This window comes from Acipenser ruthenus, chromosome 7 (assembly GCF_902713425.1).
Source record: "Acipenser ruthenus chromosome 7, fAciRut3.2 maternal haplotype, whole genome shotgun sequence".
Classification (NCBI taxonomy): domain Eukaryota; kingdom Metazoa; phylum Chordata; class Actinopteri; order Acipenseriformes; family Acipenseridae; genus Acipenser; species Acipenser ruthenus.
In genome coordinates, this window is record NC_081195.1 from 62,707,435 (window position 1) to 62,829,330 (window position 121,896).

The 121,896-nt window shown below is 37.3% G+C and overlaps 1 protein-coding gene across 4 annotated transcripts; it reads left to right on the plus strand.

Moving 5' to 3' along the window:
* Positions 1 to 40,504: 40,504 nt before the first annotated feature.
* On the plus strand, positions 40,505 to 121,548 carry LOC117414644 (homeodomain-interacting protein kinase 2-like). 4 transcript variants are annotated; one of them, XM_034024403.3, is made up of 15 exons: positions 40,505 to 40,996; positions 60,261 to 61,326; positions 90,167 to 90,290; positions 92,337 to 92,456; positions 93,161 to 93,247; positions 97,520 to 97,704; positions 100,088 to 100,250; positions 102,446 to 102,575; positions 104,857 to 104,978; positions 108,158 to 108,300; positions 109,307 to 109,489; positions 110,306 to 110,578; positions 111,252 to 111,496; positions 112,360 to 112,562; positions 113,806 to 121,548. In XM_034024403.3, the coding sequence occupies exons 1-15, from the start codon at positions 40,978 to 40,980 to the stop codon at positions 114,265 to 114,267; spliced, it is 3,525 nt and encodes a 1,174-aa protein (XP_033880294.2). In that variant the 5' UTR covers positions 40,505 to 40,977; the 3' UTR covers positions 114,268 to 121,548. The 4 variants fall into 4 exon arrangements, with proteins under 4 accessions (XP_033880294.2, XP_033880295.2, XP_033880292.2 ...); XM_034024404.3 differs by having other exon boundaries at positions 112,360 to 112,520; XM_034024401.3 differs by having other exon boundaries at positions 40,506 to 40,996; positions 102,353 to 102,575.
* Positions 121,549 to 121,896: the final 348 nt, after the last annotated feature.

The following is a 121,896-nucleotide window of genomic DNA, read 5'->3' on the forward strand; positions in this document are numbered from 1 at the left end:
ATTAATGGGGTGATTGTTTAATTAAGCAGTAAGACATGACAGGGTGTGTGATTAACATGAGACAATCACACCCCTAAAGGTGTTGTGAGGCACGACGCAAAGTGGTGTGCCTTTAACTCTTTACGATCAGAGTGCTCCCTCAAACCACACAGCTGCATAATTAATGCTAATTACTCTATTTATGTCGAGTCTAAACTGACATTGTGTGGCTGTACAACTAAAATACAGGTTAGCAGACCGGGCGTGAAAAACTACAGCCCTAAGCATGTCTGTCTCCAATTGCTGCTGTCTAAAGAGTTATTCCATCTACTATCTGCAGGTGTCACTATTAGGCAGTGGTGACTAAGGAATCTTACAAAAGAGACTGGAATAATGGACATACATATTATATCAATGTGTTCTCTCCAGTACTTCTACCATGCCATGTCAGACATCTTACAGAGTCCAGAAGTATTTGCTGTTCTTATAATAACCCTTGCAGTCTTGTGTACTCCGTTCATAAGTATTTGAGGAGGCTGTGTGGTCCAGTGGTTAAAGAAAAGGGCTTGTAACCAGGAGGTCCCCAGTTCAAATCCCACCTCATTGTGTGACTCTGAGCAAGTCACTTAACCTCCTTGTGCTCCATCTTTCGGGTGAGACGTAGTTGTAAGTGACTCTGCAGCTGATGCATAGTTCACACACCATAGTCTCTGTAAGTTGCCTTGGATAAAGGCGTCTGCTAAATAAACAAATAATAATAATAATATTTGAAGGTACAATCAATGCAATTCTAAGACCTTGTGGTTGTTGTAATTATGGCCAAGTATGCTTCTGATCTGCCATAGTATTTATTTCCTGCTAGTTAAATCACTCCGGTCCGTCAGGGCCATTCACCTCCAGGTTTAATATAATTACTTAGGATCTGGTCAATGTATTAATTATGGTTGCAAGTTAACAAAGACAGGGACTGGAAGTGTAGAGGTTGCTTCCCCTCTGCACTATAGCCTCTACAGATGTGGTGCACAGCGAAGACTGTTCTTGCGCAGACATTATTACCACCATACACTTAATTGAATCAATTCAACCTCTATTCAGCTATTAATCCGTAAAGTATTTAATTGATAACCTCATACTCTAGGACCGGAGGTGTTCATCCTTGGACTAGCTCTGTCTTGTCTTTTGCTCCCAGAAGTAGACTTCATAGCCCAGAAAAAAAATACTTTTTTTATCATTTGAACCAGTCCGAAAAGTTTTCACGGCTGTGCAACTTTAAGCATTAAATCGTTATAATGTCACAATTAAAAAAATAAAAATACAATCTTAGTAGATTATTGTCTTTGACATTACTGTACTTTTGGCATACTGCTCTATCAAATTAAATAGCAGTTCTATCCTATTTGGGCACAGCAATCTGAATGAAAACACATTATTGCATTTGAGGACTTGCCTGGGGCTGTCTGGCGAGGACAGTAATCTCTGGAGGCAGAGAGATATCACTCAGACTTGATTAAATACATAAAACATAAGCCCCCACCCATAAATCAGAGGTTTTAGTCAAATAATCAAGGGTCAAATGTAATCTCATTCTTTCTGCACTGGTGTTTTACATTATAACATCTGCTTTGTATTGTGATTCCCTGCAGCAACACTAAAGGGATACCTATACACTATAATACATTTAAGGGCAACTAATTACACTGCCCCCATGACTAATAAAAAAACCTCAATATTATTTCTGTGTAAGGAAGGATATGAGTTTTTCCATAATAATTTTATGTTATTATTATTATTTATTTATTTTTTTAAAGAAAAACAACAATTCATGATATATACTATGCTTGTTCTTATTGTTGAAACTTTAAACCAGTTTATTCATGGTGAATTCAAGTTTAGAGTTTATCATAAATTAATGGCTAGTTTATCGGAATTGAACATGAAATAAATTGATATTTAAAAATAATTATGCTTTGTTTTACCTCCTTTCGTTGTGTCTTTAGGTATATTGTTTTACTATAATTCACTTTCAATGAAGGATAGTCCATACAGTATATACTTCAAAACAACAGAAAACCAAACACAATAAAAAGAAGCCAAATAAAAATATATTATCCAGCAAGATATAATTGCACAAAAGGCAGACTCGGCCAATACGTATATCATGACCTACAACAGTACATGCCCATGTTTAATTTAAGAACAACAGGCTGAGCGGGAAAATAAGATTATTTGGACAATGTTTCCATTTTTTTGTACCATTTTTGTAAGTTTGTAAGTTCTTGTGGCAAAGTGCCCCGCCCCTGTGTGCATTTGTGTGTTCTGTGTTGTATATATGCGTGCGTATGTTAATGTTGGTGTATAGATTGGTACACGGGATATAAACGGGTCTGTGTTTCACGTGTATTTAAAAGTGTAGATTTGTATTTAGGCACGAGGAGGGCACAAATCACTTCACGTGCTGGTTAAATGTAATATGTGAGCACGGGGTTGCACAGAATTAATTCACGTGCTGGGATTCAAGTGAATAATTAATTAGTAATTGAATCCCAGCACAACAGTATATATAGATGCACGTTTCTTTCACTCAGGGTTGGGTGTTCGGAAGAGGAGAACGGGTGAGAGAGAGGAGAGTTAAAATCATTAGAAGTAAATATAATAGTTGTTTGTTCTCACCGTGTTTGTTTGTCTCCGTGCACCGTTTGTTTAGTGTTAGTCCGTTTTGTCTGTCTCTTTATTTTGGCGCAAGTGCCGTGTCCTGTTTTGTGTACCGTTTAAAACCTTTTTATTTGTTAATAAACGCTGAGTGCAGCCATTGCACTCAGCTCATCATCACCACCGTCTCTGTCTGTGTATTCCTGTCTGGTCTGACGCCACCCACTCTGGCCGTCTTTGTGACAGTTCTATAAACGGTATGCTTCCCCTTTAAAGCTTAACTGAAGTAATTTGCCTTTTTTGATACCACACTGCTAGTGCAGCTGTCAATCAATAACACAAAAATTGATTAGTTTGAGAAGACTGACACCAGCTACCTGTGACGGTATTGACCCATATCAACAAAACACCCTTACAGTGCAAAGATTCTCCAAGCATGACCTAAAATAGCATTTCTGCCCCTGAAAGGATCTGGGAAAGCCCACTGAATTTTTATTTATGCCACTATCAAGTCACCCTGTAATAAAATTTTAGAAATATCAAATGTAGAGTCAAGAACCGTATCCATTATTCCACTAAATCCATGCAAACAATTCTCTTAGAAAAGAGGAGGAATTAATAATTCACAAAGGAGAGAAATGTTGCTGACTTGTGGTCCCAGCTTGCCAATGCTGTTAACTTCCATGGTTTAGCTCTAGGAGTTCAAATTACACTGGCAAAAATCAGAGAATACCTTTCCAAAACAGTAGAATGTCTGCCATACATATTTTACAATGTAGCTTTATTATTGTTATTGCTAATGACATAATGCCATATTTCTACTTTATCTAGATGTGTCCCCAAGAGCTTCTTTTTTTGGGGGCCCAAATGTCAGGTAACTTCAAACGGCAGCTTGTGAACAAGCACTGCCAAATAGTGTTAATTACTGATATAACAAACAATGTATAATAAACTGGAAAACACCCAACAGGCTCAAGATTTCAGCAAGTAGAGATTTAGTTAGTTTTTAGGTTAGCACTAGTCTTGAAAGAAATGTGCACTTAATACACAAATTCAAAGACAGCTGTTTCTAAACAAATGCTTTTGCATAAACTACCATCTTAAAGCTGTCTCTCTTATGGCTCTCTGTTGGGTGATGCTATCTTGCAATGTTGAACCTCTTTAAAAGGAACACCTAGAGGAAAATGAAAATTGGCTTTGCTGTTCTCTGCACACTGTAAGAGTTAAGGATGAATGACGGGTGATATGCCTCATATGGTCCCTCGTTGGAGCCAGTCCACTCGTGGTATCCTGATCACTTGATTGCCATATTGTTCTTGCAGTTCACACAGCGACCTTGTGTGCTGCACTGAGATTTGTTTTTTAAACAAACACTGCAGAGGAAAGGGGGAGAAATAAACAAGCCCAGAGGAACTGCAGGAAGCCGGCCGTCTAATTCTCAAATAATGAATGTTTCCAGCCAGGCCTGCCTGCTGAATATTTCAGCAGCCATCACCTCTCACAGTCCACAGCCGCCACTGCACCCACCACCCCCTGCAGTTGTTAAATAGGATTCACAGTACCAGCAGCTGCTGGTCATTCAGACTGATAGTGTAAATAATACTTGTTGCCCAGCATTTCACAAAAAGCTTGCTTACCACCCTCTACCTCATGCCTGTATCAGCTGGCTGAGCCAGTCTGCCCATCAGTCATTTACACTGCGTGCTTGAATATGGCTTCCACCACTGTGTAATTCCATTACATTTTACTTAAACTCAGAATTATTCAGGATTGTACAGCTGGGACACCACTTTTTGTTTTAGAGGGGTTCCTGTCTGCATTCAAATTGTCCCTCAGGCCACATACACTGCCTTAAGAAATACACAGATCAGTTTCTTGATATTTTGAAATTACGAAAGCTGCATAACTTGCAACTCAAACAGTTTTTATATGGTATGTGAAATTGATGTAAATGGGGGTTCGTTTTTAGCCATTACAAGTCAAACGGTATTTGTAAGCAAGACCAAAAACTACTGTTAACTCACTTAAAAGCACAATACTGTCACTTATAAACCTTTATACCCTGCAGAACCCAAATGAATGTCCAACATGGTAGACAAATACATGCCTTATTGGGAGCAGCTAGTGGTCTGGTTAAACAACCGATTTCCAGATACTCAACTCTGCATAGTAATATGTATGAAACCATTTTTGATCACTTTGATGACTTTGTTTTGGTAATATTTATATGCAGCAATCAAAATAGGCTAGCGATTGAATATGGGAATCTGCCTAGTCTCTGAGCTCAATGATAATCTTTCTTCTTCTTGTTTGCTTTACATCTGAGTCATTTGCTGGCTCTTTAATTTTACATTATTCTCAGAAAGAAAGATTTTATCATCTACTCATCAAATTCCACAACATATCCAACAGTTTTTTCATATGCAGTTTCATTAGGAACCAGTCAATCAGGCACTGGGGTTCCTAACGCAGACGTGAGGAGCAACAGGATGAGGTAACATTATGCATAAGCGCGACATTTGTATCTTGTGCATGCCACCCCAAACCTTAACCACTCAAAAGAGCCAGGCTCATTTGGAAGACCAGTTACATACCAACTGCCTTCTCATGCACTACCTCATTTACTACCACAGGGGTCAGTCTCGTACTGACCTTCCCTGCATCTCTTACCCTGATAACCTCTTTGACATGCTACAGTAGTAAGTAGCATTTATTTTTGTTCCTGCTGTTATTGCTGTTCAATAAATCATTTTAACCAGAATGAGCAAAATTAAAATGCACATTCTTCTCACCTGTTCATTCTTGCTTCGGTGCAATTTTCCAGATTTTCAACGCACTATTAGTATTGTTTATGTTGCTCTTACTTGAATTTGATCTTATTGTACTTTCATAACTGCTGTTCTCTGTCCTGGATAAGGGTGCCTGCTAATAAATAAATAAATAATTTGACAGTAATTCTGAGTGATTCTGAAGTCCTAATGCAAAAAACGGAAGTGCACAAAAAATGTGTGTAAGTAATAGGTTTTGTCCTGTCATACTCTGAAAAAAATACATCCTAATCGTTACAGATTATCCTTTATACCTGTTACTCGGCACACACCTATTGGTAATTTAATGTTACCTGGGAGGTAAACACCAGCTGGAGTAAAGGTTGACTGTATTTAGACCCCAGTGTGACAGTAATACTACAAACCTTATCAAGGTTTATCACAACTCAGTAAGTTGTTTACCAGATATCTGGTAAGTGTAACATAATTACTTATGTATGTACAATCGCTTGCAGAGGATAATTATGACTCCAGACATTACTGGTGTCTTGTGAGGATCAGTGCTTTCTTACATGTCCACAGTAGCACTCTAATGTTACGGCAGGTGTTTCCAATGTTTGTTGTTCTAACCCTGCATTGTGTATTTTCCCAATAATAAGCATTGCATGCTTATATAAAAAATACATTCCTGTTACTAAAAATGCTGCAAACATTAGTTACCAGGATCTATCTTTTATAAATGTAATTCTGTTTTACAAAAAAAGTAATTGTAAATCAAAGGTGAAGTACCCCAGGACCAGACTCACCAGCCCCTAGCAGTACAATGTGTCTAGACAGTTCAGACCTATGTTAACGGGTGAAAGGGAGTTCAGCTGCACATTGCATCACACTCTGTTACATATCACTGCAGGTCTTTGGTCTAGTTTCCATTCCACTTTCATACAGATCCAGTCAATCCTCATCCCTGGCTTACCTAACATTAACAAGAGTTCTGATTAACAAATAAACCATGCATATTCAGTGAAGTTCAAATAGATTAGATTATTAAAGCCAGAGAAAGATGCGATTGAATCCTATATGTGACCTAACCCAGTGTGATAGTTCTAAAATCTACAGCAGTAAGATAATACAAATATTTCACCTCACTCATTTTCTACCTTTTCTACAAAGTATAAAATAATGAACTTTACATATCATCAATAAAAAATAACTTTTTTTATACCACCTGTAGGGATCACTGAATCACAACAAGGTGTGCAAGACCCAGATGACTTAAAGCTATCCATATGAGGGTGGTACCATACAGACAAGGTCAACAACCAAGGTAATCAGGGTTTTACAGATAAAGTTCGATGTTTTGCTTTGCTCCCGTTTAGCTTTGTTAAAGCTAGACATTCCATCACAACGTTCCGCAGTGTGGAAGTGCTCTGCAATAGAACTTCCTGATTGGTGGATGGAAGTCATTTTTTTTTCTACACGTGGATCTATTCACAAAACAGGTATTGTGCACAGTGATATGGAAAATAGAGTGGCTGTACTGGAGAGAGAACCTATTTTTGTACCTTCTGCTATTTGCAATTCACAATGCCTTTGCCATCTGTTTGCAATGCACCACTCGTCTTGTGATTCATGCATTCAAGCATTCTGTGAATTTCTTATTGTACTATGTTTAATTTTTGTAATTAATGATGCTCTTCAGTTTTTTGTGCTTGGCGCTACTGAATCTCCCTGTGCACGTAAAAGAAGCTAAATAAAAAACCAATAAAATAATAATATAGCAAAGCAAAACAAATAGGAAAATGATAAATGCGCTGTAGATTGCTCAATATGCACTGATACAAATACATTAAAAAGAGGATATGTGTTTATTTGTTGATATTTTGCCAATCTGAGAACATTTCTGTTACTAGTAATCATGGATCTGTTAATAACAGATGCTGTTTTACAGTGCAGTACTTGTGAGGATCCTGTTTTTTGCCACCTTTTATAAGGCTCATTCTAGTGAAGCTGGTTATGGCATTGAATAATTGGTTGAGCAGGACTACACGGGCATGTAAAAGTCTTGCTAGGGGTCATACTTTCCTTACATGATATATCGTATTGTAATAGAGGTATGTGTCCATAGGCGGCGCGTATAAGGGGCTTGGGGAGACTAAGGTTCTCCAAAATAAATTGCCCAAACCCTCACAAGAAATTGTTCTGACCAACATAAAAAAAAAAATTGAGAGAGAAGATCCATTTTTTTTCCCACAAGCGCGCAAAGCAGGTTAACAAACTTTTCCTACTGCGCAACTGCCAGACCGCTAGGGCAGCTGGGATATCAAAATCAGCACTGTAGTACACATACAGGATTTGATTGGCATTTCAATGTCATTGGAGGAGACCATGCTTGGCTGGTTTCTCATCCATTCTTCCCATCGATCTGAGCCCCCCATACCGCTGCAGGAGGCAGCCGACGAAAACTCTGAATCCTTTTCGCTCATTCCCTTGCCTGGAACATCCTCTTCATAATTTCTACATTTATTCGAATTGCTGTTATCTATAAAAACAGCTTGATCCGAATCTGATTTTACAGAACTTGTGGCAAAATAATTTCGTACCATACTGTCTGTTTTCACACACCACCGTTTTGTGAGAATTTGATAACTGTGACGTTACAGTCAGAACCTACTTCCTTTGACTGTTTGGACAAATACCACCTTTAACACTGTTTGTGGTGCCAGATTACAAATGTTTCTGAAGTTTTGTCTTTAGATTTTTCCAGTCCTTCATTTTCAGTGAAAGCGGGTTCTTTTGAACTTCTGAAAAAGTGTCTGCAAGGAAAGCAGAAAACCGCATCTGCCTGCTTACTGTACTCTAAATATGAAAACGTATTTTAATATTCTGATGAAAGACAGTTTTCAGATACAGAGGTAAACAAGGCTGTGACGGTCCTGTTGCAGTATCACTAAGGTGCAAAATACAGGATTTAGTTGGCATGTCAATGTCATTGGAGGAGACAATGCTTGGCTGGTTTGATTCTTCCCGCTGATCTGAGCCCCATATGGATATTCGAAAGTTTACAGTAAGAGCGCAGTTGTTTATTTTTTTTGCAAATATACCTTATAAAATACATTGAATGCCCCTTGATTATAAGTATGATAGTAAGTGTGTGTTTAGAAGCTGAATAGTCAGTATTAATAATTGATTTAAATTGGTGTGAAGTGATGGAAATGGTGTTCGAAATTGGTGTAGGTACTATAGGACTGCAGAACAGTCCTATAGCAGATTTAAAGGTTTTTTTAAAAAAAAACACAAAAAAAAACAGTGCAGCTTGTTATCCTTACTGTATTTCGATTTTGCTTAAATAGGCATAACATGTTTTAAAGTACAAGCTAGTGCTATGTTAAACAATGTCAAATATATATGTAGCACACCTGAGTGGTTTCGAGGTCTATTTTGTGCTATAAACTATTATACAGTACTATTATACAAGTTCTCAAAAAGACACAGGAGAATGAATCCAGTTTACAGCTTTCATTTGTGTCCGTCAGTCCGAGTATTTTTCAAACTCAACACAATGAATGAAACTTAATATTCAGACTCACTAATAACAGCTTAATAAAAAAAATAATGCAAGTCTCACGCGCCGCCTATGTATGTGTCATTTGTATAGTGATACAAGACCAAAAGCACAACATAGCATTCTATTCACTGTGGTACTGAAAAGGTTAGAGGATTCCAGGTCAAGCGTGGTATTGAGATACATGCTGTAGAAAAGCCTTCCTCAAAGCCTGCGAGAGTACTTTTTTTTTTTATCTCAAACCTACTGATGAATATCAAAGCTCTGACCGGAGACAGCATAAACTTCCAAGTTTTCCACCAGTGTCAGCTGCTGTGTTTATCAGGGGGGCCATCTGAAAAAAGAAAAGAGAAACACAGAAAGATGCTTTTAAGCTCCTTTGCTGTACTTTCAGAGGTTATCCTGAAGAAAAAAAACGTACCTCAAGAGAATTTGTTACCATAGTCTCCTCTATGGATTTTCTTAAGCAAACATACTCTGTTAGACAATGCCCAATATTATCAAATGTAAGGTATGGTATGGCATAACTGTCCTTTTACAAGTTTGTCATTTATTTAAATATTTAAATTATGTTTTGTTCTTCCTAATCCCTGTAAAAATTAAAGTTTGTTTGTGTTTAAAACATACTAATTTGGGTTATGAGCACTTGAGGATGCACGCAGCCTCAGTTGGTTTGCAGATTAAACACCTCTTTGAAAACTGAACATAAACTAACCTTACTGGTTTAATTAATCAAAATGGGTTTTAAAATACAGTCTTTAAGAAAAACATTCTTTAAAACGGTGTATTTTGTGATTACAGCCATATCACAGTATTAAGATGGCTGCTATATAAACATATATTCTGTTGATATTTTTATTACAGACCAACTTGTAACCACAAATGCATTTAATTATATTAATTCTAATATAACAGTGTTTTTGTTGTCTTTGTGTACTACAAGAACACTTACTTACAATGATATTTTTTTAACATTTTGAGGTGATAAGCTTCTTAATTATGGTACAATACACCACTAAAGCAATACATGGAGCAACATAACATCTTGTAGAACCGCAAGTTAAAGTACATTGAATGAGTTACTGCTGTAGCAATACACACTTACACGTACAAACTCAAGAAGGTGCTTGAGATTAGCGAGATGGATATTTGATTGGCAGGGGTTTTGATTAGTCTCTCAACTGCAGATGTGTTTGATGACCCTCTTTCCCATTTATTTCCATTGTATATGTACACAAATAAAGTCCTAACAACACTGTAGATGCTTGACTTTGGCATCTTTTGTATTGTAGCTGTAGTGCAGAAATGTCGGATTTAATCTCCAACCAAGATGACAAACACTTGCAGACCGGCTTTATGAAGAAAGTGGAGTTGGATGAAAAAGAGGACATAATCATTGTCCGGTAGAACATTTCATTGAAAACTTTGGTTTGAGAAATGTATCTGCTTTTGGTTTCATCTTTTTTGGATACATGTAGCTGTTCTTGACTGAAGTAGCTCAAATAAAAATCTAGACAAAGTTATTATTATTATTTTTTTTACTTAGTTAGCTGTCTACATTTTTACGTTGGCATTTATGTTATCAGCAAGGAAGTGTATGTTTAGAACTTTAATTGCGTTTTTGTACATGAAACAACATTCTTTGTGGACATGACATATAATAGCAATCACAAAATTATATTACGTTATTTAAAAAAAAATATATATATATATATATATATATATATATATATATATATATATATATATATATATATATATATATATATAATCTTTTTTTTCCAAGAATAATTCGACTACATTAAACTTACAATTTATGATCTAATCTGTGTGAATGCACAAATACACAACTTTAACTAAATGGAAAACAAGCAACAAATTACATCACACAGACCTTGTCATAATTTTGCCCAAACTAAATGGAGCTAATTTGCCATCCCTGTAAATGTGTACTCCTTACTACAACAGCTGTCTTACATTATTTTGAAACAAGCCTGTTTTGTAAGAATTAGTTTTTTTCGAAGTTTGTGCTGGCTTGGGCCATCACCAGTAAATCTGTCATTTTTAATGAATTTTAATTAATTGAACCCCCCCTGTATCACCATAGTAAGCAGGTGACGGTGGCTGCTGCTTAGCAACAGTTTGCTGAAACCCTCAACAGGGAGAACCCCCCCCCCCCTTTAGATACATCTGTGGATTTTCACACTGCTCTGTCAGGGACATGATTCCAGGTTCAGACATGAACATGTAAACTGTCACTACTCCAAAGGGCAGCATTGTCAAACAGATTCTTCAGGTTAGGCTGCACACTAATTCTCGAATAGTTTACCGTTTGGTCACAAGTGAAAGAAGTAAGATGGTCTCAACTTAGCAGCCAGTGGTTTATGTCACTAAACCAAAACACAATTTGGCACAATTGGCAATATCAATTTAAAGAGGCCCAGGACTAAATGTCAATGGGTATTTTGGTCAGGAGTGAGGGTCACTTGCAGAGCTACAGGATGAGAAACCAGCCAATTCCAGACATCAGAGTACTGATTTTAATCTAATCCACTTTTGCTATTTTTGTCCATTCACAAAGCTGTAAAATTATGCAGTCCTCTATGCAGCCCTTGGTGTTTTACATCAAAACAGTTTCAAAGGTGATAACAATGCCTTATTGATTTTTTCAGTAAAGGCGTAAGAAGGGTTAATGCGTCACTTTGGAGAAAATTAAACAGTGATCAGGATTTTTCACTTCAAATAATTAAGCTGTGCTTCTGTGCAGTAAGCATGCAATGTAATCTCTCATTTTTGTTTCTGTGGTATTATCAATTCCATCTTCAATGTGTAGTGACTTGGTATAATAAAGTTTGACCAACAAAACGCACACAATCTAATAATGTAATTATGCATTTTGGTAGCATGATAATTGTTTGAATTTGAAGCATATTTTATGTTAAGCGGTTAAGGGCGAGTGCATTTTCTCTGCTTGTAGGGGAATGGATCAGAATAATACGTTGTGCCTCTTAACCACTACTGCAGCTAACATCTTAGTAAAAGGCACAGGCAATTACAGAGAGACTACACAGTGGATCTAAGTGGGTAACTTAAAACTAATAAATGAGTGAGGGAAGACACCCGAGGGACAATAGTTGCTGTATCACATCAATAGCGTAGTCTAACATATATTATATTTGTAAAGCATCTACTAAGTAAGTCATATGCTGTGGAGTTGTAGGTTTCCTGCCTCTTTCATCTTTGCTGCGCTGAACGTCAGAGTCAGAATACTTCGGACATGCTTCCATCTCTCATCCCGTAGGATATTGGCTTGGTACCAAGTCTCAAATGCTGTGAATGATAATAAATCAACACTTAGGACAAACATAAAAATAAAAGTTAAAATACCACTAAAATATCTCATTAACTTACATACAGATACAGTACCATTCAATAATATTAAATTCTATATACCTTGTTCTTGTTCTGTATATCTTGTTCTTGTTATATAAAATTGTTTTAGCAATAGTAAAAAAATGACTAGAAGCATTGCTGTTTCTGATACCAGGCTGGCTGTAGGGGGAAACCTTGCAACCCTATTGGCTAACTCAGTATCACATGACCCCAAACTGGGCAACAGTCAAATTAGCAGTCAGTAGACAAAGAACTTTGGCATTGGGCTCTGAAGACACTTGGCAGTCAATAGTCAAATCACTATTGCCCACTGGCATCATAGGTTTAATAAAACAAATATGCATTGCAGTTTTCACCTTATAGTGTAAAACAGTTCCCCTTTGGTTGAAATAATAAAGCTCCCTGAGGGCAACAGTTTTTAACAATACTGTAATCCTCTGTAACTCTAGTCAATATTTGTGTACTAGTGTATTGCATTTCTTCTTCTTTGTTTTGTTATGTAATGTGGTGGAGTACAAAATAATATAATTGTACTCCTGAGATATTTATTTAGTGTATGTATACTATATTTTTCAGCTAATTAAAAATAAAAAGAACAAAAAAAAACATGCTGCTCCCCAGGACACTACAACACGGAATAACAAAAGAAGCTTGGAACCACAAACAGACTTCAGAAGAATTCCCTTTTAACACAGAACTGTCTCCCAAATGCAGTACAGCTCTTCCAGTATCACTCCCAACCCCACTTTGAATGGGTCAGAATCCCAAGGAGTCTTGCTTCTAACCACAGCTTCTCCTGGATCTTTAGTTCTTTCCCCCTAATCAGCAAGACCACACTGCCAGGAACCTTGTATCCCAATGGAAATTAGACTTCTAGCCTTCAGCTGCAAACAAACCCTTTTAATAAATAATAGAACCCTGGGATTTGGAGGCTGTGCTTGTTCTTGACGGCCTCTATTTGTAAAGTCTTAAATAAGGCTGTGTGCTGCGGTGCCTTTCAGATGCTCCAGGCTTGCTTTTCACTCAGATTTGGGATCTCTCATACTCCCTTGCCAGCTCTGATGAGACATGGTCCATAGATAGTGTTAACAGCAGCTGTCTTTTAGTGGGATGTCCACCCTCCACTTAACTGTGAATAACAGAACACTGAGTCAGACATTCAAAGACTTTGAGAAATGTATGCAACTTTTATGCAACACTGCCTGCATTGCGAATATCTTGCAAATATTTGCAAGTCTGTGAAATTTAAGAGAGTTGCGGAAATTAATACATTTAAATGAATCTAAACAGGAAATGAATCGCAACTCAGATGACACCCAACTGATATAGGTGTATTTGCGTATGAGGTGAGAGAATGGCTCACAGTGTTCAAAGGCATAGAAAGGGCAAATTTACTGAGATTATAATAATAGCTGACAAAAAGGGATACAGACTCAAATAAGATTTGACACTAAACAATGCAAAACATATTAAAAACTATACCACGCAATTACTCCATCACTATAGTCTACATATTGAAAATAAATTTAATTATATTAGTTTTCATTTACATTAAAATGCTTCCAGATCAAGATGAACCTGTCTGGATGGGGCAGTAAATCAATGTGTCTGTCAAATAAATACTTGCTTGTTACTGTTATTTACTTTTTTTGGGACAAAATCTTGATAAATGTGTTTGTTTTATTAATTAAATCATTTTTATCATTGTTATTCTTCACAGAGTTGTGTTTGTTATTCTGTTCCTTTGGTGCTAGTTTGCAAAGACTAGAGCAATTTCGTTTTAATCTGCCATCTGACAACAACTCAAACAGTTTGTTAAGCAGATCATGTGGTGTACTATAACTAGGGGTCTACTTAAATCGCGGTAAATTTACGTATTTTTCATGGGTATGTTGCGGAATAAAATTAGGATTTCGCAGACATTTAGCGGTCATGTTTAAACATTACATAAACCTAAGTAGACAGTATTTCAGAACACTATAAAGCCTAAAAATAGTGGTACTTGCTTCCTTACTAAAACAGAGTGCTGTCATTTGTTAAAGGCAAGCATGCAGCATCCCCCTGCAGTTGACTTGCCCATACATTGAGACTGCACGTCTGCATCCACTGAATTGGTTGGAAATTAAGGCAAAGCTTTGCCAAGTTATACAGATGTGGAAATCGATTAGAAATAGCCCAAAAACTCGGTTACACAAGGGCATCTGGCATACTTTAATAAAGTCAATGTATGCAGCACGTTCGTTTTCATGTTATTTGTCCCATCCAATAATTTATTTTATTAGTACCGAGTCAAAACAAAGAAGACGTGGCTATTCGGGTCTAAAATTCCAAATGTAAGCAGCAGGTTGAAGCGAGGTGGCTGTGCTGGATACTTTTAGCACTGATTTAACTTGCAGACAGGAGTACGTCTGCACTGACTTTCCAGTTTGGTTTCTGAAAGCTGTTTATTTTACGTATTATTCAGCAGCCTCTGAAGTAGCCTTTTGTTTAATGTGTGATTCTGAAGCTAAATAGCGATCGATCGTATTTTCTCCAAATACACATTAAGATATGGAAAACAATTACCTCAGTCTGCATGTAGTTGGGAAATATCTTAAAATGATCATCAGCTGAAATATACTTTGCTTTTTTGTCGTCCATTTGTACTATTTTACCTCCAATGCTGAAAACTAGATTTTAGCAACCTAAATCAAAACAATGCAGCACCAACTTTGTCTCGCCCCTCCTGCACAGTACAGGTCACATAAAAGCAGTAAAGACACACTGATAGGCTGAAAACTTTGTCATTTGAATAGTAAACAAGAACATTAACTGCTTTGGAGAATATATTTTGTAAATGTTACTTGTGGACATTTTTTGTTTGTTTGTTTTTTGCTTAAGTGCAATGCACACAGGACGGCGAAGGAATAAAAAAGGGCTATCTACAGAAGGAAGATACGTAGTTTGCATCACTTGCGTTGTGCAGTAGTTCATTTAAACAAGTTTCCTTTTTTTTCCCTCTCCGTACTTGTTTGTATGCATTGGCCCCTAAGAGGTGTATTTCGCGGTGACCCCTCAATTTCACAATTTCCGCGAAATCGCGATTAGGTAGGTCCCTAACTATAACACATTGGAAGGCTGAGGCCATTGTAATGTCATTTGATTAAGTGAATTCACAGATTGTCACTGATATGTAAACAAAATATTGGGTTAGGCTACCATTTGCCCTGATCACAGCCTAGATGTCATTCCACAAGGAGCTGGAAGGTGTTTTGAGGGATGTTAATCCATTCAGTAATATTTCACTCAAGTAGGCTGATCTACGAGATTGTTGTGGAGTTAGGAGATGCCTGAAGTCTCTTTAAGAACCTTGGCACGGTGGATGGCTACATTATCATCTTTAAAGTAGTCATCACTGTCATGGCACAAGTACAGTATTGTTGGTTGGACTTCCTAAACAATATTGTGACAGTCCTACCTTTTATATAGTGCATACTTTTACTCAGCTTCTACATGCACCCTCCAGTACTCTGTTAGGTTAACCGTATCCAAACAATTTCAGATTACATAAGCTTCTACTGATAAAGAAATTGACTCATACCATTCGGACGAGGTGTAAAACCAAGGTCCTATTGTAAGTGACTCTGCAGCAGCAGTTGTTGATGCATTGTTCACCTCCTAGTCTCTGTAAGTCACTTTTGATAAAAGCGTCTGCAATTACCCCCCCCCCCCCCCCCCCGAAAAAAAAAAAAAGTGTTGCAGCACTGGTCAAGCCGGGTAAAAACAAACCAAGAAGGAAAAAAGAAGTAACAATTGTGATAGTATGTCTTTGTAATCTCCAAATAAATATTGGTAAAATAATATAGTATTTGTGTTGTATCTATTAAGAGACAAATTAGTTTAGTTTAACATTCCGATATGTTGTAAGTGAAACGTAACTCAAAATGACTCCTAACAATGACAGACTTTATTGTACAGCTGAAAGACAATTTCAGTGCTCGCTTTGAGAACTTCAGCATTCCCAGGTACATAATCGTTTTTGTCCGTGATCCGTTTTCAATCAACCACGATGATGATTTCTCGTCCCATGCAAATCAAGTGCTTCCCGCAATCGATGAAGCAACAACTAGAACTAGTAGTATATTTGTAGGCATCGTCGTTGCTGAAAACTGAATTCATTAACAAAGCAAATCTGGAATAATTGTGGTCCACCTATATATGTCCAGACAGCTACCGCTGGCTTTGTTTGAGCTCTCCATGTTTGGATCTACTTACAAATGCGAAGCAGCTTATTCCACAATGAATGCAATATTAAAAACAGATGCACAAAACAGGATGACACAAAAATCTTTGGAGGACTGCCTGCTTATCACCATCACATCTATCACACCTGGTGTTCTAAAGTTGATCGCAGAAAGTGCCATTTTTCTCATTAAATTTGTCATAACGCATTGAAGCATTTAAAATAAAAATATATGCTACTTTTGAATTTTGTTTGATGTTATTCTGCGTCCCTGTCTATCATATGAGGATTCCAGTTCCATAGCGAGGCATAAATGTATCATCACAATCAGCAAGTGCTGTGTTTTGGAATCGATATTGCAAAACACTTAATTTTCTGCTTACCCGCAAGAAATATATGAAGGTCATACGGGGACTCCATCATGACCACATTTCCATACAATGAAGTATGAGAACAAGAAACACATCAGAGCGTGATCTAAGAAAAGCAATTCCCCAAATTCATCTATTTGATTTTGGTTTAAACAACAAGGTAATTTCCAGGTAACTATTATAAAATCCATAAACATTGGTGGGCTGATAATTATAATAAATAATAAAAACATTAATCATTTGTCACTTGTTGGGTAAGACCTGTACTAAAGGCTTGGCCTTGGTCTCAGTCCAAGGTGTTTGGCAATGATGGATAAGGGCACACCATAGGATATTGGAGACCCAGAAGATGGGTTATCTATACAGGCAAACCAATTTACTCAGCTGCTCTTGGCATCTGTGTGTATCAAGAGAGAAATCAAATGTATGACATAAATTCAAAAATTCACTTACCCACAAACTCTACCATACTTGTTTATCAGTTCTTTATGTCTGTCCCAAAAGCCCTATTAAACTAAATAAAACTGAAAATCAGTGCCCGATGACGAGAGGAGTAAATCTGATTACTGAGATCCTCTTGCTTTCTTGATTCTCATTTCTTTCCCAGAAAACTTAATTTTGCATTTTTAAAGTGGTTCACAGCCATCCTTAAAGTACTAGATATGAAAAGTACTAGATATGCATTAATCGTTTCCAAGAGTGTTCAGTGGCTGCCTCATGCTGCCCCGTCAGATTTAAAGAAGAAGCTACAGCAGCAGTTTGTATGAAGTTTATGTGAGCTATGCTTAACTACAGCTACACTAGCCCTGTTGAGCAAAACTGGAATCATTGTGAGAAGTGCAGCCTCTTTATATCAACACATATACTGAAATTGAGTGGTTGCAAAAATGTAAAACAAGGTCATTTACAGACCATAAGTCAGTGCCACGTGCAACCACCAGGTGCATACAGTACATCTATTTTTAGTATTATCGGATCAATTCAGAGCACTTACATTTGCAGAAAATGTATTGATAAGCGCGTCTGCTAAGAAATAAATAAGAAGAAGAAGAAGAAGAAGAAGAAGAAGAAGAAGAAGAAGAGACTACTCGATTACAGGAGACAGGTTCCTTGTGTGTTACAAATTTAGAATTGTTAAGGGGCTCACTCTTTATTGCTCTTCAGTTTTTTGCTTTCAAACATGCTACTGACAAATACGGAATTACAATGCAACGGGAAGTACCCCGACAGCCCGGAGATTTACTTTTGTCTTAAAAGGTATTCAAATTCCAGCATGGATCAGGTTAACAGTGGCATCTTCAGGGCTGTCTGAATAAAAGGCTTAGCTGAGCTTCAGTCTGGCCTGCAGCAGACAAAGCTTCCGTGCATTCCAGTCTCTATTAACAAGACATGGGACACACACAGCAGAAAGCCACAGTGCTAAATGTAGGCCAGACAGAAACACAGCAGACAAAGACGATCTTGTCCAGCCAAGGTGCTTAGAAATGGCTCCCATCGTTGATATGCAAGGCAGGAGTGCAGCCAGAAACCTGCCTGCTTTAGAGTCAATTGAGCACCACAGTCTTTATTAGCATAGTTCTGTTATGAGTATATAAAGAGAACATCACTCTTCTCTGATATTAGCAATTCTTGCATTCATTTGGCTTTTCTACATACAAACATAAGTGGCTTTCCCAACACACATAAGACAAAACATATGGTCAATAAAACTGTTTGTTTGCATTATAATACCAAATGTTTACAGTTTATTGCACATATTCTGATATATATATATATATATATATATATATATATATATATATATATATATATATATATATATATATATACACACACACTCTTAATACATATTCAGTATTTCTTTTCAGTGCGGTTGAATTTAGATTTTAAAGTGTCCAATTATTTTAGTGTCTGCACTGAGTTTAAAGAGTTAGATTGAGGGATAGACCTTTTCTTATTTATACCGGCTTCATTCAGGGAAGCTGGAGGTGAAAATCTGTAGTCTGCTCTCCAGAATGGCCCACAGAGTCATCCCTTTGGAGACTGTTCCTCACAACACATCAATAATGTGTGCAGACTCCAAACAGCAGTGCTTTTGCTAGGTGCAGCAATGTTGTCTTGTTTGTGCTGTTCTGCTCCTTCTCACAGATTGTAAAGGCCCACTGAAGCTACTGTACCCCTAAGTCAAATAGTGCCACAGAAATAAGCAAAGGAGATATAATGTTCATTCGGTAGTACTATACTCCTCACCCCCTTCACATATTCATCACAAAATACAAAGCCAATTTCAATGTGTGTAATCTATTTAGTGATGACATAATATTAAAAGTCATTACTTATGTCTTTCTTAATGAAGAGATATAATGAACTGCAGCAGGAGCAACACAAGCAATATTTCTGTAGCCTGGGGACTTGGATTTAAGCACCAGTCTCGTCACTATAAGATGGCACAATTGAACAGTCCCATGATGGTTATTTATTTTTATTTGCATTTATTTTTTTTGGGGGGGGGGGATAAAATGCTGTATCGGAATCATTACCTATGCTGTCATGTTTTATTCTTATCCAGAATGCTGAAAGTTGTTAATCTTGTAATACTGTGAGGTATAATGTGAAAAAATACAGTCATTAAATACATTTTGCAATTAATTTATTTATATTAAACAACATGACTTTCAGACTGAGTTTAATACATCAGTGCAGTGTCTGTAGATTTTGGTGGGTTTTCAGTGTTTTTTAAGTTTGTGTTAATTCCCTTACAAAAATGTTACCACAGTAAATTTGCACAGTATTTTTGCTTTTCCCATGGTTGTACTATGCATTTACTATAGTTTACCATGATTAGCCAAGCACTGGCCTGATTGGCCTAGTATCTCAGTTCATCGATTTTTTTTTTTTTTTTAATATGCTTTACCATACCTATCTGGGCTTAACAGTGTTTACATTTGCTTTACCATGCTTTCACTATGCTTTATTACATTTTGCCCTACTGTATTCTTGCTTTATGATAAGGCCATTAGTGACCTGTTTGATTCAGTAAGGTCAAAAAAGAATTGTTCTTTTCAATTTCAATTTCTGTTGTGTTTTGGAAATACATTGATTGATATATTTACATAAATATAAAAGTAAGAAATTGAATTGTAGGCTATTATATAATTTTATGCCTTACCATTTTGGTCTGTTTATTTTAAAATCTGGTTCAGTTTCCCCTGATCAGCTTCCTATTCAAGCCTTGTGCATCACGAGTGAAAGCTATCCCACTCCTCTACTCCTCTTTCTTTTGGAACAAAATCGACACCATTTATTCTATGCTTTCCTGCCACAAACCCAGTATAGTAGTTGATCACCTTGACTCTCCTCCGATAGCCTGCTCTCTCTTCCTTCTCTCCTCTCTCCATTACTGATGTCTCCAGCCTATTGTTGAAATCAACTACTGCCACGTGCCCCTTGGACCCCTAGCCAACAAATCTTGTCTGACTCTGTGCTTCTGATCTTGCTCCTTCCAGTATGCACACTCTCAACCTATCTCTGGTCTCAGGCCTGGTTCCTGCTGCCCTCAAGACTGCCCGAGTAATGCCAGTGCTCAAAAAATGTGAATGATCTCCTGCTCAATGCTGATGCTGCTGCTCCCTCTGTCCTTGTCCTCCTTGACTTAACTGCTGCTTTTGATACCATAGATCATACCATTCTTCTTGACCACCTTCAGAAGTATGCTGGGATCTCTGGAACCTGTCTCTCGTGGTGTCCCCCAAGGGTCTGTTCTTGGGCCTCTTCTCTTCAACATCTACATGCTTCCCTTGGGTCACTCCTATGCTGATGACACCCAGGTCTACCTAAAACTAGACCCTGGATGTCCCACTGCCATGGTTTGGCTCTCAGCTTGCATCCAAGACATTGAGGCCTGGATTTCTGCCAATTTTCTTCAGCTCAACACCAACAAATGTGAACAACTTCTAATAGGATCGAAAACTCAACTCATGAATCTCAATACTGCTGCCTTGAACCTTGGAAACTGTCTGCTGCTGCTTTCCCCCACTGTACGAACTCTTGGTGTACTTCTGGATAGTAACCTCTCCTTTGATGCCCAAATCTCCTCTGTAGTCAAATCCTCCTTCTACCACCGCCGAAACATCTCAAAGGTCCGTCCCTACCTTTCCCTCCCAGATGCAGTGATACTCTGTCATGCATTCATCTCCTCTCGAATTGACTACTGCAACTCTCTCTATGGTGGTCTTCCGTCATGCACCATAAACAGACTGTAGCTGGTTCAAAATGCCACTGCTGGGATCCTTACCAGATGTAAAAACATGATCACATTACCCCCTGTCTTGCCTAGCTGCACTTGTTATGTTCAGGATTACTTTCAAAATTCTCCTGCTTGCCTACAAGGTCCTCCATCACACAGGTCCAGAGTATCTCTCCAACCTGCTGACCCACTATGTTCCTGCACGTAAGCTAAGGTCCTCTGCCTGCTGCTTATACCCAAGCAAAATGTTCAATGTATTTGCATTGTTGTTTTAATGTTGTATTTAATGTACTATGCCCTGGATTTCACTCTGTTTGATGTATTATGCATTGTTCCTCACTATCTTGTAAAGCACTTTGTGATGTTGGTCCACTATGAAAGGCACTATATAAAATAAGTATTGATTGATTGATTATTGCAGATATGTGTTAATAAAACTTATTAACTCACTCTGTCTCAAGCTGCTACCTAGTAAAACTCAACCGCATGGAGTACAGGGTTAGTAAACATGAATGGGGTTTGTTCAGCTGACCCCACAACAGCGCCCCCTTACTGGTCAGGCCCCAGACAAGGTGACAATCAGTCAGGCTGATCAATCGTCTTTAGGGTTCTGTAGTCTGGAAATATCCGATATTTAGGTTAACCAGACAGAGGGTTAGGAAATTGTCCATAGACCTTTGGCATTTGGGATGCACTGATGTGAAATTGGGACACTTTTGTGTAAAAAATACATTTAACCCTTTGCGGTCCATTGTCGGACTGGGTCCGACATTGCAATTATTCCTCACAGGTCCTTTGTCGGACTGGGTCCGACATCATTATAGCAACGCAATAAACGGGTGTCTAGTCGTTTTTTCTCCGGAAAAAAATCATTCAATTGCCGAGTGGGAGCGACAGGAGCCGAGACAAGTCGAAAAAAAAAAAAAAAAGGCGTATCTCATGATTAGTCATACATGGTATCAGGTATCAGATAACGGGGCGGTCGTAAGTAAACAAGTTGGCTGACTGAATCAGCGCACAGAAAACACGGACATTTGCAGAGCTTTTTTGAGATGTTATAGTAATAAAATAATGACTTGGATCGCATTATTGAGGAGTTTGGTGATAAAACAAGTGATCCGGAGATGATCGATCATATGTACAACTATTATTATTATTATTATTATTATTTATTTCTTACATAGGTGAACGCTATAGCAAACGAAAGGGTGGGGCGGGGCTGGAGATGCCTAGTGAGTGCTTTGTTGATATGCAGGGCCATTTAAACCCGTTTGACTGTGGAAAAAAAATACTTTTAAACAGCGCGTCTAAAATTAACTGCACGTGTGAAAATTAATTAGACCTGGCGTGCCTGACGCGCAATTAATAAATGGACCGCAAAGGGTTAATATCTCTCAATAATTTGTGGTAAATTTGGCATTGTGGGAAATTCAATTAAAGAAAGATAGAATATCCATTAAAGTTTTTTTTTTTCTTTTTTTTTCAGCGATCCTACACACGAAATTGATCGTGAATCTTCTTTAGCATAGTGGTATGGCAAAGACTTGTTTTGACTCAGAAACGTACATTATAAAAGACCCTGTTCAAATGATTTAAATTGTGGTTCATGAAAACATATCACCATGACCTACAGCCACTGTATATTCAGTGTAACATACATTTGGATTGGCTGAATGATTCTTGTACTTGTAATAAATTGTGGTGAGGAATATTATGTCTCTAGACATAAGTGACATATAAAGACAGATAGACACATATGCTCAGTAATCTGTGCCTCCTCATCCCGTTTACTGAGGAATAATAGAGGGTACTGGGTAGTTTTGATCAGGAGCTTTGACTGATTTCCTGACCGGGGTTGACAGCCTAGAAATGTGTCCTAACTGAGACCATGACAGACTGCCCACAGGTCTGGAGTGAAGATAAATCCAAGTATCTTCAAAATATTAATCCCACCCAGAAAGAGACTGCCACAAGCTCGCCGAAACAATGCAGAACACTTTTGTATTCACAATCTGAGATTTAACACCTGCCTCTTGTGTCCTTCACATTGTACACTCATTAGGTTGAATGGGAAGACTGAGTTCTACCAGCCCTCAATACTAGGATGGCAGAGCCCAATTCAAACTTGCTGTCAATGACAGAGTGGAAGATGGAAACATGGAAGAAAAACAAAATGAGATCACGTACGTACACCTATATATCTCTTTAAAACAGTTGAAAAGTGTTTCATGAACTGCAAACATGATTAAATGGGATATATTTTTCAGTGTTACCTCCTGTCTTTAATTTCTGTAGCTGCTTTTATTTTAAAGGAGAAAAAATCATGGTACAAAATGAGTAGCAAACACCTGCAGAGTGCTTAAGAGAACTTGGATTATATTACTAGTTGTTTAGTTCTAGTTTTGTAAAATTAACAGACATTTGACCTCTCAAGTTAATTAAAGACCTAAGGAAACGCTTTGAAAACAAAGACAAACTACTTGATAAATAATACTTTAGTGTTCCTCTCTTTGCACTGTAAAAATGTACAAGAATACCCGATTCACAAATATTGGAAAAATCATAATCACCATTGTAGGTGTTTTCTTGTTTTTCATTGGAAATCTCCCAGTGCCTTTAGCAGTGTATTTCCATGAAAACCCAGCTTGTGAAATTTTGTTTCAACCTTATGCTGCCAACAGGCAAAGAAAACATAAAATCAGGAGAAAACAAACCACGTTATTTGTCCCTAGGGCTGTGACCTCCAGACCAAGATTGAAGAAACATCAGCAGGGCAGCAACCTGTTCTGAGCCAAGTGTGTTGAGAAACAAAGTGCTACACTACAAGCTACAGTGCAGCACATTTTAACCAAGGTCACACATTGTTAGCAATTATGTTTTATATGCATAGCCAGGGATGCAGACAGATAGGTGCTATACATACGTTTAGATTTTGTAATTCAAACCTGCAATTCTAGACCCTTTGAACAGATGTCTCCACAGTAAATCAGTTTGATTAGACTGTATTAATACCTCTACAACATGATCATCACACATATGCCAGGAGTGACAGCTCCCAGGACACAGCACAACAGTAGATGGGTCTGAGAAGGACAGGTAGGCTGTGCCCAGCTCAGGGGGAGTACAGTACGATTACAAATCATTTGCAGCAACACGTTTGCATTGTTAACTAATTTCACTTCATGCATATTGTTCCAAATAACATTTTTTCAGACGATATTTTCACTAAAAGTAAGACTATGTGAAATTCTCACAGAAAGGACATGAATAAGTTTTGGATTTTAAAGTCTGAACTGCAGAGGACCCATACTTGGATCTTACAAGGATGTGGGCTGGGCTAACACCGTATGTGCCATAAAATGCCTTTCTGGCACTGATTTTCATAAAGAAAGTGACCAGATAGAGCTTTCATTTCTATTTACATTGAATACTCAATTTGTATATTTATATAATTCATTCCATCACTCCCCAATAGCAACTAAGAGCTTATTATTAATATATATATATATAGTTTATATTATATATATATATATATATATATATATATAGAGAGAGAGAGAGAGAGAGAGAGAGAGAGAGAGAGAGAAATAATGTGCTACAAGTAACAAGTAAAAGTTTTTTTACCAGTGTATTATCCTTACATGTAACTGCCTTAATCGTAACAGAATCTTGTATGATCCAAGTACTCAGCACAACAAGTCTAATCCCAGTCACATGGTCACACAGGTGGAAAATATAATATAATAATACATCAAAATTGACTTTGTACACTAGCTTTGCAGTTCATGGCGTGAGAAGAGTCACTTTATTTTTCAATAATATCCCTGGCTTTATTTACACCAATTTATTCCAAAAGTATCTTGGAATCAATTGAACTTGCAACATTTGAGTAAGTCTAGTTTAAATTCAAGTATCATTTTATTTTTCGTTTATTGGCTTGATCGAAATTCTAATTACTTGCATTGTGACTTTTGCTGGTGCCATTGTCCCTCACCTTTCATGAGCATTGCATACACAAAAAAGAAAGTTCAACATTTGAATAAAGCCACCAAGCATTATTGGATGGTACCCATGTCATTTTTTCTATGTGAAAATGAGCTCTATGCATAGCATGTTGGAATAACAATTTCTCTTTTCAGGATGTTTCTGACATGTGAGCGACGTGTGATATACGACTTGGTTGTTTTAGTAATAGTATTATGACAAACTCTCTCTTGTGATTCAATGAGGATTCAAACTAAAATGTTCATATATATATAACAGAGCAATATATATATATATATATATATATATATATATATATATATATATATATATTTGTGTACGAGCATATAACTCAGGGTTCACAGTATGACTAAGATCAAATAAATAAGATGCTGTGCAATTACAGTGACATTTTGTTTTTGCAATGTTCCCATACAAGACACATGAATATATTAAAGTCATTATAAAACCGGTAGTTGAGGTATGTAATGGCTTTGTATTTATGCAGCAGCATATTCTTTACCACATGACAATACACACAACTTCAGATATTCAGTCTTAAATAACTTATGTTTAAATGCCCAATCTCATATTGTGGTTGCTGCCCTCCAACGATCATGTTTTTTGGAGCGCCCCCCAATAGCTGGCCTTTTGTATAATACAAAAGCTTTATAATTAGGGCTTCTGATTTTCGGTTTTAACAGATAAAACCCGATAAAACACCCCAGATACAAAAAAAAATGAAATTGGTGGATAGCCAATAAGCACCGGAAAAACTGTAGAAATGGTTAATCAATTCACGTTGACTTTACCCTTTTCACATTAAAAAATAAAATCTACTACAAAAATAATAATAAATACATTTCCCAGTGCTGATGGGCAATGTCCCGCCTTCCTGACTTGCATCTATCATTGATTCGTACTCAATACTTTAAACCCGCCCCAACTACTGAATGACAGCACATTCCTACATTTCTATTGGAGACTCCGCTTGTGAGATTTAAAACGAGATTACAATCAGGATGGAGGTTTGTTAGCGGGATTACAGTTAAAATACGGAGGATTTAAAACAGAATTGTGGTGAAATGTACAAAAATGCCTACACTCAAAAACTCCAGAAGAATGTGCCCATGACCATGGGGATTTCATTGTGAAAAACAGCAATGGAAAGAAGGGACAACTTAAATGTGCAAGTACTGTCGGGTTACTACTATGCATATTTTGACAGAAAAAACTAAACAAAAAAATGCTCAAGCATTTTAGAAAGTAACCAGAAACACTAATTTCATACAGTATATCAAAAACGAAAGCCCCGAAAAAAAAACGATTTACATAAAACTCAAATAGCTAAAAATAAGCACCGAAAAATACAATTAATAAAACCCGAAAAACAGAAGCCCTATTTATAACAAACACACCAGTTTCACAGTCAAACCTCACATATGATTCACAGTCAATGGAAATCAATTTTATTTTTACATCAGAGTCAAGAGGCATGACCCCAAAGGGTTTGAGCTAACCCTTGCTGAAAAAAGCGTTTGGTACGCACACCATACAAACACAGCTTCCTTGAATCTCAATCATATTCTCTACTCATTTCATGTCAAAGCTGTTCTACTGTTGTTGTTTTTTAATCTATTCAGGGGCAATTTTTCTACCTATTCATTTGTCTGTTAAACTATTCAAGGTCATGGTTTCCAATCCATAGGTCAAAACAGGCAAAGAACATCAGCAGATTCAAACTAAACAGGATTGTCTACCGAGTTAAATGTAATTAGAGAGGATCACTGGTGTAAACTGTGTAATCTGTGCAGGCATCTGAAATTACTCCTCCCCATCACCCAAGCAACCATTGTCCATGTCCGAGAATAAGGCAATGGATCCACCAACAACCATCCCAATCTAGAGCACATTCTCCTCGGGCCATGTGTTTGCATTTTGGCAAGCATTGTTCCCATGACAATATAAATGAACTGGAACTGCTCTTTATAAAAGTCCATTTGTTTTTCAGCTATATCAAAGCAGGTGTTCTGTGTCATTGACATGGCCCGACGTTAAAACAGTAACTTAATTGAGAAAATCATACAGTATAGTTTCATGGACACCAACACATTTATCATACAGTGTGTTTATGTGACCCTGCACATATGAAGTCAGTTCATCAGTCTCTGAGGGATGAGGCTTTGGTAAAGAGGCAGGGGCAGCTTTGTAAAATTACTGCAACAAAAGGATTTGTTTTTCTTGCAAACCTATAGAATAACACAATATAGTTGTGTCCCGAGTATGAAGCTGGAATCCAAATAGAGTTTATTCAATTTTATGGTTGGCGTGTTACTTTATTAAAGTGGTTTTTCAAGTGCTACTAAACATGTTAGTATGTGTATTTTGACTCTGTTCATATTTAATTTAATTGAACGCCGAATATAACCACAGGTTCTCAGTGCCTGGAATACAATAATCTAGCCTTGAAGTTCACATAAATTGAACGTGGACATGATGTAAACATGCCATTCCTGCTTCTTGGAAAATAATTGCAACTCCAGTTCACAAGCGTTAAACTGAATCTTTACAAGAACAACAAGGACCTCTGTTCCAAACTTGGACTCTTAATTGTTTTTTTGGAGGGGAAACGTCTAATATGACCTGACTGTCCTGTGAACACTGGCACTTCATTTATCACGGGGACAGTAAACAGGATGTCATTAACCATTGTCATTTTTAGGGTGGTGTTTTCTTTGTTTACCAAACCTACTGTAAAACTAGAATCAGTTACAAGATTTATTAGTGTCATTAATTTATTGTTTGGAAAAGGGCAAACAATCCACTGACAAACCTTCTAATGGAATAAAACAGTGTTCACACAATATGTATTTTCTGCTCTTATTATTTTCATTTATAAGGTCATTTAAAATAGGTTCAAATGTACAGTTCACAATTTGCCAGACAGAACTTCTGAACTTACAGTCCTCTTGCTCACCCAAAAGTGATCAATCAACGATACTCTTGGCTTAAGAGACCAAATCAATTGAAGATATTTTAAAAACTGTAGGTGTGGTTTCGTTTTTCGGTTTCAGCTCCAAAAGCAGCAGGTTATTTAAACTAAAATGGGGTTGATGAGAAAATAAACATAACAGCTATTTCAAGGGGTAAAATGAATAGTAGATCTTATGAGCTGTGCCATTATGTGATTAACTTAATAAATGAGCTGTCAAGCAACCTTTAATTAAACATAACCAATGTACTGCTTTGCAAGCAACAAGATCAATTCATAAAAGGTAAAATGGAGCACTAATGTACGGTACGAATAATTGGCTGTCAACAATGTGAAGCGATGGGTGCTTGTCATTGTTTGATTATAACATAACTCATAAGATCAACTGTTCCTTCAGGAATATAGAATGTGAGTTAATGTAGAATTACCATTAATCTAGAAACATCCAAAATAAAATAAATCCTTCTGGTAATATCATTAATGAAGCCAAGCTCCAGACTGAATTTTATGTACGGTAACCTTAGAAACTGCAGGAGCTCAGCAACACAGTACACAAAAATAACTACCATGCAGTAATAACCACTGCATACTGCAGTAAAAGAGGCATCTACGTCAATAGACTCACAAACCAGTATGGCCAAAAGCCAGGTTTTTAGGAGCCAAACATCTCACAAACAGAAATATGTACTGTAACTGGATGAGTAAATAAATACATAAACACTAAACTCCCAGCCCTGGAACCCCATGGGACGTACAATGAACATCCTTTAGAAGATATATATATATATAAAAACATAATGCATGTAAGGCAACACTTCAGCTCTGTCATTGTTTGTGAAAACAAGCCTGCTTTTTTGTACAGTGGTTACACTGCAATCATGTTATTAGGATTCCTAAATGTTTTGGTATTTGGAACATAACTATGCTAATTGAAAAATATTTGTTTTTTAATACTGGAGTTCATGAACTGATTCTCGCTCATTACAAAATGTTGCTGATGAAAAGGCCTGTGTTTCTGTAGTCCAGATAAAGCTGCAGTGTCCTACAATCATGTATAGTTTGGCACTAAATATAACTGCTTAGTGTCTGTTTATGATTTCCTCTCATAGGCTTCTGTGCGTTCAACTTTATCAAATCAGAACAAAACATATTCAGATACAGTAGTTTCATTTATTACATTTCTTTATCCATTGTTCTACTACTGTATATACTATATAAAGGGTAATTTGTGCAGAAAGTTCCTAGCAAAGCTTAAAAGAATTTGTCAAATAATAAAATAAATAACTAAATATAATTTACATATGGTTTGTGCAAAAAAACTGTCAGATATATTAGTAAACAGAAGTGTCCAGCAATATACAGTATTTCCAGAAAAAACAATGTCAAAAATACAACATTTGTTCTATGTGGTCTTTCTTACTGATGCATTTGTTACATCCCGTAGGGGCAGTGTTCATTATATATTACATCAAAGCTAAATCATGTTTTAGGAGTGCACTTGTAATGGCCAATACAATTGGGAAGAAGTACTAAAACTTATAGCAGAGTTTAAGGTTTCTAACTATAATATGCTATATAAAACTAGGAGTATTATAATAGGCCACTGTACATACAAAAAGACAATGTTCTGTAGAAATGAACTAAAGTCTTTAGCAGCTTTGTGTAATTCATAAGATTTGCAAGAAAATCTGGTACCATCCATTAAATAACAAACTGTTCCAATTATAAGTGACAAAATCACTATAGCTTACCAGTATAGAAGAGCTGCGAAGATCATAAACAAAGCAATTGAGATGGCTGTTCCATTAGGCTCACCGCACACAGCCCAACTCAAGCCGTCCCGACTCATCTCATCTGAGTATGCACGGATTCTGCAATCAGTTGTGCTCAGTTTTGGTTTGATGTCACAATTGAGTTTTTCCCGACTGGGTGTCACACACTTCTAAGACTGAATTACTGACCACGATTAGATACTGGTGATTACTATGTATGAAGATTTAATTAATACTGCCATGTACACATTTTTGTATTAACTTAGCCCAACATAGCGACCCTCATATTATGCATGGCATCGTATGCTGATTAGACGGCGGAGACAACGCCGCGAGGCAACCAAAAGAAGCGCTTAGCCTATTAATTTAGCTATTGACCATTTACACCGTGCAAACGTTTCAGGCAGTGTTTGACTTTTTGTATAGTTTGTCTACTACGCTTTAGCCTGTGGTAAATAAAATCCAACCTGTTGTTTTTTATTTGACGTTGGCGTTTTTTTCTCAGCGTGTGGATCTAGGGGCTTGTGATTTGTAAGCTATTGGAGATCGACGCACTGGTTACTTCTGTTTTGCGCTGTAAGAAAATATAGGCTGCCAGTGGATTGATAATAAAAAGGTAAATTGATCATTTACCTTTGATTAGTAAACGCCTAAAAAAACTATTCAAATGTGCACATATCTAGTATTTTTTAATTCGGGACACTCAAAGCAATTCAAGACTAATGTATTTTTACCTGTGGAACTAAAGCTGTCAATATTCCGCCATCTTGTATGACAAGCCACATGACAAGCTACATCACTTAAACCTGCTTCACCATTGGTTGGCACCCTCGGTCTCAGTCAGTCTTGGTCGGCAACCGCTGCACACAGACAGACTAATCACATCTGAACGAAACTGCGTCTGAAAAAGATTCAACATGTTCAATCTCAAAATCTGAAGACATCCCGACTGAAATCTGCATAATCTTGGTTTTAAGTGCACGAACACTGCTACGAATTCATCCTGACTCTGTACGGCCAGTTGAGATGAGATGAGTCGGGACAGTTTGAGTCGGGCTGTGTGTGTCGGGCTTTACTGGCTTGTAGTGGGAAAAGCTTCAGGAAGTCAGTCAGGGCCTCCATTCCCCAGGAAAACACTAAGTTTTGACCAGGTCTGTAGGCTTGTTGTGTCACTGGACTTTCTTCCTTTGCTGGTGAATCAATAAAGTCTGGCTAAACAAACAGTTGAAATAAAAAAAAAGAAATCTCAGATGAAAAACATACAAATAAGCACTTCCGTTTTATGCTCTGGTGATTTATCTGTCATCATAACTGTGATTAAAACATTTACCTTGTTATTCACTGGGTCTTATTTTCTCTGTATTTGTTCATTTATTTATATTTGTACTTAAAGTAATTGTGCTGGTTTTGAAGCTTTGTTGTTTATAAACTTTGTAGAACATAAACATGAAAACTGCCCCCGCAAATGTCACCTCTAGTTGACCGTGTAAACCTAAAGCTGAAACTAGTGAACCAAACCAAACCACCCTACTACTTTTGAAGCTGTCACTTCAGGAAGTGTACTCCCAGGCTTGTTGCTGTACAGAGGGCCTTCCTCCCCCTTGACTATGCGACAGGGTGAAGATGTGAAAATGTGTATATTAGTATAAACTGTTGTTTATGGTTTGACAGGCAAAGGCTTAAAACAATCCCCTATCCTGAATGAAAAGTGGCTCCCAGGCTTCCTTCCAGCCCTGTGAGAATGTGGCTGGAATGGGGAAACTGGTGCCTTGATGGGTTGTCCAGTCACATATTGAATGTAGTTGTTGAGTTCCACCTGCACATGGATAGAAAGTCCTGGCAGTGGTGTAGGTACAGCTTGTGTAGTGAGCTCTTTCAGCACTGCTGTAAGTGTTACTTGAGGGGCTGATTTCAGAGCTCTGAAGCTACAGATCCTTTGTGTGTCTGTGCCTGTGTCAGGAGTTGCTGCGTCTACCCTTTAAAGAGCACAAGACAGTAACTTATTTGTTTATTTAATGTCAGCTAAAAATAAAAGTGCATAATAGTGCTGATCTGTGCTTTCCTTGCTTCATGTGATTACCTGCTTGTCTTCGTTACCATTCTCTGTCCTGTTACAATAGTGCTGTATTTTACTTCTTTTTTTTAAATACAGAAAAGCTTTTTTTTTTTTTAACAGACTTTGTAAAATCAAACATTTGATCCCTTGTTTTCTTGTTGTTTAAAAATGCCATATAAAGATGTCTGACGAGGTCATGTTAACGGTTATTTTCTACATTCGTTTTTTTTTTTTTTTTGACTGACCTGCCACCAGCCAAACCAGTTTTTTTAGCGTGTGGCTAACAATGTCACCTGATGACTAGGATAGTCATAATCACAGCACTATTTCCATTGACTTTAATGGAGTTTTAGTGCTTTTTGCAGTTTTCCATAATAATATATAATGGTACTCCACAGTAGGATATCTAGGTTCATTTTTAAACTCAAGTATCCGCAGTGAAATTCTCTCCTACGCTTTTTTGCTGATACAACACACTGTATGACCTGTGTAATATTGAGGTCAGCAAGTTAGTGAAGGGACCTGGAATTCAAAGAGCCATACATGGTATATGTCAAGATAGAATTCAAACTTCTTGACAGTGAAATAGACCATGTGAACGATTAAGTAGCCGTTATCAGCTCTATGCTGTAACTAGGACTTCAATGGTGTTAAAATAACAGCTTTTAGAAAGTACCAAATAACAAAACAAACCACTCCGACAAAGACAACAGATGGTTAATGTCATTTAATGCAGTTTTATTAAGTCACTATAAGGGCAGCAGCGCCATTATTTAAATGTAGGGTGTGCGTGTTTAGTGGGCAGCAGTGTGGAGTAGTGGTTAGGGCTCTGAGTTCTTGACTGGAGGGTTGTGGGTTCAATCCCCAGTGAGGGACACTGCTGTTGTACCCTTGAGCAAGGTACTTTACCTAGATTGCTCCAGTAAAAACCCAACTGTATAAATGGGTAATTGTATGTAAAAATAATGTGATATCTGTATAATGTGAAATAATGTATAATGTGATATTTTGTAACAATTGTAAGTCGCCCTGGATAAGGGCGTCTGCTAAGAAATAAATAATAATAATAATAATAATAGTGTAAAATGTTGCCAGTACTGTACTAGCAGGAATAGTGTAGCAGATATATTCGGCTCAAAAAGGGACCTACTCTTGAACACACTGGTTGTGTCTCTAATAAAACTACCTTTGCAGGTGTTTGACAAAGTCTGTTAAGGATAAAATAATATCTTAAACATATATCAAGGACTTTTTGTGTAAAACCAAACATCTTTCCCAAAATATTTAACTTACTGTATGCTCGTCATAGGACAAAGCTAAATTGGTTGTTTTTTTATTTATTGTAGGTAATGCTATTTTACAATCAATGCAGTGGTTGTATTACATGATCTATGCTGTAATGAAGACAACTTTCAAAGCTTTTGGTTCTACGGTAGTTAACAGACACTGGTTAGGATTCAAATCCTTGACTTACTGTAGAGTCTCTATGGGCAAACAACTGTTTTCTACTGTCTGCTGGAGTGAACACTTCCAGAATGTGCTGAATCAATGTCCCTCTGACCGTTCCTACACATTTCAACCACTGTGTAAATAATCAACTTGACATAGTGCAGGGCCAAACAAAATAAAAAGCAACAAAGCACCTGCTTTTCTGCCTTCACTGCATAACAACAGCCTGCAGCTTCAGCCAATTGTTTCCTTTTGTAACTTTTTTAGGAAACCAGCAATGTGAAAGCCTCCAAATGTGAAGCTGCGGGCTCTGTAGAAATATTGTCCTCTTCACAACTGCCAAGTGTGACCTGAATGTATTAAATCAAAACCTTTATTAGATAAAGGGTCTACTGCAGCATTTATTTCAGCAAGAAAGATCCACAAACCTGTGAGCTCTTGTTATATGTACGAGATATGAAGATATGAGACCGTATTCACACAACAAGTTGAATTTTCAGCAAAGTGCATAGCACTATACTGAGGTGCTTATCATACTTTAACCTTATTGTACTTTGGAAAGCAAACTTACATTGGCAGTTGTTGGCAGCTAAACAAGATAGAGTACAAACTGAAATAATTTACATTTCCCTTGTTGTATAGCAGTACTCAAAATAAACCTCGCTTTATTACAGTATAACACAGGTAGGACAGAAAATCCTCCAAATTGGTTTGAAATTGATGGCTGATGCTTCATTTCATAGTTGAGTTTGTGTCCCAGATGGATTCTAAGTTCCAAAAATGTTTTCATGATTACCATGGGAACAAGAAATCTACAAGCTAATCTCATGATGGTTCACCAGTATTGACCGAGCAGACAACATACAACAGAATGGCTGCTTTGTTTAGCGATACAACCAGTGGTTTATAGATGTGCCAAACACAGCTATCAGAAAGGTCTGGTTGCTTGACATTGCACTGTATTTTAAATGTATAACAGTAAGTGAGGCTGAAAGAGGACTACAAATCAAGCCTGGGGAAAATCGCCAGCAAGGATAATATAGAGTTAAACGGTGGCAATATTTAGATCTGGCACTTAAAATAGACCCCACTTTCTCCAGTATCGGAAACACTATTAAATCAGATGTTTGTCTCAAGCATGACAAAGGTAAAAGGAGCATGCATGTTTCAAAATGGAAATTTGCAATCACATCGTCAGAGGGAGGTGGAGGAGGTCAAATTGGGGTCCTTGTTTTTACTTGAAGAAAAACAAAGCACTCAAATTACAGCAAATCTCTTATTTCTCAATGAGCATGCTGATTAAGATCTTGATTATTTGTAAAGGGGTTCGGATTACACTCTTTCAAATGGTAAGAACATTTAAAAAATCTAAAAAGGGGACTTTAAACCTGTATATCACATTAAACCTGTAGAATGCTAAACAACCAAAGAGGAGAGTTAGCATAAAGCACTTTGCAAATTGTGGAGTTATTTCTTGTTGGGAAACACAAATCAATTTTATTTTTTATTTATTTATTTGTTTTCTATTTTAGTCGTTGCCAATTAGTTTTTATTATTTTCTCCCCAATTTGAAATGCCCAATTATTTTTAGGCTCAGCTCACCGCTACCACCCCTGCGCTGACTCGGGAGGGGCGAAGATGAGCACACGCTGTCCTCCGAAGCGTGTGCCGTCAGCCGCCCGCTTCTTTACACTCTGCAGACTCACCGTGCAGCCGCCTCAGAGCTATAGCGTCGGAGGACAACGCAGCTATCGGCAGCTTACAGGCAAGCCCGCAGGCGCCCGGCCAGACTACAGGGGTCGCTGGTGCGCGGTGAGCCGAGGACACCCTGGCCGACCTAACCCTCCCTCCCCCCGGGCGACGCTCGGCCATTTAGCGCCGCCCCCTGGGAGCTCCCGTCCACGGTCGGCTGTGGAATAGCCTGGATTCGAACTCGCGACGTCCAGGCTATAGAGCGCATCCTGAACTCTAGCGAGTGCTTTTACTGGATGTGCCACTTGGGAGCCCCCCACAAATCAATTTTATTAGCAAAGCTTAGTGAAGGACAGAAAAAGATGGGCCCACAATAAATTGCAATAAATATAACAAAGTATTTTAAATAAGATTGTCTGGGACATACTGTAGTGTGGCCTTCTAGTCAGGTACATCATTTACTGGAGTGCATGCCTCTTAATTATTATCGACAGTAACTCCACTTTACTAATGATTTGCTTATCCTTAATCCATGCTCAACAGCTCAAGATAAAAAACTGGCAGTAGAATAATTTTTCTATATAATTGTTCTGAATAAAAACAAAACATAGGAGGCTTGTATGCTAATATAATAAGATGAGTATCTGAGAAAGCAAGAGGGAGTTTCAAAACTTCACCTCAAAACACACAATGTGCCATTCTTATCTGGAAAGGGGAAAGAACTCAGGACAATCTTACATTTCTCATAATTGGTTATACAGTACCTGGTGTTGGTGGTCTGACCTTGTTAAAAAAAAAAAAAAAGATTTGTAAAAGAAACTGACAAACATTTTGGCGAGTGTCTCCTTTGGTAAAAAAAAAACAAAAACAAAAAAAACCTGTTTTTCCCATCATTCTGAAATGTTATAATTACAGTCAAACCCACTTAATATCACTACTGTTAATGTCACCCTCTGCTTATTGAAATGCCCCAGCCAGTGTGTACTGGGAGACAATGGGGACAAGCTTGTGATAACATCACTTTGGTTATTAACACACTCCCCACTCTCATTTAGTTCAGGAACTGCTACTCCACTGTAGTTTCCTGCCACAGGGGATCTGCCTTTTTTGCTGGCAATACGCTATTGTGCACTGCATGCTGCTGATGCTTACAAATAATGACTTATGTCTAAGTGCAACCTGAACTCAGGTGAATACCCTTAACATAGACTTCAAAGCAACACAACAATTGCTTCAGGAACCACTCAGAATGTTAGTAAACATCAAAAAAAAAAAAAAAAAAAAAAAACAGCGATAATGAAAATATAATATAAAGCTACTTACTATTGATTTACACTGGGATCTGAAGACAGACCGTAACTGCTCTAGTTTTTTCCTACAGTACAACCCCGTAGAGAAGTATCAGCTGAAAGCACACACACAACACCCCCAGTGATACCTTTTTACCATCATTCTATGAACTGGGAAGACTGCTGTAGTGGAACGACTCACAGCAGATTTCACAACATCCCTACACATGGTGTTTTTGTTTCTGTGTATAATGATCCCATTTTAAATTTTCAGCATGATGGCCTTGTAAGGTAACAACATAACACTGTGTTGTGTAACACACTGACTCAGCACAAAACCAGGCTCATTCATTGACAGACACTGTATTACCTTCTATTATTAAACTTGCGACGTTTGTGTCTCCTGTACTGTCATTATAAATATAGATTTTAAAACAAAATCACTAAAATAAGTTTAAAAAAATCCCAATCAAATGCAAAAAACATCATATTGCTGGTATTGAATACTTAGGACTACTATATGTCTAGTTCTGTAATAATCAGAAGAAAACATTACTATGGAGTTCAGTAGGTAATGGTACAATAACATTCTAAAAACATGCATGCGAACCACCATGAAGGGGGCCATGTGTTCTGTAAACATGTTATATATTTTCTCCTGCTTTAGTCCCGTCTTTTGTTGACTTCTAAGTAACTCAACAACCATGTACATATAATATACCTGGGATTACGCAGTCCAGTTGGTTCAACTATATGAGCGCAATGATAGTGGAAAATACCAGGGATTATCTTCTAGACAGTATATATGGGTCGGGCATTAGGAGCACAAACATAATGGCAAACTGTCTGGCAAATCTAACATTTATTTTTATTTAACAGAGGTATGATAAATGACAACAAACAGGTTTAAAATTGGTATCCAATGGTTTTCCTTGTACATATACAGACATATCTGTAAAGGAAAGTATTTTTTAAAGAAATCTGGCCATGTAAATGCATGTGTTACTTTGAACAGACATTTGATCATTTATTTTGGTTCCCATATAGCAAGGAATGACCCACGTCCTCTTTTCTCTAATTGTTTTAATTCCTTCAAAAAACGGTTGTGGGCGGGGGCATATTTTCAAAGTGCTCGCTCCAATTACCTGTACTATAGATAGTATTTTACTGGAATGAGAAATTCCATCCTTTTTTTTTTTTTTTTTTTTTTTACATCATTTTAGAACCAAACTACTCGAGTGCTTAATAGATACTGCTTTGTCGTTGGTTCTTGCAATGCTTGTCAGTTATGAAGATGCTGTATTTTTAGATCCTCTGTGTGGTTTTCTACCTTGGTGTGTCTTGACTAAAAGAAAGGGTTTACTGAATGTACTTTTTGTTTGTTTAACAAAGTTTAAGTTAAAACATGGAATTATTCGAGGACGCCGTAGAATAGCTTCCATTATATGAAACTGGACATATTTATAGTTTCTAATCCTGGAAAAATAATAACGCTCTTATACATGCATTTTAAATAATTTGTACCATTCTGTGATACATGCTGACACAATGTTCCGTTATCGTTAATATTCCCATGTCATTAAACTTTCGAACTTTTTTACAATTGATGTTCTAGATTAAAAATAAGCAACTGTTTCCCCGTTTCTATAAATTTTTGCGCGTGGATTTTTGTAATGTTCTGCTATCCCTTTCTGAAGAATAGCAATCTCAGTGTTTTCCAGGTTGTTAGTAAGTGGAAGATTACTCACATCTGTGTGAGTGTGTGTAATCGGATTCCGCCCCAGTTCATTCTGTAAAAAATACGTTGACGTCATAGGGTTCTTATAACTCAGTCCTGAACAATCACCGACAGAATCATTCACCTAGTATAATTACTGTACAGTATATTATTGTATTTATGGTATATACAGTATCTATCTGAATAAGATACTGTAGCAAAATATGTGTCATACACAAAAGAGCGGCTACTTGGTCTCGGTTGGTGACATTTAAATCAATTTTTGTGGGTATTTACTGTATTGTATTTCCACTATAGAACCCAATAATGACCCCAATTCGTTTATGCATGCATACATGTATGTATGTATATATGATTATGTTTACTTGCTGTTTGCATTTTAAACATACTGTACCCAAGTCAAATAAGGATATACGGATTCATATGATATTGTAATACTTAATATGTAACATTACCAAATACTGTATGATACTATTTGAATAAAACAATGTATAATGTCAATAGATTGCAAAGTATCACATCACAAAGTATCACATTACAAAGTATCACATCACAAAGTATCACACAACAAAGTATAACATTACAGATAATAGCAGTTATAAAATACAATAAAATGATAGTAAGAGAAAATTCAAATGACAGAAAATAAAAATTAAGTTTTTATTAATCTTGCTATCTTGCAACTGTCTTTAATTAAAAATTAAATAATTAAGTGTGAGAGCTATTACGACTAACAGTTAAACTTAAAATATTTGGTTATAAGAGCTCTTATATATGTGCTCATATATATATATACCAAACTATAATATATTGTGTACAAAAGGTTGTGTCCAAAATCTTTTTTTTAAAACATATTCATTGGTACCTACTATAATTAATGACGTAATGCTACATATAAAAAAAGACAAAAAAACCCTGCATGTTAATAGTGTAATTTGGAATTACTTGTAAATTTGAAACAAAATGACTTGGTGTATTATGAATTACCCTATATTCTAGGTAGACATATTGTTGATCTGCATGGTATAACAAACACACAAAAGAACAATATAATCATTATGTTGTTTCACCACAAAACAAAGCGTGTTTAACATAATTTTGTGACCTCCTTCTTCCTGTGTTTTCTGTCTCTTCCATTTGTTCTCAGAAAAACCCAACTGCAGATAGTCATGCCTTCCACTTCCATGCAAACTACCTTAACAACATAACACACTGTCTAAGGAAAAACAAACTCCATTCATTGGCAATGGAAAATAAGCTACTGAAACTTGCAGTCTATACCGACTTCGTGGATTTTGATATGAGAGGATACTCTAAGAATTGTATGTTAGCTCCAGCAAAATTTGATTGCTAGCTATAGCAATCAAATTTACAAGATGTAAAACAGTTAAGCAGGAATATTACATTGCTGACAGGCAAAACACACACACACACATATATAAATATTTGTGCAATTATTTATTGCAAACACTGCATTACACGTAAAACTCAGTTATTGCTATTACAGTTGCTGTTTCTTTTGTTATGTGGCACCTTTTAAAAGTCGCTGCCAGGTGCATAGCATGCGTTTTCTTTAATGCCTTAATAACATGTTTATAACACAAATACACTCACAAAACACAACGTGCTACAGAATGTTGACCAAATAAGATAAATGCTGAGGAATATATAAAAATATTTTCTTCTTATCCTAACTTAAACTTTGATTTAGTTTCAATAAAGAATCATAGTGAGTCCCATAAAAGTTTCACTTTATCATTCAAAACTATGCAATGATGCCACCACAATCTGATATCTCAATAAGCAAGTGTTTAAAGCATGGGTCACATAACAGTTCAATTTAAAACAAAGTGGGTGAAAAAACAATAAAACAAACAAACACAAACACATAAAATAAATAAGCAAAAACTGAAAAGTAAAAAAAAATAAGTAAACAAAAAAACAACACAACTCATTTCCAAACGAGACACGTGTTGAGGCATTTCTTTAGTCAGACAGAACTGTCCTGTGCTGGGTGAATAAATAGTTGTTGAAAGTGGACATGCAGGTGCATTGGTCAACGTACATTTCTGAGATAGGCCCACAATTTGGCCTAGGATTATAATATAGTGTTAATTTGAGCAGGGGTGATGTTCAGGAGATTAACAAATAGCTTTATATTTAGCCGCTTTTATTATAAATCACATTCTAGCTAATCAGTATTGATAAAATATTGCATATGTTTTTTTAAAAAGTAGATAAAATCTCTTACAAAACTAGTATGCATGCATGTATGTAATATTTTGTATTTCTATTTCATTTACTCATTCATTTACGAATATGAAACAGAAGTTATTTGCATCTGATACTGGGACTTTTACTTTTAAAAGTTTTCAAAATCGTCTCATGAGAATTACCGCAAGTTATTTTATCTTGAGCTCCAATCCATCCAATAGGTATTTGATTATCTTGTAACTCCCTCTGCTTCTCCATTGCAACTTTTGCAGGGACTCCAGACATGGTGGCTAGCTGAAGGAGACCTACAATTTGGCTCAAGTTTTGAGCCAAAAAACAAACAAACAAACAACAAAACTCAAAGATCGGCGGGGTTAAATTGAATAAACCAATCTGCTGTGTTTCTCCTGCAGATCCGTCCCCATACCAGAACGGTGGATGTGTATAGCGAATATATTCTCTCCTAATGAACTGGGCTGTAGTGATGCAGGAGACAGCAGCTCTGACAGTCAGTGGGGTTTAAGATGGCAGATTTTTATTGAGTTTTGAGCTGACATCTCTCGTTATTTTTTTGCCATGAATAACAGAAGACCTTGCACCGATGGCCCCCGTGTACGAAGGTAAGAATCTTGAACAGCACTTCTTTCATTATCCCAAACCCCCTTTTTTATTAGAGCTTATCGACTGCTTTGTACTGCAGCCTACTGACTGTATCTTGTTGAGTTAAGCTTTTTTATAATCATTTATTAATTCAAATGTTGATGTTTGTAATTTTACAGTTGAATACAGGACATGTTTATCTATTTTCTAAATCTCTGACAAAAAAAATTGTCGTGCTAAACCAGCGGCACTATTTTTGTGATTGCCTAAAACAATGTGGATTTAAACAGCAAAAATGTCAAGATCTAGCATGTTTCTTTTGTCAATTCTAAAAATGAGATCGAAAAGTAAAATCGGAATTGAACATTATTTGAAATTATATTTAGTATTAGCCTACTGTATTGTAAAACAACACCACAGCACATGAGTAATCGGTGAGTTTAGGCGAATACACAACCCCTTACTAAAATATGTTTGTATTTCTTCTATTGTCATTTTTTAAATTTCAGTTCACGTGAATATATCCGAACTTAAAACAAATCTGTGTCTCTTGTCTTATTTTGTGTCATTTTAGCAAGTGAAAGGGTAATACAGAGAGTGAAACTGACCTGTGAACATTATCGGTGGCAGCATCGAGGAAGTGTTTTAGCCCCAATATTATTAGATCATTATTGTGAAACTGATTAGACTTTGAAAAACACGTAATAGATATAGCGGGAATAAATAGGAATGATCTTAAGTTGTTCAGTTAATAAGGTCATATTGGTTGTTCAAAAACAGAAAAAAACGACAGTACATAATCATTAACAGTTTCTACGCCTTAAAATAATACAGTGATTTAACAATGAATGTTGTAGCATACTGTAAGTCATTTAGCTTTCTTGAACAACGTGGTCATTCATTATTTAATTCGATTTTAATATAATCTAGAACAAAGAGCCTTCTTCTAGATTGATCCCGCTATAAAAATGGGAACATTAGCTGGGGTAACGTGAATTGGTTTATTTAATAAATAAAGGTTAGATAACCCTCTCCTAATCGACGTAAAACATAACCCAAGGGTAATGCGGATCTTGTTAGTGAATACTTACTACAGTAACAGATCTACAAAATAAAGGTTTACACTTTCAGTGCTAGAATTGTCTGGACTTTACAGTATGTATATTGATACAGTGCTTCTGTTTAAACTCCTCTCACGCGCTCCCTCTGCCGGATGGAGAGGTCCAGTTCAGCTCATAAAATCAATTTGATTGAAACACATTCTAACTGCAGTACAGTTAATATAATGTATTAGCGCAAGTTCTTCATACAGCTTTTCTTTTAGATCAATCTATTTAAATACAATGTTAAATTATGTAAATATATGTTTGATTGCATTTAGTCTCTCTAGCTATGCAAATTACTGTAGATCCTGGTTACCTTGGTCATATACACAAAAATATTAACACACAAACATGAAGAAGCTGTCCTTTTGGAAACAACAGCTGTGTGCATACTTGTTTTATTCAGCCTTACAGTATATCTCGAATGCAGCTGAAACCTAATTTTATACCATTTATTGAACAGCACATTGCAGGGGGTTTGCACAAGACCACATACAGTAAAGGCCTGTGTATAATGTGCAACTACAGGGGAAAAGTAGCAGGTATGCCAGGCTTGCACGTTGCTGTGCATAATGGGAAATTACAGTTGCATCCTCAGTCAGTCTGCACTAATATGATACTTTTTGCTTGCTGATTTGAACTACTCACATTCATGTGGTTATATATGATTCTGTCTGCGGTTGTTATTACAAATGAGTTTGAAACTGAAGTCTAACCCTGGTCTCCTGAGCTCATACACATTTATAGTTCATCAGCACCTCATTAGTAAGCAGTTGTCTTTGTTTATGCTTGGGATGAACATCCCCTGCACCATGGATAAAGTGGAGGTGTTGGTATGCCCATTACACTTTAGGGTTTACACATCTGTATGTGATGGAACTTGTCAGGGGCATTCTGTTAGAAGATATTGAAAGTATCCATAACTGGAGGACATCTTTTTTTTCATTCATGAGTGAAAATCTACAAGTGATATATTATTTATTTATGGAGGGGCTTGGGGGAGAGCTGTAGAATTCAGTGACATTGAACACAACTGGACTTCCTAAGTAAATGTATGTGATAACTAAACATTTTAATATGCCTACGTAAAGTAGCTCGCATCTATACCGTCTGTTCAACTTTTTAGAAAACAATTCTGTTGTTATTATTAGAATTACAGGACTTAAATTAGAACATGATTTTAAAAAGACAACAAATCCTTTTAAGAAAAACATTTTGTCTGTCAGAATGATGTATTCAGTTTAGTGCTATGATTTTCTGGTGTACACCCTGGCCGTTTTAGCACTTTGGGAATACAAATGGTAACGGCTGTTGATTTTTAGAGAGATATGAAATTCTTAAGTCAATTTATCAAAATTAGTGATGTGCCATATGGCAAGCCAAATTATCATTTAGAGATATCTCAAATTCATTTATAGATATCTCTTAATATTTTAAGATATCTCTAAATCATTTCCAGATATCTCAGAATATTTGAAGATATCTTCAAATATTTAACCCTCATAAGGAGACGTCGGAAACCTTCTTGGTAACCTGGGTTGTTTTATCGCAGGACCCCTGCGATAAAACAACATTTAACTAACAACTTGAGTAAATGATTGAAAATGTGTATATGAACACTTTATTTTGCTTTTCCTTTACTTCTAGCCATCGTTTGGTATAATGTGTTGTTTATGCTATGCAAAATGGATAAGACGCTCAATGCGCACAGCTGTCTCCTAGCAAGTGTATTGGACGCTGTAGTTCATTCTAGGAACATGTCATCCAGGAACGTGTGCTATCATTGGTAAGCCCCAAGCCTTTGGTATATTGACCTAGCTTGAACACACCTACCGATTTGCTGGGTGTCACAGCACTGGAGCACTGAATGAGGGGGTGGTAAAAAGTACACATACAGGAATGTCTATCACGACGAGAAAGAAAGAAAGACAGTTGCAAGATACCAAACAGCCACAACAAAAACCCATGAGCATAGCATACATTACTCTGCCTTGATGATACTAGTCTAAGTTGCCTGAAATAATAACATTAGGAAGACAGATGGTTCAACATGGAAGTCATTCATTTTTCAGTTGAGAAAATATTTACTTACAGTACATGATTGAACACTGAGAGGTTTACTAACAGATAACGAAAACCAAGATTACCAGGCTCAGAATGTGTGTGCGTGCGTGTGTGTGTTTGTCTTTGTTGTGTTGGCTTTCCAAGAGACCTATTTAGTCTGGTTATGAGAACTGAGCATTCATGCTGAATTACCGTATAACCTTCTTTCTGCTGCACTGTTGAACTCATAAAGCATTTTGAGACAGCTTTTTTGGGGAATTGTTTTGAAAGATTGTTATATCATTTGACGAGCGTATTTGCATAATTATAATGGGTCTGTCCGCAGTATTTGTTTCCCTGTGAGTCAGTGTACTTCTGTACCTTTTTCCGGAAAGAAAGCAGACCTGATCTATTTATTGGTTTACCGTACCTAAAGGTAGTAAGCCTTGCACCCCTTTTCAAAACTGTACATCATTTTACTGTGGTGTTGTGATCGGCATTCTTCAGTCGTCCCTGAATCCAAGTCGTACCCTTAATATAAACACAATTAATGAAAAAAGAAAGCTTTCTTTAAAGGTAGCAGCATGAGTGTTTAGTACCAGCATATTAACTAACAACAAAAAGGGAAAAGATACAGTTCATATTGGAGTCTACATTTAAAAAGGTCAACTAAAGTTCTTCTTATTAGGGATGGACAGCAGTTATAGAGTAGTTGGTTTTATATCGGTTGGTTTTATACAGTACTTCCTGATTCAGTGATGACTTATTCCAAACCCATAAACAAGACCTGCTTGAGACCTTCTCAAGGTGGCTGTCGCAACACGATTCATGAATCAGAAGACCTTCTCTACATGGCTGCCCACAAAGCTTCCCGATGTACTGTAATGTAAATAAAAAACATTTTTACAATTTTTAATAAAATACCAGAGTCTGTTTTTTTCTTTCATTATGTAACAATTCTTTGTATTTCAGAATTTTTCACTGGTCCATTTGAAAATATATGTTTTTATATGGCTACTACGTTTGACCTTATATTTACCTACAGTAAGCATATTCTGTGTCTTTGATTTCTTTCATCCGTGTCTTTGCTTTGTAACACTAATTATTGTTGCATTCAGGTGGATGAGCAAGGCCCTTTGTGTAAGCGGCCAACAGATCTAGCCTGTGAACGTCTGGGGTCGTGTGCATTTGATTCATCGGGCCAACTGATGAAGTGATTTTACCAACTCCACAATTTCAGTTCCAGTACAATGTGCGCTGGTGCCTGCTTGCTTTATTAGCCCTACCCAGATACCTCTATAATCTCATAATTGTGCGGCTGAAATTAATCTCATAACCCAAACTGACACCTTGATAAATCACTGATGGGAGGCCAGGTTCTGTATAGACCCCAGAAGCTGAGACGCCAATATTCAGACACACACCTTGCTTTGCAAAAAGATAAGGGTGGTTGTTTAGTTGTTTCCGATGTCACTAACTGAGGACTTAAAAAATAAATAAATAAATAAATAAATTGATACAGTATTATTGGCAGGATACTACTAAAGGAGACACTTTAACTAGAAACCAGTGTCCATCTTATTTTCCACAACTTAAACTGTTCTCAAAAAACAACCACATTTTTTATTCTACTTTTTGTGTTTTGTTTTTCCTGTGTTTATTAGTGCAATTTAATGTATAATATTGCTTCTCTTGTGTAAACAATAGCGGTGCCTTTGATGTCTCAGATTACCACTGTCATGTCACCAGATTTTATTACTTGGAATTGTACTGCCAGTGGTATTATACCACCAACAGAATAATAAAAAAAAAAATTTAAATATAATAATGAAATATATTCCACCGGGTGCCATTTGAACTCATTTTGAACTCTCTTTGTGCATGTCTGTGCGTGCGTAAACACGTTCCTTCCCCAAAGAAACCCCGGTCATTTATTTCAAGTATAAATATCTTCAAGTGCCGTTTTTATTGATTGTTTTTTTAAATTCCCATCCCTTATTTTACGATTTTCTTTCAGTCATTCTGAGTGGTTCTTGGTCCTGTAGATCCCATATTGAGTGCATTTGGAGCTAATGTACCCTTTAATTGCACTGCCAATATGAAATGCAGATTGTATGAACAAATTCAACTTCTGCAGTTATGAATTCCCTTCACTTTCCTTTGCACTATGTTCCATCCATATAAACATTCCCTCACAGCAGAAGAGAAAAAAATGTTTTTTTTACCTCTGTTTTTCCTTCAAATTCAGTATTTAATATTGCTATAGAGCTACAAATGTACTGCAGTTATTACTGTTGTAAGTCATAACAGTACACAGTGATGAGAGAAACCAAACAGCTCACTTTGAGTTAAATAAGGAAGTTAGTTATCTTGATTCATCTTTCCTGCAACTTCAGTCAAGAACAGCTACGTTAGCTAGTATTTTTTTTAAATTTATTTAAAACCCTTTTTCATGTTTGCCCAGTCATTTTGCAGTTTACCACAGTAATACTACACATTTACTGTGCTTTACCATAACCATTGGTTCTGCAACGCTATAACTACATTAACATCCGTGCTGTATTTGTGATTTGCCTGTACTTTCACATAGCTTTTCAGTTGTTATAAGGGTTGTACACAATGCCCCGGTTTTATCATTGGCAATAAAAGTAATAATTTACATGCCATTCCTCACATGGTGCAAGCCGACACAGTGACTTGAACTAATGATGTCTCCAGGTTGTTTATTATTCTCATTGAATTACCTGTATTCAAGTATACGTCTAGTTTGCACTCTTATAGGCCTGGAAACTGAGTTGTAAATGCGCTTGCATGAGCAGTAAACCATATGGCACCTGGTGTTTTGGTTTTCTTTTGCAGATAGAATGCATTTTCTTTATTCAGACATATTTGTGAGAAATCTTGGTAAAAGAAATAGTTCACTGGTGTGTTCAAAGGAGGCAGGAAACAGATGGGTGGTCTTTTATGTCATCTCAACGCAGAAGCAGAATCTGTCCTTTTCAACGATGCGCACTAAGCAGCCATTCATGTTCATTCTTTTTTATGTACTGGTGTCATGGTTGTGAATGTATGTTTCTACATGTGTCAGGTTTATTTCTACTTTCTTTGAAGACAAACAATACAGTAACTAATGTGTAAATTACACCAATTCTGAAAGGAGCCCACAAGCAAAAGTGTCTTTCTGGCATGTACCCAAATTTAATTTGAACTTATAAGCTACTCATGAGAAGGGCTAGGACAAGACAAGGGCTAGGACAAGACATCTAGTAAAAGGGACATTCTGTAAACAGAGATTTGCTTCTCTCGTGTAGTTTGAGGGGGGGTAAGAATTGTAAGTTGCTGTTTTTGTTTGTTTGTTTGTTTTGCTTAAATATGTATAGGATGTGCTTTGAACAGCACCTAATTGTATACATTATGTCATGCAACTCCTACTCAGTCAGTAAGTAATATGTTATTTTAGGTGTTTGAAGCAAAAGAAAATGACAAGCTTTTGTTCCTGGAAAGTCTGCAATGCTTGTTTTTTTTTCTAATGGAAAATTACACAATTTGTTTTCGTCTAACGAGTAAGAAACAACATATACTGTAGGCTGTGCTCCATGTACAGTAGGAGAAATGGGATAGGATGTCCTTATGCTCAAATCAAATGTTATAGACGATAAGATGGACTATATCTTAATGCTTTAGTGTTTTACCAAATGGTCAGTCAGATGTCTTTTTGTGTTTCTGTGTACTGTAGTTCACAACTCTCTTTACAGTGCAAGTGGAATGTCTGGAAATGTTGACAGATGATTTAGAACAGGTAATATCTGTATGGTTGTTTGTGTGTTTGCAATTAGCACATTGTCATCTTTTGCAAGGAAAAGTTCCTCTTAAAGTTGTATTTGTAGAGTTAAAGTGATTGTAGCTAACAAACTAATACCATAAACTTTACACTCCACGCTAAGCTGTGTACTATCAGGCATATTCTTTTCTATTAGTACAGAATGTCATGTTTTAAAATGGAAGTACAAGTAAGAAAGGAGTAACACCCTGGAGTGTGCTATTGCTTTCATATGGAATAGCTTCCACCAACATCAGCTGCATACTAGATAGCCCTAAGCTTACTGTAGGTAGTCCTATATACATTTTCTTTTTTTCATAGTTTTGGTCATGTTTTTCTTTCAATGCAAAATATGGTCGGAATAAAGAGCAGAGAACCTTGTGTAGTAATGTATTCGATTTGAGGTGGGGCGTCTTCATAAGATATTGCATTCCTTCTGTTTCACGATGGGGTGAAGTGAGTGAAATTAATTCCAGTCTAAAGATAAGTCCAGGAACAGTGTTCCGGCTCACTTGCATTACAGATTCTAACACACTCCTTTGTAGCACTATTGCTAATAGAGACTAATAAGGCTTGGCTCACAGCTGTATTAAAGCCGATTAGATGTGCCTTTATTGCACTATTATAGAGTGCAATGTGAGTAGAATGCGAGTCGTATAATGGTGGTGGAAGTGATTTTCCTAACAACCAGGAGATCGTTTTAAGATGTAAAAAATATTACCAGCTAAACACATGAAAATGTAATACGTTTGAGAAACAGAACCTGCACTTTTGTCAGGTAACCAGTGTTTATTAGTAACCAGTATTAATGGGTCTGTTTGATTTGTTTCTTTCCCTTAAAAAATATAAATATATTTTTTTCCATATCTAATTTTTTTAGGATTCAATTTTACCAACTGGCAGGTGGCTGACGCACACTCTTTGTAAGCTAGTTTTGATGTAAATTGAATTACCATTTGTGAAATCTGTATACAATTACCTAAATTGTAATCTTTGCAAAAATGTTTCTTGTAGTATTTGTGAACTTTAGATAGTAATTGCTTTGAAACATGAAGGAAAAAACGCAATCCCTTAAAACTGTTAAGGAAGCTTGTGTAGAACAATGAAATATTCATGTTTTTAGGCATGAACCAATCTATCTATCTGACTGCCTCCTACCTGTCATTTATTTTATGACAGATTATTTAATGCAGTGCAGGATTGCTTATTTAGTCCTGGAGACCATCTTATCAGCGGCGGCTGCCAGTGGTGGCTTTGTCGGATGAGCTGTGATTACCAGACTGATTTTGCTAAAGATGGGTTTCAGATTCAGGTTAATCTGCAGCACTCCTGTTTGTATTTCACACACTATCCTTACTACGCTTTCAGAAAATAGAGACAGGAATCGTTGTCTTTAAACAGACTGCTTCCATGATGGTTAAAATGTGCTGACATAGTTTATAATTTTACCTACAGCAGCTTATAAAGTCAGTGTGCACCTTTCCACAGGATTCCATTTTAAATACAGCAGCAGTAAGCACAGATCGTTGTCTGCTGTCGAAACACGTTAGTGGTTGCTGTTTGCTGATGGTAGTGAATTAGGGTTAAGGTCCCTAAAAAGCCACTGAGCACGTTATTTGTGATATACACAGTAGCTAACGGGCATTATAAGAATCACCAAGCCCCAGCTGGATAACTCATCATCCTGTCCATTCACAGTTGATTGCAGTTTTTGTGATATACTCGGCTGGAGATGAAAGGACTTCAGAACCCAGGCATAAATTGCAGCCTAGTTTTGATGTATGTTAGTGCAGGAAAAGGAGGAGGTGGTAACTGTGTTAGGCTGTTTCTCTAAGTATGAGGGAGTAAGACTTGTGCTTTACTTTACACACCCAGCCTCTTATAGATGTTCTGGATAAAATTTGGCTATAATCTGATAAACTCTTGATTTGTATACAAATATTTTCAACCTGAACATTCACTCCTTCACATTCTTACCTTTTTCATTCAAGCTGGTGTTGCTTCAACTCTACCCAAACTCTGCCTCACTGAACAATATTAATAATCTTACACTTGTAATGAATTAGTAGAACCCTTACAGGTACTGTACGATTGAAAATCAACTTGTGATGGAAATTATTGGTAGTAAGAAACTGTACATTAATCAAAAATGATAGAAAAAAGGAACAAAGAGAAAGAAAAATAAATCAAGAGATCACAGGGAGAGAAAGAATGAAGAATGATTTTCTATAAAACCTATATCCACAAACAACAAACAAATGATCTCCCTTAGATATTGGTGCATTGTGTATCTAGAGCAGAACATGTCTTTTTTTAAAGGAGTCCCCATAATTTATGTGGTACAGTCCCTCTGGCTTATCTTATCTGGGGAATGTGAGCATGTGCACATCATTATTTTTACTGTTGTCATGGAATGAACCAAGACAACCCACATACATAGACTTTTGTCACCTGATTTTAAGGTTTTACTTGAGACAAGTTTAATACCTTACAGGGATGGAAATAGATGGAATCGCATCACAATCTGAGACAACAAAAGAAGTTAATTGTAAGGCTGGGGCGATGCCTAAATTTTCACTATCGATATATCGTTCTCCAAAAAAGCGGATGCATCGATTCATCAAAGTTATGAAAGCGTTGCAAGTAACGCTTTAAAAACTATTATGCATATTAAATTGGACAGTTAAATAAAATGCAAACAATAACAGCAGTGCATTTCTAAAATGCAGATGTAAAAGACAACATTCCCCCTTTTCATCGCTATCCAGTAATTTTGTTTATATTATGAAGTAGTTTTATGCAATGAAACATGTAAAAATGGTTCCACTACTTCCTGAGGTCTCATTATCCCATATATCCCATATAGTACTGCGCACGTCCCTGGTAGCGACTCACTAATCTGAATCGGAGCATCTTACCTGTTGACTGTCAGCCAAGAATTTGGACAAGTAAAACACACGCTCAGAAATCATGGTTTTAAGACCATGGATGAGACCTGCAGGGATTTTATTGAGAACTATTCCGACATCTTTCCTGCTTTCGCAAAACTTGCAGCAATTGCAATTACGATACCTGTACAGAGCGCAGACCAGCAAACACTCTAGTTTACGTGAGGATCATCTTAAAAATGACAATTTCAATGGAAACTCCTGAGAATTATTAAGACTTTGATTTGGAAAGAGCACAAGTCATTTTTGACTTGGGTGCTAAAAGGAAAATGAAAAGAACTTTTAAACAGCAAAACTGTAAATTAGTTATGATGTTGACAGCTACCCGCAGAGACGTTGGTACACGTTCTACAACACTGATTTTTACGTCGGGATTGGGGTTTTTTCAAAAGAAAACATTTCATGGTAAGCTTGTCTTTATGTCTATTTCTATGCCATTATTTATACTGTGTACTGTTTTGCATGTTAACTTCTTTAATCTGAAATAGTTGCACTGAACAATAATATAACTATGTTGATACAATATGTAAAAACGTTATGGTTGAAAATGCAGATTTTGAGATGGTATGCTTTACAAATGCACATTTTTAAAGACTAGCGCGACCTCTGCATCTCATTAAATGGTCACGCAAATTAGTTGTGTTACCGGAGTATCCCAAACATTACTTTCTGTACTTTTCTTTCTTGCCGTCTTACTTTAGAAAATAATTGCCAAACATCGGAAGGCATTGTAGCTCGGTCAATACAGTATTTGTAATTCTAGCGCACGCTCTTAACTCCTGCACAGATCCAATCCCATCATTAAACACTCACAGGGGGCTGGGCAGGGGGGAGAAGATGAGCTCAATCGCATGCAGATTTAGTGAGTCAGAATGAGGGGAGCAGAGAAGCTCTGCGCTTAATGCAAAAAATAATTGCAGATTCCAAATTTAATAAAAATAAATAAATTTTTCTTTTCTTAAACCCTTTACATAAAAATGATGCACAGGCTTGACTATCTATAGTTGTCAAACAATACGATGCATCACCTCAGCCTTAGTTAATTGAGATGCCTTTATTGGGTTATAACAGTCAGCAATGTAATTATGCCATGGCTCCACAGCAAAAACGCTGAGGCTGACAGACAGTGGGAGGAGTTTACATTACTGTGAGTTCGCTTGAGGTTGCAGAGCGTATTGATTGGAACACAGCATGCCTGCCATGTTTGATTGGTGGTGGCTGCAACCAATAAGTCTGATAAAGTGTTTTAGAAAAAAAAGATAGGGTGCAAAATAAGTAGTAGAAGTTAAAGAGATGAATACATTATTATTTAGTTAGTTGTTTAATTATTTCTTAGCAGACCCCCTTGTCCAGGACAACTTACAAATGTTACAAGTTATCACAGTACAAAGTATCGCATTATAAAATATCACATTACAGAATATCATAATACAGATAAGAGCAGTGAAAGTACAATAAAATCAATTCAAGTAAGAGCAAAATAAAGCATACAGTAAATTATAAGTAAGAGCAAATTCGACTAAGAGCAGTTAAACCTTCTAGTAACTATTTGCTTATTTGGGTAAAGACCAGTAAAAACATGTTGTAAGTATGATAAATGGATCAGAACGATTTCAAATAACAGCAATTACAGAAAACACAAGTACAGAGACCTATAAGAATACATGGCAAGTTGTGGTAATTGTCCCCATATTGCAACTGTAACAAAAATGATTTTAGAACTGGATGCTGTAAAAACAAAAAGTCAAGGTTATAGGGGCACTGACGGGACAGACATGGATACCATACCTACGATGCGTACATACAAGGGGGTAAGTGGTACAGATCTGAAGAAGAATGCAGTTTTAAAACACTTCAAATAGATTAGAAATCAAACCAAATTGTGTCGAAGAGATTTTGAAGACACCTCCATTACATTAGGCTGTGCTGCGGAGAAGCCAAAAAACTTAGTGTATCTCGTTTGATAGGCTTAGCTACATTCTTGCAAAGGAAGAATTGCATGAGACTTTCTTTTACCCTGGCCCTCCTCATGGCACACTACCATACCAGTAGTGCACTGGTAAAGAAGAACAGCTAGTGATATCTGTTAATGTTTTGTTATAGCCACTATATCTAACCATGAGCACAAAATAGGGAAATAACTATGTCCGTGTCAGGGTTTCTTTTCCTGATGTCATTAGGACCTAATTAAAGTTGCTGTCCTCGCTAAATGAAATAATCCAAAAGTAATATAAGCTCTGGTAATGACTGTGATAAATCATTATGTTCAACAGGTTGTGTGTAAGGAATAGTGTGTACTGTACCGTATGTGTGTGGGGGGTGTTTCAAAAACATCATATTATGCTGAGGCTTGAAACTGAAAAACTTAAACAGCAAGCTAATTTAATAGTACAGCCTGCTATTTCCAAAGGGCAAAAAAACAAAAACAAAACAAAACAAAAAAACAGTCAACCTTTTGTTATATTTTCAGAAAACAATTTCAAGAAATCTTTTGTTAAATGTAAAATTCAAATACATTGTAAAATCTTCCCTTATAGGAAAGTCAGTGGGATGCTGTAATACTCGTGTATTACTTTGAATAAACTAACCTACTTGACTTTGACATGTCTAACTAACCTACTTGACTTTTTTGAGGATGCAACATTGAAAATGGATAACTGCAAAGCATACGACATGGTCTATTTAGATTTCCAGAAAGCTTTTGACAAAGTCCTGCATAAAAGATTAATTCTCAAACTGAACGCAGTAGGGATTCAAGGAAATGCATGCACATGGATTAGGGAGTGGTTAACAGGTAGAAAACAGAAAGTACTGATTAGAGGAGAAACCTCAAAATGGAGTGAGGTAACCAGTGGTGTACCACAGGGATCAGAATTAGGTCATCTGCTATTCCTAATCTACATTAATGATTTAGATTCTGGTATAATAAGCAAACTCGTTAAATTTGCAGATGACACAAAAATAGGAGGAGTGGCAAACACTGTTGAAGCAGCAAAGGCCACTCAAAATGATCTAGACAGCATTCAGAATTGGGCAGACACATGGCAAATGAAATTTAATAGAGAAAAGTGTAAAGTATTGCATGCGGGCAATAAAAATGTGCATTATAAATATCATATGGGAGATAGTGAAATTGAAGAAGGGAACTATGAAAAAGACCTAGGAGTTTATGTTGACTCAGAAATGTCTTCATCTAGACAATGTGGGGAAGCTATAAAAAAGGCTAACAAGATGCTCGGATATATTGTGAGAAGTGTTGAATTTAAATCAAGGGAAGTAATGTTAAAACTCTACAATGAATTAGTAAGACCTCACCTAGAATATTGTGTTCAGTTCTGGTCACCTTGTTACAAAAAGGATATTGCTGCTGTAGAAAGAGTGCAAAGAAGAGCAACCAGAATTATCCCAGGTTTAAAAGGCATGTCGTATGCAGACAGGCTAAAAGAATTGAATCTATTCAGTCTTGAACAAAGAAGACTACGCGGCGATCTGATTCAAACATTCAAAATCCTAAAAGGTATAGACAATGTCAACCCCGGGGACTTCTTTGACTTGAAAAAAGAAAAAAGGACCAGGGGTCATAAATGGAGATTAGATAAAGGGGCATTCAGAACAGAAAATACGAGGCACTTTTTTACACAGAGAATTGTGAGGGCCTGGAACCAACTCCCCAGTAATGTTGTTGAAGCTGACACCCTGGGATCCTTCAAGAAGCTGCTTGATGAGATTCTGGGATCAATAAGCTACTAACAACCAAACGAGCAAGATGGGCTAAATGGCCTCCTCTCGTTATTATTATTATTATTATTATTATTTATTTCTTAGCAGACGCCCTTATCCAGGGCGACTTACAATCGTAAACTTTCTTATGTTCTTATGTTCTTAAACCCTGGCAGAACCAAAAAATAGTCCACAGGCTGAAGCATCCTTAATGGCTGATCTTCACTGCATGTACCTGACATCTTCAGTGCGGGTTCATTTTCTAAGTGTCTTGAGATTCATGTAATACAAGTCTAAGAATAAAACATTTTAAGATTAATGGCGCAGTAGCCTTTGTCAAATCCCTGGTGATTGAACTGTGGCCTCTCGTTTTGTCCTGATGAAAAGTTTTATTTTTCTCAGAAAATCATACCTTGGATGGGTGCATTATCGTCCTAGTAGCCATAACTATTAGGGTACAAGTTGTTGGGTGGACTCCACAACGAGGCTGTAATAAACTAAAAGAATCACTATATCCAGCATATACCAGGAGAACATGCCCCACTTCAGGGCACTACCAAATCGGGTAGACCGGTCCTTATAAAGTGGCCAAGCAATGCATATTGTCAGTAGAAAACCTTTAAAGGATATGCCGATATAGTAAATGAATTAAATCTAAGTTTAGATCCCTTGCTACTGGTAAACAGTCTTACATGGGTTGAGAGGATCTTCAAAAGTCATTAATTATTAAATTCAGGAAAATGTAGGGGCAGCAAATATGACTGGCAATCTCACCATTACCTAGCCTGCTCTTATATTTCTTTGGCTGCTGGAATGATCTTCCTAATTAGCTTACACTAGGCTGGTTGAGCTATTTGCTTGTACGTACTGTCCATTCAGCCGATGTACTTGTGAACAGATCAATTGTCTCTATTTAGAAACTTTTTTTTTTTATGTAGGGCAGTCAGATGACAGTTGATTGATCCTGCCTGTACTAGATATTTTCTATTTGTTTCTGACATGTAAATGGTCAATATTATGATCAGGCAATGCATGCTCATACAACACTGAGTAGAAGCAGAACCCTGGAGAAATTACATAATCATTTTTTGTTTGTGCTCTCCTGGCTGCAACTTCAAAATATCAATGTGATTATCAAAATGGCTGAAATCTGCAGCATGATTAATATACAATCTCAAAACAGTGGCAAATGGTATACTGGAATATTAATACATACATACTTCTATACATACTTACATATGCGTTACCATGCTTTCACTCGGCTATATTACAATTTGCTATGCTCTTATAAAGGTACACACATTCATAATCAGTTGAATTTCAATAGGCTTGATTTTGATAAAAATGTTATAGGGTTGTAAATACTTGACACGATCTAAGGAAATTACACAGTGCCTCCTAATGTTTTTATTCATTCCATGAATGTCTTTAAAAATCTGATGCATTTCCACCCACACACACAAGCAAGTTGTCTTAATTGACACCCTGGGGTCAGTACATAAATAGAGGCAGTCAATTTATGGGGATTTTATTTATTATTATAAAGTCTTAATTACAGCATTCTTGCTGTTTTTATTGTAGCAGAAATTCCTCAGTTTGAAAGACTAGTCCGTTGGGTTCACTAGAGAAGTAGGAGTTCCATTCAGTTTTTATAGTCACACTTATGAAGCCAGTTGTCGACACGTTTGCCTGAAAAACAACCACCCACTCTATGGAGTTGGTTTAGAACAGACAAAAAAATTGTGGAAAAAAATTTGTTTGTTACAGTTTATGTTTTTAATTGAATTTGTTATAATTTCCAGAGATATAAATATGTTGTATAGAAATACCATAAAGATTGTTTGAGTAACAGTGATACAATTGCAATTATTCCTCAGCTGCAAATTCTTTCCTAACACAGTTTTGGAGCACCACATTCACACTACCAGTATAATAATACACAATCAATACGCATTGAAGGCACGAGATTATCATACACAGTTGTGTTTTAAAAGCATGATTATTACCCATCATGCACAGTAGGTGGTGGGAATAGAGTGTGTAAAATAGTTACACGTTCACTGATGTCTTTAACGAATCCAAATAAAAATCGCAACACTTTTGCTTTTTTAATTAATTAATATGTAAATAAAGGGATTACGTTAATCCTTACCAATTAAGAATTCTTTTCAATCATGGTTTGAATTGTGATGTCTTTTTCTTTTGTGCTGCAAAGGGTTTGACCTTTATATCCTTGTTAAAAAGAGTTCATGACATGAGCTTATGTTGTGTCTAGACGTGCTCAGATCAATCCAGTAATGAATCATTTCCGCTGGCTGATTTACCAAGTGGCATTTGTTAGTCGATTTCCTCACATGGCAGCATTCTGTCTGAGATGCATGCATTATTATATCGCTGAAATCAGTTAGCAAGCAAACTACAGCTAAGGACAAAAGTTTAACATCACCTATCATTTTAGGATTGAGACATCATTTAAAAATAAAAACTATAGGAATGTAATTTAGATCTTTTACATAATCAAAGAAACTACAAAATGATATTGCAAAGACCTACCGAAAGCCGTAATAGTAGTACAGTATTTCACGTAAGATTTTGAAATGTCACATTCTTACATTTTTTGTCAGTTTTTTGTTAAGCACAAAGCGTTAATATGTTAACGTAACATTATTCAGAAGCTTTCATTCGACTTTATGAAGCAAAATTAGTTCATTCTAAAGGGTGATGGAAAACTTCCATAGGAAGTGGTGCCGACTCTGGGAACACAGGGTTGTGTTTCACTTTGGATTAATAAATCAATTATACTTCAAAAATGATGGCCACCAATTCATATGAATTTAAATCAAATGAATTTACCAATTTAAAAAGCTCACCATTTCTAGTTATTATCCCCTATGTGGGATGCATATCCCTGGTGATGGGGATACAGTGGCGGTGTATGTATATATGTATATATTTTCAAAACTGGTTTGTTTTGTTATTGTGTACTTCTTCTTCTTTAAAGAAACTTTCAGGATAATGCCACCATTACAGTTTAATACTAGGCCTTTTAATCTGGAGGAGCGAAATGTTTCATTTTCAAACCAAACTCTAAATAGTAAGTGATATGTAGTGGACATGGCCTGTGATCTTTGTTTTCATCCAAGTTAGGACAGTTAGGACAAAGTGTTCCATCAAATTGGATTTCTGTCTGAAAACTGTGATCCTTGAAGTAAACCCTGGCAGGCTTCATTGGTGTGGAGTCAAGGAGTATTGTCAGAGATTTTCATTATACCTTTATAGCATGAAATCAAAGACGCATCTCACAGTTATTGAGTTACCTTCCAGACCATTTGATCCTGCCTATAAATAAGAAGACCGGTTACAGTATTTGCACCAATTAGTTGAACATCTGCAGACCTTCTTGACATTCCGGTTAGTTTTAATGGTAGGCTACTTTCTGTGTCTCTGACATGCCTTTCCAGCCAAATACAGATGACAAATTATACAAACTATACAAGTCCCACCACCCTTACAGTACGAAATTGTACATTCAAGACATTAAACACTTTAGTGTGCCTTATATTGAACATAAAATATCTTTGCCATTTAATATTTATACCTAATGAAAAAAACCTATAAACTTTTTTTTTTTTTTTTTCCATAGAAGGTTTCAACACATACACATCTTAAATACTGTACGAAGTGCCAGTGCTTAATTTATTTTTAGCATATCTTACCAGCAAAGGAAAAAATAATCCTTTCGAGTGACATCAAGCCTAATAACTTAAGTGATTACAGTGACTGGCTCTCATTTAATTGGCCAGTAGACATGTCTTGGTGTTTTGCCGGATTACATTATAGAATTTAGGTATTTTTAAACTAACTAAATATGACACATAGGAAGTGCATGAGAGCTAGATTATCAACCCCACCTAGAAGCATTAAGTGTTAAGTCATGCTAAAAACCAAACGACACATGCAAGCTTCTGTGTTGAACCTGTTGTGCCTTTTAGGACACTTTTATAATAAAGATGCAACATTTTAGCAGAATATATAATTCTTCTGAAGCAGAGGTTCCTAAAAATAACATTTCTCAGGTGTAAGATAACCCTGGTACCCCATCATACAGCCTGTTAAAAAAAGACACCCACTCTTCTGTAGAGGTGCACTGCAGGTGGAAGAATAGCTGTAACAGCACTGCAGTTGAAAAGTACTATTTTTAGTTCAGTGTTGGTTGAAGCACAGTTTATTTTGTGGTGATGTTCCCTGAGGCTGACTGATTATTTGGTGCAAAATCATGCATTTGTTTTTGGTGCAAGGGTTTATCACAAGCATGAAATGTATTTACCCCTATGCCAAGGCACAGAAGACACGCTTTTCTTATTATGCAGTATTCCTTATTTTTTCTATTTTCATGTGAGATATATATATATATATATATATATATATATATATATATATATATATATATATATATACATAACACAATATTCCAGATGAGGTCTTACTAATGCATTGCAAAGTTTTAACATTACTTCCCTTGATTTAAATTCAACACTTTTCTCAATATATCCGAGCATCTTGCTGGCCTTTTTTTTATAGCTTCCCCACATTGTCTAGATGAAGACATTTCTGAGTCAACATAAACTCCTAGGTCTTTTTCATAGATTCCTTCTTCAATTTCAGTATCTCCCATATGATATTTATAATCCACATTTTTATTGCCTGCGTGCAGTACCTTACACTTTTCTGTATTAAATGTCTGTGTCTGCCCAGTTCTGAATGCTGTCTAGATCATTTTGAATGGCCTTTGTTGCTGCAACAGTGTTTGCCACTCCTATTTTTATGTCATCTGCAAATTTAACAAGTTTGCTTAATATACCAGAATCTAAATCATTAATGTAGATTAGGAATAGCAGAGGACCTAATACTGATCCCTGTGGTACACCACTGGTTATCTCGCTCCATTTTGAGGTTTCTCCTCTAATCAGTACTTTCTGTTTTCTACATGTTAACCACTCCCTAATCCATGTGCATGCATTTCCTTGAATCCCTACTGCGTTCAGTTTGAGAATTAATCTTTTATGCAGGACTTTGTCAAAAGCTTTCTGGAAATGAATACAAAATACAAAATGAAACAAAAATAATGACTTGACATTTTAATGATCCAAGTAGTTTTGGTTCTGTAATTTATATCAGAATTACATTTCAGTGCAGCTTTATAATACATCTACTTCAGCCGTGATGGATGTGTTCACTATTGAGTTGTGCTTGCTTTATTTATTGATTTATACATCAACACTGCTTCAAATGGTAACATTTTAACAAACTGGGTAGTAATCAACCTTTAAGCTGCAATGGGACAAGTAAAAAATCTAGATCTGAGGTCTGAGGTCTGAGAGAGAGAGAGAGAGAGAGAGAGAGAGAGAGAGAGATGGATGTTCAATCACGAAACAGCATACACCCCCAAGCTAATAAAACGTTTAATAAAAAGAGGGAATTAATAAATAGTCCAGAAGCACCTATTAATTACAAAAAAAAGAATGACAAAGTACAATAAATGAAGGGTTTGTTGAACTGGCATGAACTGTGTGCTCTTATTTAAGTAAGTGAATGATTACCCAGTGTTTCACTTCTCACGATTCTTTCTGCACTTTGTGTTTCCCTGCAGGTATGGCCTCGCAAGTGCAAGTATTTCCGCCGCACACTCTCCAGTCAAGTGCCTTCTTTAGTGTAAAGAAGCTAAAGGTGGAGCCAAGTTCTGACTGGGATATGACAGGGTACGGCACTCATAACAAAGTGTACAGCCTGAGCAGCAAGAACATACAAGCCACCCAGGTGGCCATTAACACCTCCACCCTTCCCTACGAGCAAGCGCTTATCTTCCCAGCCAGCACCGGGCACATTGTGGTAGCTTCAGCCAGCAGCACTTCCGGAGCAGCCGGGCAGCTGCTGGGCATTACCTGTCACAACCTGATGCGCCGCAGTACAGTGAGCCTTCTGGACACGTACCAGAAGTGCGGGCGTAAACGCAAGAGTGAGGAGATCGAGAACAACAGCAGCGTCCAGATCATCGAAGAGCATCCGCCAATGACACAGAACACCATCAGCGGGGCCACTGTTGCCACGGCCACCAGCTCCACAGCAACCTCCAAAAACAGTGGCTCCAACAGCGAGGGGGATTACCAGCTGGTCCAGCATGAGGTTGTCTGCTCAATGACCAACACCTACGAAGTCTTGGAGTTCCTTGGCCGGGGGACCTTTGGGCAGGTGGTAAAATGTTGGAAGAGGGGAACCAACGAGATTGTGGCCATCAAGATCCTGAAAAACCACCCTTCTTACGCCCGGCAAGGGCAGATCGAAGTCAGCATCCTGGCCAGGCTGAGCACTGAAAGCGCGGACGACTACAACTTTGTCCGGGCCTACGAGTGCTTCCAGCACAAGAACCACACCTGCTTGGTCTTTGAGATGCTGGAGCAGAACCTCTACGACTTCCTGAAGCACAACAAGTTCAGTCCCCTCCCCCTCAAGTACATCCGACCCATCCTGCAGCAGGTGGCCACGGCCCTCATGAAGCTCAAGAGCCTGGGGCTCATCCACGCAGACCTCAAGCCTGAGAACATCATGCTGGTGGACCCAGCCAGGCAGCCGTACAGGGTGAAGGTGATAGACTTTGGCTCGGCCAGTCATGTCTCCAAAGCTGTGTGCTCCACATACTTGCAGTCCAGATATTACAGGTAAGATTTTTAGTGTTTGCAATTGTTTTTCTTTTTTTTTCTCAGTTGAGGCTGTGAGCTTTGAGATTCTTGCTTGAAATTGTATTTTTTTTTTTGCATCTAGATAGTTGATGTGTTGTAGGCTTGTAACCTGATGAAAGTAGATTTCACCTCAATAAGCAAATTTAATAGATACAATTAAACATGCAAAGTACAGATATCAACAAGGAGGACAAGAACCACGTATGAGTAATTTCAGAATTGGAATGTCCAGTAGTGGGAATTTCCATGCAGTTTCACTGGAAACGGCTAGAATAAATAAAATCATGTGCCACATAAAAACTGATGTTTCTAAGAGTAGCCAAGAAGACGGGTTAAAATAAACGGTAGACATGAGGTCAAGTCACATTAAAAAAAACTAGAGGACATAAACTTAGTTCAGAAAGGACGGTTTTAATGAAGAGAATGTGTGCAACAGTTGAAATTGTAGCAGCTTAAGTACTGTAATTCAAGAAACCATTAGATACTACCCTGGGGCACTGAGTGACTTAGCAAGATATGTTTATTATCCCATTATATCTGTTCTTTGTAATGATTAATAACTGTTTCAGCACTCATAGATATGTGGTGAGCTAAAGTCACTGTTAATGTCAGTGGTGATCTGTGACAATGTGTCTGAGTGGGAACAGGTGCAGGAGTGATGCAGTGCGGTAATTAAACTTATAATCCAGTTTGGAACAGTGAACTTTATTTTTATTCCAGGTCGGGCGGGTGACCTAAACAATAATCCCCCGGCAATACACAACAATCTGTACTGCACGGGGTAAACAATAACAGGATTGCAGTCCCAACTAATAACCACAATAACTGACCCACAATAATACATACACGGTCACCAGTCCTGGGTGCGTGCAGTAGCGCTCGAGGTGGGTGATACAGGTTATTTAGTGACTGTGGGTGAAGTGCCATTCCGGTTTAGTGCTAGCCCTAGGCGATAGCTCCAGAACTGTGCTAGCTGTCTGGTAATGTGCAAGACAAGACAAGACAATTACAAGACAAAACAAACAAAACACTCACGGTACTTTTTATGATTAGGAACGGGGTTTCTCACAGTCCTTCTCAGTTTATTTACACAAACCAAAACGAAGGAACAGATTACGATGCTCCATCCCCTTTTATGCTGTTACAAATGACCCCTTGGTAAACGAGTCGAACCGCCTCTCCAATCTGCGACTGCCACGTCGTTTCCCTTCCGGGTCAATGCATTATTGCAACGGAGTCTCGCCCCCTTCCTGGCTGGCCAACTTCCCTTGAACCCTGGGAAATAACTGTCAGGCCAGCCTGTCCGAAGAACTCTGTTCTCGCTGCTTAGCGCCCTCACAGGTCTGGAGGGTGATTTACAACCAAGAATCATTGTATTTCTGTCACATGATCACACACCATATTGAAGTATGGGGGATGGTCAAATAAGGAAGTTGGACAATTGGGCCTGTTTTTCCAGGATAAACTGTAAGGCATATTCCCATCATTTGATGTCCATTTTAATATAAAAGGAATCTATAAAGGGGTGTTACACAGGATTTGGGGATTTATAACAGTTATAGCACACATTAGTTATTTTGGGCAGCGTATTTACAGTTGCGCAACATAAAAAAAATCCTCAGAAGCCAGCTTTGTGCACAGCGGAGTAGTGGAAAGTTTTAAACGTTTTAGGATGACGACAGTTAAAAATATTTGTGATGGTTTCTGGGAAAAAGAAGGTTTCATTTTTGGGAAAAACAACAAAAGAAAACCTTCTCTGAACATTTGAGCGTAAATACTGCCAGGGCTTTGTTTAGGCCTGTCCTGGTGCTCTGCTTTCAGTTTCCAAGGAGAGGTAAATCAGAGGTCAGACCGAGTTCTTGTGTAATGTGTCCTTGTAATCCACACCATTAAGCACCACATTGGAACCAGATGACTTGCTGGTTTAGCTACCCCCTACCCCCCCGTAACTTTCTATTAACAAGTTCCCAGCAGCTATACGTTGTCAGAGAGTTCTCTTACTTTTTTAATGGTTAGAGAATATGTGCTTCTTAATACATACATGATTATTCCTTATTCCTTTTTACTAAAATGATTACCCGTTATTAGGGTTGTCAATGAATCGATAATTGTAAATGCAGTAAGGTGAGTAATAAACTGACTCCATTGTGATTTAGCAGTTGGTTCAAACAATTTAACAACAATGCCGGATCCAGAAATAGGAAAACAGGGTTTTTACGCTGGGTTGTTTTTTGGATGATGATAATAATTAGTGCTGGGACGAACACAGGATTTTCATGTTCGGATATTCGCTTAATTTAAATATTTGGCCATGGCCCCTGTGTGTGTGCCTTTATTTTACAGCAAGACCTTACAATATGTAACACGTTATAGTAGAAAAATATCCCAGGAGTAAAGAATAAGCTGTGCAGGACTTGCTTTACCCCAGTGAATTAACTACAAAACAAAGGATGCCAAATAGCAGTTCAAGTTAAACGTTGTTTTATTTATTCATGAAATTAATAGTACATAAAGTTGACAACGCATTTTATTTTTTTGTTTTTTCATTCCTTACCATTGCTGCACTGTTTTATAATACTAAAGCATTAAGGCATTGGGGGTAAACAAGAAGCAGCATTGCAAGCAGACAGTTGCCTTTTTGTAATGTAATGGTCTTCATAGCTGTCATGTTTCATTTCAGAGTGATGGCTTGCAGTGCCTTTGTTGTAAAATTCATCCTGCTGATGACATCACGGAGCTATGGACAATTACAGCTCACATTTTGTGAGGATTTCAAATAATAAAAAAAAAAAACAATGATTGGAACATTTTGGGCCGTATTCAATCTGTTAGGCATGTTGAAAAAAAATGTTGCTGCACTTAAATCCTGTGGTTATTCTTAGTTGCTTCTTCTTAAAGCATGTTTATCTCTGCACATGCTTGCTGTAAGTCTACTCTATATTTTAGACTCTGTTGACCAAAATACAGTAGAATTTGCTAAACACTGGTTGAAGTTTCGTTGAAGCCCTTTTAGCCAGACACGCATGTGCGAAACTCACCCACGTCTAAAGTTGAAACGCCTGGTAAACAGCCTTTATTAGTACGTCCTTTGTGTCCAAAAAAATCTAATTTAGGAGATTCTGATTTGCAAGGCAAATAATACATTCTAAAGGGCAAGTGCTGAATCAGAAACCATTGTGTGAGGTACTGTTTTGGGCTGAAGCTCAGGCTAGCTCAGGTCATATCAGTTTGGATTGTGGATGAGGCTTGGCTCTGGTTTTATTCCATCCAGAGCAGTTTCCTATCACTGTCTGTTATCTAGTTGGTTTTTGTCATAAATCAGTGACAAAGAAAATGTACAGAAATAAACAGTAAGACAAAAGACAGGGTCACTTCAGGTTAATGTTCCCCCTTTTTTATATCATTTTTTTGTGTAACTTCTGAATAAAAAGGTAAAGGTGAAAGCTTGGAAAGTACAGAACAAAACATTAAAATAACACTGTTGTATAAAATATTGCACAAGGTATTTGCTTACGATGCTCTCAGTGGCATATTTCATTGCCAATGAGGTGTTATTACAAGGTGGACCACATTTGGGAAATTGCATTTCTGACAAATAACATGAAATCTCCTTCAAAGTGGGTGTTTTGAAGTTAGTTGGCTGCTTTCTCTAATTGTTTACTTGGTATGAAAAAAAAAATCACTGAGAACTGGAGTTGCCCGCACGAGTCATATAGCTTGTATAAGTCAGCATATACTGTAGAGAGTAAAAATCCAGCAGGCATCCAGTACTATTAACATCTATTAACATCCAGTACATCTAAACACAAGTACATTAATGCAACCATCTAGAGTTTTCAGACTCCTATTAAGTTTCCCTTTAATAAGCCTAACACCAGTCCTTACATGTCTACTGCATCTCAAAGTGAATCTGAAGTCTCAACTTACTGACGCCTACTGCCATTTTCTTTCAATGAGCTCATCGTGCTCTGAACCTGCATGCAGGTGGCAATAAAATGTTTTAGCATCTGTTGTAGTGGTTGATTTCCCCTGACAACACTTGTGTAAGCTTTCCAAAAAGAAAAGCTGAAACAAAAATCACACATTGCTGTGGTGCCTATTATTGCCTGCTGAATGCTTATCTCTGGCAAAAGGGCTATGGTGAAGGGTGCTATTTTTATGCCACATTCTAACATATATCTACAATACCAGTAATCCAGTTGAGAGAAATTTGGCTACAAGGTTCTTGATCTCAAGTTATTGATAGCATCAGAATCTCGTAATATATAGAGGAGCCTCTTTATCTCACACTTTCATTTTTAAATGTCCATACAGTGTATGATGGATTCAGCTTGAGGTAACCACCTTTTTCACAGTACATTTTGTATTTAGTGCCATGCCAAGGGATGCACATTGCTAATGTTTGTGTTGTGCTGAGCTTAAACAAACAGTATAAAGGTGGTTATTGATTCACAACATAATACAGTACACACAAAATTATTTTTTAAATTGAAGGCAACATTACTGTATTGCAGGTATTCCTGGTTATGTGTTGTCGGAATACAGTATCTGCCTGCGTTTTTTTTTTTTTTTTTTTACACAAGCCCAGTTGACATTTAAATATGATTGCAAAGCAGACAGAATTCAATTTTGAGAAATGCCTATATCGATGCCTCTGTTACTGTACATGATGTTTGGCATTTTAATTATGGCCCCATAGCTTCAGAGCACCTTTATTCAAGTGAGTTAAAATTAAGAAACTAAAACAATTATGGCGGATATATAGGGCCCCATTTTCCACTGTGCTGTAATGAATAGGTTTGGCATATTTTATTTTGTAAGGTCAAAAAATGATACTGTAATCATACCTGTTTAATATTTTTCTTTTCCTCTGAAATTACATTTATTTTAATATTGCATGTTCCCTAAACTGGTATATTTAACTTATGTGAAGAGGAAATTTGTTTTTAACTTTAATTTTTTTTAAATCCAGGCCATAGTGTTGTTTTTTATTTTATTGTGAGCATTCTGAAGGTCAGTTTTGACAGCTTTGTGTATTGCGCGTTTTATGGGTACTAGTACTGTTTTACTGCCTAGGGCTTATGAAATAAAAAAAATAAAAAATACAAAATGTGTAAAGCTTATGTTACAAGTTGGCAAAAGATCGCCTATTAAGTTTAGTATGCATTCAACCTCACTGCTAAGGCAGTCACTGTGTATGCAACATGGAATGTTGCTCTGAAACTAGTTTCACATATATTGCATTGGGATTCCAGAACCTTAGACTCATAGGCACCAACTAATACAGTATGCCCCAGAAAATAAACTTGGATTGAAGGCAGATGACTTAGGGTGGGAGACATGGAATCCACTGGAAAGTTGATGACCTTCAGTAAATATTTTTCAATGGCAATGTAGTGGCACTGATAATGCAAAATACTAAGGGGTAGCATAGGGGAAGCTAGAATGGTAATGCTCTTACCATAGTGATAACATTTGCATTGACATACAAATGACATTACAATGTTAGGAACTACTGTAATACACATTCTATTGTGCCATATCATGAGTGTACTACTGTAGGATACTCAGCAATATTTGTTAACATTGCTGATAAAGGATGTTAACGGTTTGGCAAGGACTTCTATGGGGTAATAAACTGGCACCTAACACTTAGAACCAATACCAAATCTTTGAATAAGAGTGTGTTGACGGTAATTTTAAAGCATAATCTCCTCTAAAATTGAAACAAAACCACTTTTGAGCCTGTGTAAATATCAAAAGCACCAACAGAACTGTACAACTCAAGAAGGAGGCATGTGCTCAGCTGGTCAGTCAGAATCTCCTTAGAGCCGGGCAGCTGAGTTGTGTTATTGGCTCCTGGTCTGCCATTCAAGATGCTTCTGCTGAGCAAGGGTCCTGAACAGCAGCCGAGTGAGATGTCGCAGCAGTAATTGCCAGTTTACATTGTGCATGGCGAGGCAAAAATGAGTTGGCATCTCATGCATACGCAATCAGAGTCTCCAGACAGATGGGCGATATCAGAGGCTAATTGCAAAGAGATGTGTTTAGAGAGATCATTGGTCATACTTCATATAATGCCTGTTAACAACTAGCTTACTAACATGATAACAAATGTTGTTCAATTCATGTTAATGATTAGTTCATGTATAGTTAAGATGTAAGTAGTTTGGAGGGTTACTTTCCTTTCATTTGAAATTTGGTAAGACTGATGACCTGTTTTATTTTGATATCATGTTATTTGTGCTTTGCTTCAGTGGAATATGCTGAAGTTCTGGTTCTAAGTTCTGCTTTGTGCATCTCAAAATACAATTTAATGAATACATAGTTGCCGTTGGTAACAGGTGTTTGAAAGAATGGATAGGTTTGTTGCCCAATTTTTTTATAAATAAAGTTCATGTAACAATACTAATAAATCAAAACATATTTTGGCTCAAAAGAGTGCCTACATTGTTTCTTACTACAATATACTATACAAAACTTTGAAATTATTTGACTGTGGATGCTATAATAAATTCTGCAATATTTGTTCATTTTTTTCCATATCTTGTAATGAGTTTACCACAGTTGTTTCAGGGTAATAAATCAATATTTCATTTAATGGTATTCAATGACTAATTTTTCAAACCCTTGTGTAAGAGGAGAAGGAAAGACTTTCAAAGTGCCATGTATTTTCTTTGCACAGTCTCTGGTTCTAATCAATATCTTCTTCTTTGGTGGACTCTCTGCACTAAATTAAACTAGAACAGATGATCCTGGTAATTGGCGGATGTCAGATTAAATTATTGCAAAGCTCAAGAGAGGTTTACTGTATCAGAAAAAAAACAAAAAACGAGTTGCTAGAAGTACAAATGACAAAGAATCTTTCACATCAGTACTTAATAGATGAAGTTATATATAGTTTTATTTTACACCTACAGTAGTAGGTGCATAAAGGATTATACTTTATTCAAAAAAATGTTTTGTGAAGCAAATCTACCTCTGTTCCTGCAGATTCTTGTCCTCTAATGTTCTAGTATATTTAATGCCAACAGGGGTATAAAACATCAAATGGTATTATGCTTGAATGATGTTATTCTGCAGCTTTATTGTCTCATATAAAACCTTTCTTTGAAGTTCACGCAGCACTTAAAAGTTAGCTATAGGTCTAACACAGAGGCTTTCAATGTGGGTCCTCAAATAATAAACGTAGACACTATATTAAACAACGTAGTTCAGTTTCTATCTGTAATCGATTCGTATGTGCACTGGGATACAAAACAATAGATATTTAAAACTAAAATGTAGTTTCTGGTTGAAACCTAAACCTGGAATGTTGGGGGTTCATGAGGGCCAGGGTTGAAAAACATCCAAAGAATACTTCTGGAATCATTGTATTTGGTCAGTACTACACAGGGTTCTCCCCCGGAATTCTGTACAGCCGGGCGGCAGAACATTATAGCCGTGAGCACTTAACGGATAAATAAACTTGCCTTCCTTAAATATATAATACAACAAAGAATTTGAATAATGTGTTGTCTTACGTTGACTACACTGACATTGCATTTGTGAGTATAAGATGAGCAAAGATTAAGTTTTTAGTAGACTGCATCTCTGAAATATAGCTGCCATATGCTGCTTTTCTAATTAAGTTACAATGGATTTTGGGGTATGGATAATTTTTCTGGACGGCCATTCCACTAAAAACTGTGCTTCATATAAGTCATTGGGGCAGAACATCTGGAGCAGAGTAATTGTTCATTGAGGCCGTGCCATGTGACACAGGGGCCAGCTGGGGGACTTTTTAGTCTGCCATCACATTGCACTGGATTTCATCATTCAGGGGCTGTACTGTATGTGCCCAGTGTGTATCTGTGTATGAGAGAGACAAAGGAAGCAAAAAGTACCTGGATGATGTCTAATTTTAGCAGTTTATGCTTAGTGAAGGCTTGACAGGCTCTGTTTCTCAACCCTACTTAAATGTAGAAAAAAGTGAATAACCCATAAATTCAAACCCTCAATTCTCCATTTTTAGGTAAAACTTTTTTTTAAATGATCTGTCTTTTTGTAGGTAGCTAGAAATCAGTGTTTATCAGAGATTTTTTTACTGTGTGAAAAGTGAATTGACTTGTTATTTTTTTGTATTGCACAAAAGCACCCTGGAGTTTTCATGTCTTGAGGCACCATGAAAACGGCTCAAATCAAATAACAGCGCAGATGGAAACCGTAGTGCATGATGTACCTCTACACTTGCAACAAAACACAGAACTGTAAACTGCCCCATGAACAGGGTTAAGTGAATAAAAAATAAGTATAGTAGTAGTGTTTTATATAGGGTAAACACTGGTTTGATTTTTTGTCTCTCTGTGTTTAACGGTTAAAACCTAAAATCATAAACTGTTAAAATAACTCGGTAAGGATTTGTTGTTTATTTCCAAAATGTGTCCCAACATAGATAAACACCTTGGCTAGTGCCTTCACCTGTGTTATGACATTTGTCTGCTTGAATTAGTTGCTTATTGTTTTACCTCTTTACCAAATGAATACCACGAGCACTGGTAATCATACTTGACTATTCTGCATTTTTGGCTCTCATGCGAAACATAACTGGGTGACACATTCATTCCATCAAGCCGTTAAGCACCGGTACAATGTAAACAATTGTATTAAGATTTTTTTTTTAAGGTTCAAATACAATCTAATATTTGTTGCATGTGAGTGGATGATCAACATTCTTATTCTAGTTCAGTACAAGCTTGTAAGATTTCTAGTCTGGAGTTCTGTAAGGTATTTGAAAGGAAGCATGTATAAATCAAATGGCCACTGACATTTTAAACTACTGCATCACTTTCACATAAACAAATAGTTTGACATTTTTTAGGTATACTTCATCCATCTAGTCACGAACTCTTGTGTGTTTGAATTTGAATCACTGTTACTTGCATGCATAAGGCTTTTACAGTAAATTAGAAACAGCTGCCATAACTTTGTCAGTTGGGTGTGGGACAACCATGGGCAGTCAGAATGGCTCTGGTCTGATGTGACAAATCTGCAAGATGTTTAAAGGTTTCTGGAGGGACACGTGACCATTCTTCAGTGTTAACCGCCTCTTATTCCTTCAGTTTTGATGCAGTTTCTGTGAAGTCCACGTTAAGGAAGCCAACCGGATGTATACGACTAGCCCTCTATAAGAGTCTTAACTGCAACAGAGCGATGCAGCTTTTAATATTATAACATGTGTGTCAGGGATTTGCATAATATATGAATCCGTCATGTTAGCGATTGTCTGCTTCTACAAATGGCAAGTCTTTCTTGTTATCTGTCTAACCCTGTACAGCAGCACTGAGAGACAGTTCTTGCTGTGGGGCTACTGATTTTCCACGATCGTGGAATCATGGACGGAATCGTGGAATTAGGTATTGGGAACGGAATTGGCATTGTGGGAGTGGAATTCTGCTTTGCAACTGCACGTTTAAAAAAAAGAAAACAAAAAAAAAACTGTGTAAACAGTCGTTTACCGCTGGTAATGGATTGCTTTGAAACCTACACTACCCAGAAGCCCAGGGATGACGCTTGTATAAAACGTTTTTGTATGTTTATTTGGATCATTGGATAACGAAAAAACAGGTGGTTTTGTGGGAGTTACGCTGATGGACTGTCTGTCTCTGTTGCGGCGCTGCCTGTGTGCTGTGTCGAGTTGTTTAAAAAAGCAACTAGCTGTTTTGTGAGATTTCTATTCTGAGAGTACATACAGAAAAGTGAAAAGTACCTGAAAAAAACGATCAACCCCCCCCCCCCCCCCCCCCCAATTGGAAAAAAAAAAACTTAATTGAATTTATGTATTCATTTATTTAGTTATTATCGTGAATCCGTTACCCCGTCACCCGCTCAACACAAGGAAACGGCACGGTGGTTGAAGTGAAACCTTTAGTTTTATAACTTATTATTCCTAATTTATCATTAACTCCTTAATAATACTGCGTACTCAGAGTGATTTTTAGTTTATTTACTTGTGTTGCTATAACATGGCTCTCTCTACTCTAGCTACTGTAGTAAGAACAGAAAATGGTGACAATTGTAGATTCAATAATGAGTGAACCATAAATACTTATTTATTTTACCAACTGTACCGAACGCAAAGCCAATGTGTTTATTGTGCAATTAATGTGTCCTTAGTTAAGGAATACAATATGAAAAGGCATTTTGATACCAAACAAGGAGCTTTTGGAAATACGTATCCAGAGGGCACAGTAGAAGCTCAAGTAGAAGCGCTGATCTCTTCTTAAGTTATATTATTAATATAATATATAAATATTAATATGTCACATACATTTTAAAATGTTTGTAATGGTACTCCATTAAATTCTCACACTGTTCTGTTATTAAAGTACTATTCATATGGTAAAATGTGTTGTTCAATATATGAACATTAAGTTATGTAATATTTATTATTGCTTAAAAATGTGCAGAGTAAAATACTCTGGCCTGCCTACTCTTAACTTTTTTCCAATCTAGTTGAACAGCCGTGCTCTAACTAAGGCAACTATCTGTCCAGCGTATACAAGAAACACATGCAAGCAGTTTCACAGCAAGTACAGCATAAACCAGTCTGCGTTGTTGCAGATGAAACTACAGACGGGAGAGATAAGCGTCCTGAACATTGTATTTAATTTGTAATTTTATGAAAATTGTATATTTTTGTAATAATGCCCCTCGTTTTTGACTAGTCTCTATATTGTAATGCCAGCAATAATATTTGTTGACTGACCTACAGTACATTGTCACTAGTGGACTGTAAGAAATATTTTTCCTGAAAACTACAGTAAGTCAGGGACTTAAAAAAAAATGAATTCAATAGATTGAATGTAAAAATGTTATTTATGTTCAAATTATGTTGTTAATTCTTAATAAATTGGTAAAACAGAATTGGTCATTTTGAAAAATGGAATTTGCCATTCCCAAGAATGGAAAATCAGGAGCCCTACTGCTGCAGTCTCCCTGGCAGGTGAAGGATGTTTTTTGGATCATCAGAAATCAGTAGGATCGGCATGATATTCAGATAGCCTTGCTCACAAAACAGAAACATGAATGGGTTGAGGATTACATCCAAGCCTGTAGGAGTGAACCCCAATAAAGCCAGATATAGCCAGACCCTTCCTAGCTCACACTTAGTACCTTGACATAAAGAAAGCCAGAGGCACTGTCTGTGCCTGACAGTTTCTGCCCGTATTTCATCATGTTGAAGCAATAAGTCAGCCTCTAACAGCGTAGCATGTGCAGTCAAGCTGGCAGGCAAGAATCACATACATACAAAGAAAAACGTTTCAGCACATGAGTTCACACTTTTGTTTTTGACAGAGAGACATATAAAACAAACACTTTGTAAACAAAACAAAAGTTATCAGTCTACAGTACATAGTGTTACCTGGCTGTGACTACCCGTAAATGAGTACTGACCACTGTTCTTGTGTTAGAACTATGGTATTAGACAGTGGAAACTTGCCTTGTATTAACACATGTCAAAATAACCACGGCTCCCAGACCAAGAAGCTACTTAATTGTTTAAATAATTACATTTATTGTCCCTTAAGAAATATTTGAGAACCCTTCAATTTAACAGTTTTTTTTTGAGAAATCAGTAAAAAGAAAACCAGGAAAGCTTCTATGAAAAAAAACAAAACAAAACAAATATTAGTACAACTGTGCAGACCCATCACCCTGAGGCATTTTCCTGTCTTGATAAGAGGCATTACCTACAAAGGAAGAAGCCACTGGATTCACAGTTCTGGAAAGCTTTTAGTCACTGATGTGTAGTAGAATTTGGGGTGATGTCAAAACAAGTGCAAGAGACTTCCTGATAACGTGATTAAATCTGTACAAACTGTTCTTTGTTTTCTTTAAAATGTCAACCCCTTATGTTACTATTAATTCTATGGATATTATTGTACTCTGAGTACTTCAGAAACCCTGTATTTCCCAGAAAAATGAACAATAATAACCCATCAGACATAACGCATGAGTTAACAAATCAGGAACATGTCTAATATAATTCCAATGTGTTTTCAAGAGAGACATTATGTGGAAAAAAAAGGTTAACATGTTATTGCAAAAACAGCAGTAATATTAAAATTATATGTAAGGATTTGTGATGAAAACCTGTAATAGGTTCTGTACATTCAATGTTTAACCCAAATTACATATAGAATAAAAAGCATGGTATATTATGTTTTATTTTGTATGCACTGTTCAGCTCAGGTGATTTGCTTTCTTTGCCTCATAATGTGTATACTGTACTTGTCCTTAAAACAGACCAATCTTGTACATTCCTATTGAATTTCACCAAAACCGAAAGGAGTCGAACCTGGACTAAAGCAGCACTGAGATGAATCAGGCTACAGTATGAATGAATGCAGTCCAGTGGATATTTCCATCTATTGATCAGCAGTTCATGCTGTTTCTTAGCCCGACATGTTGATTTACTTCACTCTTGATTATTGACTTCATTATTTAGTGCCGAAGGGAAATAAATCGGCAGAATTTCAGTGCAGGAATGATAAAAAACCCAGTTAAAATCCAGCGAGAACACAGCTAATTTAGATACTAGGAATGGCAACATTTGGTTTAATTCATTATTGTTTGTCCCTTGATTTTACCAACAGAATATTTAGAGAAATCTCAAGGAATAGATTTGCTTTCTCGCTGATAGATATTGCAAGAGTAAATAACAGGCAGGTGAACTGTCCTGGAATTAAAGGATGAGGAAATGAAAGTACTATGCGAAACGTCTTTGTCTTGCGTGACTCATAATCGCCGGCTGATCAGACAGAAGCTGTTTCCTGGCTACCGCAGTGCTGAGGATTTGGTGGATTTAAACAGAAAAGAGAAAAATGAATGTAGTCTGTCATTTCATCCTATTGTCTGCACTGCACAGATATAAAACCAGCACACACATTTAACATGGGGCCTATTCCTGTGCTTATCAGTGCCAGAATTCATTAGGAACAGCAGACAGAGGGGGTCATGTATCAAGCGTTTGCGACGGCATTAAGGCCATAGCGCCAAGTTTACGCCGGGCTTAAAATTACCCCGTATGGATCATGGCAAGTTAAAGGCTGTGTTAGCGCCGCCAATGTGCTCTCCGCCGTGCAGTGCGCTCCGCCTCTCATTAGCCATGCACTTTAAGGCGTGTCAAGCCTTAATGATATGCATGGGAAAATTGTAGGTGGGGCTCATTTGGAAATGAAGTCTGTGATATTAAAATGAGGTTTATGAAGCGGCAAAACAGCTGTGCCGGCTCTAAACAGGTTCACAAATAAGTCTGATTTCAAATTGGTCTCATTTGGGTGCAAAATTCAGAAAGCAGCTGATAGGAAAGAGCATTATGGCAGTCATAACGCATTTCTTACGAGTATTTAGGGTCTGCATTACACTTTTTGATCTCCCTCAGAATGAAATTATATCTCGATATCGGTTATTTCATTATGTGCAATGGTTTGTATTCGTTGTACAATAAACTTGGTTCATTAAGTTACCCTTTTCATTATGTACATTTGGTTTTATCCGTTGTATTATAATAATATAATATAAAGTCAAGACACTTAGTCAACACTGGTCATTTCTGCCTCTCCAAATGACCTACCTATTGTTCAATTGAGGTAGCCCATTGGAGGGGAGGCACAATTTTTCAGATTAGTCTGTTAATCTCTGCTACCGGTAGCCCATTTTGAGCACCGGCGCAGCGCATTTAAGCATTTAAAAGTGCCCGCTTACACCATGCCTCATTAATTTTGGGTCCGTTAATACATTCAGGGTGGGGTAGAATTTGTGCCGCGACAGAGCGCTATTTACACTCTGCCAATGTTTGTTGTTTTTGGGTGGATTTCGTACAGGTACTCTGTTACAGAAAGGAGCACCAGAAGTTCATATAGTATCGCTGAAATGTTATCGAAAGTGTAGAGACACAAAGTGCAATGAATTACTGTAGCCTGCTGCCCTGCCAAGATTTCTTGTACTTTGCTACTCCTACTTTCCTGCCAGTCATCCCCTATTGCAGAAATGTTTGTTTCTCTACAGTACAGTCCAAATTCCTTCACAACACATTCACAGGCATCTAGAGAAAACACAGTCAGGTAGCCATTCATAGCTTTAGCAACTGAGGATTGAGCCAGCTCAATAATTATCTGCACTGCAATTTAATTATCTGATGACTGCAGTCTCCCATTGTTAACATATGAGCAATTTGCCTGATAAAGCTCATGAATCCAGTCCCTCTGTGAAATGTATTGTTGGATGTACATTTCTATTAGATATGCACATTCCCCTTAATGTACTGTATCTACTATAAACTATTCACATTCTGGCTGAATTAGATGTAAAATAGTTAGGGGCTAGTGCTAAGGTTTAGAATACTTCACAGCACTTGGGTGGCTTTTGTCTGTGCTAGCTCAGCCTTAAACAGTGGAAATAAAAATAAGGTCTGCATTTTCAGACATGTATAGGCACTAAGACTTTTTACCTTTTTTAAATACCTGGAAAACAATTGCATGGCTTAGCCTTTACGTGACTGATTGCTTTGGTATACACATTTCATCCTTGTGTATTTTGTTATGCTGCAAGTCATGATGGGCTAGACAACATAACTAAGACTGCCCAGATATACTGATGTATGACTCTGTAGGTCATTACTGCAGATTTACACCCCAAACCTCTTGCTGCCCATGGTGGCCTGAACCATGTTGACAGGGCCAGCTGCAATCCTCAGTAGCATTATACATGACTTGGGAGTCAGCTTACCTCAAGGTTGCTGTGCCAGCAGGCATGTTTGCTTGCTTCTCTGTCTGTTTCTGTATGTCGTATAACTGGAAATTTATTCTTCAAGTTTTACGGTATATTCAAACCCTTTAATTGTTCTATAAACATGTTTGCTTCTTGAAGCTGGTTAAACAACATTAAGAGGGTTTCTATAGTGACACACATGCTTGCTGCTCCAGTCGTTAATTACAAAACTAGAACAAAACAACATACATCATTCAATGTCTTTTAAGCACTCTCAGGGGGGTTTGTTTCTCAGTTTCTTGTAACATTATAACATGGAATTTTTTTCTTTCAAAAATGTTAATTAAAATGCCATTAGTAAATGAACATATGGCCCAGAAAGGTCGATAATTTGTATCAGTGCAAGCACAAAAAGTAGATATGTCTGGCTTACTCTTTTTTTAAAACTGTGAAGATAGCTACTGCTTTCTGTATGTGTGTGAACATATCAGACATGTATGCTATTTGAAGCAAACAATACAAATCTGAATACAAATTACAAATAAACAATTGTTTTCTTGGGGTAGATACAGTACAGGAGTTTAAATCACAAAAGGTGATGAGTATTGCAAGAAAATGATGTCTCACTCCACACCGGATCATTCATTGGACTCAGGGGGGGGCTCACTGTCATAGTGATGGTTGTTCATTGTAGTTTCCTGTTGTGAATATAATAGCATTCTTAATATTGGAAATGGAAAAGGGTTCTGCCATATGTCTTTTAAAGCAGTGCAAAAGCTTTTGCATGTCCCTGACAGCTGTCGTAACAAAGAGTTAAATGTTTCCTTCTGAAATAACAATAAAGATTTATTGTTGCAGCGCTTATTGCCCTGGTTAGCGCAGTAACAGGAAAAACACATTTTAGCCGGGAGGTTTCTCAACAAACATTGAGCCGCTAATGAGATTCAACAAACTTAGCTGGGCCTAATAACTTCCTCTCAGTGGCATGGGGAGGTTGCAGTTACTTTCAAAATGAGTTGGCTGATCTTTGACAGAACAGCAAAGAATGAAGAAAAACACCAAAGTAAATCTGAGGGCGGCAGTATAAGATCTGATACTGTTTAGATCAATAAAATAGACCCCATTGATGTATAGAGGGTAAAGATTGGCAGCTTCACTCAGCTGGGGCATGAACCTATACTCCTCTAACTGTGTGACTCACCCTGCACACCACGCGGTTGTACCTTAACCAGGTCAGCCACTCCGGTTTGTACATTTCAGACTTCTTATATTAAGGTGGAGAATTAGGGACCCTTTCCCAACATAGCCTGTAATATATGTAATATTTGCATACATGACTCAGGATTCATAATGTTAAGATCTGTGTTTCTCCAAGTCATCTGGTTTTAATATAAGCCCTAAGGGGCAAGCTAGTTTTCATGACGAATCATTTGTTAAAATGCACCTGTCTTTACAAAAGCCTTCCTATTATGTCAAGTTTATTATCACCAAACTTGTACTGATAACCCAAAAATGTTTCAGTCATACTAATAGTTAATAGAATATGATATATAAAGTGCATCTAAACAACAAGAATATGATACAGTGATATTTCATTACCATACTGTACCAAAGTGCTATGATTGTCAGCCACTGAATAGACCCCAGTGTATATGACCTGTCAGGGCTTCTCATTTATTTGGTGTTCCATATGTTAAAGGCAGTTAGCTTGAAAAACTCACATTGTGACAAAGGACAGCATGATTTTTAGTTCACAGCGAGAGCAGCTGAAAGGCAAACAGAAACATGTAATGACCCCACATTAGATTGCATTAATTCATAGTGACGACCTACAATTTCTGTGCTCTCAAGTTTTTAAATCTGCGGTCCATGTTTCCATTTGGTATGCATTTCTTTGCACAGCGCAGAGTAAAGTGCCTTTCTTCCTGAGGTAGAACACTATACAGCTTTCAAAAACCAGGCCCTTTCAAAATGTAATAGGAATTGGCTTTTTCAGAAAGAAACACTAGCCACGTGATAGATTTCAATGCTTTCATTTGGTAGTACTTGCACGTGATAAATAGAGACAATGGTTGATCGACCAAAGCGTCAGGAGTAAGGGGAAAAAGGCGAGTAATATAGAGAGTAGGTGATACGCAGATTGAGGACCCTTTTAGAAAATCAGCCTTAGCTTCCAATTCTGCTTCTTCTGGATATTGCCTGCATCATTTCTTAGAGGTCTTACAGTACTTTGCGCCGCCATTTTGTACAGATGACTGTGGTGGTCATTTTACACACACAGAACACATATTTTAATTAGGCATTTTCACTTTGAGTTTTCTCTGGTGATGGTACTATAGAGATTACTGTGCTGCCTAAACTTGTCTTAATGAGTGAAGATGAACACAGACAGTACGAGAACACTGTTGGGAGCATGCATAGTTCCTTCCTTAGGTGTCAACTGGGAGACAGCACTGGTGTTGTTCAGCAATCAGTCAGGGGTATGAGGTAAATGTAAAGAGCAGGTACGTAGCATGTTGTTTGACGCTTGAAGCGGAAGGAAGGCCCTGCCTTTTTTTCACTTTAGAAACCTAGTTTATACTATTGTCAAATGGTCAATGTTATTAAATACCCCCATAGTATTTGTGTGGTGAAATCAAATAAAAAGTGACTGTTGTGGCTTTCTCTGCCTTTTGCCATTTTGTTCATGTTACATGGTATTCTGTGGCATACTCGAAAGCTTAGGACAGAAGCAATGAGTTTTAATGCACGTCCCATTTTGTCTTGCTTTTTGTACACAAAAACAAATAACCTCCACCACATTTAAAAAACATAATTCAAGCCATTTATTATCAAAATATTATCATTACCTACCCCCAATGCAATCCATCTGCTCCTTGTCCACTTACAGTGCATTACACAGCAGTATCAATCTACAGCTCTAAGCACATTGTATACACTGTGTATATATATAGTAAAATGCATGGATTTGTTTTGAGCTAGTGTTTATTCATAATTTGACTTCTATTTTGGATTTTCTTTGATTTTAGAACAGTATAAACATATACATGAATAATACAAAAATTATACCCTAGTAAACCCTATATTTGCATAGGCTTTGACGTGGTGTAAATTTACTCAACTGACAGTACTTACATACTGGTAAAATTAACCCTTACCCTTATTCAAAAAGAATAATACAACTGTCCTGCTACTTGAAGCTATGTCATTGGATTATGGAAATCAAGTAAACAATCACTTAGCAAATTTTGAAAACAGATGCCGTTGTATAATGAATAGAAAAGAATAGAACAACATATCTCAGTGCAAAGAGCAACTTACAGTTATTTAACAGTATGTTACAGTCTGATATTATGACTTACTTAAGAGTCCCATTTAGGGTATGAATAAAAAGAAAAGCCTCATGTTTGTGACGACATATGGACAGGCAGCACTGTTGATTGAAGTCTGTTTATAAACTCGTATTTTCTCTGTTAACAGAACTGTCCACAGTATGAAATACAAAACACCACAGAGGAAAATCCTCCTCATCTATATGTCAAAGGAAAGGGAAATTTGCAGCAAGCTTAAATCCACCTCAAAGCTGAAAGGATTCTTCTGTTGGTACTTCAATGATTGAAATTGGCGTACGGAGCCCAGAGAGCTCTTGTATTTTAAATATTAAAACACTGTTTTTCAGAGCGATGGCTTAATATAAAATGTATTTATTTATGTATGTATTTATTTATTTGATTTTATTTGATTTTTTTAATAAAGGAGTGGAAGTGCGTTTTGAGAAAAGGACTTTGCGGACAGAAAAAATAATGACCAAAAGCTTTTTTTTTGTAATTTGTTGTGTGTGTTCCTGTATGTAAATAGTTAATATTACATCTATGTCAGAATTTGCATGTAATACACATTAATTAGAGCTTTGCTATTTTTCTTAATGTTGTTTTTTACATTTTGAAACTGTGGAGGGACCTTGTGTAAGTTTAAGTAGTTGTTTATTTTTTACCCATCTAAAACTTCTGCACATTTTAAAGGTAGCCTTGTATTTTTTTATATAAATGAGTTTTTGTGCTTTATCAGAACATTGACACAATGGTGGATACACACACCTGCTGTTTTTGTATTGATAAGAGATTGTATGAATTTTACCTTTTCAATGTACACCGAGTTGATATCCTTAATAATTAATTTTTAAATGAGGCCATTCTTGTGAAGTTATGCTTTCAGTGGATACAGCAAATGTAAACAAATGTTCACAATGTCTTTTGAGTTTGTTTGCGTAATGTGAAGCGCACACTGCCTTCATTTTCAGAGAGAGGGGACAAAACAATATCTGCTCCGTTTTTGTTTGCTACAGAGACTACAGAGAATATCCATCAAATGTAGTTTTAATTTTACAATAAAAAAACAAAAACATCACCCAAGGATGAAAAGCTCAGATTGCTCTCAAATGCTGTTATCTTTGGCAGGTACTGTAAGATGACTATAACACAAAAACCGTTGCTTAAAAAGCATGACCAACCTTTCGGTCAGTAGAATTGGGGTTATCTTGACCTTGTATTGTACTGCACTAGCTGTTCTCGTTCGGTGACAGAGACACAACCAGCTGGAGGCTTTTTTTTGTTGCTTCTGAAAACCAAAGGAAAGCCACTGGACAGACCCTTTTTTACTCAGTGAAGTTGGGGGCTTGGGTCCAGGAAATGTCTTTCTGTCTCCTGCCTGTGACGATGGCCGAGCCAGCCGGGAGTGAACAGCTGTGTGCAGCTGAGTGCGTATAGTAGGACACAGCTGTGATCCCAGAGCACTTCATTCCACTGGAGAAGGAGGAGGATCTGCTCATATCCTGTCTCCGCAGCAGGACTCGAGAACACAGCTTTTGTTCCCAGTCTAAGACGTGCCACAGCAGTTTACCACAATTCAGTATGTCACTCAAATTGAAATGGAAGAAGTTTACCAGCCCCCACAGTGCCCCTTCCACCAAGCAGGACTTTACTGCAAATCCTACAGAAGCATGAGTGAAAACACATAGCCTTGCTGTGTTACTGTGTATCTACCTAGATCTATATCTTTATCTATCACTCGCTGTCTTCGTCATGGTTGACCATGGTTATTTGCTTCATTGTTTTCTAATATGTCAAAATCAGTACAGATAGCCCAAACATTACTTGTTGAAGGTTACTCACAAACAGACATTACAAGGAAGCTCAAGGTTCCCTGGAGAGCTATTCACAAGTGTTCCCGGTAACATTTGCTTCGCTACAGAGCTCCCCAGACAATCAGTAAACTGTGGTACCATTGCTGACCTTGATTGTTTCATGGGGACTCACAGTATTACAATGACTGCTTGTGATGTACAACCATTTCCTGAAACTTGGTCTTAAACATGATTTAGTTGTGGTGCCATACGCCCAGCTTGGTCTAGCACTGGTTAGGCATGGTAAATCTGGGCTGGCCATGGCTTAACTGTAAAGAATGGTTTAAACATAACATTTCTGGTTCATCATGTAATCCTTAATTACATATAATTATTAATAATTCCAGTCTTACCTAATGCAGTTATAAGGCAGCCCACCTCATATTTCTATTACACTAGCACTTGTAATCTCATTATAAGACAGAACACAAAATCGGTCTCTTATTCTAGGTCACCTCAGTCATAGGAAAACAGCGACTGGCTAATGTGAAGGTGAACAAAAACCTAAAGCTTCTCAGAGTTTGAGTTCTTATAAAGTAAATAATTGTAATATAAATACAAACAAATACCCTCAAGAAGAGTTATCAATCAATCAGGCAATCTTTATTTTATATAGCGCCTTTCATAGTGGACCACCATCACAAAGCACTTTACAAGATACAGTGAATATCAATGCATAATACATTAAATACAAGGCTAAGATGTGAAAATTCTAAAACATTGTGGCTGCATATGTCATATAGAATCATAAGAAGATACAGTGAAAGATTAAGAGTATCAGAGACACAACAGTATGTGTATGTCATATAGAATCATGAGTTATAGTCTAATAAACCAAAAGTGTTGCTTGCGTTCCTTCATGAGGCAGTGGTTGTCAACCTTTTCCAAAGAGGAGACCAGCTATGTGTTGGGCTACTACCAGCATGGGACCAAAAACATAAATATTTCAGTGACAAACTGAGTAAGTACCAGGTACTTTAGAAGAGTCTTCCGCAATACAAAATGTAAACAAAAATATATTTGGGGCATAATGTCCTTGTAATTGCAAATCCCAGCAGAGTGCATTTTAGCTGTGATTGATTAATTCTAGCATGGTAAATATTTAATAATCTTTGAGAACAGATGGATAAATTGCAGTGAGGATGTTGTAAGGCAGAAGCACATAGCTTGTTTGTTGATGCAATGGTGTTGAAGATTAATGGTTTGTCCATATGGGATCTCCTTAAAGACCACAAGTGGTACTCAGACCATAGGTGGTCTGAGCCTCTAGACTAGAGTCTAGAGCCTAGAGGGTATGATATACCCTGATTCAAATATAGTGTAAATAATACTTCACTGTACCATTTATACTGCACTGTTACCTGTTGCTTTATTATGCTGTAAATGGTTGCCATTTGTGTTGCCCTTTCTAATGAGTTCAGTGGTAAAACGGGCTGCTACTGGAACAAGGTAGTATCTACTGTATCTTTAATTTCCCACCAGAAAAATGCCTTTGTGGTAGGGAGGACCACTATCTGTGAATTGTTGGAGTGAAAACAGGTGTCGTGTCCAGTGTCTGTGAGCTCAATCCGTTTTTCACGGAGACTTTGATGGACACAAGATTTACGTGGGCACCCACTGTCATGATCCTGCCTACTGTAATCGTTGCAGACTAGGGCATTCTCTCATTTTCTGGCTAGAAAGTCTACCAGAGCATTATATATATTTGCAAACATTACTTTTAACAGTGTATATGGTCTTGAATCATTTTAAATGCTAATAATCTGCCTTTTTAAAACCCCAGTGCTACTGGTGGTTAGTGGGCTCATGTTTGGGTAATGCATTCATTTAAAGGAGGAACAAGCACAAATGAAACACACTGTGGTGTGAACTGTCATACAACATGATAGCCAGAAGCTTCTCCTCCTGTGCAGAAATGTTTTCTTTTTGTGTATATGTATGTTTGTATGTGTATTGATGTGTAGATGGAACCTTTTTATAGTTTCACTTATATTAAACTATACAACAAAGAGCAATAATAGACGTAATCATGTCGTCCCCTGCAAGTACTTTGTTAGAACAGTCACACGGTATGTTGATTTATAGATAGTCAGAAGTCCTCTTTTGGGGGTTACCACAGGTAGGGTCAGGAGTTTGCTGTAGGGGACAAGGTGGAGCAGAACTGCAATGTATACTGCATTATAACATGTATTAAAACACAAAAAGTGCAGGAAATCTAGAAAGGGCCCTTGTTAATTCAGCTTTATATTAGTGACATTTTGCACTAAAACTGTGCTTAAATTGCTTAAATTGTCTGAGAGGAGAGAGAAAAAAAGTGGTCACAGGGAATTTCAGTACCCCCAAGTACATGGAAGGTGAAAAGAGCCTCACGGACAATGGGACTGTCAAGATTTATTAACCTCTGCAAATTAAAATCGACGTTCACGTGGAAATGAATGTTCCCTGTAACCATTTCAAGGAAAGGATATTTCTTTTCCCCTTTTGTTTTCATTTTTGTGTCGATTCCCTGAGCTGAGCAGAGCAGAGCTTGCTGATTACATTAATGAACCCCTGCTGGTCCAGGTAGGACCATGTCTGTTTGGTGCACAGGTAGGACCATGTCTGTTTGGTGCACAGAGTTGCTGGAGAAATGACCCAGTGGGAATGAAAGCAAACCGGACAGGCAGTAAGGTTTGGTGCTTGGGAGACATTGGAAGAATGTAATGTAGTAAATAAACACAAGAATGATATTGTAGTATAAAATGGAATATGAGCGAGGGCCACCCATTTGGACTCTTGTCTGAAAAGTGCTCTGGAAAACCTATTGGCAGTGATTCACAATGCTTTAGTTAAAAATCCATGCAGTCTGTATACTGTACTCTGTAATCTTGTGCATTCATGTAAAATAGTATAATCACTGGGACAGAGCAGATGTTTGTTTGTACTGTGCCATTAGGTCTGAGGCCTTCTCTCTGCGCTGGAATGACACTGCTAATAAAAAAAGGAAAGAAACAGACTGAATATAGAATGACTGCTAATGTGTTAACATGCCGAGCTTGTAATGTAATAACTTGAGTTCTAAAGCAAATTAAAAAGAAATAACTAAATATTCAATACAATTATACTTTGAATGAAGGTTCTTTTGAAAAATTATAACAATGCTTTGGGTGACAGTAAAACTTTTCTGTCACAGACAGTCCAAGTCTTTTGTGCCTTCAAATAATCAACTGTTTGTACAGTATATTTTCATTCAAATAAACAAGGCAGCCCACATATTTAGCATTTGACCCTCAAAGCAGATATGACCTGCACCTGGGCTACAAGGGCCTGCTAGTGATGCATGTCTTCCGAAACCAGTCAAACACTGGGGTTATTAAGGTCTTTCTAAGAGGGAATAGTGCATGGCTGTGAGCATTTGTGACTTTTTTTGACAAACTCTGGATCCATCCCACAGACAACTGCTAACATTTCTTTGTCTCTCGAGCAGCTGTCATCTGAGGAAAGCCTTTTTTATGTCAAATTGATTTTCCAGGGGGTGGGAGTGGGAATACAGTACGTGGCCAGCCTTGGTTTTCAGCCCAGCAAATTCAGTCCTTTCCTGGGGAAAGCAGGTCTCCGCTGCAAATCAGTCAGAAACTGCTGCTCCTATGCTTTCATGAATAACCTTCTCTTCCATATCATTCAAACAAGACAGAGATGTAGAGACAGTACTGGAGCTTTTATGTGACTGTTGCATTAGCTAAGGAGTCTTATTGTAATCCTCAGCGCTAATGTGATTCAGTAGCGGAGGTGGAAATGAAATGTATAATTGATAGGATCAGTAGCATGCGTGGAGGAGAAGAAAAAGGTAATTATGGAATTGAAAAATGAGGCAGGAATGTAAAACAACCTGCTTTTTTGGTGTTATATAATGTGGGTCTTTGTGATAGATGGGCTTCTTTGTTTTGTAAGAAGCTGTTGCGTGCCCTTTAGAAGAAAAAAAAAATAAAGAAAATGGTGTATATATTAAAGGTGGGAAACTGGTTATCGGCAAAGCTCATATGAAGGCCATCCCTCCATAATTCCATGTTTTAATGTAGTATATTATTAAAATGATAAGCAGCCAGGAGTTTGTTGTCAAATAAATTGTTAATCCCTTGTAGCTGCATGAATAACTTATATTAAGAAACTTACAGGCAGCCAGGTAGAACTTGCAGTGATAATTATGATTATGCTTAGAGCAGATTTACCAGGGGCCTGATAGTTTAAACTCCTGGAACCTGGTCATTTCAATAATAAACCTTCATAAGAGAAGTTATGAAACCCAGGATTTGATGCAGGGCTAGTGTGAGTTTCAAGCCTTTAAAACAGGCAACAAAATAAAGCACATAGTGTAGCTGGAGAGCTCTCAACTGTAAATTCCTCTGATGTCTGTGAACCGCACTCAATACCTGCGTGATTTCATGCCGCTCAGGCACCCTTGTCAGATTTGTTATTTTCTTGCTCAGCCAACGTGATCCTAGTTTAAAAAAATAAATAAATAAAAAAAAAGCTAATGCATTTTCCAGGGGCTAGGATCATAAAAATGGGTTATTGCATCTCTTCTCCCAGGCCATGCAATAGGGCCCAGTTCACAGAGATTGGGTGCAGTGCTTCATAGCAAATAAGAAATCCACTATTTGAAGATGTGCAGTATGGTTTTGAATTTTTGGTTTTGTATTATTAAATGTGTTTCAGAAGGATGTTAATGCCAATGGTTAAAAATATTTGAGCTGTATGCATTTATTGTCAATTGTTATCAGCATAGCAAACAACCCCTTTTTGTGAAATCCAAACAAACTGGAATGTAAACAAGGTTTGTGTTCCAAAGGCACTGAGTCCACAGAAGGCGAAACTATGTAAGACACAAGCATTTACCACTGTGGTAAGTTTTTATAACTTTTTTCGTAAAGCGAACATCAAACTGCTAATGATACAAAACGAGCAAGAAACAACATAGCCTACATGTAGGTGAATGCTGGAGCGCCTGATTGGACTTGCTGCTATTCATATGAAGCTTTAAACTGTAAAATCAATATTTTAAAAGCTTATGAGACAGTTAAAGTACAGTGGTTGCTTTGGAGTACATAGGCTAGGGGTGTGTATCTGTGGGTTCACAACGATACGATACCTGGGTACATGGGTTGTAATACGATATGTAGCACAATACAGTTAGTAAAATGTGATTGTGAATTTGCAAAATAAATTCTTACTTTTTAAAATATCTATTGCTGTCAGAAAGCTTTAAATAAACAACTAAGCGTGATTATTTTACAGCTTCTGTATGCCCGTTAGTTGTTTCTTGCTAGTTCTGTAACACGTTGCACTTTTTGACAAAGGGCTGCAAACTTAGCACAGTGGTAACTGCTTTATGAATATGTCTAACACTATAGTGCAATAAATACATAAATAAAACTGGTTGAAACCTGGACTTTTGGTGATACTTGAGGTTCAGTGTTGAAAACCCCAGTACTAGAGAACCTATTGAAGAGGCAACTTTAAAACATGTAAATAAGTTCATCAGAGAAGCTTACAAAACTGTTGTATTGATGTTTTTAGAATGCAATACAATCAAAAGGCTTATATGAACTGTGCACCCACGCTTAGCAAAAACTCCTTTCTTAGTGGAACAGAGTTTCAACCAGAGAGACAGAAAGCAGGACACCCAGGAATCCTCATTTCCTTAAGCATATTTAAAATAAATAGTATTTCCATCCCAGCCGAAACCTATACATGATTCAGACACCTAACATGCAAATATGCATCCTGATAGAATGAATCCACTGCCATACATTTTTTTTGCAACAGCATTTTTAAGCTATAGATTTTTAGTTGGAGTCCTTTTCTTATCAGGACACACAATGCCACATGGAAGTCTGGTGTATGGAAAATAACCCCCTGAACTGAGCTCAATCTCCCCAACTGCACTACTGACAATGGCTCTCAATGTAATTTAATATTTTCTTTCAAGCTTGATTTATTCAAGCTATTTTTTTGTTGTCCATCAAAATGATTTGCTCAAATGGCATAATTCAACACAATTGTTTGGTTGAATTCAGAGCAGCTGTAATGCGCTTATATGCCACAACCATTTTTGAGACCCATGGCTTCTGTCAAAATCTGAATGTCCTAAGGTGCTTTCACACAGAGGAGTTATGACGGTTCAGAACCGCCACTGAAGCGGCTTATAGGTCTGTGTGAATTGCCTATACCGCCACAGAACCGTCATATTTTATACCGTCTCTGAACCACCTCGCGAGGTGGTTCAGACACGGCAGTGAACCGTCATAACTGCCTATGTGAAAGGCTATACCACCTCTGAAGCACTATAGTGGGTGTGGTTTGAAAGTCAACATGCCACTTCGTCTACAGCGTAGGTAGGGGGCGTGCATGCAGTGCTTAATTTGTGTCCCGGGGTTTGCCACTTGAAAATGCCAAAATCAATGCTCCATACTGATTTGTTGATTAGCACTGGAGTTTTCATTTACCACCTTTTGAAAATCTGCCCTATTCGTTTAACTGTTTTATTCTTACTTGTGTATATACTTATAATTGTGGTACCATGATTTCTAACTTGTATATTCTTCTTACTTCTGTTGAATTTCATTTTGCCTGTTATGAGTACTAAAGTAAGCATGTATGATTCTTATAAGCGGTTGATTCTTAAAAGCAGACTGATATGATTACTATGGTGCAGAATCAAACTTAGTATGAGAATGATAAGACTTTGTTCCCTGGCTGCAGTGTAATGGGTTGACCACTGGATGTCACGAGTTCCTGCATGTATGCATGCCCACGAAAAATCCACAGCTGCTTTCCTTAACGAATTATGGATAATAGTCAATTGGTTAACTGCTTGTTAAAGTTAATGACACCTCGATAGAAATGGCTTAGCCGATAGCTTTGTGATGGTGGTATAGAGGCATAAGGAAGCAGAAGTAACAAAAATAAACCCAAACTTGAGTAAGAGATCTAGTGTTTGTTCCACACGAAGTACCGTTAGTTAGTGCTCCAGCTGAGAGCTAGGTTTATTTTGTTTGTTTTATTAGTGGTTGTTTCGCCGCCGCAGTGTAAGAAAAATAAAACCAACACCGGTTTAAAACTGTAAATCAAGACTCCAGCCTGATCATTTACACTGTGCTCGGCCACTCTGTCGCATTACAATTAGCACAAGCGTGCCATGAGCAGTTTAAATACAGTATACAGATGTCAATGGTGCTCAATCACTGAGGACAATACATCAAACCAATTCCTTGTGGGTAAGCAGCTTGTTATATGATCACGATTATGTTTACTCAAGGCTGCAGAATTCTTTTTTACTACAGTATACTTGAGAAGCGATCGTCTCGTGAGGGTGCCTAGTTTAACTGCCGTGCGGTGTTACGTGTAATGACCTTTGAATTAAAATGACATTACAGTACAGTATTTTACTGTCAGGACTACCACTGCATTTAAGCATCTGTGGCTTGCTTGTTTTCTGTTGCGATGCAAATCGCAATGTTTTTCATTAAGCGGAGATGCAAAGCTCTGCAATCACTCCCCCCCTCCCCCCCCAGCTCTTAATAAAGAACCTTATTAATGCATCTAAAGTAGGAGTGTGAGTACTAATGCTCTTGTTATAAATTCAAACAAATGACCGTAGAATATTTAAAAAGACCAGGCACTTGTTATTTGAGATACAGAACATAATGTTTTTCTTTCTTTCTTTTTTTTTTAAAGTCCTCTTAAAATAATCTCATCCCCACTGCATATTGTTATTGTGTTATCTGTTTATTATGCCATGCTATGTGTTCTTTATGATCTTGTATTATTGTTATGCACTCAGATATTTGGCATGTTACAGTAAATGAAATAAGCAGGTGTTATCACTAGGGCACTCTCTGACAAAGCCTGAGCAAGGTGGGGTTTCAGTAGGCCAGTATAAAATCTACTGCAAGGGGTGTGCACCACTCATTTCTTTCCCCCGTAAAAAAGGGAGGTCTAAAGCTGGCTTTTGTTGAGCATTGTCGTAAAGGGGGTGTAACTTTTGTAATATTTAGCCAATGGAATGGCTGCTTGTTGTCATGAAATTGTTATTTTAATGTTGTGGTTTCCTAGTTACTCTAGGGAGTAGGTTAAAACACTATTTTTCATTTAAGGCTCCATTTCAGATCAAGCACTTTAAATACAGCACAGAAGTATGATTTACAGTGTATCCAATCAGATTTTGCAACTAAGTCTTGAGAACATCTTGGGCAATCACTTTAGGCTACTTCATTCACTGCAGTGCCATCTTGTATACTTGTATACCATAGTCACACACTTATAAGTTACATCTACACCTCCATCTTCAGTAATTGTTTCTTTAATGCTAAACGGAAAAAAAACTAAAAAACATTATTTCCCTTTGGCAAGGATTTTCTATGAAAATTTCTGCTGAAATGTCCGTGTTTTAACAATTAAAGTGCAGTATAATACCATGGTGAACACACAGAAGTTAGAGTAACACACAATAAAAGCATGGTTACACATTGACAGGATCGGTAATTGCATGTTAAGGTAAACACATTGGAACAGCATAGACAGACAAATGATTGTAAAACTTTGTCTTGGTAAACTAAAGGGTAAGGTCTACAGTATCATAAAAATAAATAAATAAATAAATGAAGATGCTTATTTTTACATAAATATATATGCTGTTGTATCATAGGTTGGCCATTCTAAAGTGGAAATTCAATATTAATAATTAAATAAAAGCACAAATAAAGACCTATGTTTGGGCCACAAAAAGTCTGAAAATAACATGTTCGTGGAACATGTAACCCTTCATTGCAATGCGAGGGGGTTCATGCTGCTGTTCAGTAAGGATGCTTCATGCTGTTTTTTTGCTGTTGTTGTTTTTTTCAGAGCTCCAGAGATTATCCTCGGTTTACCATTCTGTGAAGCAATCGATATGTGGTCGCTGGGATGTGTCATTGCAGAGCTGTTTTTAGGGTGGCCATTGTATCCGGGGGCGTCAGAGTATGATCAAGTAAGTTTCAAACTTTCTGACGTTAATCCTGCATGATATTTGTAATGAAATGATACTGGTACAGGATATTGTAGTTCTCTTTGAAGATATTTACATGTGCAGAACCACGTTCTTTCCCCACTTATGGGGCTTGGGGACATACTAGGATTTACAGTGAAGCCTGATTTTTAGTGCCATTGGAATTGTGCACATCCTCAAATTGGACTGGTGAGATGGTTGAGGTTTGAACCAGAGGACAATCATGGGGGGGGGGTCTCATTGAATACCTGACCAGTCCACTCAGCTTCTAGGATCAGAATCCAAATTCCTATGATTTCAGCATACTGCATCAAGATGGAAGTATCCACAATTTGAAATAAAGATTGAGCTTTATGCCAAAATGTGGACATCACAAAGAAACAAAGAAACATCCAAACAGTGTATTGCATAAAAACTGTTTTTCTGCTGCATAAACACTCACACATAAACATGGTGATTATAATATCACCCTGTGGCTCCTAAGAATTTTGTAGTTCCTAATGTGGAATCCCAGACATTAGTGAGGACCACTGGCGTAGCACTTGTGAAAATACATTCTAGCATCTTAAATCTTGTCTTGAAAGTCATTACCATTACTGGTTAGAATGCCGAATGGCCTTTTGAGTCTAAAGAGTGACTGATTGAAGTACTGTACCCAGGCACCAAGGTCAATCATACTTGCTTTCAGTGAATCATAAAACTTTAAAAGGTTCTGAAATGGGTCCAAGTTCTATTATACTTAGTGACACTGAAATCACCTATGCAATCCTGATTGTTCTCTTAATATCTCACAATTATAAGTTTGTATTTTAACTTGATAATGACTGTGATAATGCTGTAACTTAAACTGTGACTTAAATCCTGAGCATCATTGTGTATCCAGACCACACACCCTTCTGCACCAATGCTTGTTTTCTGTTCCCACAGTAGCCATTCATTTCAGTCAGAGCAACTACATTGTCGCAGGTTGCAGGGCGATTTAAGGAGGGTTTTTTTAAAAGGTCAAAAAATCTAGTCAGTCCCTGTGCCTTGGCAAATATTATTTTCAATGTCTTTCGTGAGTGCCTGTAAATGTGAAACTCAATCCAATATAAATATCTTCAAAGTTGTGTTGCCTTGAACAGATTCTTTTATGTTTGCTACAGTTATCAAATATCAGAAAAGGGGCTCCCAAGTGATGCATCCGGTAAAGGCACTCCATGTGGAGTGCAGGATGCTCCCTATAGCCGGTTTGAGTCCAGGCTATTCCACAGCCGAGCGTGGATGGGCGCTCCCAGGTGGCGGCACACAATTGGCCGAGCGCCGCCCGGGTTGGGGAGGGCTTAGGTTGGCCAGGGTGTCCTCGGCTCACTGCGCACCGGGTTCCCAGTTTTATTAAGTGCACCGCTGTTTTATGGTTTGTATGTTTGTTTTTATGAAAGTTTGTAAGGTTTATAGCTCCATGTAGGATTGATATGAAAATGTGTATACAGCTTATAGTGATGGGGGAAAGAAAGGCACAGTTTAATTTTTAACAGATATAACAGACTGTTTCCCTTAAACACCCCAAACATCCACTGGCTTTATAGATTTATGAGCATACAGTAATCATTTATGAGCACTAATTGGAGTGGTTTGCCATGTCTGGATAACAACACTTCCATTTTGGTGAAGTACAAAAGTATAAATTCAGTTCCTGTTTTACAGGTAATAAAACCCTAGGTGAGCCTTACACATGCACAAGGTCTCACAGAAAAGAAATGGAGAGACGAAACAAAATGGTCTTTTAAAGTCTAGAACACAAAAAATATCAACAGCTGCACAATGAGAAATTTGTGAGAATGTAGTTATGCTAACAATGCATGAAAGCTTTAAGTGTTTTATTAAATACACATTTTTACATCCTAATGTAAAATATGAACACAGTTTTGAATGTGCATGGTATATTTTAGTTTAAAAAGAAACCATTTTCACAAAAATCAATTGTGTTGTTTCCATCAAATTGTTTCCAGTTCTGTCTAATCTTCTGTTTTCTTCTTTGCCTTTCAGATTCGGTACATTTCTCAGACGCAGGGTTTGCCAGCAGAGTACTTGTTAAGTGCTGGGACAAAGACAACAAGGTTTTTTAACAGGGATCCAGACTCTGCTTATCCACTGTGGAGGCTCAAGGTAGGGTTACAGCCCAGCTTAATTTTTCCCCCAGATTTTTTAGGGTATAAAAAAGGGGTACATGGAGGCCACAGGAGGCTTTCTGTTAGACTGAAATTAGGACTTTCTTACAAATACAAAATAAACCTAGTAAAAGTTTGCTGGTATGGAGACGTTGTCAGGTTTATGAATTGAAAACTGTACCGCATGTCCACGTCATTTATTTTTTATTGTAATAAAAATATCAGAGAGAAATCACCCTAGTGTTCTTATGTCAGACACTATACCTGTTTAACCTGGGGTAGAATGTTACCCATGCCGACCCTAGAGTGTGCAGATACAGGTGTTAAAACGCTATTAAATACAGTTTTGTTAAGTGCAATTAGCGGGTTGTCAAAGTTTTGATTTGGTCCCAGCCTAAGTCAAGAAGACACAAGTTTTGACTTGTGCCTTGTTCAGCAAAACAGCTTTTTTACAAAAAACAATCCCAGCAGCTTTATGGTTGTGATCGCAGGTCACATGAAATAAACCAAATGAAATGAAGTTTTAAATACTGGTATTAATAGGATAGCTAATTCCAAGCTATTACAGTAGGTACGATATGTATCTAACTCGTTCTGTCATCATCTGCATGGCATCTGGGCAGCCTTATTAGATTCATATCATGCCTATTATCATGGAATCAGCTTGCCTGTGCATTTAAGAAGCCTGTTTTTATTCCACAGACACCAGAAGACCATGAGGGCGAGACAGGAATCAAGTCAAAGGAGGCGAGAAAGTATATTTTTAACTGTTTGGACGATATGGCACAGGTATGATTTCATGATTGAAAACATTTTCTGATATAATAGAGAACCACTCTCTGGCATACCCCTATTCCATGCTGCATGTTGTAGGGTATTTGTTCTGACGTCACGTATTAGATAATACCATACCTAATAACAAGGAATCAGTTATTAAAGTTATCCAGAGCAGTAGGAAAACATTTAAATATATAGTTTATTATGATCTAACACATATTAGAGCTTATTACAGCTGTCTTGCAGCCCACAAAGGTGTTATATGCACATAGTTGCAGCTGTGTGAATGTAAACAACTGATAAAGCCACCATGTTATCCAGACATGTTATCTCATGTATTTTTACAATACAGACTGAGCAGGAAAAACAGTAAAGTACTGTATGGGTAATCTCTGCTTAGGCCCACTATAGGTAATGTTTATTATGATAACCATGCTCACATACTGTATCTCACTGCCAGGTCTTAAACTCTTGAACAAGCTGGCTCCTTCATACAACAGTTCAGGCAAAATGGCTGGTCGAATGCAACAGGTTATAACTTGTCCCCTGCAATAAACTGCATAGATGAACAGTAGGGACTGTCACCTTATGCAGCCGTTCCTGTCATTGTTAAATTTGCCGACAGTTGTTTTTGTTTTCAAAATTAATCTCGCTTGAGAATCCGAAGACATGTTATTTAAAGCCCTGATAATACAATGCCTGTTTGTGGGTGGGTTAAACAACAGTTTATTGTTTATCATAAAACTGTATTGGAAATGACTCACAGTGCCAGCTTCCAGGAACAACCTCATCTGACTAGGTTTTTTGTAAATGATTATTTACCCAATGTAATTGCTCGGGAGATTATTTTAGGTGCAGCAGTGGATTAGTCTTCCCATTCGTACAGTTGGACTTTCATGCAATGCTTTTGTTTAAACGAATAAATGTATTAAGTAAGCAGCGAGTAGCTGACCTAGAAGTAATTGTCTTTGATGATTTTCAAAGTCTATGTTTATGTCACTTTTTGATAAAAAAAATGATGGTCCAAATTCATGACCGGGATACAAAATGGCTAATTTAATGTCATTTCACATCTATCACGTCTAATAATAGGTATGTCAAAATATTTAATGAGTAAACAAAATATTTATTAAAGCAGAAAAAAAACAGCACATTTGTCACATTTAAAATTGATCATTTTCTCTAGAGTTATTATACAACAAATGCTCCTAAATATTTAAATGCTTAACTGAAAAACAGTAAATACTAAGTTTTAGAATATTTGTTTTTTTGTCTGCCTTTTAAAGACATTCTATTTTCATCATCGGCGAATTATCAAACAAAATAAAAACATAAATACATGTAACAATAACCACAGACACGTGAAATGTCCCCTTCTTGTACTGGAAAGAGCGACCTTTAGCAGAAATATTTCCGGTCTTTGATGCAGCTGGTGTATTTTTCGTTGAAGACATTTTAAAGAAATCATGCAGCTCTATGCTGTGTGTTCAATCATTTACCGGAAGCAAACTAAACCAGCTGCCATGATCCTAAATAAGGCAAGCGTTTGCTGTATTTATTTTGAAGTGATAAAAGATATGGATATTTACACTATGTTACACAGCAATTGGTACATTTCATGGAAACTGTGAAAAGATTACAGCCTTACCCATAATGCCTGAAGCGTGGCAGAGTTCCGGTTTGAATTAGCTTTGTAACAACTAAATTAACTACAGAGGGAGAGGCAAGTGTGTGATTCACCGATTTAAAAGCCTTACCCTTGTGTCATCTGAAAATATCAGTTCCTCACTGGGTTTGGTGTTGAAGTAATGTCCAATTAATTCATAACATAACAATATTTTCTGAACTCATCTGTGACAGAAAGTAGCATTGCTAATGATGCTGTTTTTTAAATAGACCTGTTGCTAAAGTCATCTGTAGCTAGGAAAGAGACACAGAGTGTTTCTCTAAAACTGCAGGCACTAGAATCCACTATGGTTGTGGAAAAGTGCTGCACTAAAGCTGTATTTCCCAGTTGCTTTCGTTCACTCTGTGCTGTTTTTTTAGTTTGGTTTTTTTAGACATTGTTTTGCTACAAAGACAGCTAATTAAACCCTTATGTATGCTTTTCATCTGTTGAGGTCCTTAAGGACTGGCTAAACAGAAGCTAGTATCTACTTGTAAGAGTTACATTAGAAGATTGAGAACAGGGATGTCTGTTTTTGCTGTCTCCATCTACTGTATATACTCATGTACTGTATTTACTCATCTAATAGAAACCTCTAACTAAACCAACTGTCCACTGGTAGAAGTTGTATTCAGAAACCTCAGGGGGTTGTCAGTTGCTATGGTTTCAAACGAGAGATAGTTAATATTTTGCAAAGATGCAGGTTCATTTTACAGTATGACCACTACTTCCATCTGAATGACAGCTGTGTTTACACTCTTCATTAGTACATTTAGTTTTAATAATGTCTAGCATGTCAGCAGATGGCACCCACTGCACATGTACTTACCCTATTTTTATACACCACTTAAACCCACTTATTTCTGAACAATAGGAAATAATTATTGCTCAAGAGGACGGAACAGGAGCTGTTGCCACCCCTACACAGGCTGCAGTTCTCATTGTGAGTGTTCACTGGTGAGGGCCCGGATGGCTTTCAGACTTGAGTGAGAACTTGGAAACACCTAAATAAACGTTTAAATGAGAATTAGAATCCAGAAGTCTTTGTGAATTACTTCTTGTTGAAAGGTTTGTCTAATTATAAAACCAGTCAAACTTGTATTATAGTTCACCTGTATACTGTAGAAGGACTTCCCCTTTCTATAGACGTCTCTCCCTGTGCATAGACTATATTTTTCGTATTAAATCACCGGGATACAGTGGTTATATATTTTCAAATACTGGTGGACCGTACACAAGGTCCTAATAACAAACCTAGTGCTTTTCTTAAACAAGCAACTTTATTTTTAAAACAAACAACATTCTCAAAGGTTACGTATTTTAAAATACAGTTAGCAAGAGTAAAGAAAGATTTCATGAACACCAAATCCTTTAAAAATCAACAAAACAGGCTTTTAAATCACATACGTTCATCCCAAATCATACTGGGGGTGGCATGGAATTGATTAATTAATTGTCATGTATTGTAGCTGCTAAAACTATGGAATTAACCTGTATATGCCAAATCCTAAACATGGTCTTTTTACACAGGCACATAAATAGTCTTAAAAAATTTTGAGATTCTTTTTTGGATCAAAGGCCTGGCAGGGTATATATCTGTTTTGAAAACTTCCTGACATGTATAAAAGTCAGCGCTTCCTGAATTTGTTTCCAGTGGATTGATACCACGAGCCTGAAGCTAGTGTCTCCTTGCCTTCACTGCCATTCTGTGATGACTCACAGGGAGATAAAATACTTGGTGGCGACTAAACCAACCTTGCCATGGCTTCAGTGCAAATGTAGTGAAAATGAAGATTAAACAACGGCTTCTGTTGCTGCAGTGGGGAGATACCATCATACACTGGCAGCTGTAATGAAATCATTATCGATTCTCTTTTGTTACAGGGTTCACCCCCTCATTTATTTTCATGTCTCCTGATATAGGCCTATATTATTCTTTGGATGTTATAAAGTCTCCTGTTTTTTGTTTTGTTTTTTTATCTTGATACACTTCTCTTCAGTAGTGAGTAACGTATTATGAAATCTTGCACACAGGTTACCTTTCCCCAGTACAGTATTGAAGGAGCATTAGCAGCGTAGTGTAGCTATTGTTAGTTATTTAAGATCATTTGTACAAGCATCCCCATCTCTTGCACCAGAAGACATGTTCCATTTTGGAACTGAGAAAGACAGAATTGTATGCGAGGGAGGGGTGTGTGTGTGTGTTTGTGTGTATGTGTGGAATCATTTTCAGAAAATGTGTCTTGGGTGTTTGGCAGACAATCAGATAACACTGGAGCTATAGCGTAGAAAAGGCTGCTCTTTTTATTCAAAACTGAATACAGACTTTAATGCGATGTGGTGCATCTTAAGAAGCTTCAAACCTATACTTATTTAACAGGATGACTAGTTATGATCAAAACCTTCCTTAGGGCACCTTACTGTATATGAAAAATAAATATATTAGTATATTTCATGTATGGTTATTAATGTTTATTTATCATACCGGCAGATTGAAAATGATTCAGCCTAATGATAATGACATGAGGTCAGACGCTATCAATGACATTGCTGTATATATATATATATATATATATATATATATATATATATATATGTTTCACCTTTTTTTCCTGCAGGTGAACATGACAATGGACTTAGAGGGCAGCGATATGTTGGCAGAGAAGGCAGACCGCAGGGAGTTTATTGACCTGTTAAAGAAGATGTTGACTATAGATGCAGATAAGAGAATAACCCCCATTGAAACTCTGAACCATCCTTTTGTCACAAAGACACATCTCCTTGATTTCCCTCACAGCACACAGTAAGTTTTACCAATTTATATTCTGAAATCGTGTCATTGTTTTATAGATGTTTTAAAATGAAAATATATGTTTGCTGTAAGTTGTATTTCTTTCAAAACTGCACATTTGAGACCTAGATAATGAATGGATGTGCATAGTGGAGACATTTTAAGGCTGTTTTGTTGACCACAATTACTTTAAAGTGTATCTTGCATGGGTTTTATACACCTCGTCCTCTCCTCCTGCTTTTGCACTTCGTTGACTACCAGCTTCCTCCTTTGAGCTGGGGCTGCCTTGTGCCATGTAGGAGGAGCTGAACTGAGACCAAGACCCCCTCTTCCATGCTGAACTTGCCCCATGATATCACCAATTCGAAGGGCAGCCTTTGCATCTTCCACAGCTTTCTTTGCCGCCCACTTTCTTCCAGTTTTCAACACAGGTGCTGCCTCCCTTACGCATTTGTCGCGTGACTCTACTAATGTCATTTCCAGTCTGACCTTGGCGCACTTAAACTCCTCGGTTAGAGCGGAGACTGGTAGCTGCAGTATTCCTTTACCATAAAGTCCCACTCTGCTGAGGCAGCGTGGAACTCCCAACCATTTCCTGATGTATGAACTGATTAAAGCTTCCAGCTTCTCTACTGTTGTCAAAGAAACCTCGTACACAGTCAGTGGCCACAGCAACCTCGGCAGTAGACCAAACTGAAAGCACCAGAGTTTTAGTTTGCCTGGTAGAGCGCAGCTGTCTATGCTCGTCAACCCTTCCACTGCTTGTTGTCTAACTTTTCCCACACGAACTGTGTCCTTTAGATCCCCGTCGTACCATCTCCCAAGACTCTTCACTGGCTTCTCAGACACTGTTGGTATTGCCTCACCATTAATGAAGAATGTTTTATCTACTACTTTGCCTTTAAATATAGAGATGCTCCTTGATTTAGTGGGCTTGAATTGCATTCATGCCCAATAACCGATTAGTGCAGGCTACTGTTGTAGTCATGGTTCTCATGTCATCCATGTATGCTCGAATTGGTGGTAGTCGCATTCCAGAAGCCAAGCGCTCTCCTCCTACTACCCATTTTAATGCCCTAATGATTACTTCCATTGCCATGGTAAAAGCCAGTGGAGAAATGGTGCATCCTGCCATTATTCCAACCTCTAGGCATTGCCATGTAGTGCTGAATTCTGAAGTTGAAAAACTAAATTGCATCTCCAAAGTAGGCTTTCACTAAATTTGTCATCGGTACACTGAAAAAATCAAATGCTGCCCAAAGAAGTTCATGTGGCACTGAACCATATGCATTAGCCAAATCCAGGAATGTCACATGGAGCTCCTTCCTCTCCTTTTTAGCTGATTGAATTTGTTGCCAGATCACATTGATGTGTTCTAAGCATCCTGGGAAACCTGGAATGCCCGCTTTTTGTATTGAAGTGTCAATGAAGCAGTTCTTTAATAGGTAAGCTGACAATCTCTGAGCAATAATGCTGAAGAAAATCTTGCCTTCTACGTTTAATAGGGAAATGGGACGAAACTGACTGATGCTTGTAGAATCTTTTTCTTTAGGTATAAAGACTCCACCTGCTCGGCGCCATGCTCTTGGTACAACCTGTTTTTCCCATGCCACTTTCATCAATTTCCACAGAATTCGTAGAACTCCTGCAGCACTCTTGTACACTCTGTACGGAACTCCATTAGGCCCTGGAGATGATGAAGCCCTTGCTTTTTTCACAGCTCGCTCTACTTCTTTCCACTCAGGTGCACAGTCCTCCATTTGGTATTCTGGTGGATTGATTGGTGGGATGTCTGACGGAATTGACATAGGCTCCTGCCTTTTTGAATCTGTATGTGTTTCCTCCAAATATCTCTCCAGCTCAACCTTAGATGCTTTTAATGTGCCATTCATCTCACTGGTGAATAACTTCTTTACAAATATGAGTGCCATACACCACACAAAATCCATCATATCTTGGTTGTTTATTAATATTTTTTAACCGCATAAAAACAATTTTATTTCTATTGATGAAATCTATACAGAAATGTATTGGTGTGTTTGACCTGCAAGATACACTTTAAATGCATTCAGCTAGATTGAGTTTTCCGCAGGGGATAATTATATATACATATAAAAAAAGACCTACATTTGCTACAGGAATACATTAAAAAAATATTAACTGTCAAAAATCTTATTAAATTAACAAAGAAATGCAATAAAACTACCATATTTGCATTATCCTCGCTGCCTCCGGGGCTACATTGGAGAACACTTTGGTTTTATATATCCGAGGAAATGCATTTATTCAATTGTGATGGAACTCTTACTTTGTATTTACAGCCATAGCAGGAGAGGTATTTTTACAAACTCAAAATGATATGCTTATCCTTGTTTTGCCTCTCACCCTCCACTAGTGTCAAGTCTTGCTTCCAGAACATGGAGATTTGTAAGCGCAGGGTGAACATGTATGACACTGTTAACCAAAGCAAGACCCCTTTCATTACACACGTGGCCCCCAGCACTTCCACCAACCTGACAATGACGTTCAACAGCCAGCTCAACACTGTACACAACCAGGTAAGAGTGCAGCCTAGCTAGAGGGCCCACTTCATAGCAACCAAGCTGCACTTGTCGGTGCGCACTTGCAATCACATTTTGGGATTGCTGCAAGTTTATACAAATGAAATTTATAAGAGTCGACAGGTCTCTGGTGTGGTGGGTTATTATATGTACATATTTTACCTTTCCTTGATGGAATATAATTTCAAGTGTATTGCTTTACAGAGCAATGAGGTTTGGGGGTGGGGAGGGGGGTACTAGTCACAGACACATAAAAGGTACCAACTAGGGTATTTCTAATCATCTAAGATCCTAAAAAGTTTCTTATCATTTTTTTTTTTTTTTTTTAAGAATTCTAATCTTTAAAGGACTGATAAGCATCTCTGTGTTAGTTAATCTTGTCTTATCAGGAAACTCAAATGAAAGGCATAGGCATTTGAGGCAGGCAAATTAACAAGCAAATTGCAGGTAAGCAACATGACTTCTGTATTACATGCCAGCACCCTTGCTGTTGATAGAAAGTCACCTGACACATTTACAGTACATTACATTACACACCCTGGTGTCTATTCACTAAACATGGTGAATCTAAATACCACTGCTGTTAAGATAATCAAAATGCTGATTAATTATCTAACAGTACATGTGAGTCTTATGTAGTGTAGAAATGCCAGAAAGGCTCCTATTTAGTAATATAAAATGACATTTGCTGGATGTCATTAGGGAACCCTGCCTCTCTTAGAAAATACTGAAATAACAGACCTTTATTTCTGCCTAACAATAAATAGCTATTTTGAGGAAATTGGTCATACAGCTTACAAAATAAGTTTAAATGACTCATTTACCATGGGGGTGGACACCAAATTCTTTTTTTAACCTAAATTGACCATTATATTAACAGGACATGCAGCAGTTGTTGTGGGTGTCCTTCTCAATTACCGCAAAGGCCATTAAAATAAATATATATTTACAGCAATTATGGCTGCAGTGCCCTTTAAAAAAAAAAAAAAATGTGTATCAGGTATTCAATAATCAGGTATTCAAACCTGCATTGTAAACCTATGCAGGAAATCTTTGCTAACTCACACTAGAATTAGTCCATTAGATCAAATATATATATATATATATAATTAGATTCGCTCATGTATACACTGAACCAACAGTAGACCATTTTAGCATTTCGCTTCTACTGTAAAATTTAACAGGACAAAGCTTCCACTGGCCTCAACAGCTGTATTTTAATTGCAGATAAGTTTAGCTGTTATTACATTTGGGTTTTTATTTAAACAGCTAATGAAGACGTTCACGTTTCTCAGCAGAGTGATCATTTGAATGAGAATTAGGACCTAGATGCCACATGTTGTGCAGTATGTTTTCATACTGTAGTTTGCTATTGGTCCTGTTGTCAAAGAGGTATTGAGCACAGTATTTTATGTATCATCTACTTATACTTGACTAAAGTCTGTGAGGTCATTGTGGAATTCCTTATTCATTTCTAATAGGGAAGCTACAGTCAGGCAATCAGAGGTCCTTTGGCCACGGTGGCATGTTTAAGTAAATGAAAGTGACAGATATGTGAACACATGTATTGTGTGTAACAGGGTAAACCACCAGACACGCCATGTATCTGCTTATTTGCAACAGTCAACATTGTTTTTTTGTTTTTTTCTCATGGTATATTAAAACTCAATTTTTCCTCAATGTTATTTTATATAAAACATTGCAAACAACAACAATTATGCCCTTCTTTTCTACCCCCTTCTTAATTTTTATTTTAGGACATTATTCTCTTAAAAGGTTAAACGATTAATTGGATTTCATGAATTAAACACTTTATTAATGAATCCAATGTAGCTTAATTATAGAAGAATATAAATATGAATAATAATTCATAATAAAAAAAGCATCCTAATTAACTTGGTCTATTACTGAAACAACAGCAGGTTGTTTTAGCTCATGCTTTATAAAATAAAATAGAATGACAAAAATGACAAAGTTACTCACTTATACAATTAATTGATTAAAACACGTAATGTTTTTGGTTTGGTTTTTTCCTTTTTTTCTCCCACATTCGTATACCATCGCCCCTCATGTTTATGTTCAATCCATCATTCCTCTAGGCCAACCACCTGGCTCCCACCTCCACCAGTGCCACCCTTTCCCTTGCCAACCCCGATGTCTCCATACTAAACTACCACTCTGCACTCTACCAGCCCTCCGCAGTGTCCATGGCAGCCGTGGCCCAGAGGAGTATGCCTCTTCAGACTGGAGCAGCGCAGCTCTGTGCCACAAGACCCGACCCCTTCCAGCAGGCTCTCATCGTGTGTCCACCCGGGTTTCAAGGTAATCACTAATACAAGCACTGAGGTTTGTTCCCCCCCACCCCCCACCCCCTTTTTTTTTAAATGCCATAATCTGTGATTTGATGGTGATTGTGCTCTGTACTGGTTACTAGCAATCACTTGGTAAGTGCACAGTTCAGGTGTAACATGAACTGTCCACAGTACTGGACAGTTGTGATTAATATATTGTGTGGGAATATTCAGCTTGATTAATCAAGGTCTTTTACACCAAAATGCACTTTGCATCATTTTGTGAAAGAAGGGCTGGCTTTTGTCCTCCAGAGGCCGGTAGCTCGCTGACATCCGCTCTCAAGTTCCTGGTGAAAAAGGAAGCTGGATTGGTTGTGGGATTAGAGGATGCCCACTGACCCTTCGGGTCTGAGCCATGTGAGGAATTGCTGCAGTGAAGTGAAAAATGATTGGGCATTCCAAGCTGGGAGAAAATCAGGGGAAAATAACAATTGGGCACACTAAATTAAAAAAATAAAAATGACAAAACTAGTAAGAAGCTAAAAAAAATGACTTTCATATTATTATTATTATTATTATTATTATTATTATTATTATTATTATTATTATTATTATTATTATTTACTTACTTGCTTACTTACCTGCTTACTAACTAGTAAGTACTTTCTAGTAATTAATAATATTTACATGTATTTTATTCATGCATCTCTGTATAGTAACTTGCTGTTAATGTTTTATCCACACTTATGAATATTATTAGGCAAAACAAATGCTACACAATTGTAGGAGCTGCTCTAAATCTGACGTCTCTAGGAAGTAACTTCCTTCCTGCTGCTCTCAAGCATAGATCCTATGGGTCTGATCCATGATTCAGTAGTTTTTAAATAATTTTTACAGAGGGAAAACAACATTTTGTGCAGTAAAGGCTTGTTATTTAATTTATGGTAGGAGATCAGTCAAACGGACATTGAAATTATGAAGCACTGGCTCTGGTTTGCCAAGTTTTATGTGGGTTGAGGTTCTGTTTAACAGCTGGGAATAGCCTTTTTTATGTTGTGGGTGAGATTTATAATATGATTTTTAGAGTAGGTCTGTTCTTAAATTTATATTGACAGTGTAAGTCACGGCAAGTAAAAACAGAAGCCATTCCTTGAACACATTGAAAAAACAATACAATAAAAAAAAGATGATGAAAAGAGATGGCCAGTTCAGAGACACAGACAGACCAGCTCAGTGGATGAGCCTTGTACTTTAATACAGTACATTGAAAATCAGGGTGTTCATCAGGGTGAACAGTAGTGTGGAGTAGTGGTTAGGGCTCTGGACTATTGACCGGAGGGTTGTTGGTTCAATCCCAGGTGGGGGGACACTGCTGCTATACCCTTGAGAAAGGTACTTTACCTAGAATGCTCCAGTAAAAACCCACCTATATAAATGGGTAACTGTATGTAAAAATAATGTGATATCTTGTAACAATTGTAAGTCACCCTGGATAAGGGCGTCTGCTAAGAAATAAATAGTAATAATAATACTTCGCATGCGTCACGCATCTAACACAAGTTAACTATTTTGAGAACAGTCAAGTGTAAGAAAGCTGGCTTTACTTCTTAAACCGTTTATCAAGGCATGTGGTGTCTATTGGACCTCAGCAGTCAAACGTCCGTTTCGTGCATTTCTGAATGCTGATTCCCTCTGTATAAACCACTGTAAAGCAGGCAAGCATGTTATCCTTGGACCCCACTAATGTCCTCTGAATAAAGTAAATCATAACATCACATCTGTGTCTAAAATAAGTGATGTATTGGATCTGCAAAACAATGTGGTTCTTGTACAACAACAAAATTCCCTCTTATTATTTATATGCAATGGTGGACCTCCGCAAGGCGGTTTCACTCAGAGAGTTGTTAGCACCCATTCACCTTACCAAACGTATAATAAACAATTCAATTCAAGGCCTTTTGGGTATTCCTTAGTTGTTTATTTCAGTTTTTAAGTGGATGTTCCTTACATCAAACGACACTTTGGAATAAAAGGTTTTGTCAATTTCTCCTTATGTATGTCAGTTTTATTTCTAATGGGTTATTTCTTTTATATCTGTAAAACAGTATACAGTTCTTAGTACACTTGTTATACAGCTCTTAAAACAGTTATCCAAAAATCCCTTTTAATTAACTCTTCATAATATGGGAAGGCCTCTGTCCTCTGGGATCCATTGTTACATTACACATGTAAATAAACAAATAAATAAAAGCCTACATAAATACACTGTTGTGTAGTTTTGTTTTTCTCATTGCTTTCATCTCATCCACCAGGACTGCAAGCTTCTCCATCGAAGCATGCCAGCTACTCAGTGCGGATGGAAAATGCTGTCCCTATTGTCACTCAGGCCCCTGGAGCTCGGCCTTTACAGATTCAACCAGGACTACTAACACAGGTAGGCCATTGAGCCTGCCTATATGGTGCATTGAGGCTATGGAGTGCTTAAGATAACCTAGCAAATCACGTTTAATGTTATATCCAATTGAAACCCCTTTTCAGTACAAATCCATAATAAGCAGTTAAAGTAGTCTTTATGATATAAGGGTTGAATATAAAAAACTAATAAACACTTGGCATGTGCAGTACAGACTGCTTGCATAGTGAAAATGTAATCAGTAAACCACAAAACCACAAAATACATCCCTGACATGTATTTATAAAATCTGCATCTCCCTGTTGCAAATCAGTTTCAGTCACAAGATGTGACAGAGGACTATTAGTAGGCACTCATATTTCATGAGGAGCTATCTCAAAAGTGATGACTCATTGAGGGAGTCATATTGAATAAATGCTGTCCTGGCTGCCCTCTTTGTCTGCACAGTAGTGGCAATGCTATGGCAGGTGTTTCTATGTTTTTTCATGGGTTATCCATGAGTGGGGCGGCAGGGTGACCTTGGCGTGTCTGTGTGTACAGTACTGTAGTTTAAATGCTAAGTGCTAGTTCCATTGTTGTCATGTATATCAATGAGCTTCCCTTTTCACACAATAGGCACAATCTAAGCCTGCCAATTTGTATGCATCCACTTATCAGAAGCAACCTATTTAAATGACTTGTTCCTATTCCGTAAACCGTTGTGAGCTGCTTCCTCTTGTTTTGTAACTGGAAGCTCATATCACAGAGGATAGGGTGGGGGGTCCATTCAGCTTTACATAAATCTGCTGTTCACTGCAGTGCGATAGCAGATTTAAAACAAGGATGTTTAAAAATGCCCTTAACAATTTTCAAACTTAACTCTTTACTGAAAAAGACAGTGTGCTTCAGTTAGGCGTAGGAGCTTTCAAAGCTGTAGTACCCTAGAATTTGAAAGAAAAATAATCTTATCTCTCATTAGCTCACAGCTTTCTCACAAGCACCTTGTCATTTTGTTGTTGTTTGCCACTTAAGCATTAATGTCCAACCCAGTGGTCATTACCTGCTAGAAAACTGATGAGGTGACATTTAGGTGCCCTGAGCCAAAGGCGAAAATCAAGGTCGGTTATCTACAGGTAATGGCTGCTGCAGAGGATGTTAATGTTTTTAGTGTTTTGTTTTTTTTTCTGTAAAAGGACTCTATTTCCTCAGTGGTAGAAACTCACAAAGCAGCAGTTCTGCTCTTGGTGGTCTCCGCTGTATAAGCCAATAATATCACAATAAGGTCACTGTGATATAAACTAGAGGAATTAACTGTTCAGATGTCCCAGCCCTCGCACAGTACCCAGTGGTTAAGTCTTGATACACTCAGCAAACTGCGTGGTATATTAAGTTTTAGCTGCTAATCAATCATTCTCAAGTTAGCAGTGGGGCAGTTCCTGGCAAATGCCTGTTGCATGTGCTAGTGGTGCATAGGCCCCTCCCCCTGTGGAGACTGGTAATGCATAGTGATGAATCAGTAACTTGGTTGACTGATATGTCAACGCTTGATTAATCGTCAGCAGTCCGACATGTAGTTTATGCTCATTTATGGGGCATTGATTATTGCAGCACTACTGTATATCTGAAAGGTGGATGTGTGTGCAGCTAGGGAGGATGGAATTGTTGACTCAACATCTATTTTTATTGAGGGAAAAATACGAGGCATAATACAAAGATATTCCTTCATTGTTCATCACAGTTTGCAAAAAGCGAGCAAAACCAATTCAGGGTTTCCTTCATTCCCATGTGTTTATGGAGCGTAAAGCAATGTACTAGAAAGAGTCTCTTCCGTAATTTTCTCTTTATTATTACTGGCAGTGTGTTACAAGTTTGCACAGTAGACCAAACAGCACACTGCTTTATTTGTCTAGTAAGTTGCAGTTTAAGGACAGCAACAATATTAATTTGTTTATCTGAGGAAGTAACTAGGAGAAAGCGAAAAGAGTCTTACAAACAAGACTCAAGAGCATAAAAATACATTTAGGATGTTAATATACAAAAGCAATTAATGTAGCTGTACATTGTATATGCTTTCTACAAACGGAATATAAAGATACACTCACTATGCAATAAAAAAATATACTGGGATCATCCAATGATATATATTATGCCATAGTAGTAGGCTTTTTTTCCCTTGCTGTCTTTCTTGGCATCGGCACAGCAAATGAGGGGTGTCGGGAGGCCTAGTGAGGTCTGTCCTTTTATCTAGATCAGGAATGCAGAAAATGTGGGAACAATTGCAAGCGGGAGCCCAGGCTTTCACAGGCCTGAGGTGCTGAGGAGTGTTAGTCAGTCCTGCCGGGGGGGGGGGGGGGGGGGGGGTGATGGAGAATTCCTATCTGGGTAACTGTTAACACCAGCAAATTACAAGCTGACGCTTACTTTAGGATGCACAAGACCGGTTCTAATAGCGTGGGATATATATATGTATGTATATATATGTATGAGTCCAGTCTCCACACTTCCCCTGGCCTCCCATATAAATCATAATCCCCAAAAATGAAACGTTCTCGTCTCCAGACACAGTGCTTGGGAGCTTGGCACGATCTGCAGCCACTGTCTGCCAGTAGCTATTCCCTAGGATAGATTAACATGCCAGGTTAGGTTAGAAAGGTGAACAGGATCAGCACAGTGGGCCCAGCCTATTTTGCGATAGCAACAACAGTACTGTATAATAATATAGTGCTTAAGATAAACTGCTACATCCTGGTACCTTTGTTGTAGTTCACATGGTCTTATTGTAGCTAGACCATTGGCGTGAGTTTGAACTGCAACACATTAAGTGATAATGTACCAGGAAGCAGCATCAAGTCTTTGATCTGCATATTTCAAATGAAGGAGTAAAATGCAAGCAAAGAACCACGCAATATTTAACAGAAGAAAAATCATGACTATTAATAATATTACTAGTGCTAATAAGAGGAAAGAAAATGTTCGGAGAGTTCACAGCTGTAGCAAGTCTGTCCCTAAAACACTCTTTATCCTTTGGATGAGACGTAAAACCGAGGTCCTATTGTAAGTGACTCTGCAGCAGCAGTTGTGATGCATAGTTCACACCCAAATCTCTGTAAATCGCTTTGGATAAAAGTGGCCGCTAAATGACTAAGTAATATATTATGAAAGTAACTTAACTGGGATAATGTGATTTATATATTCATTCTCATGCTAATCTGTCCATGCAGCAGGCCTGGCCTAGCGGGACTCAGCAGATCCTGCTCCCCTCAGCCTGGCAGCAGTTGACAGGAGTTGCAGCCCACTCTTCAGTGCAGCACACGGCCGTCATCCCTGATACCATGGCAGGGACACAACAGCTGGCCGACTGGAGGTAGGACATGCCCTGGGGCTTGCATGTGTGTGGAGAAAGAATGGAGCCTGTTTCACAGCCATACAGTTGTATACAAATACTTTACAGTACTGCATTGTGATACTGTAATATTTTATTTGTACGGGGCATTTCATGCTTCTGGATATCAGTGTCTTAATCAGTGATTCAGTGTTTGATTACAGTTTATGAATACAGCACAAGCTTTACTGATACTGGTTGGTCTTGTTTTTATTTTGTTGCTGTTGCTGCCACCTGCAGGCCAATCTCATTTTTTAATGGTGTGGTGCTACCCAAGGCCCAGTTCAATTTATTTAGCTGGGGTGAAAAGTTTAAGGGGAGAAAAGAGTTAATTCCGCTATCTGGTAACATATTGATTTTTTTTTTTTTTTTTTAATTACTGTAAACGGAAACAAGAATTGTTTGTTTTGACAGTAAAGATGCCCATTGCCCTTGATACCAAGTAGAAAGTATCATTTGACCTGCTAAATTACTGATTCCCTTCCCCTCCAACCATAAATAAAGCACGTAGCTACTGTATAACCTGCTTTCTGGCCTCTAAGAATACCGTACTGTACTTTAGAACCTGTTGCTGGGAGAAAGATCCCTTTTGTCTGTTGTAAGTGTTCAGTGAATAAATTAAAAGAAAATGTAAATATGCTTAAAAAAGTAGCATTATAATTAATTCCCTCTAAATGGGCACAATTCATAAAACTTTAAGGACTGTTTTAGGAATGTTTTGTTAGGGAGGATTTTTAAAAGCTTGTTTTGATTAATTAAGTCAAATTTGCAGTTTATGAAACCCTTTTCAATTATTTTAGAGATGATTTATTAGATGTTTCTATTATTTGAAATGTCTGTTCTGTTAAAGATGTGTACGGCTAATGATATTTGAAACCAGTTAAATATCCAGCAGTGATGCAGTTTAAAAAATATGAAATCTTAGTACGAGCTGTATCCAATTTCTGTATCATCCAAAAATCCACACTCCTTTCCTGTTGTCTTTTAGGAATTCTCATGCCCACAACAGCCATTATAACCCCATCATGCAGCAGCCTGCCTTGTTAGCTGGCCATGTGACACTACCATCTGCCCAACCTTTGAATGTGGGTGTCGCCCATGTGATGAGGCAACAGCCAGCAACCAGTAGCTCCTCTTCCAAAAAGAACAAACAGCATCAGATGTCGTCAAGGTTAGAGCTAAACAGCAGCCTGCAGTATTCTTATCCCTTGATAGGAACCGATGCCTCTCTCTTCCCTAAGGATAGAAGACCTTGTGGACCCATGCATGCACTTTCATTCATTATGCTGCGTTTCCATCTGCCACTGGAACCAGCCCCAGTTTGATATTGGAAACCAGTTTTGTGAATGGTTGCCAGCTGTAATTACATCAACTACAACCTTTTTGATTGAAAAGCGTCAAAAATACAAACAGGACTAGTTGAACCCTGTAGTTTCAGGTACACAATCAGCTATTCAGATGCATGAATGTAGGCCTACTGTTGTTCCTAATTAATTTTCAATGACCAAACGTTATGGCAATATGTATTTTTATTGGCAATACATACCATTAGTCCAAAGTAAAAATGAATAATGATATGTTGAGTATAAAAAAGTTTTCATCATAGACACTGATACACATTCAGTGTATCATTGTTAATTTGGTATGACCACTTCCAGAGGACTTGTCAAAGCAACAGATCAGTTTCCTCTGCTCAGTACCTGAAGACTGTCTTCTTTTCACCAACCTCTTCAAACCGAACCAGTGATGCTTGCCCTTTCGAAGAGCATTGATGTTTCCACCCTAGCGTTCTGACATCTAATCACAATAAACATGTCTTGGCTGCTGTTTGCAAACAAGGCCACATCAATTATTGTCCAAGCTCATGAATTAAATGTTTATTTCGACTACAAGTTTGCTGAATATGCTAAATAAAAAGCGGTCAAGGTTTTAAAGGAACAGGAGAGGGGCGGGTGCCCCTATTCATTACGTTCCCCGTTTCCCTCAGGAACGTGTCGGCCTACGAGGTGTCGTCCACGCAGGCAGCGAGCTCCCCGCAGCGCTCAAAGCGTGTGAAGGAGAACACGCCCCCTCGGTGTGCCCTGGTGCAGAACAGCTCCTTGGCCTGCAGCTGGGGAGAGGCAGCCTCCAGCACCACCAGGGAGCACCACCAGAGACAGACCATCGTCATCCCGGACACTCCCAGCCCCGCCGTCAGCGTCATCACCATCAGCAGCGACACGGATGAGGAGCAGGAAGAGCATAAGCACGCCCCCAGCAGGTCAGAGAGGGGACTGCGCACTTACAAAATGGATTCTCGTGATGGTTTACCCCTCTGATACCCCATTACAGAGGCTCCATTTCACAACAAGTCCTCAGTCTCAAAAAGCAGTAGCCTGGTTTCACTTTGTAAATAAAATAGTTGCAAATATATTTTAGTTTATAGTTCTTCATTTTTACGACGTGAAACCAGAATATTGCTCACAATAACTATTTAAGATAAGGCTATGTGTGAAAGTAGTATCTGCCTCTGGGGGCAAGATAACTATACTTGGATTTATTTATTTTTGTTTGTTTTAATTTGTTTTCATTTTAAAAACAAAAGGTCTTATTAACATTTTGTAGTTTATCAGCATGAATTTAGAAATAAGTTTTCCTAAAATCCTCGTTGGAGTGTCAAAAATCATGTTTTAAACCCATTTTATGAACTGGTCTGTTTCTTTCAGAAAATATTTCTCTTTATAAAGGTTATTACTGGACAGCCTAAAAGTACTGCATACAATCTTATATGGTCATTGCCGTGATAAATCATTGTATAGTAACTGCACAGTACAATTAAGATTTACAACAGCCTGCTTTTCTAAGTATGGTTAATCCGTGAGTAATGGGGAATGTGTCTTTCAAAGCAATGCAGGGCAGTCTTGTTAACTGTTCCCTGTGTTCTCTATTTACAGCACAAAACAGAGGAAGAATGTCATTAGTTGTGTCATAGTTCACGATTCCCCAGACTCTGATTCGTCCAGTAATAACAGTCCCTATGCTGTAGAGCACCGCTTGGGCCTTACCAACGGAAACAGCCTCGACTCAAAGGGAATGCTGGATAACCATGGCAATGACAATCCACGGACCATAATCATACCGCCACTCAAAACACAGTCCAGTGAAGTTTTGACTGACTGCGACAGGCTGGTGGTGCCAGGTAATTGCTTTTTTGGTACTGTAACTTAGCCTGTAGCCTAGATGCAGAGGTACATAAAAACATTGTGTATGTGTTGATTGAATCTGGTTAACCTTATCCATTTGTAAATTATACAAACTATATTATGGTTAATATACAGCAGGGTTACGTTTGTAACTAAATGTGTGATGTTATGCTTCCCTGTAGTGGTCATTTATACATTTTTTTTTTCCCTGACAAAATCATTGGTTATTTTAAATTCTTTGTATTGTATAAAATCTCTTAATCCATATTTTCTACAGTTGTTGCCTAATTTTTTAGCTCATAATTAGTGAGAGGCTTTTGATTGTTCGGGGATAATCAGCATATTACAAATTAACTTCACTCTAAACCCCTTATAAAAGTGTAACGTGGTATGTCACGGTACAAGGATCATGAAATACTGTACAGGAAAGTGTAGTAAGAACACAGTACAGCACAACATGCTCAATTACTGCTTGGAAAAGCCTGGTAAAAGCATTGCATATCATAGGGAAATTGTGGTAAGCTTGTAAAGGGAGTTCATAAGGATTTTTCTAATGTTTTACTCTACAAAAACAATAACAAAAAAAGAACATTTGTTTTAAAACTACATTTCTTGATGCTTTAAGACCTATAATGACTGATTTGTTCTTGATTCCCAGCAATAAGTGCTTAAAATTGCAGAGCTAATGCTGTTATTGATAGAAAGGTGCTAAAGAGTGTGTTTGGTGTTACAAGGTCAGCATGCTGTCTGTGCTGGACATGACCCAATAGCCCCAATGCATAATCTCTGTGGAGCAGTAATCTGGTCCTGAGTGTGCAATATGATGAAACTATTAACACACATTTTCTGTTTATGACAGACACAGTCGCTCATCATTCATCAGTGTACAAATCCAAAAACTCCAACACAGCGGTCTCTGTCAGCAGTCACTCATCAGGTAGCTCTTCGGGAGCGACAGCCTACAGACAGCAGAGATCAGGGGCACGCTCCTTCCAGCAACAGCCCCTTAATCTCAGCCAGGTACGGAAAGACAGGCCTGTCTTAGTCACATCACGTTTATTGGTAAGGCACCATGAATAAAGCCAGCACAAGCACAGCTGTATGTATGTATGTATGTATGTATATATATAAAAGGTCTGTCTCACTCTGTAGTTAAGCTTGCCAGCAATATGCATCACCTGCCACGGCCGTGAATACAAAGCTAGAACTATTGGTTAAAATGAGAGCTAATATGAAAAGCTAGTTCACCAGACACAGATATCCCTCTATATACACCAAGATTGTGGGATAGATAGATAGATAGATAGATAGATAGATAGATAGATAGATAGATAGATAGATAGATAGATAGATTAGAATTACCTCATGGTTACAACTTTCTTTACCACAGTATATGGAGATATATGGAGGAACTTGTTTACATGAACATATGGTGGGTGTAGGATCCGGTTACTCCGTTCTTTTATGATTTGATAGCACTCATTTTGTATTCTCCATTACTAGTACCGCCCTGAACAGCCTTATAAATAGCTTGACAGATTGTTTGATTGACAGTAATTAGCTTGTGTTACTGTAATATATTGAAAAATGTATATCTAAATGGTGAAAACTCTCAACCAATGCGTAGAATTCAACCAAACCTTTAGAAAGTCTAGGCAACCGAGGAAATGTAAACTTGTTTCAGATAAGTCCTAGCTCTTGTTCTATGTAAAAAATAGGTGACGTTTTGTTAACCGTTTGCTACTTCTGCAAAACTGATGTTGCTTTTAGTTTTCTATTCTTTTGATTGTATTCGGATTGATACTGACATTTTAGGTTTTCCCCAGAAACTAAAATTGGAGTGACCTTAATCCTGTTTTAGTAACAGAACATCTCCAGAAAAAACTACTCCTTTGTACATATTTTAACAAATGAAATAATAGTTAGAAGCCGTCAATTAACTTTACAGAAAAAAAAAAAAAAACATTTCTGAGGTTGGGCTGTTGGTGAGAACAGCTGAACAATGCAATATGCTTTAATGCATGTTACAGCTCCCAGTGGCTCTGGTATTAATATTAGAGTAAGGGAATACCAAGAGCCACTCCCTCAGCTTACATCAGCATAGATTCTGTAAACGTTTTAAACTGCTTGGGGTCTCTACACTTGGGTTCTTCGAATTTTTTAGCATCCCTCTTCAGCAGCACACAAATAATAATTTAGAGATGAAAACTGTTCATGGTGTGCCAAAATCCAAGCCTCCCTAACTTGTGTTAATAAATACCTTAATACATGTAAACAGCCTTGTCTTTCTTTGACTCGTCCACAGGCACAGCAGCACTTGGCGGCAGAGAGAAACGGAGGCCACCGCAGGCAGCAGGCTTACATCACCCCCACGATAGCACAGGCACCTTACTCCTTCCCGCACCACAGCCCCTCACACACGGGCGTTCATCATCACCTGGCAGCAGCCGCCCACCTTCCCGGGCAGCCACATCTCTACGCTTACACTGCGCCCACCGCCCTGGGCTCCACAAGGACCGTTGCCCACCTTGTGGCGTCGCAGGGCTCGGCCCGTCACGCGGTCCAGCACACAGCCTACCCCGGAGGCATCGTCCACCAGGTTCCAGTCAGTATGGGCCACCGGGTCCTCCCCTCACCCACCATTCACCCCAGCCAGTATCAGACACAGTTTGCCCACCAGACATACATCAGTGCATCACCAGCTTCTGCTGTCTACACTGGATACCCACTGAGTCCCACCAAGGTGAACCAATACCGTTACCTCTGAAAACACTGGAGCAAGAACAACGCTGCTTTAGACAGAAACGTTTTACAAAAAGAAAACATGCAAGGCATCAGAAAAAATGACCCTTTAAACTTGAAGACAAAAAAAAAATGAAAAAATAAGAAGTGGGGAGGAATTTTTTAAATTTTCTTTTAAAGAAATATTAAAGTAAACGGGCCAGTGCTCATTCAACTAGTAGCAATCCTTGAAGGCAAATCTTTCCATTTTCAACGGCCTATCCTGCACCAAAAGGCCTTTGAGAAAGGTGCCGTTTTGTATTTATTTATTTTTTGTTTATTTAGATTTTTTTAATGACCAATAAATGGACTGGTAATTTTTCACTCTACATGTGACCTCAAATGGGAAGGTTATGATCACCTCACAGTGTAAAAGACAAAAAAGATCCATACTGCTCTTCAATGAAAATTGATCAGAAATGAGGGAAAAAAGATTGCCCTCTTCAAACCAATATATATATATATATATATATATATATATATATATATATATATTATTTCTAGATAATTTATAGCTTTTAATTTTTTTTTTTTGTTCTGTTAATTTTAAGGAAGTATATTCTTTTTTCTGGTTTTATTCCCTTCAAGGTAGACATTTTAGCCGGGTCCCTTTAGAATGTAGCAGTATGCACCCTTTTTAAACTTGATACCAATAGATTTTGTTTCTCTTAATGTGATTGCACAAAGTGGTTATGATAACATGGCATGTACAATGTGATTGTCTAGGTGAGTGTGCGCTATTGCCCCGTGTATGGTCTATCCTTAGCACAACTGTGCAACTGTAACTACTCATAGTCTTAGCTTTTAACATTGTTCCCTCGTAGTGCCTTACAGATTTGCAGACACAGTTTAAAGTTTACTTCACTGGAACTGGCAGAACCGAGGCTGGTTTGGAGGCTACCTAGATGGATGATGTTACTGTCCTTGTTGTTCTTGTGGTTGAGACCCTCTTTTAACTTCCAGGTGTAAGCTAGGCCTGAAATAGTCTCATATGTTAATGTGTCCAATCCTGGTCTCCACCAACTGCTAAATAAGCACATTTAACCTGTCTGGTATTGTAAACATTGACTCACTGTTTTTGGTATTAGCTACAAACACGTTTATGAAATCTCAACGGAGTTTGGATCTTACTAAGGTAACTTTGGTTCATAAGGAAATAATGTTTGCATTGCTGGGTTGCAAATGGTACTTTCCTTGCAGCCATTATATACAGTTTTTATATACTGTGTTTTTTGTTTTTTTCTCCTGTCACTGTGACACACTGTACCACAACAGCTGTTAGTCATGCCATGGTAGAAATATCCAATGAATGAGCTTAGATTAAATTAAGTGCCATATAACCATGTGGTTCTGTGATATTTAGTATGCATTTTTATTGTGAGGTGTAGGAAGGAGTTCCCATGAGAAATACGATGAGTCGAGGGGTATTATACAGCAGTTAAAGAAATGTACTAGCTATGCAGACTAACGTGCTGGTGTTGTAATCCAACCCATCGGGTGTCTATAGAGGATCTGTTATCTATTGAACTGCTGAAACTTAAAGAAACAGGACTGACTCTGACATTCAGAGGCTGGGGAAGGGAAGGGGAACACCCCTTTGACAGTTACAGTATGCTGTATATCCCTTACTGGATGGATTACTACATTGCCACCCATGGCTTAACTCATCTTGTTCACTCAAGTATTCCCCTGCAGTATGTGGGGTATGGTTCCTTTGACTGTGGCATAACAGGGAGAATTTTGGTGTATTTATTGGCATGTCATTGTCTAAATTAGCCAGCCAAATATAAACTCAATGAAAGAGTTGAATATTTGTATGGGATGTGTGAGATTTGTGAGGCGTTGACGAGAAAGATCAAAGAGAGAATTGGTGGGGTGGGTGTCATCAGTTTGGTAATTGAGAGGTTGGGGTTGAGTATGTTGGTGCAAAAAATGAATGGTGTCAAAATTACACAGTTTGAATAAATCTGTTACTGTGACTAATTGAAATGATTCAGGTTTAGTTGGAGGTCCTGTTAAATATTCAAACAGATTTCAACTGAAAATATTGTGTGGAAAATTCACAAAGCTGTGGTTTAGCGTACACCTGGAAGAAGCTTTTTGGAATTTAAATTGTAAACAACATGTTAAAGTTTATAGAAATGAAACAACTTAGAATGGATAGCTAGATGCTATGCTATGATAATTAGACTAAGGCATCTTCTATTTGCTGCTTAATTTGAAACATGTAGGTGTATTTTGGTGTAATTCTTTAAGCTTTATTTTAGCCAATGTTTCTGGTTTTGATTTTGTAATCTATTTCTTTATATTTTATGAATTAGGCACATACAACAGCTTAGTGAAGAAAGTGATTTGTGTTTTAAATCATTTTTTATGTTGTGTTTCTTAGCTATATATCCATTAACATTTTGGGTAGACCCATATTAGTTGGTTCAGCATAGATTATATATAAATGCTGAAAGAGTTTTCTGGTGAAGGTATGTTAGCATTCAGAGGTTGCTGCAGTACTTCTGTGCTCTGTAGTAGCAGTATGAATTGATTCATTTGTAGTTTTGCTTGGTTTTGTTGATTTTTTTTAATTTACAAGCACAGGGCTGAGTTTTAAAACCAAGGCCCCATTTGTGAAGACAATTAACACTGGTATGATTTTATTTGCTGTAAATTTGGTACAGTAATTTATCTTAAAATCTATTCTGGGTGCAGCAGAGGTTGGAATGAATAACTGATTGCACTAAACCCCAACTTGTTTCACGCAACCCTGCCCCCCAAAAAACACAGACATTTCTACAAAGATGGATTCAAACAGACCATTTTATTACTTTTTACACATTTTCACAATAATCTTCAATCTTTTTTAAAGTTGTGGGTTTAATGCAGTAAGTGAGAAACTTCAAAATACTGTGCACTTACCACCAAAGCAGTGAAGTGTAATGTTGATCGAGCTAACAGTTGGGTTTTCAATGGGGGGCATTGACTTAAGCACATGGCGAATGGAGCTGAATTTCACAGAAACTAAAAACTTGACTTCACAGAATTGTCTTTAAAACATTCCATTCGAGAGACGCTTTCCCTTCCCGGCCTGCCTGCCTTCCTTCTTGCAAGAGGAAGAAGCTAGCCAACTAGCCAGCTCATCTGAGCTAGCCAACAAACTTGCACTTCCACAAAGAATGCATTAGAACAGTGTGGGTGTTGTTTAGTCATTTTGGTTTTATTTTATTCACCAAAGAAATACAGTTGTATAATGATGATTACTGTGTTATTATTACCCCCATTTGTCCATGACTGCCAGGCAATAATATCCATTACTGCTGTTTGTTCCTTTGTTTAAAATGAAAGCCTTCTTGTATCGTTTCCATATGTGAAAAACCTTCTTTTATAAAAAACTATACTTGCCAACTTTTCTTTGGAAAGGACTACAAATATGTTGAGATATACTAGGTCCTATTCACAAAGCCTAAGCTCAGGCGTTATAGTGTAATATTCTGAATACAATTCAATGTGATGTTTATAACATTGTTCAAGAGTGTTGTAGGCTTTGACAACAGCAGTCTAGAAGAGTTTCATGTATATCAAATGTTACTTCATTAATAAAATATATATTTTAAAAACGGAGTTAAAGCTTTGGGAATAGGGCCCCTCCCCCAATAAAAAAACAACACGAAACCTTTAATGACATTAGCGAGGAACAATGTGTACTGCTCTCTACCATGTTAGGTAATAATAATAATAATAATAATAATAATAATAATAATAATAATAATAAGTTGTAAACTCTATAATGTGATGTTCATTTCTAAGAATGGTGCCATGGCAATTTACTGTAGGCCTGGAAAGAAATACTAATTCAATGGTACAGACTGAATGTAACTGAATGTGAAAGACCCATTAAAAGCATGTTCTGTGTTGCCATTGGTGATGAGTCAATGCTGCTAGTCTATACTTTCTTTGTAATAAGTAGCCCATAATACACGTTTTAATTATAGACAATGCCGAAGTACAGTCCAGGATACTTTTGTGATGTTTTGACATCTTTAATACATGAAGTCATTTATGTCAGTACGTAGATGAACTGTGCTGATATTTTTGGTTAAAAAAACACACAAAAAAGACAAACAAACACAAAAATAATGTATATTGTTTTGAAAACAAACCCAAATTCAAGATTGTTGATGTCAAGTGTATGAGCCCCATGTTTTTTTATTTTTTAAACCACATAGAATTTGTGTTACTGTAGCCTTAATAAACCCTAAAAAGCTTGATACCATTTTTGTGAATCTACCATGGATAGTAAGAATGATACTCAACACCTCAGTTTTAGTATTGAACACGATAAGTTAAGCAAATCAAAAGTTACAAGTATGTGTAGTACTGTGTGTGTGACGGGAAGTTGACAGTGTGTAAAATGTGCCACGGGTAGTTAACAGTGTTCTGTATCCAAAACATGTTTTTTTCTGGTTCTCATGGGAGGGTTTCCAAGATGTATAAGAGTGATGCATCTGTGTCATTGTTGTTAGAATACAGAAATAAGGATTTGGCAAAAACCAAAACTCAAATAACGTCAAGTAGTTACACAGTTTTACCATTTATTAATATTTACTACAAGCACACAGTTACAATTGTGAGGAACATCCATCAATACCATGTATTTAACAATCATATTCATTGAAAATAAGAAAAATAATTGGTGATTCCAAATTTAAAAAAAAAATGCTGTCACCTGTGCTGAATACATGTGATTGTGCCAATGTAAAGTGCATTAGCCCTTCGTTAGAGGGTTGGCAAGTATAGTCTTACAGGTATTAAAAGTTACACATTTTAGTTTTTAATTTCTATTACTGTTTTTTTTTTTTTTCTTACTGGTTCTTCTTGTGACTTATTTGGGGTTTGATGTCATGCAAAGTCAAATTTCTTAACACAACCAAAAAATTATAATAATTTGAATCAAAGAATAAAAGCAGTTTTGTACAAATGTTTTCATTTGATTGGGATCCAAACCTTCCTTTCCCCCAGAATGTCTTAATAAATGAATTTAAAAATGGCAGCAAACACAAAGGGAAAAGATGGTTTGGTTTCCACCTTTCTGCTGGCTCAGTGGAGCCTTGTTTTCGAATCAAATTCACTGGGTTTCTACTCCACCTCTATAGCACGTTAAAGCTTGTTATAGCTTTTTTCAGTTGTATTCATACATTATACCTCTATAAGAACATTACATACCCACATTAAAGTTAATGTGGTTCTAGCTAATTAAATATCTTCATAAGCCTCAGCAATCGTAAGTACACTTCCATTCACTATGGGAGGTTTGACGGGCAGTTATGAAAGCAGTATGTTATAGCAAATGTGTAAAATTCTGTCTAGGTTAAATAAAAACCTTTTTTTTTGCATGCTTTATAGCAGTGCTGCCCGAACCCGGTCCTGGAGAGCCCCTATTCAGCAGGTTTTATAGGTAACCTTTAATCATCAATTTCTTAACACCTGGAACAATTTCATTGTGATCAATTAAGCAGGTGATTTATTAAATGAAGTCATTTAAAGATCATTTGGTACAAAAAATGAACTACCCTTTTGAGCCCTCAATGGCCTGGATTACATGCTGGGAAAATGTCATGACTTATCTGTCTACTGTCATGACTTATTTAAGGTGGTACGGCTGAATTATAATTTTAGATCATTTTGGTTTGTTTAATTTAACAATTCCTGCTTTGAAACTTCATGTTGTATTTGATTTTTGTATAATCTATTACATTTGTATTTAAACATAAACTAAACATAAACCAAAACTAACTAAAATTGTAATCCAGACCGTACCACCTTAAATAAGTCATGACAGTAAACAAGTCAGGACATTTTCCCAGCATGTACACTGGTCCAATGACCTGAGTTCCCTTAATTGAACAAGTTATTTGCTTAGTTGATCAATAACTTCCATGTGTTCCCAGTCTTTAGAAATTAGCGATTTAGGGTGACCTACAAAACTTACTGGATAGGGGCTCTCTAGGACCGTATTTGGGCAGCACTGCCTTATAGTTTCTAGGTTTTAAAAAAAGTGAAACGACCTAGGAAGTGTAATAATAAGACAACCTGAAAGCAGAACTCACAAACTGAGAGCTTTCTTTAACTAAGTTCTCATCAATTTAATTCATTTTTTTCTGGAGTTTTAGAAAAGTATAAATAGGTCATTGATAATGTACTGTATTTATCAAATAAAAAAAAAAGAAAAAATACATTCTCCATTTCTAATGCATGAAGTTATATTTTTCTAAATGCTTGGTCCCATCTGCAGCTTAATTTAACCAGGGCCCTCATATGGTACCAGATATCATTTGAACTGAAAATACATGTGTGGTGTGACATGCTTCTTTCAAAACTGCACATTTGCTGTCTATGTAGCGTATGGAAGTGCCTGACAGTTTAGATTGATGGAAATATGTCATTAGCTTTAATCCCATTAAACTGACACATTGTAAATTGCAGCATTAGCCCACTGAAGGACCCACCCTAAGCAGGAACACACAAAACAAAAATCATAACAAAGTATTTTCTACAAGGTCTTCTCAACCTAATGTAACTAACCCAGATTGCTTCTATACCTTCTATGTATGTATGGTTTCTGTGTAAAGTGTTATTTCATGATAGTCTTTGTGAAAATGATCGTGTGCAGCAGTATTTCCTTGTGTACTTCTTTCTCTGTGGTTTATTTGTCTTTTTATGTCTCTTGAGAGGGGAGGGAAGAAGTGTATCGTCTCTTTTATGAATCTGAAGATGTAGAAATCTATGTATCTATTCCTTAGTCTGATATTAAAGGTATGTTATGAGAATGGATATTTTACTGGCTTATAGAATGTTTAAAAATATAAAATTCTTAACGGTTGAGTACTGGCTACTAAACGCTTGTGTTACCATTAAGACGTTGTGTGCTTCTCTTAATCATTTTCGTTGTAGAAAAATGGAGTGAATTTATATTAGTCTTGATTACTAATGATAGCATTGTAAATTTACAGAAAATCGTAACAGAAAATACATTATAGAAGAATATAGTTATTTTAATTGTTATATTTACTAACTGTAGGGTGAGAAGGGGCTCCCGTTGTGGTGAACTATGTTATAGCTTGTTATTCACTGTTACTTTTGATCATTTTTTCGGTCTCCCAGGTGAATCGAGTTATTAATCACAATTTGTATGCTCACATATGCATATTGTATATGTGTAGAAATGTAATCACACACTTTGTCTTGGATTTACATTAAACTGTTTTAAGTCACTGCACTTGTGTCTTCTTTGTTGTTGTTTGCTGTTTGTTTCGATTGAATGTCTGTGGTGCTGAATGATAAAGACCTAACGCTTTGAGATGTCGCTTCATATTCGGTACACATAGGTACTGTATTCAGTACTTCCCTAGGTTAAGCTCGATTGTGGGTTCATGCAAAGGTGTTGTCCAGTAAAAATGTACCTTTTCACTGCCACCTTGTTTTTTAACCTCTCCACATGGTACAGATCTTTTTTCACATTTTCATATTTACATAACATTCAATCTGATATGACATACCCCTTAGATTATGTTATCAGGGATGCTCTGTTTATGTTCACAAAAAACTCCCATTTCTAAAATAACTC

Bases quoted from the DNA above. Each gene is read 5' to 3' on its own strand.
- LOC117414644 (XM_034024401.3), top strand. The intron at 93,248-97,519 runs GTATGATTTCAT...TTTTTCCTGCAG, and splicing joins GTTTGGACGATATGGCACAG to GTGAACATGACAATGGACTT. The intron at 100,251-102,352 runs GTAAGAGTGCAG...TCATTCCTCTAG, and splicing joins TCAACACTGTACACAACCAG to GCCAACCACCTGGCTCCCAC.